At 45.1% G+C, this 142,359-nt stretch overlaps 16 protein-coding genes across 16 annotated transcripts in view; 8 read left to right on the forward strand and 8 right to left on the reverse strand.

The window, feature by feature from the left end:
• Nucleotides 1-567: 567 nt before the first annotated feature.
• Nucleotides 568-2,018, reverse strand: SODALDRAFT_286293 (hypothetical protein; the record flags this gene model as incomplete). The annotated part of the gene is made up of 3 exons (XM_028608525.1): nt 568-744; nt 826-1,847; nt 1,934-2,018. 3 exons carry the CDS (start codon nt 2,016-2,018, stop codon nt 568-570), a joined length of 1,284 nt encoding a protein of 427 aa, XP_028462403.1.
• A 2,754-nt stretch (nt 2,019-4,772) lies between these two features.
• SODALDRAFT_329709 (methionyl-tRNA synthetase) lies at nt 4,773-7,443 on the reverse strand. The gene is made up of 2 exons (XM_028611016.1): nt 7,001-7,443; nt 4,773-6,903 (listed from the first exon to the last, which is right to left on the reverse strand). Exons 1-2 carry the CDS (start codon nt 7,193-7,195, stop codon nt 5,044-5,046), a joined length of 2,055 nt encoding a protein of 684 aa, XP_028462404.1. The 5' UTR covers nt 7,196-7,443; the 3' UTR covers nt 4,773-5,043.
• A 271-nt stretch (nt 7,444-7,714) lies between these two features.
• Nucleotides 7,715-9,910, reverse strand: SODALDRAFT_382395 (hypothetical protein; the record flags this gene model as incomplete). Its single annotated transcript, XM_028615228.1, has 6 exons — nt 7,715-8,392; nt 8,475-8,704; nt 8,800-9,286; nt 9,338-9,512; nt 9,673-9,800; nt 9,885-9,910. 6 exons carry the CDS (start codon nt 9,908-9,910, stop codon nt 7,867-7,869), a joined length of 1,572 nt encoding a protein of 523 aa, XP_028462405.1. The 3' UTR covers nt 7,715-7,866.
• A 63-nt stretch (nt 9,911-9,973) lies between these two features.
• Nucleotides 9,974-11,562, forward strand: SODALDRAFT_302411 (NAD(P)-binding protein). The gene is made up of 2 exons (XM_028608923.1): nt 9,974-10,051; nt 10,103-11,562. The coding sequence occupies exon 2, from the start codon at nt 10,276-10,278 to the stop codon at nt 11,347-11,349; it is 1,074 nt and encodes a 357-aa protein (XP_028462406.1). The 5' UTR covers nt 9,974-10,051; nt 10,103-10,275; the 3' UTR covers nt 11,350-11,562.
• Nucleotides 11,563-11,599: 37 nt separating this feature from the next.
• On the reverse strand, nt 11,600-14,559 carry SODALDRAFT_364373 (S-adenosylmethionine decarboxylase; the record flags this gene model as incomplete). The annotated part of the gene is made up of 8 exons (XM_028614637.1): nt 11,600-13,098; nt 13,230-13,295; nt 13,342-13,674; nt 13,764-13,798; nt 13,908-13,967; nt 14,093-14,211; nt 14,275-14,367; nt 14,482-14,559. 8 exons carry the CDS (start codon nt 14,557-14,559, stop codon nt 11,600-11,602), a joined length of 2,283 nt encoding a protein of 760 aa, XP_028462407.1.
• Nucleotides 14,560-15,591: 1,032 nt separating this feature from the next.
• On the reverse strand, nt 15,592-17,267 carry SODALDRAFT_321475 (P-loop containing nucleoside triphosphate hydrolase protein; the record flags this gene model as incomplete). Its single annotated transcript, XM_028609625.1, has 5 exons — nt 15,592-16,461; nt 16,815-16,910; nt 17,103-17,118; nt 17,151-17,186; nt 17,248-17,267. 5 exons carry the CDS (start codon nt 17,265-17,267, stop codon nt 15,592-15,594), a joined length of 1,038 nt encoding a protein of 345 aa, XP_028462408.1.
• On the forward strand, nt 17,259-19,969 carry SODALDRAFT_329716 (hypothetical protein). The gene has a single exon (XM_028611017.1). It carries the CDS (start codon nt 17,564-17,566, stop codon nt 19,793-19,795), a length of 2,232 nt encoding a protein of 743 aa, XP_028462409.1. The 5' UTR covers nt 17,259-17,563; the 3' UTR covers nt 19,796-19,969.
• Nucleotides 19,970-55,250: 35,281 nt separating this feature from the next.
• Nucleotides 55,251-56,746, reverse strand: SODALDRAFT_382401 (hypothetical protein; the record flags this gene model as incomplete). Its single annotated transcript, XM_028615229.1, has 6 exons — nt 55,251-55,386; nt 55,471-55,487; nt 55,576-56,006; nt 56,323-56,386; nt 56,538-56,556; nt 56,620-56,746. The coding sequence occupies 6 exons, from the start codon at nt 56,744-56,746 to the stop codon at nt 55,298-55,300; spliced, it is 747 nt and encodes a 248-aa protein (XP_028462410.1). The 3' UTR covers nt 55,251-55,297.
• Nucleotides 56,747-62,121: 5,375 nt separating this feature from the next.
• Nucleotides 62,122-63,141, forward strand: SODALDRAFT_382404 (hypothetical protein). Its single transcript, XM_028615230.1, has 2 exons — nt 62,122-62,548; nt 62,606-63,141. Exons 1-2 carry the CDS (start codon nt 62,436-62,438, stop codon nt 62,883-62,885), a joined length of 393 nt encoding a protein of 130 aa, XP_028462411.1. The 5' UTR covers nt 62,122-62,435; the 3' UTR covers nt 62,886-63,141.
• A 316-nt stretch (nt 63,142-63,457) lies between these two features.
• Nucleotides 63,458-64,220, reverse strand: SODALDRAFT_329721 (hypothetical protein). Its single transcript, XM_028611018.1, has one exon. It carries the CDS (start codon nt 64,214-64,216, stop codon nt 63,767-63,769), a length of 450 nt encoding a protein of 149 aa, XP_028462412.1. The 5' UTR covers nt 64,217-64,220; the 3' UTR covers nt 63,458-63,766.
• Nucleotides 64,221-69,570: 5,350 nt separating this feature from the next.
• Nucleotides 69,571-71,944, forward strand: SODALDRAFT_382405 (hypothetical protein; the record flags this gene model as incomplete). Its single annotated transcript, XM_028615231.1, has 4 exons — nt 69,571-69,642; nt 69,783-69,872; nt 71,279-71,391; nt 71,710-71,944. The coding sequence occupies 4 exons, from the start codon at nt 69,571-69,573 to the stop codon at nt 71,942-71,944; spliced, it is 510 nt and encodes a 169-aa protein (XP_028462413.1).
• Nucleotides 71,945-91,235: 19,291 nt separating this feature from the next.
• Nucleotides 91,236-91,688, forward strand: SODALDRAFT_286278 (ankyrin; the record flags this gene model as incomplete). The annotated part of the gene is made up of 1 exon (XM_028608523.1): nt 91,236-91,688. A coding segment is annotated over one exon (453 nt), but the record flags the coding sequence as incomplete, so codon positions are not given.
• Nucleotides 91,689-95,930: 4,242 nt separating this feature from the next.
• On the forward strand, nt 95,931-96,954 carry SODALDRAFT_346870 (hypothetical protein; the record flags this gene model as incomplete). The annotated part of the gene is made up of 5 exons (XM_028613270.1): nt 95,931-96,200; nt 96,252-96,379; nt 96,428-96,472; nt 96,546-96,573; nt 96,625-96,954. The coding sequence occupies 5 exons, from the start codon at nt 95,931-95,933 to the stop codon at nt 96,928-96,930; spliced, it is 777 nt and encodes a 258-aa protein (XP_028462415.1). The 3' UTR covers nt 96,931-96,954.
• A 102-nt stretch (nt 96,955-97,056) lies between these two features.
• SODALDRAFT_329722 (hypothetical protein) lies at nt 97,057-98,309 on the forward strand. Its single transcript, XM_028611019.1, has 2 exons — nt 97,057-97,188; nt 97,265-98,309. The coding sequence occupies exons 1-2, from the start codon at nt 97,141-97,143 to the stop codon at nt 98,117-98,119; spliced, it is 903 nt and encodes a 300-aa protein (XP_028462416.1). The 5' UTR covers nt 97,057-97,140; the 3' UTR covers nt 98,120-98,309.
• A 12,552-nt stretch (nt 98,310-110,861) lies between these two features.
• SODALDRAFT_364392 (hypothetical protein) lies at nt 110,862-115,519 on the reverse strand (the record flags this gene model as incomplete). Its single annotated transcript, XM_028614638.1, has 2 exons — nt 110,862-110,982; nt 115,338-115,519. 2 exons carry the CDS (start codon nt 115,517-115,519, stop codon nt 110,862-110,864), a joined length of 303 nt encoding a protein of 100 aa, XP_028462417.1.
• A 22,722-nt stretch (nt 115,520-138,241) lies between these two features.
• Nucleotides 138,242-142,359, forward strand: part of SODALDRAFT_382407 (hypothetical protein) — a gene marked incomplete at both ends in the record, with an annotated part of 4,438 nt that continues 320 nt past the window's right edge. The window contains 12 exons of the mRNA XM_028615232.1: nt 138,242-138,261; nt 138,357-138,372; nt 138,526-138,650; nt 139,015-139,108; nt 139,231-139,455; nt 139,531-139,561; nt 139,658-139,714; nt 139,830-140,032; nt 140,114-140,176; nt 141,950-142,022; nt 142,122-142,171; nt 142,265-142,299. Of these exons, the coding sequence (XP_028462418.1) occupies nt 138,242-138,261; nt 138,357-138,372; nt 138,526-138,650; nt 139,015-139,108; nt 139,231-139,455; nt 139,531-139,561; nt 139,658-139,714; nt 139,830-140,032; nt 140,114-140,176; nt 141,950-142,022; nt 142,122-142,171; nt 142,265-142,299 (992 nt within the window). The remainder of the gene's footprint in view (nt 138,262-138,356; nt 138,373-138,525; nt 138,651-139,014; nt 139,109-139,230; nt 139,456-139,530; nt 139,562-139,657; nt 139,715-139,829; nt 140,033-140,113; nt 140,177-141,949; nt 142,023-142,121; nt 142,172-142,264; nt 142,300-142,359) is intronic.

Raw genomic sequence — 142,359 nt, forward strand, 5'->3', positions numbered from 1 at the left:
AGCCGAACAAGACCGAGCCCGATTCCCCTGTTGAGGTCTAAGGTACCTCACATTACAGTGTCCGGTAGGTGCTATGAAATCGCGGTATATTTGATCCAAGTCTTTGGGATGCGACACTCGGGTGCGAAATGCGAAATAGAGAAGAGTATCTCTTGGTGAGTGAATTATCAAGGGCAGGACGAAGAAGAAGAAAAGATAAAAAAAAAACACATTTCCTGGAAAGTCACCCAGATCGCGGCGCATTGCAAAGCCATCGACCAAAAGTTCAACATATTAAGGTTAACTGCCGCATTGCGGCATCCAGAGTCAGGTCAAGATACGGAACTTACACCTAACCAATCCAAACAACCTTGTTGAAACAAGAACAACCAGGTGAAGATATATACAACCCAGACCAAACCCTCATTTGACCCAGCCGGCTCCAGCTAATAAACGCCCCCAGTACCCGCACTGAATTCATTGACCCAACCAAGACGAGACATCAAAAGCGTACACTCATCAGCAAAATAAAACCTGGAAAAAATCATAAGACCAAACAAACACACAAAGTTCCCCCCAGGGGCTCAATCATGAAGTGGCCGTCGCCGGCTGGGCCTGAACTCCATCGTCGTCGGCGCTCCCGCCTTCCCAGAGCTCGAAACCTTCGCCAGTGCCCTCAATGGGCTCCAACACAGCGGCCTTGGCAGCCGGCTCGTTTGACTCGCTCATCAGCTCGTCCACTACATCCTTGCACGTCTCCTTCGTCTCATTCCCCGACACCCCACCCAAGTCGGCCTCCGGTGGTGGTGCCGGGTCGAACGAAGCGGGTGCTGGCGTAGGTGCGACATCGACCCGAGCCTGGTCCTCAACGTCGGTCTCGACCTCGTCTTCGTCTTCGTCGCCGGGCACCAAGATCGCCGAGTTCTCGTCACACCCCGCCGCGTAAAACGCAGAAGCATCCATCTCCCCCAGCGCCATCCTCTGCTTCTCGACCGCCATGTCGTCCTCCTCGAGGGCGTGACGAGCCGACGGGACGGCCCGGCCAGACGTAGTCTGACTCACGTCATCGGATGGCGGGATGTTCTCCTTATCGCGCCCCTCGGCCCGTTCGCGCGTCGCCTTCTCCTCGCTCTCCTCGTCCGAGCTGATGTCGAGCACGCAGGTCGAGTGCTGCAGAAGGTTCGTCATCTCCTGCTCGGGAGTGTCCTCGTGGATGTCGAAGAACCAGGACGCCTTCATTTCCGGCGCGCGGAGGTCGTGGTCCAGCCTGGAGCCCCGCTTGCTGGAGCCGGCGGCCCGGGCAGCGGAAGAGGAAGTCGGGGTGGCTATGGACTGGCGAGCGGCATAGCTGGGGATGGTGCCTTTGAGGGCGGCGTCGAGGCTAAATGGCGCCGCCGCCGAGGAGGAGGAGGAGGGGAAAGAGGAGGAGGCTGCGCTGCTGAAGAGGGGCGGGTCGACGCGAGAGTAGGGACCGATGTGACGGCGGTGGTTCGAGAGGATGCCGCTACGCTTGCCGCGGGTGGGGGAGCGACCGGCCGGGGCGGAGAGGGGCGGGGAGGAGGACTTGGTGATGGATGTGGTGAGTTTCGCGGCGGGCGACCTGGGCTGGGGCACAGCCCGCCGACGACGCGGCGAGGTCAACGAAAAGGCAACGGAGGGTTTGTTGGGTGTGGAAAGGCTTCCGACGATGTGTTTGAGCGGTGTGGATGTCTTCGTCAGGAGATAGGACGACGGCTTGAGAACATCCTTGGACAGCGGAGTGTTGTTACCCTTGGATCGCTTAAACACGCTGGGGTCAACATTTTCCGAGTCATCCGTGTCAACCGGGTCGGCCGCCTTCCGTTTAGCTCCTGAAGAGGGAGGAAGGGCTTGATGGAGGGTTAGCTGGGGCAATTGACAATGGATGAGATGGAGCGACGTCAAGCCCGCAAGCCCGCAAGACGACCATACATACCATTCTGTCTGTTCTTCAAGCTGGTCAAATTCTGCAGACGCGTCCCATCGAGGGGAGCGAAAGGTTGACGAGTAATAGTTGCCATGGTCCGTACTCTTTTCAGTGAAGATTGGGTAGCAATGGAGATGTGTTGTACGAAAGTGCAGTTGTCCCGGGAGAGGCAACCTTTCGAGCCCAATTGAGAGCACAAAGTCCGGTCCAGAAATCCAACGAGTCCCGCGGCCTTGCTTTCGTTGCTGGACGAATGCCCGGAGCCGCCCAAGTCACAAGTGCAAGATGTCTCTTCGGTACAGTGAATGATAGTCGGCTCTAGAAGCAGGGAACGTAACGTTGAACACCGGCGAGTACGGGTGCACAAAAAGAACGAATGTGATGCGCTGGACTTGTTGTTGTTGTTGTTTGTTTAGGTATTTGACCCTTCTGTGGATTCAGGCGGTAATGAGGGATAGGATGCTTTTAGGCAGTGGTGAGGTGGATATGCAGAGGGAGAGGGGAGGACAACAGGTTTGGGGGGACGAGAAAAGGGGGATGAGGTTATGGGAGGGGGGAAGGAGAGGATGAAAAGAGAGCTGAGGGGAATGAGGATGCGTGTAAGGTAAAAGCAAAAGGTAAAGAGGTAATTCGTTCATTACGAATGGTACTGGTACTTCGTAGAGTGTAGGCGCCGCGACGTGGGAGAGGGGAGGGACGACACGGAGAACGCGGTGTGTGGGGGCGATAGTCACGGTGGAATGGGACAGGGAAATGGGGAATGGATCGGCACGGTGCAGAATAGTGTCTCATACGGAGTTGCCAAGTTGCCATACGCGGATGTGTATCCGTAAAACCTGGTACTCCATATAAGAGTCCCCTTGAAAAGAAGAAGAAAATAGTAGGACATGATTTAATTGACCGATATAAGCAAGAGTTTAACGATGCACGAGAGCAAAGCGAAGTCAGTAAAGGGAGGAGCTCAATAATACACTGTGCGTCGGACCCGGGAACAGAGACATAAGACCAAGACCAGAGACGCGTAAAGAGAACGGAGACGACTGGCTATTACCGTGTACCTAATTAAGGTACGAAGTAATTTACACGATCAGACACGTCTGTCGCGGTACTTTAAGTGAGGATGAGGAAGTATACCTACCTTAGTGATCAAGGTGATCAGGGCACTTAGCGGACGTGATAAAACAAGCCCCGTTGCACAAACGGCTTAAACGGTTGGCTGTTTCTAATGTCTATGACGGACGTTGCTGCAGGCTGTGCTTGGATGAATCAAACCCGACATTAGAACGCTGATGCGAGAGAGCCTCTGAGAGTTGTGATTTGTTGACCAAGATGACTTCGATAACGCCCTTACATGAGAGGCCTGCAGTAGCGAGGCACAAAGTTGAATTAGCATGGAAAATATTAATGCATCCACGGAGTAGGGTTTTTTTCTGCTTTTTTCTTCTTCCTCTTTTTTCCCCCCTTTCTTATATATATATATTGAGAAGAAAAGACATGTGTAAACTGTATGGCTACGAAACAATTCAAGCACAGACCTAGGGAGTAATTACTTCGGTCTTCCATGTTGGGCGAAGAGCTCTATTACTCCGTAGGTCCCAATTGAAAGCGACGCGTTGGCCGAGAACGAGACCACTTGGTCCTGTATCTCGGTACGAGCCCCTGTCCAACGAACGCCAACGCGTCGTTACTTTTCCAGGTCGTGGTTTAGCCGCGTCGCCCCGCCCAAAGTCGCATCACCGGTGCTCGGTAAGGTACCTAAACAAATAATCACAGTACTCCGTGTGAATACTGTACAGAGTATCCTTATTCCGTAGCCCGATTCCCTGGACCTGCCCTAAAAGGTACCTACTAACCTGGTATATATCCGTGGGCTATCCTCCTTTATACTTGACCATCCCTTCCGAAATGCCCTTATGCCCTTCGTCGATCAAACTTGCGACGTGCTAAAAGGGCCATTTCTCTTAAAACACCATCTGCATAGTTGCCTTTTCCCTCCCCATTCCTCCTGGTGGCCTGCTGTGGCCATTGTGACCACACTCCGTACCGCCGGTTTTGCCACTTCAAGCCATAAAGAGGACTTCATAAGCCCGCCTGACCGGCTGAGACCGGACTGTCTCTGTGGAAACTGCCTCAGGTCTCGGATCTCTGGTGCTTCTGCTGAAGCATCCCATGTACAGGAGAGTATTGATAGACCGAGGCGAAGGAGGATCCTATCAGTGACCACTGGCTAGTATGAGACCCGTCTTGCCTCTCTGAAACCAAACCACCAGCTCAACCGCGGATTCGTGAAGGCACTTTCGTAGTTCCGCCAGGCTACGGCTATTTAACGAAGATACCTCCTATAAGTGTGTGTCCAAGAGAGGGCACTGGCTGACCGACTAGCCTGGGCTTGGGCTTTTATTCCCGTCCTTGTTTTTCCCACTTCGCGGGTGGCCTTGGCCTCTGGCCGTGATAAGGGGGTCGCGTTCGCTGCGACCTCCTGCCCCCTCACTTCGTACTCAATGCACCGCAACATACTGTTGGCTTTCCCCGTTTCCCCGCGCCCATTGGTTTTCTTGTCAAGCATGTCAGACTGACTCTCACCCAAGGAGGCGGGCGTTAATACTCGGTGCCTACTAAAATGCAAAAGTTCATTTATTGTTTGGCCATGTCGGAATCTTATTAATTGCTTCCCTTCCCGACCAGCTGAAGACCCAAACCTCACTAACATGCTGTCATCGGCCGAATGCTATCTGGTATCAAACATGGCCAGAGAGACACAGTTAGACATTCCCACACCAAAAGACGAAGCAAGTCCAACGTCTTATCTAGCCTCGCCACGTCCATCCCCCCATATCCAACCTTACATGCCCCCCCCCCCCTTTCAAGTTTCAACCCAGTCCTAGTTCGTGGCTGTGTCACCATTTCTGGGACCAGCCAACCCCATAAATGATAACCGCGACATCTGCAGTAGACCTGGGACAGGCAAAGTTGCCAGTAGCAGTAGGGCAACCGTCCGTGACGCAGTAGAACCTCGCAAGACAAGTCATCTCTCCCCCTCTCTCTATTCGTCTCATTTATACACGAAAATAAAATCCCTTTTCATTACCCTAACCCCCCCCTCGTTCTCAAGCAGAACCCTACTTGTCTTCCAACGACAGCTTGCCAACTTCGGCAGCAGCGGCAACGTCCGCCGTAGCACCCGCCGTCTCTTTCCTCTCCTGGGCGTCCGGCTTCTGGCCCGCCGCCGCCTCCGCCTCCGTCTGCGCCTTCTGCTGCTGCTTCTTCTCCTTATCCTTCTGCTTCTTGGCCTTCTTCGCCGCCGCCTTCTCCGCCTGCAGGGCCTTTTGCCGCTTCAGCTCCTCGCCGCCGTACGCCAGCTGCCACTCCTCGATCTTCGCCGTCGGGATCGGCGTGAACAGCGGCGACGGTGTGCCGATGACGTGCCCGGCCGCCGGGAAGCTGAAATCCCACGTGTCGGGTATCCGAGTAGCCGACGACGACGCGTCGAGGCCGAGCTGCCGCAAGATGGCGGCACTGACGCCGGGCATGTAGGGGCCCAGGAGGTTCGCCATGAGGTAGACGTGGCTGATGGCGACGCGGATGACGGCCTTGCAGCGCGCCGGCTCCTCGCTGAGGAGGCGGTTGTCGAGCTTGTTGGCCTGCAGGAACCGGTTCCCGAGGTTGGAGAACTCGAGCATGTCGGTGACGCCGGCGCGCAGCTTGGTCCCCTCGAGATGCTCGATGTAGGTGGCCAGGACGTCGTTGGCCTGCTTCTTGTGGGTCTCGATGAGGTCGTTGGTATAGTCCGAGTCCGGCACGATGCTTTCCAGCTTGGCCTGGCAGAACTTGAGCGTCCGCTGGACCAGGTTGCCGACGTTCTTGAGCAGGTCGTTGTTGTTGGTGTCGACGAACTCCTCCCACTTGAACTCGGTATCGGAGGACTCGGGGCGGCGGGCCAGGAGGTAAAACCGCCAGATGTCCGGGTCGATGCCCGTGTCCTTGGCATTGTGTCCGAAGACGCCGACGCCGCGCGACTTGCTGAATTTTCCGTTCTCGTAGTTCAGGTACTCGGTGGCCGAGATCTTGTGCACCTGGGTCCATCTCTGGTTCGTGCCCAGCTGAGACGCCGGGAAGACGATGCTGTGGAACTGCACGTTGTCCTTGCCCTGGAACTGCATCAGCTGCACGTTGTCCGGGTTCTTCCACCACTGCTCCCATTTCCGGCCGTTGAGGTCAGCGCCGTCGGTGTAGGTCTTGGTGATGGACACGTAGCCGATGCAGGCGTCGAACCAGACGTAGAAGACCTTGCTGCGATACTCTTCGGCGCTCAGGCCGTCGACTTCGGGGATGGGCACGCCCCAGCGGAGATCTCTCGTGATGGCGCGGGGCTTCAGGCCCTTGTCGATCCACGCCTGGGTGATGGCCAGCGCATTGGCGCTCCAACCGCCCTTCTTGCTCGCCTCGGCGTACCAGGCGGCGACGCGTTCCTGTAGGGCATCGAGGCGGAGGTACAGGTGCTTCGTCTTGCGCTTCTCCGGGGTGGCACCGTCCACCTTGCAGCGCGGATTGATGAGCCAGCCCGTGGCCCTGGCCTCGTCGGCCTGTGCGTCTTCGCCGGTCGGACTACCGGCCTCCGGTTCGGGCTTCAAGGGGTCCAGGATCGAGCCGCAGCCGTCGCACTGGTCGCCCCGCGCGTCGGGGTAGTGGCAAATGGAGCACTCTCCCTCAATGAAGCGGTCGGCAAGGAACGACTGGTGGGTTTCGCAGAAGGGCTGGACAGTTTCTCGCTCCTCGATATATCCGTTCTCCCAAAGGTGGCGGAAGATCTCGTGGACGACCTCTCTCTGGTGTGCCGTCGGTGTGCGGTCGAAGATGTCAAAGTCGACTTGGAACCAGTCGTAGATGGATTTGTGGAGAGCATGGTACTTGGCACAGAGGGTTTCGGGGTCGACGCCTTCTTCGAGAGCTTTCGTTTCGGTAGCAGTGCCGTACTCGTCCTGTTCATTGCCGGACTGTTAGTAAGTGGAGGAAGGAAGACAAAGAAAAGAAGAAGTTAAAAAGAAGAAAAAAAAAGAAGGGGGGGGGGCACCGCACCGAACCGCAGATGAAGAGAGTCTGGTAATCGCGGGCCCTGCAGTAGCGAGCAAACACATCGGCGGAGAGGACACTGCCGATCACGTTTCCTAGATGCGGCACATTGTTCACGTAGGGCAGGGCGCTGGTGATGAGGATGTTGCGCTTCCCAGGCACGGGAAGCACCGGTTCTGAGGGAGTCTTCGTGCCGTCCATGAGGCGGGAGGGAGTGGGGTTTCCAAAGAGCGAAAGAGCGAAAGCCGGAACAAATGACAAAAATAGAAGGAGCCCTCTCTAGACTTGGCTTCGGCAACGGAAGAAGACACAAATCGCTCGAATGTAAATGCCAGTGAAATGCGTCTAAGATGTGCTGCTGTGCAGTTCAGGGGAAAAGACGGAGACTGACGAGAAGAGTGAGAAGAATAAGAATTATCGCAAACATGAGTCAGAGGAGTCGGGGAGTCACGTCTGGTCTGGACCTGAGTACCATCGTGTACTTGTAAGTTTCCGTATCTCAAGGTAGGTAAGGTACCTATCGTGCCTGCTGGCTTATCGGAATTACCCCGCTATCAGATTGGACGGTTTCACGGTTGCTGCCCTTGCCGTTGCCGTTGCCCCTCACCGGGAAAGGAACCTTACCTGAGAAAGGTACGGACCGCCATATTAAAGTGCGAAGAATGCGGAGTACCCGTATATCACAAAATTGCCGGTGGGAAATGGGAATCGAGTAAGGTACAGGACTTTTATCATTTCCGGGGGTATCAACTATCAATAGCAAGCACACAACCGCCCAGACTCCAACCACTAAATATTACATTACACGACACATCATAATATGATAATCCCTTCTCTGCCGTTTCCGTTCTCCCGTCAGCGACAGCGTCCCTTCAACTAGACGTGACCACAATGGCGGGAGGTGGTTGACGAAGATGCCACCTCTGATCCACGGCGTCGTCACTCTCGACCGTAGAACCATAGTCGCTGACAGAGTTGTTCCGATGCACTCCCGTCTCCACCGCGAGCTGTTCCCAGTCCCGAGCCCACGCAGTTCCCGGCGGCGGGACGTGGCACGGCTCCGGCATCATGGGCCTGTCGGGTGTCTCGCTGCCCACCCTCGACTGCGTTTCTTCTTCCAAGATGGTGGAAACCCTGTTGCAGGGGACTGGGACGGCTCGTTTCCTGGAGCTGCTCGAACGACTACAACGGCTGGAACGGCCGGAACGGCCGGAACCCCCCGAAGAGACTGAGTCTAGGGTCATGGTCCGGCAGTGGTGTCCGATGGTCGGCTCGCATTTGAAATCGTCTTCGAAGGAGCGGACCAGACATGTGACGGTCGACTTGCGTGGTGTAAAGGGGAGCTCGAAAGGTTTGGTTGTCATCTCCATGGTGAACACTAAGATCGCCAGACAGGTCCTAGAACCCCTGGGTTTAGTACACAGCAACCATGGCCGAGCAGAGATGAAGCCTGAAGGGGGAGGACGAGAGGGAAGCTCACACGCCAAAGGTGGCAAGCGCAAGGTTGGATCGGGTGATCACCGAGTTTGACTGGGGATGAGATACGGTAATCGCTGTCAAGACCAAGGTCACCACCCAGAGAATGAGGCTGATTCGGGCCAGGATGACCGCCCAGGACACGACGGGCGCCTGGAGAGATTGCCGTGAGCTTTGGTAGTTGCCGAAAGACACAATGATATGCAGGAATAGGTAGAGAGGGCTGATCAGGGACTATCTGACTGTCAGCTCACAAGTTTTCGCGAAAGCAGATTCTCATTCGCTTGTGACGGTTTGTCATGCTCAATGCTCATCGACTTTTGACATACAGAGAACAGAACGAAGCTCTGGGTTACCCCCGTGCCTCTCACCGTCGATGGCTGCTTGAACTCGACGGCCGAAGTGCTCAAACCGCCAATAGACGCCAACAGCAGGAAGAAGAGAACCGAAAGAAGGATAAGGTTGAAGGGCTTGGGCTGGGTGAGGAGAGAGTTTGCACTCCCTGACATGGACGACTTGGTCTCGAGAGATTCCAAGCTATCGGACATGGAGTCCACTTCGTTCTTCATGCGACCCATGACGGGAAGAATTGGGGATGATGTGATGCGACCGACGGTGATATGAATGACCGGGAACAAACATTGTAGCAAGATTGGGGGCCTATTCCAACTGATGATATTCATATACTCCGTAATCCGGGCTCCGTACGCGCATGGCGTGTGCGTGTGCTCATCGACCTTAGGGGGCTGGCAATATTGAAGGCGGCGGTCGAAAGCCAACATGTGGCGAGTAACGAGAGTAACGAGACGCCCATTCCTTCCCCAGAAGACAAAAGAAAATTCACGACGACAGTGTGCCTACACTAACGCCTCCATTGTCTCGAGCTGGGCTGAATGACCTCCTCTAGGAATGCAGTGGACCCCGGCGTAGTTGGGGGGGTCGGTCTCTGTACGGGGTGTGGAGGGGGGAGGGGCGAGGGACGAGGGCCGAGGGTCGAGCCCACATTCCAGTGTCGGCCGGGGAGGGGACGAGGCGCTTGATTCTTGAATGTGTACGTGTGGCAATTTGCCAGAAGCTTTTCTCTCCCATTAATCGCAAAGATCGGAATGAATCGCATAGAAATGGCAACAGTAAACCACCCGAATCCGGAAGAATTAATAAGGTAGCTAGTACGGTGTACCTAGTAACTTCCAGCCCTGAACGGTCGGATACGTCGGTGCTTCTCCGGCTGCCCGGTACATCGGAGGGCTCCACTGACCTGACCCCGCGACCGTCCACGACCTCGGCGGGGAAACACGTACCTTGAGGAAGGAAGTTGCAGTGGCACGCACTGCACATCGTACATGTAGAAGTTACATATACATTAGTCAGTACGGAGTACGGTGCCTTAAAACTCCGTCGCTTCTTCCCCCACGTGACCAGGCGGAGATTCGGTGCCATGAGCAACTTTCAAGAGGAGTGTCGGCGCGATACTCCGGGCTTCCCCATCTCGTTAGACGTGATGGTGGGACTTTTTATCCGACTTGACTACGTAAATCACGAATACCAACTGCGGAGTATGGACAACTAAGAGGAAAAAATGTAGGCAAATACCTGATTCAAAAAAAAATCGTGGGGGACTAACACGAACAGTCACAAAACATCTCCCCCGCTCCGTAGAACAACAAGCTTATAAACTCGACAACCTATCCAAGATTTCAACTACACATTCCCCCCCACCCCTCTCTCTAACCCCTCCCCTCGGCCCCTCACCCCATTTCGACCCTTGCCTTTGCCGTCTTCACATACCTATTGTCCAGTTCACCATGGCGGAAAAGCCTACACTGCGTTGGGGCATCCTCGCCACGGGGATGATCTCCTCCTGGTTCGTCGCCGACCTCTCCCTCGACCGCCAGGACGCCCAGGCCAACCACGTCATCCAAGCCATCGGCTCCTCCTCGCTCGAGAAGGGCAAGGCCTTCGTGGCCGAGCACCTTCCGGGTAAGTCCCCCACCGTCTACGGCAGCTACGAGGAACTCTACGCGGACCCGGAAGTCGACATCATCTACATCGGCACCCCGCACAGCTTCCACAAGCAAAACTGCCTCGACGCCATCCGCCACGGCAAGAACGTCCTCTGCGAGAAGGCCTTCGCCCTGACCGCCCCCGAGGCCTGCGAGGTCCTCGACGCCGCGCGGGAGAAGGGTGTCTTCATCATGGAGGCCATGTGGACGCGCTTCTTCCCCATCGTGCGCGCCCTGCAGCAGAAGCTCCACGAGGAGAAAGCCATCGGCGCCGTCCACCGCGCCTTTTGCGATTTCTCCTTCGACATGAAGATCCCGTCCCTCGGCCCCGCGTCGCGCCTCAAGAACCCGGCCCTCGGCGCGGGTACCCTCCTCGACATCGGCATCTACAGCCTCACCTGGACCATCCTGGGCCTGGAACCACCCCTGGGCCCCGCCCCGGCCCGCGCGGCCCCGGAGAAGACACCCAAGGTCGTGGCGGCCCAGTCGCTGGATGACGGCGTCGACGTCGCTACCACCATTGTCCTGCTCTACGAGGATGGCAGGCAGGGCATCGCTACCGCCCACGCCACCGTCAAGAGCCAGCGGGACTTTGCGAGGATCGAGGGCAGCGAGGGTACCGTCATCGTCGAGGGTGACGCTGCGGCCGTGCCGAGCTCTTTCATCGTCAAGAAGCTCGACGGCGAGGAGAAGCGGTACGACTTCCCCCGCCCCGGTCGGGGATTCTACTGGGAGGCGGATGCGGTGGCGCTGGATATCGCTGCGGGGAGGAAAGAGAACGCCATCATGCCTTGGGCCGAGACCCTCCGTGTTATGGAGATCATGGACGAGACGAGAAGACAAGGGGGTGCTCGGTTCCCCGTCGACAAGGATTAGATCAAAAAAAAATAGAAACTCGTATTTTTCTTCTTCTCAAGTGCCAGTCTGTCGCATAAAGACCGACCGACAACCAAAAACACTGGCTAGCGCTAAAAAGGGAGTGAATATGTTGGGCAAACGAGTGCAGGTACAGGGACTTCGGCGTTGACGTAAGTGAATGCGGAAGGAAGCCCGGGAAAGTGCAAGAAACGAACAAAAATGTACGGAGAGAATGACAAAACATCAGCCGTAATGCCCCCTCCTTCCATCACATAACCTCCCCCACACGAGCACCACGCTCGCCAGCCCAGCCGTCCTTTTCGTAGAAACGGAATACGAGATCGTAGTCTTCAAAGTCATGGACGATCCGATCGATGCGACGGTAGCCGGGAATAGGGTCAACGGCGCGCTGGGCGGCCTTGATGGGCAGTGGTTCATCCTCGGCCATGCCGTAGGGGTTGGAATGCTTGCCCTTGGCCTCGAACAGCGTGACACTGAACCGGCCCGGCTTGAAGATGCCGACGACGTGCTCGATGATCTCCGCCGTCGTGCGACCCGACTGGCCTCCGGGGACGTTGGTCTCGAACGAGGCGAAAGAGCAGTTCGGTTCCGGCGTGACGTGGACCGTGAAGTAGTGCGCCGCCTTGTCCGCCCCCTCCCCTTCCACTTCCCCCTCAATATTCGCTCCGCCGTCCTGCGGAGGGGCGGGGATGACGCCGTTGGCAGAAAAGCCACAGGGGCTGAAGAGGTACGCGTCGACCCTGGCGTCCGGATACTTGCTGGTCGGGTAGACATCCGAGAGTCCGCAGGCGTCCGAGACGACGGTGCCCAGGGCGTGGCCTTCGGTCGTCAGGGCTTCCGCCAACAAGACCTGGTCGGCCTCCTGGCTGGCGTGCAAGTCCGAATCGCTGCCGTTGCTGAAGACGTCGACCACGTCATCGGCCTCGTCATTCGGGTGACCACTGCCGTTGCCACTGGTGGGGATCATGCCGAGACTCTGGTGGGCGTCGTCTCGGGCTTTCTGGGCTTGCGTCGCCTGGTGGCTCGCGACCGCACTGGCGTGCGCCAGGTAGAACTGCTTCGCATTCTCCGGGTCGAGGTCGGTCATGAGAATCTCAAGCGTCTCGTCATTGGCCTCCTCGGGGACCTTGGCGAAACCACCGTTCAGGTTCAGGGCGCCGGTGGGGATCTTGGCAACGAAGCCGACGCCGTCCTCCTCGTTGGGAGTGCGAGGGGGGGTCAGCGTGCTGTTCGGCGACGTGATGTAGAGATACCAGTGATCGCCATTCATCTTGCCCACCATATAGGCACTGCCGCCCTCAAACATGTCGTCCAGGTATTTGACCTCCTGCTTCCAGCTGCGGTGAGGGCCTTGCTGCTTGTCCGGAAAGAGGAAGCTCTTGCGGCTGTAGAAGACGCGGTAGGGGGTCGCGGCGGCCTTGATATCGCTGGCCGACTTGGAGTTGTGGAACGGAAAGCCGGCATGCTCGGCGGCGATGTGCAGGAGGCGCTGCAGGCCGAGCAGGAGCGTGGTGGTGCCGCAGGTCTTGAGGATGAGCTTGTGGGGGAACACGAATAGGCTCGACTCGGACAGCAGGTAAGCATCGACCGTCTCGGATTCGAGGACGGACAAGATCTTGCAATTGACCATGTCGAGCATGGTGACCCAAGTGTCGGCGGAGACGGCCTTCAAGCCATTGGGCTTGGCACCGGGGGGGAGGGCGTTCGGGCCGGGCGCAAACCATACTTCGAGGAGCTTCTCGGGGCCTGTGCCACAGTTGGGTTAGTCAATGCAAGTTGCAAGTTACTGCAAGTGCAGTAAATGAACAATGGATGGGCCATTGTGTGGGGAGAGAAAGAAGGGAAAAAGAAAGAAAAAAAAAAGCCCCCAAACGCACCCTCAAAGGCATTGCTAGAGTCCAAGTCGGCCGCCACATCGTGGTTAATGGTGAGATGCGGAGTGGCTCCCGAGGGAGAGAAGGTGTAGTTGTTGGGAACCGAAAGATTGACCATATTTGCCCACTGCAGCTACCGATATAGAGACGAGGGTTATGATGGCGCGGGTGGGAGGGGGTTGTTGTTGTTGTTGTTGTCTCGTGCCGAGTCCGCGGAGCACTAGCTGCCACTCAAACGAAGCTTGACGGCGTCCGTTTGAGAGAGTAGGCCCACAGGAAAGGTGGACTTTAGAAAATGCTGGCGGAGCCAGCTCTAAGGCGAGGGTGGTGATCGGTAACGTCGCTCGAAAGGACGTTAGGGGGGGCGAGCACGGAGGGGGAGGAAAAAGATCCTGATGAGCGGAATGGTGGCTCGCGTTGACAACCTCGTCCTGACAGACACCGATACCTGTGGTGGAGTATCGGACCCAGCAGACGAGGGATTTTGTGTGATCTTATAAGATCAAGGTTTGCAGAGGAGAGAAAAGTCGCGGTGACAGCGTGGGGCGAACGGCTCCTCGTTGGTTGGGGATCTAAGGGTAATAGGCAAGTGTTATCTGGGCCTACGGAGACGAAGGAATTAGCAATTCGTAAACGAGCCCTCTGATCAGAACAGAAAGAGGAAGCAAAATCCAGACTTACTTCGCAGGCTTAGACAGGAAACGCAGAAGATCGATCGGGTTCATAAAGACGCGCAGCAGGCTTTACAACGATGGTCGTCGAGGTCGATAATTCGGTCTACCTGGCGGAAGTATAGGCCGGCCTCGGTGTGTACTTAGACAATGGAGGTCATTGACGTGGAGTTGAAGCTTCAATGTTATTCAAACGCCGTGGACAAGACGGGATACAACGTAAACGTTGGCTTTGCTGTGATGGTGTTAGGTGGTCCAAATGGCGGGGTTATTTCGTCGGCAAATTTGAGGCCCGACGCGGATAGGGCTCGTGTCTGAGAAGACCAGACGCCACCGGTACGGGTAAGCCGTTTTTATGTGTGTTGATTGAGGTGTACCGTGATGTTGCTCGGCTCCGAGGCAAAGAAAGAAGGGAAGAAGAAAAAGGAGGTGCTGAGATTGGAGACAAAGGTGTTGCACGGAGCGTTGCGCTGTTGGAGAACAATAATAAACGGGGAATTATTAAAAAGAAACACGAGAAAATCGTGGCATTCGTACGGAAGACAACCGAGAGGAGTATCTAGTACATTCTACGGAGCGGAGACATGCGCCAGTATGTAGGTACCCAGATACGTAGGCTCAGGCTGCAATGTCCACCGCCAGTTCCTCAATTGGGCCGCCATTGGTTCCATCGTAAGGAGTCGTCACGTCTCGTGTAAGGTACCTGGTATTTTACGCAACGGACATTCTCTTGGTACCCGGTACTTCCAAGTCGCTCTCATTTAGGTTGTCCTCATTTCTGGACCCTAATAACGGACGGTCTCTGCTGCAGCCACTTTTGAGCCATCACTCAGCCACTGTAAGCAAGTTGTCCCTGAGTCTGTGGGACAGGAAAAGTGGGACGAAGCGTCATCCCAACCAATACTGCAATGTGCACGGTGTTTTCTTCTTTCGTCTGCATGTGATACCTACCTTACCTATTTGCTTCGTGTCTCGCAGGTTCTGTGTCCGTGGTTTCGTCTCGTTTCGTAGGACCGACTAATAAGGAACGTACCAACTTGGTTAATTCCAGAGGAGTCACTTTGATCTTTCACAATGACACAAGAGGAACCCCGCTTCAGTGCACCCACCACCTTCGGAGCATCGCCCTCAAGTTTCATGACTTGTCAGAAAGGACAGCAATATAAGTATAAAAAAATCGCGCGTTATTGTGCTACCCTGGCTGCAGCCCAGAACGGGTTTGCATTTCTTTCTTTTTGATTGCGATGGAAGCCTAAGGTATTGGTGATTCGGAATTGATGTATCGGATCCGGTGTAGGAAGTACCTACATAGTCCGGATCGAGGACTCGGGTACCACCAACGGGTTGAACATCATCTCCCTCTGCCCCTCTAGAGCCGTCAGCGCTAGGTTCATTGCGCGATGAAAGAGCACGGTGGAGCGAAGTCCCAACGGTGGTAGGGTGGTAGGGTGGTAGTGGTAAGCGTGTAGGCTTTATGATCGATGATCGAGAATCTCCTCCCCGATGGCGACTTGGGTACAGGAACATTTCGTGGCCGAGATTCCTGCCGTGCACGACCGCCAGTGGACTTCGTAGACAGGGTGCCATCCTATATCCCCACAGAGACCGAGAACTCTCATAGTATAGTCGCATGTTTTTCTTCCTTTTTTTTTATTCGTTTCTTTTTTCTTCCTTTTCCCCCCCATGACTCACCCTTATGCCTCAATGTTTTCTGTGAGCTTCCGAGTAATGCCGGCAAAGATGCGGGCCAGCGAGCACGACTGGTACTTCTCCACCAGAGTCCCCTCGGACGCCGTTGTCTCATCCACCTCAGCCTCCCCCCCAATATCCACCCCGTCAATATTGGTGCCCCGAGGATAGTGTGGCCGCTTGCCCGACTCCACGAGTTCTCCAAACTGCGGATCGATGGGCACGGCACCAAGAAACGGGACGGAAAACTCCTCGGCCATGACCACGCCCCCGCCGGAACTGAAAATGTCGGTACATTCGGCGCAATGAGGGCACACGAACCCGCTCATGTTCTCCACCACACCGAGCACCCGGATCCCCGTCTTCTTGCAAAAGTTGAGCTCCTTGCGCACGTCCGCCGTCGCCACGGCCTGCGGCGTCGTCACGACCACCGCCCCGGCGACCTGGCCCGGGCGCGCGTCCCGCAGGAGCGTCTCCGCCAGCGAGATGTGCTCGTCGCTCGTTCCCGGCGGCGTGTCGATCAGGAGGTAGTCCGTCTCGTCCCACAGCACGTCGGAGAGGAACTGGCGCACCATGGCCGTCTTCTTCGGCCCTCGCCATACCACGGCGTCACCGCGCCGGGGCAACAGGAACCCCAGGCTCATGGCGCGGAAGGAACCGATGCCCTTGGCCTCGTTCGCCTCGTGCACCGGCACCGGAAGCCAGCCGCCCGGCGCCTGGGTGACCTTGGACGCCTCGATGGAGAGCATCCGAGGGATGGAGGGGCCGGTGAGGTCGACATCAAGGACGCCGACGGAATAGCCGGCGAGTGAAAGGGATAAGGCGAGTTGCGTCGTAACCGACGACTTTCCCACGCCACCCTTGCCGGAGAGTACCTACCAGGTGTTTATGTCAACTTGGGTTGCGATACGAAGGTAGAGTAAGGGGGGTTCAAGTTACCAGCACAATATGTTTTACTTTGGATAATGACATGTCGGAGAGAGGTTCAGGTTCATCCGTCTCATTCAATGACAGTTGACAGTCGAAGCTCGTAATTTTTCTACACCTTGTCCTGGTTTTCAAGTTTCTTGATTCTCGATTTTGATTCTCCCGTTCTCTGTTCTTGAGAAGTGAGATGATGCCCGTTAAGGAGGTCGAGGAGGGTAGCCAAAAAGATTGGGAGTTGGACTGGTGCGTGATTTGAAATCAAGCAAATGACTCCAGTTGGTTACCGTAAATAATCACCTACTCGCCGAGTCGCCGTAGTCGGCTGGCTTTGAAAACCGCCACTAAGGTAGTGGCGGTTGCGGAAAAGTACAATCTCTCTCAGCTCTGGAGTCACTACCTAAGGTAAGGTACCTTATATTTGCCTGTATTTCTAAACGCCTGTATCAGCTCCAAAATTGCCCGTGTGACTGAGAAAAAATGGCTCTAATAGGACTGTCCTCGTGTTGAACGCGTTATTTACGAAGTAGCTTCGTAGCTTGCCACATGTGAAGAATTCATCACCGAACCGGCGAATACCTATGGGACGTACCTGGGCATGGAGCTTTCTGAGAGATAAGATAAGTAATAAGTTACGTACATTACGGTGCGGAATAGGCTGGGCACCGTGCGGATACTGTACGGAGTATTCGTAAGTCCTACCAATAATTCCTCCGGACTCCGTATATGATTATTACCTAGATGGCGACAAAGACATCGCGGACAAACAGACCACCACCTGCACTTTGCCCACCCACAACCAACCTCCCAGCTTGTCTATATCCATACGGACGTATACGGGCCTTCTATTCACGGCTCGCCGCTGAGAGCTTTTCAATAACGCGTTGTGTGGCATTTGTGCGTGCAGTGCACCCATCCGATTGTTTGGATCGTGAGCCTTCACCTACCGGGCATCCGACAATGTCCAGGTAACAACGCAACCAAGTCCCCCGAGACGGCGTCAATGTTGCTATTCGTGTCCCATCACCATGAACCACCATAACCTTCAGCAAAATGGAAGATCCTTGGGGCTCACCGTGGGAAACTCATGACGTCGAAGATTCCGGCGCAACCGCAACCCCAACGGCGACCTCGGTCGACGCGAACCCCGAACCACCGCCCCCGGCTTTCTTCACACCTTCAACCAGCCTCACCATACCCACCGGCCACTCTGTCTGGGTTGAAGATGACCCTTTCGGCGAGTGGGCCGCCCCTGAGCCCTCCTCTCAACCGATTCCCGCGTCGGGTTGGGGGATTTGGGGCGGAAGAGATAGCCAGGCTGATTCCAGTCAATTGACGCCAAGGTACGAGTCGAAATTGAAGACGAGTAGCCCGAGGTGGCCCAGCAGCCGGTCCACCTCACCGGGTCAACCATCATCGCGGTTACGCAATCGATCGTCGTCCGACCAACTATCCCTTGATCCGTGGGCCTCCGAACCATCGACCAACATCACCAACAAGAGAGGTGCCTTCGAACCCTCTGCGCCGTTGCCGCAGATCCAGCATTTACCTCTGCTGCCGGAAAACGCGGGCCTCGACGCCGAGCGTCCCGTCAAACGACAACTTCTTACATCCACCTCCGTCGAAGACGGATCGCTGTCGATCGATTCGGCGGAAAAGAACCAGGGAAACGTGGACAGACCACAGTCTGACCAGCCTCTACCCAAGCCCGACTTACACCCGGCGGCGGTTAACTCACCGTCTAAGCCATCTGCATCCGAGTTCGACCTGACCGAGGTGACACTACACGAGCCTCCGTCTCTCACACCACCTGCCGATGATGCCGTGCCGAATAATGCTGGCGACCGTCAGGTGTCGAAGGTCCATCAACTTGTGGAGATGTACGATGACATCGCGAGGAAAAATGCGACCGTTCATGAATCACCGCCACCATCCAACCAGGGTGTGAGTGCGAGCCAGCACTCTCCGATAAATGGGACCCCGTCTCGGGGCGGTGTCTCTATCCAGACCAAGTCTGAAAACACGCTGTCCTCCTTTCCCACCACCGAACATGAATCTTCTGATACGGAACTCCCGACTTCGTTGGTCCAGGATGTACGCAGCGAAAAAGCCGAGGGAGATGCCCCGGAAATTGTCCCTGATACCATAACCATTGACCACGAGCCTTTTTACGTCGACTACAGTCACTTGGACCACCTCTTTCCTGGCCTAGAGAGCAACAACGTCACAGGGTCAGACGTGGAAGTCCCAGACCACATAATCACGGATAATTATGAAAGTATATCAGAACGCAAGATGTGGTATCGTATCTCTAGATTTGGTCCTTCGCGGACACGGGATTTAGGGGAAGACGATCATTTTACGGTGGTAACTTGGTCGACCTCGACCGTGCGGTCGGAGACCATACAGATCGTGCGTCGGTGGATGGAAGAAGACTCCATCTGCGGGCGGACGTTCCGCGGAGGGTTGGCCAACGGGGCCAACGGACGCTCCTTTGGATGGGGCCAAAAGGCCACCCCGGTTGATTTCCAGAGATTCTTCAGTCCGAGGACGTCGACATTCGCGGGTCGTCCAACCCCCGTGTCAGCACTGCCCGCCGATGCCCCTGATTCTCATTTGGATACGCACTCGTTGGATCGGTCGCCTGTCAGCATGTCACCCTCGACTGTCGGCACGGAGGCCCCGAGTAGTGCGACGTTCGGCTGGGCGAACCACTCCAGTCCCCCCCCACATCAACAGGGAGTATCAGCGTCATCAGGGATGCCTGCGGCTCAGCCAAAGGCTCACCGAACCATACCCCCTCCCCAGCCACCCGAACCTCTTCCCAAGACAGTCGGGCAGAAAGAAATGGACGACGATGAATGGGGTGACATGGTGACTCCTTCGACCACCGAGTCCCGGCCTATCTCTACTACGAACGACGGTAGCCCGGCTGGTAGGCCTTTGTCAGGTGATTCATCTAATAATAGGCATGACGATAAGCGAAGCGTTGATTCAGTCATCTTGGCGTCAGGCAGCTCCTCCTGTACGGAAGACGCTGATCAAGTGCCCCGGGTCATACCCGACCATAATCCACACGGAACCAAATCCGATACCGAGTCCACATGTAGCCACAGAGATCTCGAGCTGAGTGGCGACACGACGCATTCTTCTCGACCTTCATCTTCCCACGTCGAATCAACCCCGCAGCAGCTGGTAGAGTCGCCCGCAGGGCTTACAGGGGAGCTAGAGCCAGCACGTCGAATTATAGAATCTCTACCGGACCTGTCGTACATGCTGCGATAGAGTGCGCAAGGCGACATGGTCCATGGGGTTCAGACTGGCAAACCATGCATGTTTCATAGCCATATATACCCATCTATCTGAAGTACCGGCCCAAATTCGGAGCTGACTCTCTCACTTTCTTGAACGGCCTTTCTGATTGCTTTGTGTTATGTAGCACTATCGCAGTATCTAACCAGATGTTTTGGACCATGAATCGCCGTAGGGCTGAGGACTAATTAATGAACGGAATAATACCTAAGGTACATACTTCAAAGATAAGGTACCTAGGTACATTTGTCATCGACGGGCTGATTGGGTGCTTATCTTATCAGACCCCCCACCGTGGTACCCCGCGACACAAAAATTCCGAGCTAAGTGCGTGTGCCGCTGCCTAGGGGACCGCTTTTGGACGCTAGCGGCTATAGGTTCTGGCCCCCCCGAGCACCCCCGGTAAGTATAAGTCGCTAAGAAAATATATACTCTGGAGCGGCACGAATATACTGCCTGCCTATGGTGGTACTTGTTAGCGCCCTCGAGGACTAATACAGAAAACGATAAACTGGCTAAGGTTAACGGAGTTAAAAGGTCACTCTCTCCCAGGAACTACCTGAGTCCTTCCCTCTCTAAATGTATTATACCCTATACTCCTGTCGAGTCCCTCTAAGTAAGCCGCTTATTTCGTAGATATAGATATAGACCTACTCTTACATCGCGTTTAGCAGGACTTCGCTAATAGCGACCTATCGGACGCGTTAGAGATTATACTAGACGAGCTACACGCCGCTACAGAAAAGGCTAATACTCGCCGTCCTATTAGGCCGCGATATTCGGAAGTATACGGCCGTAATATCGTCCAGGGCCAGCGACGATAGGAGAAGTTCTGTCTCTGGATAAAGTACGAAGAGGGTTAGCGGGATAAGCTTAAGGACCTAACCTATAATAAGCGAGGCCTGCTTAAGAGCTTTATTAAGTATTGCCTCTAACGACGAGGCTCTAAAGTCATAGCTAAGTTAACGATTAAGAGGTATCTCTGGTAGACCTATATAGTCTATAAGAAGTACACGGACCTTACCGTCGATAAGACCCTACGAATACACGCGATTAAAATACTGCCGACTTTATTAAACGTAAGTATAAGCTAAGGACTAAGCCGAAGACTAAGAACTATATTAGACCCGATATACACCTTTACCTGTCTTACTTTCTATAGGTACGCGACAAGAGGAGATAGTTTAGTATTAGCCTAGACCGCCTCGACGATACGACTCTCCGATACTTCCTTATATTTACCGGCGCTTAACGCTATAAGCTCGTCCACTATAATATTCCAGAATAGAAGGTATTAAAAGAAGAATACCATGATCCCTATAACGTCTTCACCGATCTAAGCGAGGACGACGACGTTCCGCCGCCTTAGGGTCCCTGCTAGGTATACGGTAAAGACGATATCAGGATAACCCTAGCGAAAAAGGTCCTTTACTAGGAGGATATTAAATTATAGATTATATAAGATCCCTTTAATAACGGCGGTAGAGACCGGCTTACTATATCGGTGCTCTTCCGATTCTATAAGGGCTACAAGAGGTAGTAACGGCCTACTAACTTCCTCTTTATTAAGGAAGACCTGCCCGTGATCTGCCCTGTCTTTTACTTACTCGCGAAGGCGCTAGCCGAAGACGTTATCGCTAACAAAGGGTACTCTTAAGCCAAGAACTTCTTTCGTACCAAAATTACTAAGCGTGGTGTGTACTTTACGTGAAAGGAAGAGTTTATGTATAAACCCGTTTTCCGGTCGTCCGTTAAGTCGCTAAAGGGCTATATAAAGTCCGATAAACCCCTTACGATAAACTAGCTAGATAATAACTCTAATAGACTAGGTAAGGCAGCTAGTTTACCGGATAATCTAAAGAGCTATGATTACTAGCGAGGAAACCTTAAGTCGATTAACGGTTCGTGTTACGTAACCTAGCCTTTCTACTCTACCTCTAACCATTTTCGTAGCTAATTACCGCTTAATAGTCCGGAAATAGGTCGCCCGATATAAAGACGACGGCACGTTCTAAGACTATTATAATAACGCCCGGACTAACGTTATTACCTAGGATACGTTCCTTAGCCGCGGCACTAAGTCTCCGTACCTCGCCCTCTTTAACTAGTTCGGTATTTAGGTCGATAAGGATACGCTAATAGGCGTTATCGATAAGATAATACGAGTTATCAGACCGAGTGCTAAGGTCCGTATACTAGATAAGCAGGTCTTATCGCTACGGACTACCCTTAAGTCCCGCTACGGCTAGGCGTACTTAGTAACGGGCGTAGATAAGGCATAATACGACGAACTGCTTAAGTAACGTAAAGCTGCCGCCTAGAAGCACCGGCGTAAGGTAGCGGAGAGCACGCGCCGCTATTACTTGAATTTAAAGAACGACTAAGAGCTCGAAAAGTAGTTATACGGTACCGGTTATACTAGTAATTCCCCCCTGCCCGCTATTATACTTATCTAGCCCGAGCGGAGACGTATAGCGGAACTACTCGGCGACCTTGATATTAACCTATTAGAAGATAAATTAGTCTAGCGGAAGATCGACGTTATTAATGCCTGGGTGGCTCTTACTTAGAAGGTTAAGGTTAAGGAGATATAACCGGAATAGATCCCCTTAAAGCCGTTACCCACTATATCCTTCCTATTATATTCTCCCTAGTAAAAGCCGCCTTATACGAGGCTGATTAGAGACGTGGCACCGACGCTAATATAACGTCCGCTCCCTTCCTAGGTCGGGATTAACTATAGTAAAGAGAATATAGATATAGGCGTAATACCTGCTATTAAGCCCTCGCCTACCCCCGTTACTGCTATTAAGCCGTCTATACCTCTGGATATTACTCCTACCCCGATTAAACCGGCGCTTCTAAGTCCTAGGATTATTATTAAGCAGCCCTCTAGCCTAAGAGAGGCTACGCCGTGTCCTAAGGGGTATTAGAAGCCCGATCCCTGTATCTTCTACGGACGTATATTCACGCGAACGACTATAATATAGAAACACGTTAAAAGCTATCTTAAGATAAGAGGAGACGGCCCGTTACTATATCTAGTGCAGACGTGTAAGGAAAAGAGCGTGATACTAGACGACGACTTTGCTTTCCGCGTATATACGTTTTATAAACACCGAGTACGCCTTAAGCCGGTTATTCGACTTAAGATAGGTGGGGCGGCGGGTAAAATAGCGCCGTTACTAATTAGGATTATTTTGAAGAAGATAGCGTGCACGTAAAGGTCTATATAGTAATATAAATTAATTCCGTATAATCGCTGCCGTTCCTATTACTATAAAATAGACTAAGTACACGATATAATATTAGCGGGGTATTAGTCGGCTTATAGCCGCACGGTTTAAGGGTGCGGCAAAATATATACCCGACCGGGCTTATAACTAAACCAGATAGCCCTATACTAGTTCTAAGTCACCTTAAGGGTGTTATCGATAGTAAAATATCCTATCTTATAGGAGGCTTTTAGCTACGTGATTAATACTTGAGTTACTTTTATAGGTAAAGCTTCTAAGCCTTACACTTCGCTCTATCTCGTAACTGCTAATCTATAAGATCGTAGACTCGCCGGCCCGGCCTAAATATACGTAGTTCTATACTAGTACTTATTCCTTTGAACTTCCTGTATACGATATACTCCCTCGCGCCTCCCTATTAGTGGCACCTTGCTATATGGCAGGTGGGTAAACCAAGTCTACTAGGAAGGGTAAGGGGCTTAGGTGCGTGTAACGGGTTAGGATAGTAAAGGTCGATCTAGGTAAACCTCGTTACGAGCCTAGGTAGTAAAACCTACTACGCTACGAGGTTAGGGGATAGTAAACGACGGAAACCTTTACTAGTATATAAGCTACGTGGCCGAGGATAGTAAAGCCTGAATTACTTTACTAGGCAGGGTTAGGACCGTTTCCTAGTTAAGTCCGAGTTTTATTTTACCTAGTAAACTAATAGTTACCTACTTACTAGATAATATATTATATTTAGTTAACTAGTATAAAGCGTTATAGGTTTATATATATCTTTACTACTAAACGAATAACGGCTGGTTTACTAGTAGATATTCCTTTATTACTAGAAAAGCGACCGACCCTTTACTAGAAAGGAGTAGCTTCCTAGGGCGGTAAACTAATCAGCGCGATATTCGTAGTAAACGGTTCCACGGTTACATAGCAAACTTCACAAAGTGTAAGACATTTATCTAAGTAAACTAAAAGCAGAAAGTTAGCTAGTAAAGTTCCTAATTACCTTCCCCTTCTTACTAATTCTTAGGGCCCCTATCTCCCTTACTTAGATTACTGGTTAAGGTTTATCGACACGAAACGGGTTTCTATTCCCTGAAAACGGTCTTTACTCGTTTACTAGCTAGCTAATATACTATAATAAGACGATCGCGTTATAATTAGCGAGTACTCGGCGAAGAGTCGGACTAAGCCGCGCACGGTTTACCTTAGTCGAGTACGTGTCTCCTCGGCCCACGACCCTCGCCGATATCATTAAAAGAGTGCGTGGTTTTTAGTCTCCCGAGTGGATAGATTGTAAAAGAGTTAGTATTTATATAAATAAGGAATAGCACTCCTATAGCCTTTCGCCCTTCGTCGAATCGAGAATAAATGATTGCGGAGTGGAAGGGTTAAGGCTATCTTGCCTAGAGTTTCTGCTACTTAATTTCTTAATAAAATAAAATGAAAAGATTAAAACTAATCCTAAGCAGCTCGACTTTTATAAATGGCTCACCCCATAGATAGAGTATGCTAAATCCTTCCCACTAGCGGATCCCACTAATAGCCTCCTCCAACGACTTAATACACTACTCCGATAACTATAATCGCCGCCCACGCTATAACTGTTTAGGAGATAATGTTTCCCTTAAATAAGTGCCTTCTGAGTTACGCGAATTAATTGCTATCTATTCCACGTGGTGCTAATTAATACTTTTCTAAGCCGTCTAAGTCACTTCACGCCCTGACTGTAGATGACGTGGTAGGAAGCCACGTTTCCGGGTATAACTACTGAATTCTGGACCTGACCTCTTTCTCTTCTTCCCTAACACATCAGGAAAGTGGTGGGTCTTGCCAAGCATAATAAGCTACCTACCTAAAGTACTAACCTATTTTGTATATACACTTCGAGTACCTATAACGTCTGCGAAAATTGAAAAATTCGCACACGATTTAAAGGAAGTAGGACTCGAACCCCCCGGCTTTACGTAGCCTACCAGGACGCTATCCCCCCTATCTTAATAGAGCTCTATAGCTTTTATCTTCTATTTAAGCTTTAGGCTCTGCCTCGTCGTCTTCTGCCTTGGGACAGGGCTCTGCGCCTTTGCCCTCCTCTTTACGATAAGAGTCTGCGTCTTCGTCCTCTCCTTCTCCCTCCTCTTTTAGTCCCCCTCGGAGGCTATTCGCGAGTCTCTTTAGACCGTGGTTTCGACTCCGCCTACGACTACGGTTTCGACCCTGTAACCTACTCCCGTGCCCGCCCTTACTTCGGCTCCTACTTCGATTCCTATTCCTATACCTATGCCTAACACGACGACCGTGGTTAGCCGAAATCCTAATGACCCTGAAGAAAGCTAGGCATAGCTACGAGCTCCTCTATAGCTTACTCTCGTCACGCCCCTCGATTCGACAGCACGTATATCTACAGATTCCTCGAGAAGTATACCGACTACGCGACGATATATCACTTCGGGGAAGAGAAGCTTCTATACCTGCCTCTATTTTCGACTCGAAGTGTGCGACCGGTCGTGGAATAGATCGTGAAAGAGGTAGAATCTATACTCGGGGCCGATACCTAGGAAGGCCTCGTGGAAAGACTAAAGTCTAAATATCGTTACCTGGATCCTAAGTATAAATAACACTTCGCCGAGAAGGGACGCACCCTACGGGTCCCGAATTCGGTCAGGACGGCCTTATAGGTTCGTGAACTACTTTAGAAGATTATAGCCTAGAAGGCTAGGGCCGTAAGGGTAGGTAGATTCTTTCCGTGGGAAGCTAAGCTTTACGAGATTCTTCACGATATCCTGGATAGAAAGATTCTGTTCTACGTTACGGAACGGGTGGGTATACGGTATATAGACTTAAGGAAGAAGAAAGACTATAAGGTCCTGGCTACCTACCTTTAAGAGTGGTGTAACGATATATAGGCTATAGACTATCGAGAGGGTATAGAACCACTATAAGAATACCCTAGTTAGGGTAACGAAGAGGATAAGATTTTTATTAAAGTGCTTAAGGGCGGATTCACGAATACAAATTTATTAGATATTAAAGAGTCAGTGAATCTGCCTAGACTTTATCAAAGCAATAAAGTATACAGGAAAGCAAAAACATAACTAAAAATAAGCAAATAACCGCTACTCCCTTACTACACTCACTCCCTTACTACACTTACTCCCTCACTGCCCTTATTCTAATCCTATCCTGCGATCGATAACTCTTTAAGAAATTATCTTGCCTAGTGTCTTCCGCTTAAGTTTCTAATAGATTAGCGGTATCCGGCTTCCCCTATTTCTTAATTATTACCGTCTTAGAGATTAATAACATAGTATACCTATTAGCTAAACTAAGGGCATCTATATAAAACAGTTTTCCCTAGAGCATCTTTAGAATCAGGTTTAGCTCGAAATCTTCCGGACTCTTATAAGATCTTAGCGTGCTGATATCACCCCTCGAAAGGATAATATTATCGCTAAGTTTTCTATACTTATCGAGTACCCCTAGGTAGTCGGCAGAGTTTAGCTAATAGCCCCTCTGGAGATTAGGGAAAGCCGGGTTTCTGCTATTAAGAGTAACAGCGAACCACTTCAGACGCCTTAGGTTTCTCCTAACTATCTAGGCGTTAACCTCTTTAGTCGGGTTCTCGGGGTCTCGGATTTTAGTCTAGTTCGCTACCTCTATTATATCTTCCTTGCTAGAAATATATTCTTTTTATCGGATTGTAGGTCGATACTTAAGGATATACTCTAGTCGTGCCCGGTCTTTATAACTATAATTTCGTATCTCCGTGGCCGCGGCCTGCTTTTTTACCGTTATAGTCTATCCCTAGGTAGTCAAGGTCTGCCCCTCCGTGGTCAAGGCCTGCCCCTCTACCGTTATAGTCTATCTCTAGGTAGTTAAGGTCTGCCCCTCCGTGGTTAAGGCCTGCCTCTTTACTATTATAGTCTATCCCTGGGTAGTCGAGGTCTACCCCTCCGTAGTCGAGGTCTACCCCTCCGTGGTCGAGGTCTACCCCTCTATAGTCGAGGTCTACCCCTCCGTGGTCGAGGTCTACCCCTCCGTGGTTAAGGTCTACCCCTCCGTGGTCAAGGTCTACCCCTCTATAGTTAAGGTCTGCCCCTCCGTGGTCTACTCCTAGGTAATTAAGGTCTACATATAATTACCCGGGTCGTTACTTAGACTACTATTACCCGAGGCTGCTTAACTTTCTTAGTCTAAGTTAGTACGGTATTAAAGGGGACTATAATCGGTTAGTTATATCTCTCTACCCGTGAATTATCGTTATTTTACTGTTTTTTCGGTCCTCTAAGTATTATTATAGACTACCCCGTGTTTCTTAAGTGCCGTGATATAGTTATCACGCTAATATAAAGAAGTATAGGGCAGGTTATTCTCTATTATAAGCGTACGAAGCTCCTTATTAACACGCTATTAAGGCCATTTCTTATTATTAACATTATCGTCTTCTTTTTCGGGGAATAGGGTGCCTTAGTAAGAAGCTAGGGGGCTGATTATTTTTATGGCTAGGCTATAGCGGGCTTATACTTATTATCTGTGACTAAGGTATAATGGATAACCTTAAGCCCTATATTCCTGGAAGACACCGATTTATATAGATGGACTGTTATTCCTTATTCCCGAAGCGAATACCAAAACCTAAAAACAGAATATAAATAGATAAACTATTCCTTATTCCCGAAGCGAATACCGAAACCTAAAAACAGAATACACCCCACTACCCTGTATCGCCTCTTTAAGTCATCCTAGGCGCGTAAAGCAAAATACTAAAATCTGAAATCAGAATATAATTAGATAACCTCGGCGCGTAAACTATATATACTACCCGAATAAGTCATTCAGTTATACTCTGTATATTAAACAATAAAGCTATAAAAGAACCATAACCATATTATACTAAAAATATAAATATAAAGGAAACTTAATTAGTCTCTTAGAGTCGTCGGACTAACGGATTCTAACCTTATATAATTAATATTATAGCTCGTCGCGCTCCGCCTAAGCTTCTCCGGACCTAGGATGTTAAGGGATCTCCTGAATACTTTCGCCTACTAACTCTATATCCCTTTATTTCTCCTAATCTCCCCCCTTATATCGATAAAAGCCCACGCAGTATCGCTTATAACTAGCTTTAATACAGTATCCGGTATATATAGCCGGATAACAGACCTTATCGCTCCCGGGATATATAAGGAGGTATTTTACGTTATTAAAAAATCGCTGCCTATAACGATAATATACGTCGCTAACCGGTTATCCCGTGTAACGGGGTCGGAAAAAGGAGTACTCGTAACTTAAAGCGAGTTAAATTCCTATTACCCGAGTAACGTCTCTCGCCTATACCTTATACTTCGTCTATTAAGCAGAGCACTCCGGTATCAGAAGACCTTGTCCGATCTATGCAGAACCTGGATCTTCTCGATATTAGAAAAGACTTAAAGGAACGATATTTATAATATAGCTAAATTCTGGATAATTAACAGGGCGGCTATAGGTTATTCGGCGCAGGGTAAGGCCGCGAGACTAGCTAAGAGGGCTTATTATTAGTAATAGAGTACGATACGAATTAATAGAATACTATATAATTCGAATATAGCTCCTGGTAAAGGCTAAAACTAGAAAGAGTTAAGATAGGTGCTATTTCCTAGTAAAGATAGAAAGAGAGAAACCTATTTCCTAGTAAAGTCAAGACAGAAACCTATTTCCTGTTTCACGTTTCCTGGTAAGTTTTAGACAGAAACCTATTTCCTGGAAAAGTCAAGATAGAAACTAGTCTATTTCCTTTCCTAGTAAATCTATTTCCTATTTCCTGTTTCCTGGTAAGTTTAGACAGAACTCTATTTCCTGGTAAAGTTAAGATAGAAGCCTATTTACTAGTCTATTTCCTTTTCTAATAAACCTGTTTCCTGTTTCCTGGTAAGTTTAGACAGAAACCTAGTTCCTGGTAAAGTTAAGACAGAAACCCATTTACTAGTAAACCTCTTTCCTAGTATTATTTCCTGGTAAAGACCTATCCTGGCATTATTTCCTGGTAAACTAGTAAACCTATTTCTAGTAAACCCATTTCCTGGCAAACCCGTTTCTTAGTTTCCTGGCCTTTCCTGGTAAACCCGTTTCTTGGTTTCCTGCCCTTTCCTAGTAAACCCATTTCCCAGTAAACTCTTTTCCTAGTAACCTATTTCCTAGTAAACCCATTTCCCCGTCCTGGTATTTCCTAGTAAAGCCAAGATAGATTTCCTGGCCGATAGAAACCAGTTTCTGGTAAAGACAGAAGCCTAGAAACGACTTCCTCGCCTATTTCCTGGTTAGTCAAGACATATTTCCTGACCTAAGACAGAAACCTAGGGTACCGTCTTTACTAGTATAGTTACTGCACTACCTATAGGTGGAGACGGGACTTTATAACTAGCTAGACTTCTTATAGAATATTATAGTAACAGAATATCTCTGTCTTGGCTCTAGAAAGCGTAAGATTCTCTATTTAAGTATTTAGAAGGAACGGTATAAAATACTTACCTCTAAGCGAGTTATAGATATAACCCGCTAGACGTACTCCTTCCTCGCTAGGCCGTATATTACTGCTCTCTTAGAGGAGCCGGGAAGCGCTTTATCGTCTATTATAATACGTATATCCGATAAGGCAAGTTATCAGGGGCTAGGGTACTATATTATATCGCGGCGTGCTAAATATATTATAATAAGGAGAGCTAATAGCCGATTAGGGTAAACCGCCTTATACTGGCGTTGGCCGACTTATAGGCTAGTAATACTAATATTCTGCTATATTATCGGCCTATAAATTATATCCTGCCCCCCTCCTCGTCTATAGTTTAACTTAACTTCCTTTCCACCTTCTCTTTATTCGCTAGTTCTTACCGTACCGCTACTATAGAGACCTTATTAGAGACAGAACTCGCCTATGACGCGCGCGAGTCTAAACTGCTTTAGGTATCGGAGCCGGAGTAATTATAATAAGAACCGCCACGTTGACGGATAGATACGGACGATAACGTTACTCGAAGGACTAGGATTATTAAGAGATAGAAGTGGCTAGAGTCCGACCTTATCGACTTCCTCGGAGATACCTTATCCAGTACACTTAAAAGGCTTGATAAATTCTGTTAAGAGAATGGTAACCTGACTTAGTCGGACGCTCGCGAGCTTCTAAATAAGGCGTTAACGGAGCGGCGAGCCCGGGCCCGGAAGCGAGGCAGTAACGCCCTCGTGGTAGCGGATATCGCGTAGGCGGTAGAGATAGCGGGCGTAAGGGTAAGGCGGCTAGACTCAGAACCGTCTCTAGTAATTTATTAACGGGTTACGGCTATTATAGGTTATAGCTGTAAGGTATATATATAATCTTATAAGCTTAATATAGTTATTACCTACTATATCGGCAAAACGAAAGGCGTGTAACGCTAATCCTATAGAGTTCCCGGCAAAATAACGATATACTAAAGTTACTAATCGATTACCTATTCTTAATAAACCGGGCTTAGTAGTGCTTAGCTCTACTAGTCCTTTTAGTGCAGACTTAACGAGGCTACGACGCGGGGCCTGGTTAGACGGTAAGATTATCGATAGCGTCTTAAGGGTTATTAGCACCCTTTACGGGGAATAGGTTAGAGTCCTAGACTAGGAGGCGATAAAACTACCCCGAAATATATTAATACTTCTGCCCGTGTGTAGTAATAACTATTAGGTGCTCGGGTGTATATTAGGAGACGATACACTAATAGTCTACGACTCTCTTCCGGCCCTTCGACCGTTAAAGACTATAGAAGCGGACTTCGACCGCTATCGGTATATATACTTATAGCGTGCCCTCGGAATTACGGTAATAGCGCCCCTCCTTTAATCGAACGAGTCCGATTATAGAGTCTTCCTCCTTACTACTATAATCTATATCGTGGCGAACCACCGTCTTCCTAATAGTATTAATACGGATTTCTAGCGTAAAACGCTAAAACGCCTCCTTTAACCGCTCTCTACGTATAAGGAGACGCTTATAAAGAGTATATTAGTGACTAGTTATTTATAAGGCTAAGAGGGGGGTATAGTGGCGATACGTTAACGGACGATTTTATGTACGATTATTATATTAATTTCGAGACGCTATTCGACTATAAGTATCCGAGGTTTCCCTCGATGTTATAAAGACGATATACTTACGATGTCGGGAGATACTCGAGGGAACCCTATACTAGATCCGTAAGGCTTTAGGAACGGCTTTAGATATCTACGATATTATCTCCTCGCTAATAGATACTACTAACACGGGCCTAAAGGCACGCGGGGAAAAGGCCACGAGGCACGTTACTAAGTCTTAGGTTCGGCTTATTCGTGTGCAGGCATTCTATGTGATATCCAAGGGACGGCTATAGCAGCAGGCTAATAAACTAGAGTACCTTCTCAGTAATTAATATAGGGACAATATATTCCTGTGAATAGTATTCTATACGCGGTTATAATACGGCCCTAATTATCGTCGCCTCGTCCTCGAGGCTATAATAATTCAAATCAACAACGCGCAGATCTAACCCGACATAAATAATAACCCACAGATATCCTTTATTATCCTAATCAGGGCTCCCTTAAAGCACTACCGTATCTTCTAGCTCTTCCAGCCACGCGTGGTAGTTCTCCTACACGGTCCTAAAGCGGTGGGACCAGTCCCACGCAGTCCGATAATCCTACGCAGTCTTCCCTTCGAAATATAGACGTAGAGGCGGCGGTCCCTCTTCATACAACGCAGAAGCGGGCAGCGGTATCTTCTTCGCGTGGAATCCCTCAAGGTAACGGCAGGCAGGCAGGTCTTTTCCGTTTAACGCGTTCGTATCGTGACGTCTTTTTTCTGGAAGAAGCTGACCATCGTACGTGCCGTGGCAAAGGCAAAGCTCGAAGGAATCGTTCGAACCGAAAGGAAACAACCAAAGGAATATAAAGAGGAAGAACAGGGTTAACCGCAGAGACAGCTTAAGCTCCTTCGAATCAGAATAACAAAGATAGAAGGAAAAGAATAAGAATAAAAGACGTAGGAAATAAGGAAAATAACGTAGGCCACGGAGGGGTACAGAATAAGACGTGAAAAAATAACGGCGAGGCTAAAAAAGAGGGCTAAAAGCCAAGGGTCGAAGACGTAGCCGTATAGCCAAGTCCACGCAACAAGAACCTAATAACCAACGACCTGGAAGACTCAAAAACGGGCTTGTTCGATAGCGCTTGTTCTGGTCAGGCCAGCACGAGTAGAAAGAAGGGCTAATAAATCGCGGCGCCCGGGGGGGAGGGCGTCGAGAGTGCTTCGCACTCTCTCCTCTATCCTCGGCCCCAAAGCTAGGCGCGCGGTCCCCGTAGTCCCAGCTTTCCAAACAACAACAACAACCAAAACCAACAAAAGAGTCTTCGGGAAATCCTTCTTCTTCTTCTGATTAGTCTAACGTGAAGCTTTTCGTAGGTGTAGGACCCCGGGGGGGGGGAAGGAGGGGGGGGAGAGGAGGGGATAATTCACGGCCCTAGTACAGAGTCCGAAATCCTCACCACCACGGCCAGGATACGGCCCCCGTATAAGAAGGGGGAGTAGTCGAAGTCGTAGAACGAGGAGGAGGGATAAAAACTAGCTCGTTACCCTGACTAAGGCAATCTGCACGCGGGAGACTCTCTTTGGATTCCGGCTATTAACGCTGAAGTAGTTGACGAAGCGATGACGAAGAGACTCGTAAAGAGTCTCTGGGGGAGACTAGTATCCTGGTCCTAGAGAGGAAACGGGCGAAGTCGAAGAGTCGTGGTAAAAGGCAGAAGGCGAAGCCGCAGAGTCCTATTAAGACAAACAGTATTCCACGCCTTCCGGCTTTAATCGCGTCTTTCAGGCTCGCGTTACCCTGATCAGAGCAGTTCAAGACTGCCAGGATCGTATCTATAGTAGTCTTCAGGCACGCAACGCCCTGGCCGAGTCTTTAGCCGGTCGAGTCTATATCGTATCGTGGTTAAAAGAGTATTCAGAATCAGCACTATTTAAATTAAAATAATATCCCGGCGACGTAACGACGGGTTATAATATCGGTTTTAAATATAATCGTTAAAAGAGGTCAAGAGAAGGTCAGAAAAACGATTAACCGGAACTATCCTTTTTAGTCTAATAGGGTAGTAGAGGGTAGAAAGCTAAATACAGTAACCCTAGCCACTCTAGGGCAGGTTACGTAACCCGCCTATTAGTTAAGTCCTACTAAGTATATCTAGGATATCGTTTAACTTCTCTATCTCCACTATCACTAATTAACTCGGATAGTCTATAGCGTTAATCCACCGATAGTGTTAGCTTCCGACCTTATAATTAAGTCCCTAATCCTGTACTAATTTCTCTATACGGTAGGGGCAGTTACTGATATACTCTAGGTTCCTAGTAAGTCCCGTGATTCTAAGGTCTAGTATAGAATTCAGCGACTAGATACTTATCGGAAGGATTCGACAGAACCCGTTACTAGTGCGACACCTTTATAGCACTATCCGAGTCACGAGACTATCTATGGCGAATATGCCGTTATCGCTTCGATAATAGAGTCGTGCGCCCGCGTTTCGGAATCTTATTAGAAGATCCAGTAATACGGGACCGGGCGGTAAGCGATATCGTAATAGAACGTTAACCGGAACTAGTCCTGAGCGGAAGTTAGGTATAGAAGGGAGCTCGATATAAAGTAGATAGGATAGTATCTAGCTAGTAATAGAACGTAGAAGTCCTGTATCGTAGCTTCCCCCGTGGTATTCGATAGTAATATCTAATATATCGCTAGGGATATACCTATTAACGATAAGAACGTGGATAGATAGTATGGGTAATAGTAGGCTTACTCTGGTTTTCCCGCTGAATTTAAGACGTAATAGCCTTAGATAAGAATAGCTACTCGACACCCGTTAAATTACTCGATCCTTTCTAGGTCCTAGTCTAAACCCTTTCTATACGATACTATCGATTTTCCTTCCTATAGCTTCGGGGTACTTACTCGCGGCAGATAATATTTACAGTCAGCTAAAGACTAGCGTTCTATAAACAGAGTCTATACAAAATATATACCTGCTTCTAGTCAGTATATTATATAAACGAGAAAGAGAATTAAAAGTATCGCTAACTCATATCTAAGCCGATAACTAAGTTAAAGTACTCTTTTAGGGGATATAGTAAAAGACTAATAAGCGATTAAAGCTCCTTTAGAAAGCGTTCGATAATAAATTTACTATTTAGTAGGGCCCCGAGCCTAAGAACCCTTACTCCGGCTATTAGTGGGCGAAAAGAGATAACGTCCTTATAGTGTGTCTAATATAGCGGATATTTAGTAACTCGGAAGCGCTATGGATTAGATACCGAAGATTCGCCCGCTGCTATCACGTACTCGTCGTAAATTTAATAACCGTAATTTAAGGGAACCCTCCTCGGCTCTCGTATTAGGTATACCAGATAAATACTTTTACTATAATATATCGTGTACGATTAGGTATCTTCTTAGGAGATAAAGATACGCTACGAATAATAAGCGGTTCCGTCTCTTAATCGCCTGTTTTATAAATAAATCGCGAACCGCTAGCACTTTAAACTCCACCCCCCCCTCTTACAGCGCTGGCTTATATAGTTTCTTAAATATTAAGGAAGGGTCGAAGACTATACGACGACGATTAGAGTTAGTTAAAGATTAAGATAAAGAATCACTTATAGTGCGTGCCTGGAGGATAGGCTTCGAGCACTAAAGCTAAGGCAATGATTCTGGTCTCGTCTATGTTCTTCCCCTTCCTGACCTTAAGAAATTCCGAAATATAACGTGGGAGGTTAGTGGGAAGAGGGCAGTACTGCCTTGATGCTTGGCAGAAGTCGAATGCTTTAAGCTTATTAAGCGCGAAATAAGAAATCGCTTCTTAGAAGAAACGCTTTAGGTGTCCTTTACTAAAGGCAAAACCAGCTCGTTTTCGTATTTCCGATACCTTATAAATATCGCTAAGTATCTTATTAGGAGATAGAGAGTGGATTCGAAGACTTTCGAAGGTGCGTCGAAAGAGCCTATGAACGTCCGCTCTTATAGTTAAGCTACACGGTTCCGATATCCGAAGGAGCGTAATGAACTTCGATACTAGAAGTTCTTTAAAGTGCTTTAGTCTTAGTGGTCGGCCCCCCGAGATAATAAGAAGCCTTAGCCGGTACTTGATAGGCTTATGCATAGATTATCGGATCTATACTATAATAATATCGGTAAGGCTAACTACGCCGTCGAGATCGTTAAGGAATAGCAGAATCGTAGACGTAAAGGGTATTAGTAGACGCTAGTAAAGATTATATACGAACCTGGTAACCTAGCGGGGGGAGTTATAATCGACTCGCGTCGTATGGAGGGGATAGTTTATAATAGGTGGACTTACTAAGGGACCTACTTAGACTTTTCGTATTATCTTTATACGATAGATATTATAGTCTATAAAGGTTAAGGACTCGGAAGCGAAACGGAATTAAACGCTATTAGGATTCGCGGCCGGTTTAAGTTAATATAGAGACTTTAGGCACGCTACCTTTTTATCGCCTCCCACGGCTAAGACTAGCGAATAGGCGCTTATGTCTATGAATATACCGTAGGCCGTTGGATTCTCCGAGAGGACTGGCCCCTCTAGGCCAGATCTTATTTGCAGCTAGAAGGCCATAATGGTAAATAGGAATCTTAGTGTAACTAAATAGATATATCAGCACGGCTATAAGATCGTTAGACAACTAAGCAGATAAATAGGTCGGTTATTAGTCTAACCAAAATAACACCTATAACACTACGACTTCTAAAGAAGATATAGAATTAAAGATATTTATCTGATTAGGTTAACGTACCTTAACTTGAAAGTTAAACTGCAGCGATACCTTAAACGTAGCAAAAGATATAGTAAAATGAGATGAAGATTAATGATAAGGTCCACGAAGGGCCCGTCCGGTCACTGTCCTAATATACCTAGGTATAGAAAAATAGCACTATGGCAGTGAAACCACTACCCTAGCCTGGTTCGATACCCTCGCGCGTAGCCGTGATAAAAAGGGGGGAAAGGGGGAAAAGACTAGATTCCGTATCCTGTTTCGCGTTTTCGGAAATTTTGTCGTAAATAAGCGCTTATATTTATTTAAAATACCCGAATTCCCTAAAAGAATAGAATAACTTCTTTTACTAGAAAACTAGACCTTTTATTATGGATTTAGTCGGTATTGTCCACTATCCCTTACTATCACTCTATCCCTTCGCACCGCCACGTATTGGACAGGAGTACGACTCGGAAGATATTAAAAAGTTATCGAGGATATTCGAAGAGGCTAGGTGCTTTCCCGCTAAAGATAATAATCTTATTAAAGTGCTTATTACCTAGGCCGACCTCTAAGTCATTCTCTAAAAGCTCGGAATTAACCGCGAAGACCTTGCTTTAATAGTATATCAGGAGGAATACCTACTTCTCTTAGACCACCCACTAGCTATTATTTATAGAAAACGCCGAGTTATAGCGGGCATTATCTCCGGCCTGATATTATAGTAGGCTGCTAAGCTGTTTTGCGTTTAAGGCACCTAGGAGTCTTTTCCCTCTAGCATTATATTCAGCTCGATAGAAGTGTAGTATCTTATTCGAGAAAAGGCCGAATTTTCTCTAAACAAGGCCCGGTACTCCGATAGTGTAATCTATCGTAGCGTGCTAGAAGCCCGAAGGGAGAAGGATCAGGCGAGAGAGGCGCTTCTCCGAACTCGCCTAAGTCGTCCTAAGAATATCAGTCTAGATAGCCTTCTAAAAAACGACCGGCTTAGCAAAGCCTTTAAGAGTCTTCTTATATTTCCCGGCCTTTTTAAGGGCTTATAACTCGGTAACATCTATAAACACCTTACCCTTGATTATAATAAGTAAATTAAGCATTACTTTAGTTATATTCACCGCGTATAGATAGAGATTATAGCTAAAGATACGACGATTATGTTAGCTACGGATCCCGACACGGTTAAGTTATTATAGCTTTAAGCTCTATCTATAAGCGCCTCGGATAGATAAAAGATCACTAAACTAATAATAACCGGGATCCTTTAAAGGAGGATCACGAATCCTAACGCTAGAGGCGCCCTAACGGATAGGCTCTTATTACTCTAAGTAGTTATCCCTAGTATCGAGACACTCTATAAGAATATAAAATACCTTAGGCTAGGTGTAATAATTCTTAACGAGTATATTAAACGCGATAAGGAGAGCGAGATATAACGCAGAAATAAAGAAAAAGGACTACAGATTCCTACGCTTTTTTAAAGCCTCGAGAAAGACTAGGTATAATACGAAAATCGGACTATTATACGACTAAAGGACTTTATCCACTAAGCTTATACTGAACTCGTTCTAGCGTCCCTTCGAGACTTGCCCTATTTACAGTTATTACTACTAAGATAAGATACACGAGGAAAGAGAATACCGGCTAGTAGATCTAATTATTATATCTAGAAGCTTACTTAGCTTACTAGGTTAAGCGGCTTTAGTAACCCTAAGATCAATAATATTATAGCTTAGGTTCTAGTATAACCCCCCTATTATAATTTTAACCCGGGCCCCGGGCTATTAGCGGTTTAGAGAGCAGGAAGGCCTTTTACTAAGACTTATCTTATCTTAAAAGAGAAGGGATATCTCCTTACTCTAGTATCCTAGCTATCCGATATTCTAAGCCCTGCCTTTATCCTACGCGACTTTATAAACGCCTTTTTTAATATTTAGTGTATTATAGGTAGTGATCCTTAAGAGGAATCCACTTGAAATATATTAGATATAGACGTGGACGATATAGCATCCACTTCTGCCGCTATACTACCTACGCCCCGAGTGCCACGAATAATACAAGGTTATACCCTAAGAGAAAATATAAAGCCTATAGGCCTTAGAAGACTAGCGCTTAGCCGTGGCGAAGTAAGCGAGAGACGGGCGGCTAGTATTTAGCACGAAGTGTTTAAGAACTCGAAGCGGCCTTAGATAGATAATACTAACACTATAAATAATATAATACCGGAAAGAGGTAATAAATATTAAGTGCTGGTTATATCGGAGGAGACTACGGATCTAGAGAGTCTTATTCTCGGAGAGCGCGACGGTCTAGAATAAGAGACTACTATTATAGAGTCTCGCCTAATCGAAGATATATTAGTAGTGTTCTATATAATGCCTAGACGCCGAAATCGCCGGGAACCTCTGCAGATTACGCCTATTCGCGGAATAAGACTATCGCGTACTCTAGAAAGATTAGAAGACGAAGTCTCGGAACTAAGAAAACGAGGCAGATCTTATAGAGACGAAGAGTCTGATACTCAAGTTTATATTCGCGACCCCTAGAACGTTTAGCGACTTTATAAGAGGAGGCGTGTCCAGGTATCGGAACTAAGAAAACGAGGTATATCTTATAGAGACGAAGAGTCTGATACTTAAGTTTATATTCGCGACCCCTAGGACGTTTAGCGACTTTATAAGAGGAGGCGTATGCAGGTATCGGAACTAAGAAAACGAGGTATATCTTTTAGAGATAAGGAGTCTAATACTTAAGTTTATATTCGCGACCCCTAGGATATTTAGCGATTTTCTAAGAGGAGGCGTGTCTAGGTATCGGAACTAAGAAAACAAGATATATCTTATAAAGACGAGGAGTCTAATACTGAAGTTTATATTCGCGACCCCTAGGACGTTTAGTAACTTTATAAGAGGAGGCGTGTCTAGGTCTCGGAACTAAGTAAACGAGGCAGATCTTATAGAGACGAAGAGTCTAATACTTAAGTTAATATTCGCGACTCTTAGGATATTCATATAAGAAAGCGTGTTCGATTCACTGATAAGGCTGGTAATAGCCCCCCCTATTAGGATTCTTGAATAGAGGTACCTTCGGATTTAGCTAGCAGGGATAGATTCTTTTCGACCCGGGCTAAGTTAACTACCGATAAAATAGACGAAACAATAGAAGGAGAATAGTAAAGCAGGAAATATCGAACGACGTTAAGACCTTCCGGTATCTGCTATATCGTAAACGTATCCGTTATTATTAAAGTAAAGAATTATAGATAAGGTGGCGAAAGCGGAAGCGGTTATATTAGGAGTTCCGCTTAACGAAGACTAGTAGATTAACTCTGATATTCTTATCTTAGTCTTAGGCTAGGAGAGTTATAGCCTTTAGCGTAGCTAAATAACGTGTCTTGTACGGAGCCTAGGGGTATATACTAGTTAGTGTTATCGGTGCTCGCGGCGTGGCTAGAGCTTGGTTTTAGCCCTATTCTCGAAGTTAGAGATAGGATATACTAATTAATTTAGTATTTAACTTACCGTCTCGGCTTTTATACGGGCTTTACACATAGCGACTCGAGCTTTAAGCGACCTAATATAGTCCTGAAGTTAGTCGAAAATCTGAGAAAATTCGCGGTATACATTATCATAGCGCTGCCGCTAATATTCTTCGGGACGAAAGCTATTTACGTTAATACGCCGCTGCAGTATAAAAGAGGGGTATGGTTTATCCTAGTATCTAGAATCAAATATACATAGTATCTACTGCCTCAAAAGCGTCGTATAGCCAGGTTCGAATTCTATAAGAGAAGGTAGGATATAAGGCATAATAATAGGGAGTCTGGGGACCGTACGTAGGGTTTAATACGGCTGCATAGCAGAGTATCAGAAGAAATAGAGAATTAGGACTTACTACTTAGAGATAGTCAGCCATCCTAGCCTTAAGTACCTATAGTCGGACACCACTAGAGACGGCCTAACAGGTTAACTATCAGAGGCCCTCGGGCTTCTCTATTAATTAGTACGTTATACTTATAATCTTAGGATCCTAGTCCCTATACTAATATAGTTAAGTTTACTATATTAGAACGCTTTTATCTAAAGAAGGTATATACTTATTAGGTACCTACCTTAGGTACCTAGGTAGTATACCGTAGGTAGGTACCTAGGTACGAAGTTAATAGGTCTCGGGTATTAAAATAAGTGGCGATACTAGCTACAGGACCCGCTTAACACCTAGCCTAGAGGAACTAATTAAGAATTATAGCTAAGAGTATCCTAGTAGTTTGGTTCTGGTGGGCTAGTTAAAAATATAATTGGATAACGGCGATAAATTACTAACCGAAGTCCTAACTAGAAATCATTCCCCTAAACAGAACTCGTCGACAAGCTACAGCGAGCTTAATAGCGACGGTAACGGTTATCTCCGTTAGAAAAGGGGAAGGTTATAAGATAATTAGATAAGGGATAGTAGTCTCCTTAGGATACCAAAGATAATAAACTAGATGCCCCGGGGAGGTAGTATAATACTATAATATATCGAAGGGTCGAGTCTACCGTCGAAGTTAGGCAGGCAGGTATGATAAGATGCCCAGAGGTGGCGAAGATATTATAACCGAGTACTAAGATGCCTAGAGACGCACGAAGATATTACGAAGACGCACGAAGTCACTCTGAAGAAGTCAGATTATGCGAACAGACGACGATACATATCGGTTTACTATACTATATTAAGCGTCAAAGAATAATCCCGACCGGCCACCGATATCAGGAATACGGATTCCTTATTCCTGATATTACGGTACGATAGAAAGATATATTCGGCAGGCATTAGGGTGGTTTAGGTTTATAGCTCAGGGTTAAGCTATTATAAAGTCGGGCAGGCTATTATTTCTTCTATCCTAATAAGTCTTACCTTGGCGGTACACGATACTAAAGATCTTCTAGTTCTTCCGCCTCGTAATATAAAGCTGCGTGTAAACTGCCTAAACGGCCAACCTACCTACCGTCATCTTAAATAATTCTAAGCGCGCGATATACTACCGGCTACGGGGTTCCGTAAAGAAGAGATATCGACCTGTCTGCCTGCGTCTCCTGCTTTAAGAAGAGACCCCAGAACCCGATACTATGCCGAGCGCCTGACTATTACCGTATTGCGTTTAGTTCGAAGGGAGGGACCAGGTTAACGGCTTCCTCTAGCCACTTCGTAGGTTTCGAGACTCTTTAGTACGTTAATATACGTGGTAATGGTTTAGTTACTAATATAATACTAAAGTCCTAGTAATATTAGGTTATAGTGGTCCGTGATCTATATTAGCTAACTAATCAGGTAGCTAGATAGCTAGGTACCTCGTAGATTTCTTTACAGATCCGAGGATAGAGCTATCTCTTCCTCGCTTCTATATATATAATATATATACTTATTAGAGACTTTAAACTATAGTATATAATTTTATAGTCAGTTCTCTATCCACTTCCCTATCCGATCTTTTTTGCTCGGACCCGAACCGATATATAATGTATATATAGTAATAGTATAAATAAGGTGGTACGTAGGCTAAAGACTTAAAACAGGTTTCTGTTTTATGAAGTTACTAAAGAAGGTATATGGAGTTAGTACTACTCGCTACCTGTAGGCATACTGTGTTCTCCGTATATAGATTTAGTGCAGATGTATTAGGCGTCCTTTTCTCTTTTTAGATATATCCCTATATTAAAGCCTAAATAATACTACTACTGTAACTATATGAATATATTGTGGCTCTGGATCGTTAAGACATTATGTGGATAATTAGGTCAGTCCAGTCATAACACGTCGCATAGCCAAAACAGGACCAACGATGCTATAACTCCAAAGAAGATGTAGATCAGTAGTCGCTGCTCTGATCAGGGCAACGCAACTTGAACTGGAAAGATACCTTGAACCGAACGAAAGATATAGCAAAAGAGGATAATAATTAACGATAGGTGCCACGATAGGTTTATCCCGCGGGCGTCGACTAATATACAAGGCAGCCCAGCTGCTAGCTTCTGCCGTGGTCATATAACCTCCTGTAGCAGCGCACTAAAACCGTATCTGCACGGTTATAGTGATATATATCCTAGGACGAAAAGGTCCGATAATTCTGTTATCTATATTCTAGATTTTCCCTTTATTAAGACAACACACAACGCATTATCCAGATAATCTTATCTAATATTCTAAGAAGTGAATAAGATAAAGACAGTAGTAGGCAGTGGACCAGAAAATAGTATTCGAAACGAAGAGGAACAAAGTACCGTTATACTATTATAATATTTATATTTCTAGAAGTGATACGTGCTGAAAGCCCTACTATATCCCTAAAACTATAAGGTCTATATTCTGCTTCGACGAATATTATATCTCGCTCTGGTATTATATACTCGAGGACTATTATTTGAATCGACTTTACGAACTCGTTACCGCCGTATACTATTTAAGTTAGAAGAGTATTTTAAGTGAATAAGCAATATATATACCTAGTACGACGCTTTGTCCTGGATATCGAGTTTCTTAGCGAACCTCTCTCGAAAACATCTCTATATTAAGCGTATCGAGGACCTTCTAGTACGATAAGGGCGTAAAAGGATAAGAAGCTTATCAGGGCTTAGGGTATATACACTATACCGAGAGGAGCGCCTTATCACGGTGAGTTAGCTAATTAAAGATAGGATAGTCGAGATAGCTTATATTCTCCGGGTCTAAATCTAGCTCCTAGAGCGTTTTAAGCTCGTTAAATACCTAGCTCTCCTACGCGTTATGCTTAAGGTACTAAATCAGATCGATCCTAACGGTGGTATTACGAAACACGAATTCGGTAGAGTCACGGAGGTATAAGGATTCGTCCCGGACCTAGTCGTTATAACGCCTTCGCCGCGCTAGTTCAAGTGTATACGCCAAAACGCCCACGATACCTATACCTTTAGCTATAAGAATAACCGTCTTAAATTTATAGAGCCCGACGCGAGAGCCGTAGGGTCTATCTAGTATAACTCGGTTTCTAGATTCTTAAGCGGCCACGGGGCCTCGCCGTGACGCTAGAAAATTAAACCTACTCGTCCTTAAGGGCTCTCCTGAGTCGGATATAGTCTCTGCGTCGTATAACAGTGCTATGAGTCTATGCCCGTAGAGTAAATTATAGAAGGGAAGACGCCCTGGTAAGTAGACGTAAAAGTAATAACCCGGAAATACTCTTATCGGCTTATTCGTCACTACCTTAAAGCATTTAGCTTTCTATTCCCCGCCTACTCGGTCCATAACTCCAGAATAGGCGATATTCCGAGTAAGTCGAAAGATATAGGACGAGATCTAGAGACCCTATAAGGTATAGACGACCGCCCTGCTTTATAGTAATACACCTAATAAGACGTAAAAGACTAGTCCTCCTATAATACCTAGATATAAGAGGATATAGAGCCTACTAAACTAATACCCGAGGAGTTTCCTCGCGAACTATAGAGAGGAGAGGGAAATAGCTATAAAGCTTCTTATCGACTATTTTAGATTAGCTAAGGTAAGGCCCGTAAAGAGGGAGACGTACGATATAGCTAGAGAGGGCTAGCCTATCTATACTTCGCTCCTGGTATAGAACTAATACCCTATAAATAATAGCTTGGGTAGTGGTAATACGACCGGCCTAGTGATAAATAAGGTAGTATATCGGGAGAGAGATATTAAAAAAATCAATAAAAGGGTTTATTCTGCCTCCTAGGAAGATAATAAGTACGTTTACGGTCGCCACCGTCGCGGATCTTCGAGAGAGATCTCTTAAACCATTATTAGAAAAGCTAAGCGCCTAGCTATTAACTGCAAAGTATAGAAGCAAAAGGTAACTTTAATGCCTAGTTACTTCGGGCCAGGAGCCACGTCTAATAAGTGGAGAATACCGAAAGCGGGCGAGATAGCCTCTAAGAAATCTTAAAGTGTTAGGGGTGAATAGGACGATAAGGATAGTAAGAAATGCAATGGAAAAAGTACTATAAACGATGATTAGGTATACTAGTAAGGGATCTATAGTGCGTAGTAGTCTTTAAGTACCCAGGCGCTTATAACCGTAAGCGTAGGACAGGATAGGCTAAACAGAGCCCTGAGTACTTACTTATAACGTAGTCTTATTACTTATAGGCGCTAGTAAGACCTACGCCCCTAGGAAACGGTAAACAGTTCCCGGCCCACTATAGCGTCTATATAATTACTACTAGCGCTTATATACGGGTTAGCAGCGCTTATAGTTCTAAAAATATTAACTCTAGTAGCGTTTATAAGCAGTACTAGTATTATACTCTACGGTACTTCTCCCTATATATAGCAGCGCGTAACCTCTAAAATATATAAAAGTAACGTTACTCCTTAATATCGAAATCCTGTATTCAGTAAACTAGAATTCAGCTTATTAGATTCTTATTATCTTTCTTAAATACTAATACTATACCTATCGTCTTTATACTCGTTAAGCAATATAGCTCCTACTCGTAAGCTCTTTAAGTATACCCCTCGCACCGTTAACACTCGCACGTAAGGCATTATAAAAAAGGCGACTACTCTTAAAAAGCCGGTGTGCGAATTATAATCTACGTCGAAATAAACGCGGAGAAAGTTCTATTTAGTCTTAGGAAGATATCGACACGAGCTATCTTAGTCCTATAACCACCTATAAGCCCGACTATTTCGAATCTATAGCGGAATAAGAGTCTAATCTAACTACCCCTAAACCGATAACGCCACCCCGAACTTAACCTTTATCTAAAGACCTTAATCTCGATTACTGACGAATAGGAACACTCTCCTTATTATCTATAAAGGGACCTCTATCACGGCCGTTTAGTTAGTTTAATTAAGTAGGCGGAGGCTTTAGGGTAGGCTTAAGGAGGCATAGCGTGTATTTAGTATCTTTCTTAGATTATATCCTTATTAATAGCGTTCCTCGATTAAATTTAAGACCCGACTAGGGCATTCCATTGTTTATTCCTTATAAACTATTCCCCCCCCCCCTAAATTTCAGAGTGCATTATAGGCGCGCAGATTCGTTCGTTGGCGGTCAAGGGATTAAGGGATAAAGACGGGTTTCTAATAGAACTGCGTAGACGCAAAGACGCGGGCCCCGGCTTTAACACAGGACCACGACTTCTGCTTTCGAAATCGTATAGGTTCGCCTAATCAGACGAAGAAGGTGGGTGGGGGAGATAAGAAGAAAGGGCGGAGGAAATACGTCTCTGCCCCTCCCTTTTTCAGCCCTCTTTTTCAGCCTTCCCGTTTTTGCACGTTACTATTCCCGTACGCCTCTTCTGTTTTCCCTTATTATCTACGTCTCGGCACCTCTTTCTATTTTTCCTTCTGTCTCTGTTACTCTGATCGGGATTCGGTTGTTTTCTTCCGGTTCCGACGATTCCTTCGAGTCCTGCCACGGTATACGACGGTCAGCTTCTCCCGGAAAGGATATCACGATATAAAGAACTAAATAAACGAATAAAAAGACCTGCCTTTCTGCCTACCGTCACCCGAGGGATTCCACGCATAAAGGAGCCCGCCGTCTGCTGCCGTGTGGAACGAAGAGAGGCCGCCCGCGTTGCTTATATAAGGGAAGACTTCGTGGGATTATCGGACTGCGTAAGACTAGTTCCATGGCTTAGGGACTACGTGGGAGAACTACCGCGCGTAGCCGAAAGGACTACCTAATTACTAAGACTGCTTAGAGGTGCCCTGGTTAGGGCAACGAAGGATATTTATAGGTTATTATTTATATTAGGTTAAAACTGAGCGTTGATTAAATTATCGAAGCCTTAAGAACGAGGCGATGATATTTAAGGTCGTATTCGAACCGCGTAGATCCGTTATTAGGATTAATCTATATCGGGTTAGAGAAATACACGTGACCGATCCGGATTATATAAGGACCGTTCTATTGGATTCCCTGTATTCTGGCCCCTGTATTAGACAGTATATCCTAACTCGCTGGAGCGATAACGTCTTCACGCTATTAATTATAATGCCTACCTTACCTTAAGAAAAACGGCTACGGAGCGAGTGTACATAACTATATACAAGGATCGAATACATAATCGTACACTCTATTATCACGAAGTTAACTAATTTCATAATTCCGATAATATAAGTTAACTATTTAAATTAATAAAAATAAAGACTTAGATTGACTGGCTTTGATTGAATAATTTGAATTGGGACTATTGGGCGGCTTGATCGGATTGAAATTTGAATAGGAACGGTGATAGCCGTTATTCCTGTATATATTCGTCCAGCGTTCTTAGGCGGCCAGCATCTTTCTCTTACGTGCCTGTCTAGACGTATAGGTCTTATTAATATCCTTAGGGACTAAAAATTAGCGAGTCCGCTTATCGTACAAAAGCCATTTCTTATATCAAGCTATACGATATCCGAGCCATAAGCAGCGATCACGTTACTCGTCCATCATAGACGGCAGCTTTATATAAAGCCCCTCTATTTTAAGCTTCTCTTTCGTGAACCACTCTTCGGGCAGGTAATTATTAGCCTAGAGTAAGCCCTATATTATATAATCCTCGAGTAAAGGACGGGGCGCCTCCTTCTCTGGGCGGGGGGACCCGGGGGAGTCGTCTTGGTTAAAACGAGGGGCGGCGTTAAAGGGTTCCTATAACGTATTTAGTTAGGCGGATAGTAATTGCTAGGGGAATCCCTTCTCTAGATAGGCTATTAGGTTATTATACTCGATTATATAATCGAGAAACACTATAATAACGTGAAGATAGGATAGGACTCTAGAGTCCCTAAAACGGCCTAAAAAAACACGGTGTGTCCGGTTGTTTAGCAATAGTGCTTTCTTAAGCCTTTTAATACTTTCGGGGCATGTATCCTCCGGGCTTAGAGCCTTTAGTGTCCTTATAAACAGGTTAGTAGGTTCGCTAGAACTCAGAAGAGCGTTTAGGTTAATAGTCGTAATAGTGGCGCTATATTCCAGCGAGTGTATCGTGTAAGTATTTAGCTTATTAATAAAGCCTCGCAGAGTATAGTGGAATCCCGACTCCTTTTTACTAGTAAAGAGTACGCTATAAGCGAATAGAAAATGTATATCTAGCTAAGGTATTACGAGTAAGGCTTCGCGCGAGAGAATAGGATTAAAAAGATCTATTATAGACTTACGAGCTGGCGAATAGAGAATAGGAATATAAAGCGACTTACCGAAGTAGAATAATCGCCGTATTATATACCTAAGCGACCCTTCTATAAGGGCGAGGTAATAGTAGATTCTGCTAAAGGTAGGGTATATCCGTAAGACCCTGGTATACTATCGTTGGCTTATCCTGGCCTAAACCCGGTAGTCGCCCTAATTATCGCGTGCATTAATAGTTAATATACTATAACGGTATATATCTCCGAGATAGCAGAACTATATTATATTAAATCCGGGGTAAAGTTCTAATAAATCGGCTATTATTTAAATATAGAAGTAGAGAAAGGTGAATATACATTCGAGCGAGGCTGGATAAGAAGGATAGAGCAGGTATATAACGGGGAAGAAACCCCGAGTCTAAAATCGACCTAGTATATTAAGCGCGGATTCTTAAAGATTAGGGCTAGCGGACGGTTACTAAGTAATAGAGAAAAGGTCATAATACTTATTTATAAGGGTTATATATAAGCAGAGAAGCTCTCGCTATTACTCGACGGTATTATTTTCATTAACTTTATAGACTTTGGTGGTATCGGTGTATTATTTTTCGATCCCGATGATAGCTTTCTCGATACTATCGACTTTAGTAAGGAGCGTTATATTACTCATCTCCGTCCTCCCTAATTCCTTAATTAACTTAGTTAAGGGTTCTTCGTTAGAGGCGGAGATATTATAATCTGCCTAGTCCGATAGAGTTCCCTTATTAGCCCTGGTGGGAATGGTTGGGTTTGGCGTGGAGTCGTGCAGTTACATTAGAAAGGGCTGCAGGGAACTAGGGGTATCCCTAGATACGGGTATAAGTTAGTCCTGGATTAGAATTATCAGATTAGGAAGTAATCTGACTCGTAGTAGTTCGGGATAGTGATAGTGATAGTCGGGAAGAAGACCGAGAGAAAGACTACGAGAGTCTAAACTAAGGACTAAAAGACACGTACGTTTAGCTGTTCATACTGTGTAGTAGACTATCGAAGGGAGTCCCTCTAGCTTTGTTTGCTTTATCCGAGAGCGATAGAAAGTTAAAATAACGAGAGAACCAAGGTTAAAATAGATACTGCCGGATTAGGATATCCGAGTAATAAGAAGAAAAGTATCTAGGTGCTCGCTATACGAGAAAGAAGGCGACCTTTATAGAATTAATAAAGGTAGCTTAAGTAATGTTATATGTTAAGTATACGGGAGAAGGGATACGGGAGGAGGGATATAGGGTTGCTCGGGCGTGTTCGGTAACGGTATGGGCTGGGAAGGGGGAGAACCTCCTAGTCTCACTCTAAGCGCTACCGGTGATTCGTGAAATCCTTATACTAGATCGCCCTGTCCTCCACCGTCTTCTCGCCCTCTAAACACAGGGATACATACATAAATTCATAATTTGCTCCTATAGTGATAGTAACACCCCCGCCCACCGTGCTTACCCCCTTTTCTGCAAGAAAGTAAAGGGCAAGGCTATCCTCTTAACGGGCCGCCGATAATATATAACTTAGGCTCGAACATCCCTCTTTCACTAACTATATATATATATTAAAAGCGCACTTTTTCGAAAATATCTACACTCGGTTTCCCCTCCCTAGGCCTTAACCTATAGAATCACCCCCCTTACCGTAAAAGGGCCACTACGCTTTTAGGCGCCGCTACACGGAGTAAGGGTCTTAATCTTACCTACCTCTTAAGGGGGGGATCAGATTATCCGTAAAACTCGAGCAAATAACCGATCCCACGTAGGCGTCCAGATAAGACTAAGTTAACTAACTATCTAGCTCGGTGTGACCTGGAAGATTATCCGGGTCTAAGTTCGCGTCGAACCAGGATAAGTCTCTAAGCTTTATTAGTATGGCCTATCGACTCTCGGGCTTGAATATATACTCGTGTATAGTATTAGGACGACTTACGGATAGCTGGTAGGCTCTAAGCACGGATATAACGGCTCTCCTTGCTATCCTTAGTATACAGGTACGTTAGAAGTTACCTAGTATGAAATAATATATATGCGTCCTTACCTTGCGCACCCCTTAAGATTTAGCCTCTGCGAGTTAGTATTATAACTCTAGAGTCTAAAATTCCTACGTTTTGGCTCTTCGGACAGGGGCCTAGCCGCCTAGCAGACTGCTATAGGTCGTCTATAGTACGCCGTAACTTATAAGATATATAGATATAGAAGCAAGAAAGAATTAAGAAGAGGCTAAGATTATGGAGTTGACCCTACTCGTTGGATTTATGCTATATGCTTCCTCGTAAAGGCTGCCCTACCCTATACTACGAGAACTATTAAAGGGGAGCCGGGTCGAAGAGGTAACGCGCTGGTCCGTAAGGAGTCCGTAAGACCCTAGCCCTTGATAAACAAAACGTTCTTATAATGGCGCCTACTGATAAGACTCCGTTGCTTGGACGGCCTAACACTATAGTTATACCTAGATAGCCAGTAATAGGCCTACTTAGTCTTTGTCTCTTCTGCTTCTTCGGAAACACTTTTATCTTCTTTACTAAAAAGGTAGTCGATAGTAACCACGCGGCTTCCTTCCTATTTCTCTGGGTAATCCTATTTACCCTGAAGACGTTTTAGGACTGGGCTAGAGCCCTAGTTCTGGAGTGTACCGCGTCGGTAGCCTGCGGCCGAAGCTAGAAGCGTAACGAAAAAAAGCTCGGGCGTAAGGCAAACGTGCTCGGAAAGCTGCTCAGCGACTATTAAAAGATACCACCTCTAATCTTTAAGGTTATCTTAGCTATAACCGCTTAGATGCATTCTGCTCCGGCTATCGCCTTAGGTATCCTTAGTTCGTTTCTTATTATTATAACGTGTTAGTGGAGCTTTCGTAGAGTAAATTAAGATATAGACAGAATTAAGTCCGTAATGGACGATAAGAGGTATATTATAAGGTTAAACTTTGAAGAACTCTGCTCATTCGTATAGAGAATCCGCAGGTTATTAGCTATAGGAGCTCGAGTCCGCGCTCGCGAGAAGGCGGAGGATAGCCTATTAGCTATCTTACTGTTAGTTTCTAGTATCGGTTACGATCTGCATTATTCCCTCTTTTTAGAAGCCTAAGTCGTTTTCTATCTTTGCGTCGATTTCTGTGGATTTAATCCAGATGGTATTAGTATGCGATAGTGTAACTAGCAGCCAGTATAAAGCTATGAGGATCTGGGGTGTCGTGAAGTAGCAGGGTGTTTCCAAGTGCGTTTGGCTGGGTTAGCAAAGGTATCGCTAAGCAGAGAAGAAGGATCTAATATGCAGAGTATTAGACCTGGGTGAAGCTAATAATGCAATTCGCGTATAGTAATTTTATGCCTTATATTACTATTTTACTAATATGAATGTATAGGCAGGAGGGTAGGCGTATTCTGCATAATATATTAACTCGCCGCCCGCGAGGCCGTTGTATGATTTTTCCTATGATTTTCTCCCGGTTTACCTAGAACGCTCTTGGCCTTGGGTAAGTTAGGTTGTCTAAGACTAGCATAGCCTAGCGATATAATGCTTCTTGCATAAGTAGACCGTTAAAGACGCCGCCACCGCCTATTACCTAACGCCGAAGTCTTTAACGCCGACTTAACAGGGCAAAGGCTGGGCTTACCGCCGCCCTTAGTCTTACAGACTAATTAACTCTCTCGGTCACGATATATCTTAATAACACATCGGTTATCCAGAGCATCAACGGCCTATTATCCCCGTGTCCTTAATTCTTAATAAGCCTTCTGGACCTTAGGTAGCTCTACGCGAACACGAGATACTGGTTATGCGAGGTAGTCTGCTAGGTCCCACCGTCCCAGGAGATAGGATATATACGAAGTAGGCATCACTGGCAATAAGGTCGCCGGTAAGCTGGCGAGGCACGGGTAGCGGACCCTATACATATACGCTCACCCCACCCCCTATACCCTATGTATACATAAGCCCTGCCTACCTACGATATAACCTATAAGTGGATAAGAAGACGCCACCGACCCAGGGGAGTTTCCCTTATACTGCACGCGGTAAGCATAGTGGAGTTTCTAAATGTCTTATTTCCACCCCCCCTTACACCCGCCTATAACCTCCCCTTTAACGCTTTTACCTACTACGTACACGTGTAGTACCCTACCCGAGAGGAGCCTACAGTTAAAGTTACAGGGTAGTACCCAGATTTCTATATATAGTAGACCTGGTGGCCGCACCGTGTACCTTCTTTATTGCCGATATAGCAGGCCGCCGGCCGCCTCTAATATTATATTCTAGATTTAGAGGAACCTAGCCCGGAAGAATATATATAGTTACTTCGTACCTCGAGGTGTGGGTGGGTCCTATACCTAGGTATATACATAAGGTATGTTATACGTTGTATCTTTAGCCCGTCTAAGGCAAAGCAACTACCTAGATTGCTTAGGAGCTTGTTCTGGTGCTTGGACGAGGAGCCGCTCACTGTCCTGGCGTAGGGCTCTCTATAGGTCAGTATACTATGCTAAGGTATACATTATACCACGTAACGTCACAGTATAGTGTAGGAGCAAATTCGACCTACTCTAGTATCCGCGCGAATATTAAGGTGGGGCTCGCGCGGTCACGCGAAGAGTGATCTATTTAAGTGGTTCCGTTCGCGCAAATACTAAAGCACGGATCAAAAACTTAACTCTCCTCTTCAACAGACAACACCACATTTCATAATATTGTTACGACGGCTTCCGGTCCTCTATAGTATAGCGGACGATAGGGGACTGGCGTCGAGGTTTTAGTTCAAAATAAGAAGAGGATGTCAACTAAAGAGCAGTAACTGTCGTTCGTAGTGTCTGGTCGTAGTTGCGTCGTAAAGACTAGGCGTCTTCTTCACAAGGTAGAGTCAGGCGTAGACTAATGGTCCAGGTGAAGACTTAGATTGATCGATGTCTTGTTCTCTAGTAGAAGCAAGACCTAGGATACTCTGGTATATATATGTGTTTCCGGTGTCTGGATCGATACTTTTCCACCATGATCCTTTCGGGATCATGGGCTGTCCTGGATGATCCCTTCGGATCACAGGGATCATCTGTCGAGTCCTTCGATCCGGTGGTCACGTGTCCGCGCACGTGACCCGCGTTCCTCCTGACTCAGCTTGCCCTCCGTGCCATAGTGACGTTCATACTTAAGACCCAGGGTCCCGTAGTAGGCCAGGGTCGGGCCTTGTCTTGCTGGCCGTAACAAATATATCGAATGAGCAGCATGTCGGGAGCCCAAACCACCACGAAAATACCCAAACTTTCCTGACACAGGCTCTTAAGTGCCGCCTAATAAATCAATATCCCCGAGCACCAGCGCCACACAGGATTAATAAAGCTTTAGCCAGGTTCTAAAACCTAAACGATTTCTCGCACATTCTTATTAAAGCAGGATTTTGCGTATAGTACTCTTACGTTATCGTAGCCTCCCACGCACTAAGCTTAGAGGAGGACTTTTGCTAACTATAATCGCTAATAATAGAACGCGTTATCGACGAGGTATCGAAAACCACCGCCCACCTATCCGTGATTAAGAGTATTCGCTATATTTTCGTCGAAAGTACACGTGCATAAGTCCGTAAGAGTTAGTCTCCTTTAAGCTTATATTCTAACGTTACTAACCTAGGTATTAGAATCCTTAAAATAATATCTCCCCGCTTTGCACTCTCTGCTAGCTACCCTTAACTTCGACGTAAATCCTCGGCCCTTAAAGCGACCACGTCTCGAAGACAGCCAAGCCATGGCTATAACCGTTTCGAGCCTCGATCTAGCTCTCACGGCACCAGAGACCACTAGAGATGGCCGGAGACCTGAGTACTCTAACGCTGTGTTACGACGGTTTCCGGTCCTCTATAGTATAGCGGACGATAGGGGACTAGCGTCGGGGTTTTAGTTTAAGTAAGAAGAGGATATTAACTAAAGAGCAGTAACTATTATTCGTAGTGTCTAGTCGTAGTTACGTCGTAAAGACTAGGCGTCTTCTTTATAAGGTAGAGTCGAGCGTAGACTAATAGTCCAGGTAAAGACTTAGATTAATCGATATCTTATTCTCTAATAGAAGTAAGACCTAGGATATGCTGGTATATATATCTACGGGATTACGGGTATCCTAGTAATCTCCTGGTTCGGGATCACGCTGGATCACTTCTCGGACTAAGTGATCCCTAGTAATCCTAGTGATCCTCCTATGCTAATAGGTTCCCTGTACGGGTGCACACTATACCGGTTATCCATCACTTGACTTGGCACGTGATGTTATCCTGAGTCATCTTCTGGTTACGCCCTGGTGCGCTGACCGCCCCAGTACGTTACACACCAGTATGTCCTTGGTGCATGTTAGGTCTGCTGGCCGTAACACGCTGCTTTATAGTCGACGAGCCTTGTTAGCCTTTACGTATATCCGCCTTTCGACGGCGATCCAAAATATCAGTATAATTAGCCACCCGCTAGGAATCTTCTATTCGTATTCTAATAAAATATATACGATATAATTATTAAGAAAGGGGATAAGGCTACCGTGGGGATACACTTCAACGAAGACCTGGCAGAATATGTCTTATCTTAGGATATACATGCCAGCGATGTTCTATTTATCGCGAAGGAACTCTATAATTATAATATTCGCAAGGCCGAACAACGGTACATCCACTAAATACAAGGGGGCCGGATAGCTATCCATCACGTGATCCTGGAAGGGGCGACTCAGGTGACTTACTAAGTGTTTATAGGGGACACGATTACGAGAGCTATCGAGATCGGTGGTGCACGTACGGCCGAGCTCGACGCTAGTTCGACGTTAACAAAATGCGTGATATTACAGCTTTATAGTGTCTCTGACTATCTAGGTCGGCTTAGTGTAAAGATAGACGTTATCTAACTAGGCCTAATAAAACAGCACCTCTGGGCCTAGCTCACGATATTCCCTTCCACTGTCGAATCTCACCGCCCACCAGATACACGTGCCATTTCTTTTGCAATGTGATTTGGCCATTGCGCCTTATAGGTGACCATTCATCATCGAGTCGCTCCTTGTAATAAGCAGTACAATTCTTCCATAAAAGTGTCTCTTCGTTTTTGAAGACGTCGGGTTTGACTGGGATTGCCGCGGAAAACTTTGTTTCATCGAGCTCTTCGCTTGGATCGTTTGACTACTTAGTGTTAGAATCAACCCCTTAGTCAAGGAGACAGAGATGGACTTGCCATGATAACATGAACTCGCTTTTGGGACGGATGTTAGAGTGCGTAGGTTGAAGCAGCTTACAGTAAGGTGATTGCGCACCAAGACTGTAGAATCATCAGTCGGACGTCTGACAGAATTAAGAAGGACGCGAGAAAGGACACTGGGCAGCACCATTGAAGCCCAACGAAGATGAGTTAGGCAACTTGGACTCGTCCTATCCACTCAGGCTATGCAGGTACGATACGCCCGGCGATATAAGCCAAGCCTCGAGTGGCTGTGTTATCGCACCAGTCATAGCTGTCAGAAGTCTAACATACCTGGAAGAGGGCAAACGCGGGAATGAAAGAGCATTTCATAAAGGTGCAAAGAGAGAAACCTTGATCGTTAGGCTAGAGTCTGAATCACATGGCTTAGCAATAAGCATTGTATCGAATCAGGCCACCAGCTATTTGAGAATGTGATCTGAGTACGATAAAGACATGGGGTTACTAATTACTCCGCCTTGCGAGGCAAAAAGTGTTAGAACACAGATATGTATACTGAGGCTAGATTTGGGTGTATGGTACATAGCAGTGTGTTAAGACTTTTGGCTTGGGGCTAGTAACGGGGGCAGTGTGGGTTTGTAAGTCAGAGTTTGAACAGAGAATTTTGCGCTGGCCAGAGCTATCCAGGATAGAGATATTTCTGTTGTATAAATTTCTAAGATTGTCGACGGTCTGACCAGTTATTATATTGGACTCTGACCTGTACACACCCTCGCCCACTGAAACCCGTGACGTGGCGTTACATGTTTGGTCTATCTCGCGAAAACTCGCGAAGAGGATGCATAAGCTAGGTATTCTGCGTTATTCTCGAGGAATCCCGCGATGTGGGGCGATGGTCCACCTCGCGAAAAACTCGTGAAAACTCACGATGAGGATATGCTGTGTTATCTCGTGGAAACCCGCGATATGGGGTTATATGTCGCACGTCAACTACCCGTCGGTGTGGGGCACCGACTTTACTGTGAGGAACGAACAGAATAGAGGAGACCCACACTCCGACGGGTAGCACTTATAATAATAATCCTGATGGAGCAGAAATCTCGTGTGTGTGTTGTGTATTGTGTCAACAAGTTACATACCTATAATGTGGGAGACTCATCTTATTTGGATCCCATCCGGTCTTTCCCGATATCCGAGGTCATGGTCCGAATACACTGAAGCCCCTGAGCCTGGGGGACCCCGTTATGGTCTGAAAGTGCGAGAGTGTCAACAGTCATTGATTGGGCATAAAACGCTTATGTGGATCGGAAATGTATCTTCTTGACGGTCGTACCTTCTAGCAAACTGCGGCTGCAGTACATGCAGTCTTCCAAAGGGTTTCTCCATGTGCATAGTAGGAAGAGCTGGAAGATACGGGACTGCTTAGACTGCTTCTAACGCCCTGGTCAGGGCAACGAAGATATCTTTGGGTTGATTCTGTTGGATGAGCTTGTGTTCTTCACGTCTATATGAATTATCGTAGCTACGAGGGACGACAGACGCGACAAGTTTGACGATGTTGTTTTGACCTACTTTTTCGAGTACTTGGAGTTCTTTCTCTAGTGCTTCACTGTCTTGGGCCATGTACAATTTCCGCTCGATATGCTTCAGAACATATATTTCCTCATGGGAGCTGATTTGGGCCGTAGGCACTCCTGTGCTGAGCTCCTCGATAGGACGGACTTCCAGCAAGTCAATCTGACGCGTGCTAGTGCAAACGGTCCAGCAAGGGGGATACTGGGGAAATGCAGGTGAAGATTGAGGGAAGTAGGGACGGACACCTTGGGGATATAAGGGAAGGTTGGGGAGATAGAGGCCAGGGGCAGCTCGCTGGGTGCAGGAGGAAGTGGGGCGGTTACATTTCAGAACGAAGTAGGAAGGTCGTATTCTTATCAGATTCACACAATATAATTTAATAGTTAGTATCTCAGTGGCCGTAAGGGGTCCCACTTCTTATTCTTAGTAGTACGGTCGACGATTACTATTCCCCGTATAAGTAGATAAGTTCACGAAGTAACTTACGTCTAGCGGAAATATAGAAGTCACGCACTTAGGAAGGTAGAAGAGAAATCGAGGATTCTAGCGCTGCCAACTATTATACATGCGGAGCAGTACGTCTACCCTTGGTTCTATTCCTCACTCAAACCATGAAATTAAGGGCGGTGGGGTGATTATGCTCCGAAACTGGTTGGCTGTCGAGGGTCTCCGACCTGGACCCAGATCAGCAGTTGCCCTTGGGGTTAAAAGAGTCTTCCGCTTCTTGGAGATCGTGGGAGAGGAGATCGTGCAAGATCTTTTTCTAGGTGTAGAGGAATTCTGTGCCGATATCTAAAATTGCTCTACTTACGCCTAATATACAACTCAAAATCAGCATTTAGGACTGCTTACACGTTAGTCTTAGATAGACAGAGTTTGCGATAATAAGATCCCGTAACTCGCGTACCAACCCAACTACAGACGCCGCCGCCTACAGCCGCCAAATTCGCGTCGCCGCCCACCTGCCATAGTGTTGAAATGACTGGGACCACTACACCAGGAGCATGCCCTCGACGTGCACGCCCACTCGGCATCGCCACCTATCCGCTGCGAACATCGAGTCGGGGGCCAGAGAGCATAGTCGTGCCCATGCCTAACAGGGTCCCTCTAGCCTACACTATAACGAGGTGGACCAGAGGGCCTTACTCTAACACGGTCGTGCCGCGTTAGGCTCACGGGTTAGGATAATTACACCGCCCTATCGCCTATCATATACACGTCGAGGTGGGGTGTTTAAGGCGTTTTACGACGACGGGCAGTCAGGTTTTCCCCTCGGCAGCATCCAGCCAATCACTAAACACCTTAAGCGTCGGGGCAGCAGTCCTTAATCGGCGCAAACAGCTAGTGACTCGCAGTTGTCATATACTGCGGTATATTCAACCCTGCGTGAAATAATAACCTAATAAACTTAGCCTAAAGCATTATATAGGATGGCTTTACTAATCAGGTAAGGTTTTAACGGAATCCCATATCTCTATATTTTATGTATAACTGCTAGATTATGACCGATATCGACGAGTTTACCTCTATCCTAAACCTATCCCTTTTTATACCACTATTCTAGCTACTATCTCCTAACTCTAATACACGACTACTTTATAGTATAAAGTATCTAACGCCTTTATATAGACTGTATACGACTATTAGATAATATATACTTCCGTAGCCTAAGCCGAGGTTATCCGTTAATAAAGTCCGGCTATAAAGTCAATATAAGTTATAGTATATAAAGCGGGAGTTTCTGGACTTAATAAGGCTTTAGAGGAGGCAGACTTAGAGGAAAGCCGTAATATATAAAGTCTTATAACCTCCAGCGTCAACTATAACTAACCCCTCCTCTAGTTATAATAGACTCCCGGACGATTCGTAATAACCAGAGATCCGCGAGTTATATATACGCGAACTTACCGCGCTCTTTGTCCGAAACCGCGCCGATAGAGTTTTCTGTATATACCTAGCCTATACGTATTTTACTATTCCCGAAAAAATAGTCCTGCTTAGAGTTAATCACGAGACGCCTTACTACCGCTAGGCTAACGCTACCGCTTTCCGGGATATCGATCTTAGTAATATACATAGGTATATATTCATCCTCATAGACCAAGGCTTCCACCTATATAAGTATCAGGCAGGGCCTAGGCCAGATCTTTCTTAAGTTAATAACCGCTTCCTTACTAAGCTCGCTAATTTTCTAAATATATATAGGTTAATAACCCTTATCGGACTTTAAGTCATCGATCTATATCCCTACGATATACTTAAGCTTGTACTCCCGTAGGGAACTATTATAATAGATGCTTTGACCCTGGATAGCTATAAGCTAACTCGGCCGACCGGCTAGAGAGTTAAGAGTAGGGAGCCGCGCGTATAGAAACTATATAAAACGCACGCTTAATATACTAACGGTTATAACGTTTTTAACGCAGGCGTACCTTATTCGAAGCTTAAAACTTTTAAAGATATTAAAAACGTGCTTAAATAGTAAAATATTCTCCGCCTATAGTATAGGAAAGTTATTCAAGCTAGAATTAACACGGGTAGGGATATACTGGTATAATACTTAGTTCTTATCGCTTATAGTACAGTCGACCATTAGTTTGCTCCGACTAGCTAACTCTTCGCCCATTTCTTCAGGAAGCCAAAGCGTGAGAAACGACTTCTTCTTTCTATCGTAGGCTTTATAACCGTCTCCCGGAATTATTAGCCATATTTCCCTAAGATAGCTAATAACGGATATAGCATATTACGCGTCGTCTTTGCTAATAATAAAGGCCTTTCCCTTATACGAATTCGTTATTGCTCCTTTCTTTATCGACGCTTTTCCTATTAGCTCTCTACTATCTAGTAAAGAGAGATAACGCACCTTAGCTTAGTTCTGCCCTGTCTTATATTAAAACTAGGTTATCCGCGGCTCGATCACTTTTAATATTATCGTATTTCCGCTTATATATTTATAATCGAATTTTAGTATAATCTAATTTAGTTAGTATCGAGCTTATTTTAATTTACCTTACAGAGTCCTAAGTACCTTATATAAATTTCTCGTATAACCTATTATTATCTGGATCCTCTAATATAGCATAGGCAGCTTTATCGATATCAGGGCGATATAGAAGGCGGGAAAGCCCGCGACGACGGATAAATTCCGGGCCACGTGCTTAGAGGATCTTAAACTCTGTATTATCTATCTTAACGATTTCTTTAGTCGAGTAAGATAAGCCTAAGACCTTTAGGGCATCGTAGTCCTAGCCCCGCAGCTGCTTAGGTCTAGCACTTCCGCGGACCTCTTTCTTAAAGACGAAGCGAATTAGGTGCTTTACCTTCGTCGCTTATTATTTAGGCAGAGCCTTATTTATTGGTTGCTGTCTTAGAAGGTTTATCGTAGCTTATAATGAATTCTGGACGCTAAGTTAAGCCTTTAGTGACGACACCTTCTGGAAGATCTTGTCGAGAGCGCCGTTTAGGGCGTTAAAGTCCCAGAGCTCTTCTCCAATTTCGTTTAATACCCGTTCAATCCTTAGTAAGTCGATAGGCGTGTTTTGACGTAAGGGTTCTTAGGGTAGTTAACGTGAGATAGCTTAGCTGCGAAGGATACTCAGATTCTATGGCGCTAAAGAGGTATGCTGAGATTTAGAGGCCCTGGGCGGGTCGACGAAATTATAAGCTCCTCTAATATAGGCAAATTATTAAGACACCGACTAGGTAATAGAAAATATTAGTTACCGCTAAGGTGGGTAGTAAAAAGCTAAGTAAAGCATAGAAACTAATATAAAACGGTAACGCTTAATATATATTCCTATAAGTTTCGATCTAAATAAAGACTCTGTATTTATGGCTCCTACTCCTATATAGCGCTTTCTCGTCTTCGAGCTAGCTATCGTTCCTAGCCCTAGATATTTATTATACGTGTTAGTTCACGTAGATCGCTCCGCGATATAGGATCTATATCCGTATATACGTCTAGCCTAATAGAAAGTCTTTAAGATATTTAGTGGTTAATATAATATAAAAGTGCCCCCTAGTCCTGTATAATTAACGAGGTGAATACCGGTTACGAACTATTAACGGCAGAGTGATATTCGAAATAAAAGCTAAGTATCCACGGGTTAACCTGGAGATAGAGCAGGTTATACGGCTATATCCGATTCGTGATAATTATCCGGGTTCCTTATCCTTCTAGTTCTTAGTCCAGGGTAGTATATATATATCTAAGATCCCTAGGTTAGTGGACCTGCACTTCCTGCAGGTCGCTATAGTCGCCTTATCTGCCTTGCCTCGAATTCCCACGCAACTCTGCCACTCGTTTTCCGGATACAGGACAGCATTAGTAGCGCCTAAGTGGCCTAGGCGGCTACTATATTCGCCGGTTCTTTACTTATCTAATTCGTATACGCCTCGGTAAAGATCCGCGAAGCGATATCCTAGAGGATACTACCTATTCCGGTTCAGCTTATTTACTCCTTTTCTTAGCTAGTCATTAGTATTATCCTTACGTCCCTCTCTAGCCTGGCGAGGGCAGGTTATCTTACGCACACGACAGAAATCTTTCTTACCTAGGAAGGCTTCTCCCTTATCTCCGCTAAGGCTTTTTAGGTATTTTAGGAACCCGGTTATCCTTAGATATAACTAACGCGCTACAGATTACCTTATTAGTATATCCACTTTATAGCAAACTTACCGATAACTAACAGGGGTTACTTATTTACTTTGCTATCGGAATTACACTATATAGTTATTATATATTCATAGGAATTTAGATACTAGTACACTACGGGTTTCTATTTATTTTATGGATTACGCTAGTTACTCTCCATTTCGTTTAGGTTATCTTTATTATTATTAAGTTATACCGCGGCCGGAGGATAATTCCTTTATCGATAATCTACGGCTTTCGACTTATTCTCTGGATAGCGTTTAACCTCCCCGTACTCGTATTACCGATTATAGGCGCTATACGCGGATAGGAAAGCCTGGTTCTGGTTCAGTTTTTGCTTTATATTACTATCAGCCTCGAGCCTGTATCGTGGAAGTGGTTAAAGGGGCGGCTATATAAGAAGCATTCTCTCGACAGCGAACCTAAGGCTTGACTGGGCGAGTAGTCATTCCTTTGGATCTCCAGGTTCGTAGGAGAACATTATATATTCATTTCACAAATGTGTGATTCCTTTCTACTACGCTGCCTTACACGTCCTGTGCTAATCGAACAAGCGAGTCCGGAAAGTGGTTTTCTATGCACTGAAAATAGCCATGGTAGTGATAAATATTAAACTTGGCTTATTGGCTTGAGACTAATAAGCTAACAGGCAGGATCTACTCCAGCCTTATTCATAACGAGCTTCGAGAGGGTTCTCTTCCCCGTGATAATAGTTAGACACTATTCCCTTCTTAGACGTGGGGGAGTCCCTTACTAGAAGCGTTTTAGCTCCAACCTCTTTTCCCCGGACTCCCGAGCCTTCTTACACGATTCGATAATGATGTTGCTCCGCCTTAGGAGCCTGGTATAGGCTAACCATAATTAGCGGCGATCCGCAGTATATACAGGCTATATAATTCTGGCCAGGTTTGCTTTGAGGAGACATGGTCTGCGACTGCTCATCAATTCATATGGTCTGTGCACTGGGCCCAGCGGTAGGTTCACCTGGTGCCTGGTTCTGCGCTGCACAGGGATCCCCTGTTATCATTAGCCAGCCATTCCCCGTTATAATACGCGCTAATGCACTGGATCTAGAACAGTAATGTTCCATATGTCTTCGATTTTTCTTGCCTCCACCCTCCGCCATGACCTGCCCTCGCGAGTATTTAAGTCGATGGAATCAAACGAAGCGAAGTCGGCGTTACGAGGGCAAAGAGTCGTGTTCCCTATTAGTCGAAGAAGAAGGTCCTGAGGGTAACCCTAGACGTAATCAATAAGCTACTCGTTGCCTCCCTCGTCCCTCAGATTTTTGCCCGATCGGCACTTAACTAGCGTGTCCCCAGGAGAAAGTGCTGTGAAAGTACGTTTAAGAGACTAAGGCCCACAGGTGTCACCGATCTCCCGGGTACATTAGGACTCTATTAACGTTTTGAAGCATTCTATGACCTCTTCCTCCTCGTACTCCCTTTGACCAGTCCAGATTAGTATGCCTCCACAGTACTGACATTGTTAGCGATGGTTTGCAGGCCCCTGGTTGTATCGTCCGCTTATTAACGCACGTCTGCAGCAAGATCCCGACATTCCTGTTTGAGCTGTGCAATCTGACCCGTGAATTTGTTTTCCAGGTCCGCCAGGTTTGTCGTTGTAACTGTTGGCTGTGTGAGCCATCAGTTTGTTTTCGAGATACCTGAAATCTGCCATGGTTGGTTGAGCCGCCGTTGTTGTCTGTGTCGGTGCGACTGTCTAAGTGTTCGTGACTCGTCGCCTGCCATCAACCAATAAAGCTCCGAACAAACCTAAAAGCAACCGGCAACCTGGCAAGCGAGCTACCGCTTGCCTCTAGAAGCAACACCCGCCAGGCCGCCCAGGCGTGCCTTCTAACCTTTCACACCTGCCTTCCAGGCTCCAGCATATTAGGTATTTGCTACTACCTTACCCTTAGTCTCTCGATCTCCTTTCTCCCGGCGGGCTTCCTGCCGCTCGACCGTCCGAGCCATTCACTCAAGCCGTAGCCGTTCTACGCGAGTTCCCTATCATACGCGATAACTCGTCGCGTGCTGTCTGGTCGGACGGCTAGCCTATCTCTCCCTATGCCACCTGCTTCTACGATATTACGCATAACTTTTCCCTCGTCTGTCTTACCGGCACGCACGACGATTGCTGCTATTAGTACGAGCGTGAAGACCGCGTTGCTTGCCTATCCGTGAGTGCGTCCTTTTTCTCTCTCTTACAGGCCCTGCTAACGATTCCCGGTTCCTAGATCCCCGGCGAGTTTACCGGCGCGTTCTAGAACCTCTGGCGGTGGGTTAAATCGATGGAGCAACGTGACCAACAGGGCGCCCTGTTTCAAATCCAGCGGTTCCGCGTCCGTCACCATGCACACCTTGCCGGCCAATACGTCGCCTTGCTGCTCGACGCCCTCCAAGAACGAACCCCTCCCGGCGTTGTCGAGGGTTGTGCTATTAGCCTTCGCGATATCCTCCGCCACGGGTCTCGCGTTAATATTGCTCGTGTGCCTGTTACGAACGAGCGGGCTCTAGGCCTATCCGAAACACTCTCTGCGGCCCCGGATACCCCCGCTATGATTACCCAGGCTCGACTTGTGGCCGTCGGCCGCGGCGGTCCCTAACGCTCGCTCGCTTTTCGTGATTGGATCATGGGCGACCCCGGCTCGGGTGAGGAGGATGAGGAGGACTCGGCCACGGCCAGCGGCGCCTCTGGCGAGGAGGACGACGACAATGAGTTGGATGTCAAGGCTGTTCGACGGGCTGTGGAGCTGATGCGTCGTGCGAGACAGTAGACGAGGGGTTTGGATGAATACGGGTTAGACCCGTCGCTGCGTGTAACGTGTACCGCGTTCAGCCGTTCTGGGCCTGTCAGACATAGACCAGCTATATCCTGGCTTTTCACACAATTCCCGTGCTGCTTTTTCAGCTTCTTCCCAAGCTGCAAATGCCTCTTCCGAGTTATCTGCTATATAGTGAATTATAGCAATACCACACCGAATAGCAAATCGATTATGTTTTGCCATGAAACCGACTGGCTTTTTTTAGGAGTAGGCAGAGTCGAGTGATAGGAAGAGACTGAGAGTTTGTTGAATAGATTCGGCAGAAGGGGCATGAAAATAGGACCTCAAATTCCAGAGAAGGTTCATAAGGTAGCAGTTCGCAAGGGCCAGACGTAACCGTTTTCCGGATCCATGTTCTAACGGTTAGTACTTTTCGAGTTCTATGAGATCGTTCTGCAGCATCGTAATCGCGTTATGGCAAGGCCTGTTCTCGGTCTGGACTTCGCCTAGGTGAGAAGTCACTTTCCACGATATTCGAGCACGGAGTGTATTTGCGCGAGTAAGCACATCATTAAATACGCTTTCAGCCTCGCAAAATCTACCCTCAAAACGAAGGCTTTTGGCAACCAGGAATCATGTATCTAGGAGAATAAGACTCTCCTGATGCGACGGCCGATCTGGGTGCAATGGACGGAAGCCGCAAAATATTGAAATGATGTGTTCCGTGGGAGTTGATTTGTTAATTAATTCTTGAGCCGCGGATAGTATGAGCTGTCCAAACCAAGCGTTTGTGCGTTCATTGATGGCGGGAGGGGGTATTATTTTCGGCGGAGGTAAGTGAGTGTCGCCGAATAGCCTGGAGAGGGAAGCCTTGCGAGTATATGCCCTTGCAAGATGAACAGGGCTCCGGAGAAGCTGCGCTAATCGCTCAGCAATCGCTGCCGCCGTTTGCTTCCAAGAGAGATCCGCAAAGAACGAGGCGGAGATAAAGGTTTCGAAGGCCAATTCGAGAATTTCTGCTGTCTCTGGACATGGGAAATCTTCAAACAGACATGAAAGAAGGTACCAGAGGATGTGAAGCATTGCTAGCCCTTTTAATGTGTAGCTAAACCTGTTAGCAGAGACCTTTTAGAATAAATAGGAAGGGCCCTTACTAAATAGGGTCAAGATGTCCATCTTTAGGGAAGGCATAAAAAAGAGCAGTTAATGCCTTGATCTGATCTGCTTTTAAAATAACTGCTCTTCCCAATTTGCGTATTATAAATGAATTCGCGATAATGTTTTCATGGGGGTCGATATAAATTACCCGAGCCGCGCGAAGTTCTTCCACTGCAGCGACGCAGCATTCAATACTCTGGAGAGCGCCATGCAGCATCGGACTGAGAAGTGGGACTGAGCCATCAGGACCCCATACCTTAGGTTGGCATGCATCGAACAGAAACACCTTAGGAACCATCCCCCCTGTGGATACAATACACCGGAAAAGGTCTCGCGCGTCTTCGCTAAGCTCATGGAAACGCTTCAATGGTCGGAGATCAACCTTGGGGGCGGGAAAGCTATAGGCTAGATTCATAGCCTAAGGCTCTCGACTAAACTATATAATAGTAGCTTTATCCAAAGCAGAGAGCTTAAGATTAGTCTTTAAGAGCAGAGAAAGCCGTTACGCGTATGGCTCGTGTGAGAGTCTTGATATAAGTATTAGAAATTGCTTATTTTTTTAGTCGAACCGAGCTGGATCGGAGAGCTTAGACCCTGGCTTTATTCTATAGAAAGACTGGAATACTCTCTATAGTGGCTGCGACGGAGGTAATAAAAGGGACGGGTTCTAGCGTTTTCGCCTCTCGTGGTTAATAAAAGCCAAAGCTAATTCGAATTCTACTTTTAACTAATCTAGGAAGTTATTATTAGCTTAGAATAAGGTAGGCAGGTCGAACCACGGAATATCGAGCCCGCCCGGAAGAGAAATCTTAAGAAGAGTGGCTATAATAAAAGTGCAGAGTATTAGGAAGAATTAATAAACTTACGTGGAAAAAAGGAGAGGAGGGGAAAAAAGGAAAAAAGTGGGTAGTCGCAGTCATACATATATATATAGGGACCGACTAGGGGGATAGTAAGACCTGAATAGAGGGACAGTAAAACGTGGGGCCAGGATATAAGCCATAATCGCCCTAAGTACTATAGTCATTCTGTAAGTACCGATCGGGTTATCGCGGTACTCGTTATTTTATAATATACCTACCTATATACTACCTACCTTACCTAAGGTAGGTACCTAGGAGGGGGGCTATAGATAGTGCCTGAATAGTGATTCTTATACTAGGTAGTTATAATAAGCAGGGTAAGAAGTCCACTGTTTAAGCACTATCCCTGGTACCCCCTCTCCCCTTAGGTAGGTAGGTAGATAAGGTAGGTAGGTATTAAAGGTAAAATAATTATAATACTATAACCTGAAGGACGAGACCGTTAGCTACCTAATAGGTACGTATAAAACAGGTCTAGTACTGAGAATGATTATAGCTTATATCCTGGCCCTATATTTTACGGTCCCTCTAGTAGAATCTACTATCCCCCTGGTTAGTCCCTATATATAAGCTTTTAAGACGATAGTCCCGGCCCGCCTCCGTAGTTCCCGCTCCTAGGCGGTACCTTTATTACCTTAATTACACCTCTAAAGATTAAGTACCTAGGTACCTTGGATTAGCGTATATAAGGTACTACTTAATAAGGAATAAGGTACCGGTCCTCCGCCACCCCCTACTCGGTCTTTATCGCACACTCAACACTAATTAGGAAGCTAAGGCTATATAAACATAACTGGCTAAGGATAACAGGGGAACTCCAGTCCAGTGGGTAACAGTTTAACCACACATATAATAACCATACTGATTCCTTAAGTATCTATACTCACAATGTTCTTTTGTCTCCCCTTATCACCACCACCGAAGTTAGTGTCTTCACCATACCTAGGTACCTTCCAATAACTTACGTACCTTACCTTAGGTAAGCAGGCATCATATAACTATCGTTATACTATTATTATTTTCTAATACCTATCTATATAAAATAGGTAGAAAAGTACGGACCGGTAGTAATAAACTAATAAGCGATCGAAATAAGATATACAGCAAAGTTATAAACTACCTTAACCTATTTAATCCCTATAGAGGTGCTTAGGTATCCTGACAAAATAGGTATGGTACTTACGTGTTCCGGCGCACATAGTATGGCCCCACTTTTCGATATCCTGAATCCATGTCCTCGTATCCCGAGCCAATTGCATTATTCTCGAGTAAGTCCTCAACCCCTAAGGTATTCCTCTATACCCGAGAGTGACTTTCGCAGGGTATAAAGCCTGTAAAATATATCCGCCTAGTATATTTGCATCTGCTCTATCATTTTATTAGCGTATTAATAGAATATAGTCGTAAGAGCCTTACTTAGATAAGTACATTCCCCGGGTTTATAGGGAGGTGTCCCGGCATTATCAGAATCAGGCTCCGTGGGGTCTTAACTAGTCGACCTAGTCAGAGTATAAGGTGGATCGTAATAACGGAGCCACCGAGTAAGCTCGCCTGTAACTTTGCCGCGGATAAGAATATAGGACGAGTCGTCTCGTATACGCGGTGGTATCTATAATCCCCGGGGCAAAGTATTAATCACAGCCTAGATTAAGTCGCCCTCCGTAAATTATCTGCGTTATCTAAATAAATAGCCCAGACGTAGAGTACCGGGTATATTCGTGACCGAATACTTACTCCGAGAAGCACGAGAGAGGTGGAGGGTATCGAAGTGTATAGCAGGGAGAAGAGACTTAGTGAACTTAGCGAGGTTGCGCTTAACCAACTCGTATACCCACTGGAGTCGGCGTCGTGCAACATCTATACCAGCATTAGCCCAGTCATAATAGGTTCCCTATACGCGATAAAGCTCTAGCTAGCATTCGCTAACGTCTTCGGCTAACTAATTAAAGATAATATCTACGATATCCTTCGGTTCGGGCACGATTAGCCGTTAGTCCGAAGGGATGATAGCTTCCCCGTTATCGCTATTATGAGATATTGTATCGTGTTATATAGTTCGATTAAAGCGAGAGATATCGATAGGGATAGGTGAAAGATAGGTTTAAAGAGCAGATAAGATAGAGAGAGGGAAAGGACAAAAACGTTCGGTGCCATATACGGGGTTTAGATACCTGGTTTTATATTACGTTGGTTAGTGTGATCTTGGCGTGGAATTTGCCTTGGGCTTAGGTAGTAGACAGGAGCAGCCGAGTCATTATACACTATATAGGGTAGGGCATAAAATACCGGGCTCCCCGGGCGGAAGGGTAGAGGTTGGAGCGAGAGTGTGGACTATCCTGTATCTAACCCGCCCCCCCCCTTTCCCCGCCTAACCTTTTATCCGGAGCCCCTAGGGTGCTTTTATATATTTCCAGGTACCTTATAATATTCTAGGCGTATACCGTTGTATATACCTGTGTTAGGCTATTCCGGCCTAGCTTAGTGCGGTGGGTATATACTAGGCCTACCTTAGTAAGAATAGCAGATTGCCCCCTTGCCCTACCTACCGTACGTTGTATATACTATAGGTATATAACTTGACCTTGACGGATAAGGTATAGTACCTTAAGCCACACATACTAGCAAGTACTTTACAGATAAGCTAACAACGTTATATAAGGATTTAGTACCTTAGGGACTTTACAGATAAGCAAAGTAATTAGGGACTTAACAGATAAGCTAATTTAGGTACTTTATAATAAAGACTTTACCGCGAAGGTACCAGGTAAGTTATAACGCGAATCTGTACTAGGCAAAATCTTCTCCATCACCAGACACTAGTTACTACCTTTAGTAATAATAAGCGCCGACATTATGGCCATTCGTTTATCGCACGTTGTCCATTGTATTTAACATAACCTGCTCACCCATCTGGGTAAGGTAAATGGACGTTCGAATTAATTCCGCTGGATAGACCCGTAAGACCTTTGACGCAATTGCCTTCAAGGTGTCATGGGTAATCGAGTAGTTATTGCTATAAGGTCACGTGTCACATATAAGCGTCGTGTGCATACAGTATACGGAGACAGAACGTCAAAACAACTTACATTATCCCTTCTGCCGCATCCGAGTAAGTCACGAGGAGAAGCGGTGATGATCCTGTAAGAAGAGCCTAACGCCGGCTCCGCCTAAGAAGTATAAGACCGTCTGAGGTCTGTCCCTGGATATTACGGTACACGCTTATAGCCACACTAGCGTTGCCCCTGCCGGATTCCCGTCGGATTCTGCCACGCCTTCTATTCGATTCGATAATCTGATAAAGAGAATCCCATATCCGCGATAGCAGGACATAAGCGAGTCTCGATAAGAGACGTGAACTATTTCCCTCGACGAGGCTCTCTAGCATCGTGAACGCAACTGCGATAGACCTATGCGTGTAATCGACGTTGTTAGGTATGGCTGTGTGTTTTAGTAGAGAGACCCAGGTTTGGTAGATCTCCTTATAGTGCTCCGCGAAAAGCGTACTAGCGTCGGGCCGAATCAGACTCTGGACAAGACCATGGTGAGTTAGCTGTGTCGGTGGCATGGCCATGGTTAATTGCTCGTAGGACTGCTGATCTTGGGCTGCGGCATCATGGCCGTCGTTTGAGGACAGTCCCTCCATCTTATCGCCAGGTGGTAACGACGGTCCGTTGGCGGTCGGCTGCTCCCAGGCCTATGCGGCGGCCTCTTGATCATTCGTCTCCATTAAAAAGTACACGGGACACGCTGGAATATAACTAGATGTTTTAAGCCGAGACGAAACCAGAATTTAGTGAAGATAGGCTTATTTTATACTTCGAAATTATGGCCAGAGTTTTAGGATCCTACCTTCCTACTATGCGTTTCCTGATATCAGATTCCTAATATCCTGTTTCCTAATGCTTCCTGGAATCCGTTTCCTGTATCCGTTTTCGATATCTGGTTCCCGATGTCCATTTTCTAGTATCTGTTTTCTGGTATCCGTTTTCTAGCGTCCGTTTTCTGGCGTCCGTTTTCTAGTATCCGTTATCTAATTATCTAATATCCGTTTCTTAACCTGCGCCCATAGGCTAGAGATACAGGCCACCTTTCTTAAAGGTTAGCATTAATAACTCCAATCTCCGTGGGCGGGAATATGCATCGACTCAAAACATCCAAGACCAGTCAGTATCCTAGTTACATTAATTATAGAACAATTACCATTAGAGATTCTCACAGAAATTACCTCCCAACTTTCTACTACCGAAGACATCCGCTCTTTCAGGCTTACTAGCCGTCGAGCCGCCGTTGCAGGGTTCCCTGTCCTTGTCCGCTCCATCCACGTCGTTGATACCTTAAACTGCCTTGCTCAACTCTGGCCGTTAGTATCTTCGCCATATGGATCGCTGGCTGCTACTAAACACTTAACAATTCACCATGGCGCCTGGCCAGTCATCGGACCTGAACAGTGGAGCACACACTCGCTTGTACTTCATAAGCAACGACCCAGTAAGGCCTTCGAGCTCTATCGCCAATTCGTCCGATAAGAGACAGCACGGGATATAGCGTCAAACTCGCGCCTTTTTTCCCAAGTCTTACAGTCTTTTCCCACGCTTCGCGGGATCACAGTATCCCATATCTACCACTAGGACAAGGGCATGCTCAGCAATGCTCAGTATAATCGCTTACGACTACAACTTCAAGTCCTTCCATTATCTCAGGGCCAGGTCGAGAAAGCTGTATTTTCTATTCTATCTATCCTCAACTACCATCCTCAGATATCCGAGCTTAATATTCGAGGAGTCCTGGCTCTTAACGTCGACGATGCCTTTATATCCAAGTATGGCTCTATTACACGATTACGGCTCTGTTCTTTGGCTGTTGACCGAAACCAAAAACTCACGGCAGAGAAGTTACTAGCGGCCTTTCCTAATCTTTAAGAACTCGTTCTTAGTCTTACTCTTATAACGCCTATTCTTACAGGGTCTATGGGTCAAAATTTAGTGTTAAGTGATTTAAGATAGTCACAATTTCTTAGTGTCTCCTTCGCATATCTATGGACAAGAGAGGAAGACCTCTTATGCTTTATTAGGGAACATATGCGCTTGCGAAATATCCATCTAAAGTGTGTCACCTTGCTTGGGAAATAGGGCTTGTTTTTAAGCCAGGTACGCGATCTACCAAGGACCCCGGTATTGTCCTTCGAGGGCGATCTCAACTCTTATATGTCTCCGAGGATCACACTCGATGACATAAAACAATCGCGGCTTCAGGACTTTTTACAGGATAAAAGAGCTTTATAGCCGTTTAATTAAACGATTACCCATAGCATACCACGTGCAGAGGCGGTGCTTAGATTTTACCTAATATTAAAAGGTTTCAAGGTTACGATATACACCTGTATTCGTCCGGCATAGCGGAGATATGGACTATCCGTTTATCTTAGGGTGGAAATGTCAGTCAGGAAGCGTGAATCTTCTCCAAGGCTGTAAGGTCAGGTACAACAAACGTCTTAGTAGATCTACCTCTCTATAAGTACCAGGGCCTAATCCCAGTTTAGGATAGGCTCCTCGAAGGACATAACGGATTCCTACAATGGACAATCTTCCTTATGTAATTGTGCTAGGTTGATCTTGTGTTTTCATAATATATGTCTGCACCTGACTCGGCCCGGTACGTGTACTAGACCTCTACCGGCGTCAGCACGTTAGCTCGAGCCTTAGCCCTATATCTCGGTCGCTTATTAGATAAATACTGGCGATCCGTACTTGCACACCTATTTTATATATAGAGGTACAAAAGCAAGCAACTCGGTTCGATCTAGATCTTATTAGGGATTAATTAAACGAGCGAAGATATCGTTAATGGTGTGTAGAAGTATCCAGATATACATAAACCTGGAACGGCTAGCGGCAGGTACTATCAGTAATGCCATAGTCTGAATAAACAGCACTGGATACCCTATTTATTATAAACGTCCCCGTAACTAAACGTTCCAAACGGCGATATCACGGCCCAGTCAGGAATCAGGATCATAACAACGCGTCCAAGACTCATAGCCACCGCCCCTATCAGGAACTATAACCGCCTAGATACGTTCTTGGTATGTTGCTGAAACCTGCAGTCATAGGTGACATGACCACAGCAGTACCACAGTGGTGGCTCCACTACCAACGCCTATATTACGGTGGACAATCCCCTCCTCGACCTGAATCCTGATCATCAATCATCATCCTTTTCCCTCACCTCTTTCGCTACGTTCGAGTTATCTTTCCAGTTCAATCTAGGTTACCCTGAGTGCCCTGACCAGATCAATACCTACAATTCTACATCTTCTTTAAAGGTCGTAGTTTTGACTATTTTGCTTATGGCATAGCTGGCCTGACCTTTTTATCTCTCTTTTATGGTGACGATCCTAGAGCCAGAACGTCTTGACTCCTCACGCGGCTACACGGGTTCTGGCCAGTCAGATACGGCGCCCGGATGTCTTACTATCTTAAGCAGTCCTCTATCTAGACCGACCTTATAAGTTAGCTGTCTCTAGATCGTAGAGGCTATTTACTAACACTAGTTCAGCTCTATGAGACATCTGTCCATCATGGCCAGCCGCGACCCCCCCGACTCGCAGAGCATCCACTACCGCTACTTCGCGGACACGCTTAGTGAAAATAGCAACGTACGCCCTTATGCTGGCATGTATATTGCCGCGGCCATCCCTTACGACGGCGAAATCAGGATGCCCCATAAGATACAGCTAAAGATTGCCGAGTACGCCGCTAGGAGCGACATCTATGCTGCCGACGTTTACTAATGGCGTCAGATCGCCTATTACTTTGGCTTGGCCATCCCTGACGATAATGGCGAGCCGCGAGGCTATATAACTAGCGCCCCACAGGCCGTTTATAAAAGCCGGGTTCACGAAAAGAGAGACTAATAAAAAGGGCCATAATTCATATGCATCCAAGTAAGTTTTGACTAAAGCTAGTACGGTTAGAAAGTCTACTGGTAGGCTTGGAACTCTGGCCGGTATACCTACGCTCTCCACTTCTTAGTGTAACAGCGTAGATGCGGTTTTGGCGTGTTGCCGCAGGAGGGTCGCATAACCATAACAAGGCTGCTAGGCCAGCCCCCATGTATATTAGTAGACACCCGTGGGATAGCCCGCCATGTCAGGACCATTAATCATCATGCTCTTTTGCGGTATCTTTTGTCACGTTCAGGGTATCTTTCCAGTTCAACTTGCGTTGCCCTGATTAGAGCAGTGACTACCGATCTCTATCTTCTTTTAAGGTTATAGTATCGCAGGTCCGGTTTTGGTTATGTAATGTGTTACGAGTCACGACTGGATTAACCGTTTTGTCCATACGTTGTATTGACGATCTGGAGCCACACCAATTCAGACAGTTACATTAGTAAAAGGTCGTTAAGACCTTGGGATAATGCTGAGAGTAAGGAGGCCAAGGAATCAAGGATATCTATGAAGAGGGCAAGACTACGAAGGGCGGCAAGTCGGCGACGGCCATAAGGAGGCTAAGGCCAGTAAGGATAGTGTAACGGCTCCGCCCGTAAATGGGTTGTGGAAAAGCAGTGACCTTACTAAGCCGCACAACCAAAAGCATAAACCCCTCTGCCACGAAGGCAAAAGAATACGTATTACTCTGACTGCCTACATACCTACCCGGGAGGGGGGGTGCCAGGGACAGTGCCTGGACAGTGATTTTCTTGCTGGTCATAATAAGTAGGCTCTGGCATAGCAGTACTAGTATAAAGGGTAAGAAGTCCACTGTCCAAGCACTGTCTAGGACCCCCTCCCCCCCCCTCCCGGGTAGGTACTAGAGTGATGGCCACGGTATTTAAGGGATTAACCAGTGCCTTATGCCTGGTCTATATAACGGGTCTGCGACCCGTAATAGATAGCGATGCTATTAATAAGGACGCCGATAACTAAACTTCCCGCTTTCCGCTTTCTGCTTTCCGCTTTCTGCTTTCCGCTTTCTGCTTTCTAAACTCAGTAACACGAATTAGTTTCTAAGCTAAGGTACCTTAAGGTTCGAAGTGCCAGGACTAGGGAATAAGTGGCTATATACCTAGGTACTTTATTAGTCTATATTAGGATACCTAGGTACCTGCCTAATCAGGTACGATATAAGGTACTCTGGGGAGCTCCGTTATACACGTACTCGTGCCCCGCCCCTACTTTTTAGCAGCTTAGTTAGACTCGTACCGGAATAAGTGGTACCTAGGTAGTGTTTCCCCGCTTCTCTACTTTATTAAGCGCTTATATTAGTTAACTTAAGTAGAACTAAACTATCAGGACGGGTTATTCCTATAGATTAGACGTAGGTGATAGGGGGCTATAACACCGTATATATTCCGTACTATATAGTAGGTACCTAAGAGGTACCTATGTATATACCTTAGTATAATACCTCTATAACCTAGTTATATACGTTATAATCTCTCGTTTAACCTTTAGCTTATATTCTAAGCTTAAGATACTAAAGACCTATCGTATCTTCTACTATTATCTAATCTTAATATCTCTTATATCTAATAGTTAATCCGTCCTTAGATAAATGGTATACTCCGCCTACCGAGTAATATCTCGACTATATTACTTACTATTACCGCGAGTACGAAAAAGTATACCGCGAGTATAAAAAGGTATATAGTATATTTCACGAATAGTATTCTCGGCTCGAAAAGCTAGAGGCTAAAGTAAGCGCACTTATAGCTATTATTTTCTGTATAAAGTAAGGAGAGAAGTAACTTAGGATAGTACGTTTATATAATTCTATTTACCCTAGAATATTCTTCACTAATAGACTAAAGATATCTTTACGTGATATATAAAGCCAGGGTACGAGTAGTGGGACTTAAGAATAATAATTATATATATCTTTTTAGATATCTTTATATTAAATACACGGAAGATTTTCTTCTAAGTTCCTAGGTAGAATAAATATAACGATATAACCTAAGGGGTCAGGGTATATAGTCTAGTCTAGTTATCGGCTCGCTAGTACTTCGTAGAGCTAAAACTAAATCCCCTATACTTCGGTATTAGCTATATTATTAACGGGTTCTTAGTATTCGTAAGCTAGACTAGATCACGAGTCACCGGAATCCTTTATACATTAATATTCAGTTTAATCACTAACAGGCGTATACACAAGACTCTACCTTAACGTTCTATATCAAGCAGTTTCAAAGTATAAGCTGCTATAGACTAAGCCTATCAGAGTTAAAGAAAGTCCGTATATTATAATAATCTAAGACTAAAGACTAACTATATTTTATCTATGAATTAATAAGATTCAGGCCGTATGCGGTATACAGGGAAAGATTAATAATATTATCTCCTTAAGACCGTATATAGAAGCCCGGAGAACCTTCCGTCGTTAACCGAATATATCCTGTTAAGTATTCGGGCAAGGTGTTCCCGATCCCGTAACTATATTAACTATAGTAGAAGAAACGTGCGTGCTGATAAGGAAGGCCGAGGCCCTAAAGCGCCTAGGGCTCCTACTCCCGTGGATTATAGTAAACACCGACTTATCTCATAAGGTTAATAGAGACGTAAATATAGTAAGACTTAAGAGGGATATTATCGGGGAGCTTTGGCTTATAGTACTAAGCGTATTACTAGGGTATAGAATAGGGGAAACGCAGGTAAGGCGCCCGGTATTCTGAAGCGGTAAGGATAAACTGCTGTAACCTCTAGAAATCGTCACGCGACTACACGCCGGTGATTTACCTGTATATTGCCTTTTATAGATTAGAACGATACCTTTATAAGACTCGGGTATAGCCTATTATATAATGTATACATCGCTAGAGGGAACGCTAGCGGGGATCTAGAAAGTTACCACTTATTACCTAGGGTAATTAGCCGCCTCGAAAGCATAGGTAATAGGCAGAAATACAGTATCGCTAAAAATAATAGCTGCTAAGCAGCGTTAGACCGAAGGATAAACCCTATCAACGTTAGCTATTAATATAACGTGGCGCTAAGTAGCGAGGCGTATATAAAAGTAATAGACGAACTCCCTGCTAGGAGATTCAGTTCGGGGGACAAGAGGTATATCGTGCAGTGGCCGCCAAAGCACAGCCCGTAGATAAAAAGAATACTAAGAAGAAAAAGAAACTTCATAGTAGCAGAAATTAGGTACGGTATATAATAAGAGACTTAGAGAGCTGGTATAATTTAGTTAATATAGGTAAATAGATATTTAGTGGGCTAGCTTATATAGACGAACTTAATCATAGCGAGAATTAAGAAATAAGAACCCGGTTCCTGCTCTCCTCGGCGCTAATATAATAGAGGGTTAGATCGTAGGGTAGATAAGACCCGGGAGGAAATCATAAAAGGAGAGAAACTCCTAGTAAAATAGGACTATTTCTTATAATAATAAAGTTAAAGCTATCTTAGTTTATTATTAATATCCTTACCTCTAAAAGTAAGTATTATTATCGGTAATTCTAAAGCGATAGACTCGATAATAGGGGCTATCGATATATAGGAGGGTCTTAACTTCGACTTAACCGAGCCCCTTACTCCTAGCAAACTTATTCCGAGCATTAAAGCACTAGATTTCGCTTCCTTTCCGAGCCTCTAAGAATAGCCGCCTCTAGACCCTAAGGTCCTACCAGATAATACTACCTTATCTAACTTCTCGTCCGACACGACTCTAGGCTTTATTCCAGAAAGTTAGAACTCCTTTATCGCGAACGAGAAGCAGGGCGAAAATACAGCCGTTAATTTCGCGCCGCTCCCCGAAACGCTTAAATTCGAGAATCCGATAGTGTATATCAACCTATAGCCATCGTAATAAGGAATAAGGTATATACTATTTAAGCTGCTAAAGTGTCTCTTGCTAAGGCCTCTCTGTAAGCTCCTCGATTTACGAGAAACTGGATCGTATAGAGCTTGGGATGTCATAGCTCTAACACTCGCTAGCTTAAATCGACCTGACCCTTAGCATGCTATAGAGTGAAGGGCACCCTTAGCACGCTACAGAGTGAAGGGCGTTAGATACGGCAAGAGCAGACACAAGTGGTGGATGCCATTGACAAGATTAAGAAGGGACTGGACCGATTCTTTACACACATCGCTTTCGATGCAGCGGTCGGGCTAAGAAAGGAACTAAGCTAATTCGTGTGGCACGTGATAAACTTAGTATATACGTAATAATTTCCATAAACTATAACGATAAATCAGAATTCAGTTCCCCGTAACCCGATAGTCCCGACTATTACCGTAATACCTGTATCCTATTTCTGACTATATAAAAGAACCTTAACCTATATTACTTTTAAAAAGACCCCGCCTGCTATATTAACCGGTAACCGCTATAAAATTACTTACTATCGCTTCGAACCAACTTACTATCGCTTCGAACTAACTACCCTATTAATATACACGATAAACCGCTCCTACCGCTTTCGTGCTAAGTTAAGCTAAAGTCGGACGGGCGAAAGAGATAGCACCTATCCGGTCCTTATACCCTTACTCCCGGTGAGCTGTAGATCTTATAAGCAGAGATTAAAGATCTGCACCGGTAGCTCGCTTCGCTACGGTAAGATAACGCGGGGTTTCGTCGCGAGATAAGCCGTAAGGATCGTTTTATTGCAGACCTCGCTAAAACTATCGGGGCAGCTTACCTGGCTTACTAGAGAGAGAATATAATATAGCTTCGTCTATCTCTCTTATCCTTAGGAGGACTAGAAGAGAACCACGTTTATAGCGAGTTCGACTTCGACGATAACTAGGCGCCTAGCAGTCTCCTATTTTCTATGCTAAGGTTCCTATTAGTGCTATAGGGAGGCAGCTCTTCCTCTTCTTCGGTGAATAGAACGACTTAATATCTCGGAAGTGTAGAAGTAGTAGTGGGCGGAGGAATCTTAACACCCCTAGTCGGGTTGGTGTCGGTAGGTAGGATGTATTGAAAAGAGGTCTTTTGAAATAGATAAAACGAAGGGAAATAAAGAGTAAATATATCTTCCGGCCTAGCTAGATAGAATCGCTAGCTCCCCGGATAGCGCCCTATAGTATCAGGATAGAAGAAATAATAGTGATATTAATGCTTGAGATATAAAAGGGAAATCCTCCTTCCAGGAGGGGTAAAAAGCTACGTATAAATAGTCAATATATAATAAAGAATAACAGGATCGGTAAGGATAGGAGAACGAAGGCGAGGGCGGTAGTCTAATTCGATATCGAAGAAGAGAAAGTGTATATATACCACGAGGCAGAAACCTAACGGCTTAACTATTCGTGCGATTAAACTCGTCCTCTAGAATATATAGCTAAAAGCAAAAAGAGATATAAAACGAAAGGAGAACACGGGCGTGTAGAAGAGTAGGAGACTAGATAACCTAGCGAAAATATTCTGATAATAATAAGACGCTTATAGCGTAACGCGTAATTAATATCGTCGCTTATTTAATTAACGATATCGTCTCTCGTTTAATTGACTGCAGCCCTACCTGTAGTGATAGTATAAGGTAAGGTACGTAGTGGAGGCATGTCGGGGCGTGTTAGGTGGCGTCGGCTATCATCATGGGTGCCCTAATCGGAATAGCCAAATACCGTAGTCGGAATATCCATTCCCCTTATAAAATTCCTAATAATCCTTACCCTTCCCGGCGCTAAACTAGCGTGTATTCTGATTTCGACGCTAAATTAGTATGCGTCCTGCAGTTTATACGTACACTCTAACTCCTGTTTAATTATGTTAAAGGTATATTCGTACCCGGGTAGGTATACGGGAGAGTAAAGGTATACCGTATAGATTAGGACTACCCGTTAGGACTACTCGTGCCTCGTAGTCAGTCAGGAAAGGTGGAACTAAATTAAAAAGTAGGAACCAAAGATACTAAGTACTTTGAAGTACCTATCTATACTTTTTTACTTATAGAGATATAAGTATATACATAAAAGCATTCTCGTCCCCTTCTTCTTAAGGATTTCCAGCACCACCACGTCTAGTAGTATAAATATTATTACAGAGTAGTATCTTAATCGTACTGATTATACTATAGATTCCTATTATATAATTGTAAAGAGGTTGTTGTTATTGTATTTGATACTGGGCGTTAACGAGGCCTGGATGTGTGTGAGGTATATGATCGTGGACTTATAAGTCTGCCACTGTAATAACGCACGAATTATCTTGACTGCTGGGTCGTAGAATTAGCTTTGACGGGAAGAATTACTTGATATTTGTATAGTATTCGACCCGAGGAATCTAAAGAGACTACCTTTAAGAGCGGACGTAATATATTATGGAAAATATAACCACTTAGATCTGCTACTATAACTGCTGGTAATATATAGAGAAAAAGGTCCTTAGGACTGGCCGGTAATAACGTATCGTAGTATAACTAAAAAATAATGTATAATACACGCCTGCTTTCGCTCTTTAAGGTAATTAAAGGATTGATGGAATTAATTGAGTTATTATAATAATATCGTAATATAAAAGGAGGGCGTTTACTATAGGAAAACGCGTTTTTACGTATTAGGGTGAGGTACCGTTAGTTCTGTTTTTTCTGTTAGTTCTACCTTCCCTGACTAACTACGAGGAACGAGTAGTCCTGACGGGTACCGAAATTCTTAGAACTCACTACTCTTCCCCCTAGCACTTATTATACTGGGGAGCTACTAGCCGTATATACTACGCACGAAACATAGCGACTTCGCCGACTATTATAAACGCTTCGACCACCCTAAAGCGCTCCTTACCTATTTATACGGGAAGCTTAAGACCTTAGGATACCCACTCTTTTACCGTAAGGCTTAGGGGCACTCTGCCCTATATATAGGCCATCGTAAGTTATATTATAGACGTCTTATATCCATTATTTAGCGAAAATAAATACGCTAGGTATCCTTTAGTTTTCTTAGATTATTGAAGACGAAGATAGAGAGTATACTAGAATTTACTATCTAGGCTGGTCCTGACGAAACAAAACACGGGACAGTGGTTTGAACAGGTGTTCCATCGTCGGCATGAAATAACACCTTGATTGTCTTCTCCTTTACCGAAGGAGTGAACCGAGTAACCGTACGGCTATACCCCGTAGAGTCAGAAATGTACTCCTATTTAAGGCGTTCACTACTATCCAGTTTCACCTATGCCGGCTTCTTCGTGTTAAAGAAACTAATCACTTTGCAGGCGACTCCAGCTATAGGGGGGTAAGGAGAGAACCAGGCATAGGGAGTAAATCGCTAAAAGTGGTTAGCGATAGGGTTACTAGAATATATAAGCTCTAGTCTTTCTTCTGAGTTAGAATTATTAACGCGTTATACTTATATAGTGTATATAATATTATCCACGGTAATCTCCTCTATCTGCGGTGCCACGGATTCTGTTACTTTAAGTCCTATACGGAATTAGACGGCTTCCGGTATAGGGTGGACGAAGACGTGGTGAAAATTATGGTTATTATCGATAAAGATATGGCTGAAGTCGTCGATAAAAGTATGACCACGTACGTCTCTGATATAAAGCAAGACGACCTTGCACTATATAGGCACTGGGTGTGTCTCTGCTATGATTTAGTATAGGATAGAAGGGATCTTAGAAATAAAATAGAAAGGTATAAAAGACTACGTGATATAGTTATACGTAGAATTAGTTACTATAAGAGAAAAGGAAAATATTTTAGAGTCAGTGCCTATAGGCCTTTTATATTTAGGAGATAAAAGTGGCCTGGTATATAGAGTGGTGGAAGTATACGGCTTAGAAGTATACCCGGCGAGGAATAGATATCACCCCAGAGATAAAACCCTAGATAGCGTACGAAGTCACCTATCTATCTCTTATTTCCAGGTACGTATACCCGTTTCTTAATAGCGCCGTTTCTATGTCTATACTATTTCAATGCGATATCGTTTAGAAGCTCTAGCTAATAACGGCTTTATAGCGCCCACTAATACGCTATACATTGCTATAAGCTGTATATATTAGTATATAACCCCGTATAGCTTTGTTTTTCTTACCTAGTATTACCTGCAGGCTTACGCGGGGGGGGCGTGTGAGTGGTCTTTCCTATACCCCTAGGATATTATTAAGAGAACGTTTATTCTAGGGCAGTTCAAGATTCTAGACTAACGTATACCGAAAACAGCACCGGCGACTATAAAATATATAATACGAGAAGGAAAAAGACTTTATATCCGTTTATTTATTCGGGGACTCAGGAGTAATATTAGACTTAGAGCTCGAATAAAGAATTTTGCCTCGCTACCTAAGGTAAGTACTTAGAGTATCCTATCTCGGTTAGTTATAGTATTAGACCACATAGCTTAATAATCACGATATAAAGTTATTACTAAAAGACCTTCCTGGTGATTATATTAGAGCGAAGGCATCGTATATATACTTGATTTTTTTTATAATTAACTCTAGTCGGAATTTCTGTCTAGACTCATAAAGGGAAATAAAGAAATAAGGGGTAATAAAGATAAGAAATAAAAGAAAAAGAGGTGGACGCTATCCGCTAAGTCGTACTATTCAGCGCCGGTCTCTAGGTCCTAGGTGCTTAACTCGATACTATTATTAGTTAATAGGATATTTAAAATACATTTATCGCTCTCTCTGAACTATTAACGCTGCCCGGTGCTGTTGGTAATGTTATTATTACTAATATCTCCGACTTTTCTTTGACTCTGGTAAAGGCTCTCGGAGCTATTAGAACCTCGGAGGACACGGCGATAGGAGGGTCGTAGAACTAGGATTCCGATACAAACGATTATTACCGCTAGCTCGACGGCAGACTAGATAATCAGCGCTACTATATCCTCTATTAAATAGTATTATTAGTGCATACGCTTTATAGCGAAGTATACAGAGTAGGAACCTTACTTATATTGTTCTCGGTAAAGCCGTAGGCTACCTCGTAGGTACGTATAATACCGACTACTCCTGCACTATAGTATATATTAGTAATAGTATAGTGGGAAATAAGACTAAGGGAGATCCTTATATAACTCCTAAACTCATACTGCTTATAATAATAACCTTCTCCCTCTTCGGAATATTAAGATTCTAAATAAATATAAACGGGAATAACGCGAAGAAGAAATCTGTAAAAATACAGGAAACTACGAGATACTTTAGCTTTATACATCGTTCGAGTCTTAGATTATAGCGATAGAACCTACCCCCTAGTATAATGGCGAAAGGAGTAATCTCAATATTATAAGTAGCCGTGGCTCGTAGAATAGGAGTATAAGTAGCCTCGACGGGCTGATATTACACCCAGAACACAATTGCCGTCAGGATTAAGATCAATATTAACAGACCTATAACTAGACAGATTACAACCTTTTACCAGAGTATCACGACTATAGGCAGTAGCAGGATACTAAGAGATACTTTCGAGACGGCTATACTAATAACGGCGAACGTCTGGCCTATTATCTCCCAGTATATAGCGTCTGTTATATCTTATATTATTCCCTTCGCTAAGATTTCATCGATAGACAGACCGAAGCTATAGTGTAACGACTTTTGGATAAAGGTTACGTAAAGTAGGAGGAAGATCTAGGGAATAAATAAATACTGCGTTAGTTTACGAAGATATAGACTGCTAGACTGCTAGACTCTCCGGGACGTTTATCGGGGAAGGTGCTTACTCCTAATACCACGTAGGCATAGTCGTTTATACCGATTTTATTAACGATGAACTTCCGCGTACTTACTCGGATTATAATAAACACGAGCGCTATAGCTATTAATGGCTATATGATAGTAAGCGCTATCGGGCTATCACCCCCAGGCTCGATTATTTTAAGGTGTTAAGAATCCGTAGGTGGCTTAGGTTTTCTGAGTAGGTTTGTTAAGTTATAATTATAATAATGAAACGTAGTGGAGGAAGAGTCCTTAACTCCTTAGGGAATATCCGTATATCGAGTCTTGCTCCAGTGTATATATTAGGACATATATTAAGCCGTAATAGCAAGACGGTTAGATATTCGTCTAACTACTGGTTCGACCTGATTCAGTCTATATTTATTTTCATAAGTCACAGGCAAGTTTCACTATTTAATATTACGAAGCTTCTATATATCGAGATCTCGTTATAACGGACGAATAAACGGACTAATAGCCACTATCCCCGTCCCTCCCCTTCCCCATTAACGGCACTATACTATACCTCTGCCAGGATTAAGTACCTACCTTATATTAGCGCGTATCTTAACGAATATAATTAGCTAAGGATATTATAGCACTCCGGTAGGTATCGGTATAATAACATCCATAATAGATAGCCTGGTTTCTTAAGTACCTATACCCTCTAGCACTCTTATCTCACCACTATTATATATTAAGGTAGTAATTAACTATCACGACTATCGTTAAATCAGTATCTCCGCTCTTAATCCCTTTGAATAACCTAACGCAGGCGAGTATAAATCCTACGAACTAGAGACTCTAGAGGTTAATATCCTACGAGGACAGCATATCTGTATTTCTTTTGCATTTCTCGCTAATAAGCTTCTATCCTCCTCCTGTATATCTTTACCGCCTAACATTATATATTAAATAACTTGCCTATAATACCTATCCGGTGCTAAGATATGCATCTCCCCCTAAATCGTTATCGAATTTATCGTACTTTGGTTATCTAGCTCGAATTATATATATTTTCCCGGACTATGGATGAATTGCACCTTGATAACCCGCCCGCCGATCCTATAGACTGCTAACTCTTATTCAAAAAACCAAAACAAAGGCAGCCATCGAGAACTATCAGGTTTATCCCGCGATCTTAGTATAACCTTTACCACCTTATAAGGATAAGGAACCTATGCCGTCGCTATATAAAGCTCTCTAGGACTAAGAGGATAGGGATTAAGGTATACGTATAGCCGCTAATCTTCGTTTATAATAAAGCTGATGATATTTATTAGCTTAGCGGCTTATAAGAGAGTAATATTAGTGTACGTATAATACCCTATCAGAACGTATCTAATCTTGAATAATATAATTTCTGTAGCTAGGGCGTTTTATAGTAGCCCGGTCCGCTAGCAGGGGTTAGAGACCGAGTTCTTGCAACACCTTAAGATGCTCTATAGCATTAGAGAAAATAGCACCGTTAGGCCGGATAAAATATTCTATGCTAGGTGGTTTCTCTCTATTAGTCTAAATAAAGACTTTGAAGTACCTGAAAGTAAAAGGGTGCTACGGGTGCATTATGAATCATAGAGCAAAAAGAACCTGGGATAGAATAGAATAATAGACAGAGCAGGAAAGCGTATCTAAGAATTTATCTTTATAATATCCAGACACGCTCCTTTCTCGCTCTCGTACCTCAAAGCTGCGTTTATTTATGTTTTGGTCTTTTTGTACGGTGGGCGAACTTTATGATATTGCTAGTAAATCAGAACGGCTACTTTAGGCGCCTATTACTCTTCTCGGAGATATTAAGACATTAATAATACTACTACTACACTATAAACTCCATGCATAGCAAACAAGGCTAGAGGACGATGATGTTTTATTACTTCTTATCTATATATAGGCACTAAGGACACCAGACACCTTAGACGGACTGCTAAAACAAGAACACGCCTTCTTCAAAAGCACTATCCGTCCCTGGTGGAGTCGACAGACAGGGAGAACCTTAGCTACAGCTGAGTTAATAGTCGTTACTTAATGAGGAGGGATTCCGCTCCTACCAGGGGTGATCCTTAAAACGTAAGCGAACGCTAAGAAGAACCAAGGCCGTAAGGCATCATAATATACTAAGTCATCTTCGTCGTCATTATTAGCTAGCCAGTCTAGGAACTCTTTAACGAAAATAATTACTATACAGGTTATATATTGACCTGCTACTGGGTATAGTACCCAGATAAGGCCGATAGTTAACATAGATGCATAGATACCGGTAACAGGCTTAAGCCAAACCAGCCACGGCAAAGCGGCCTTATTGCCAAGACCAAGCCTTAAGTCTTCGATTACTAGGAATATATAGTGCAGATAGGATATAAGCGGAGTGGCCCATAGAACGCTGAGTCTATGCTCAGCCAGCAGAAAGATCCCTACTGCCAGGAATGCAGATTAGAGGACCAGACATATCCAAAAGAAGGACGACGAGTTATACTCTCTTGGCCACGCACGCCTTCTAGTAAAGAGAATACCGATAATCTATAAAAATATTAGATAATCTTATCTTCTTAGAAGTATAAAATTAATATATACCAGGGTAGAGCAGATCGATACCACGGAGATAGTCGACCAAACATCTACTATAATAAGTGCAAGGACTCTATGCTCGCTTTACTTCGCGAGGAGAAACAGACTTATAAATAAGAGCCTAATAAATCCTAAGCCGCAGCCCAAGAAGATAAGGCTCTAGGTCTGAGCGCGGTCCGGTGACTCCGGTATATATAACTTACCGCGGAGTTTCGCCCAGCAGTAAACGCATTAAAAGATCACCACGGCCGTATTCGTAACGGATACGTCGATAATATAGTGTTTCTCGATCTGCGGATTTATATTCGCGAGTTACCGGTGAGTGTAGCCTGTCCAGGTAGGCAGTAAGGTAACTAAAGTGGATAGCAAATAATACGTAAAAAGGCTGTGCAACCAGGGGAAACAGGCCACCGCAAGACTATATATAGAACTTTTAAGTAATAGAGATCTATATAAAGCTGAGATAGTCTTAGTGGTGAATATTGACTTTGATGCTCCGAGGTGAATGTCTGTCCCGAAGCAAGGACAGGCACCCTCGCTGGAGGGCGTGTTCACGCCCCTCTTACTGGGAGCTCCTGAGTGATGAGTCCTTGATTCCTGGATAACCCCTACCCCCCTCTTTCTTCCCGCCTTTCCTCCCACCCTCCCACCCTCGTATATACACCTTGCTTAGATTACGAGAATTCCGTGTGTTTAGGTAGGTACGTTATAAGTGGAGCACAGGGGCCAGGAGGCCACGGGCCGCGGTGCATTAACCAGAGACTAGGCTCTAGGTTCGTCTACTATAGATACGAGGAGTGTAAGGGTTAATAGATAGTTATCCACTAGTTACTCGAACTAAAGACGGCACTAGGGGTATAATAAGAGTATACTCTATATCTATCTCGCTAGATATATTAAGATTCGGATAGCGTAGAGGCGTAATATATTAGGTATATACCGAGCCTAGAAGTCCGCCTATAACCTGCTAGGGTTAACCGGTAGACTACGGGCACCCTTTAGCTAAGGTTCTATCTACGGACTACGACGACGGAGGAGAAATATTCCTTATAAGCTATTTATATTCCTCCGGTGGTATCTAAGACTCCGAGTTAATATATTAGGAGTTAGAGGGTTAGATTTAAGGCTTACTCTTATCTGCAGAGATTATAATTTAGGAAAATCCTTATTAGCTAATTTTGGCCTTAGGTATTATAATAGCACGTAATAGGACCCAGATAGTCAGGCCCGGGGGTAAGGCTAAAGAGGGAGGGGCAGGCTTATTAGTAACTGGTTAGAGAGTTAAGCCTTTATTCTATCCTCGCTCTGGTTATACGCAAGATTCTCTATTCGAACTAGGATTAGCAACTGACGATAACACCCTTGTATAACCCCTTGTTTCTATTTTATAATAGCCTTAGTACTACCTATACAGAGTAATAAAAGAGTGATTCAGGGAATCTTAGAACACGCGTAGTATATCCGACTTCATAAATATAGTGCTCGCGGCGCGCCCTTACATAAATAAGCCATTACCACTAACTAAGAAAGCTGATCTGTTATCTCCGAAAGGGCGTATATCCTACACTCTATATAACGGATATTTTATGTAAGTGTATTTAGTAAGGTGATAAAAGATCTTCTATAAAGTCCTTTATATAAGGTATAGGATATATAGATATCACTATCGCAGTTTTACCCTTCGATACTCCACGGAATATAAGACGTTATAGAACTCTTATAAACAGGGGCACTAGCTTAATTCGACCAGTTCTAGCTTCACCGTAATAGAGATACCTAAATTACCTAGCTCTATTATAAGAGTCGTGGACATCGCCTCTAGGAGCTGCTTTCATTTAAGCTTTATAACTGTCCTAAGGGCCATGGCCAAGACTGCGCGGAGATTTTATCCTTTATTTATCTATATTACGATACTGCTCCGAAATACGTTTAAGGGAAGAATATACTTCGTCGGTCATATATTAAGGAACGGTAAGTTAACTTAACACGGATTAGATAAACCCCCACGAAGATTTAAAGTACTAAGAAGGACTACTAAAGCAGGATTATCGCGGCTCCAGGGAACCTCTACTACCACTAAGGTATTTATCGCTAATACTCAGAGATCTCGTATCTTAGTTATAATAACGGCTATCCGTCTAGCTCGACCCTCCCTAATATACCGAATTCAGTCACTCTAAGCTTTATCATATCTAGGTAATCCGTAGACACCCGACGCTTATTACCAAACCTATAGCCACGAGAAACGGAATAAGTAGTATCTTAGATAGCGGACTTATTTTATACGGCTACTAAAAGAAAAGCTAAGTTTAACTCGGGCGAGGCATAGTTAATAAAGAAGCAGAGATTATTATCTAAACGTGCTAGGGAACTCCTAGCGGAGAATATTTTAGCTAGTCCTTAGGTCTATTCTTAAAGAGGCGATAATACTCTAGCTTCTATTTACAGTTATAACCTCACCGGAGGCTCCGGAGCGACGTCTAACTATATATCGGGATTAATATCTAATTCTCCCCTACTTATAGATACGAATTCGTATAATACCGGAGTAGAACTCTCTCTAGAGAACTCGTTATTCGGCGGCCCTTTCTATTCTCCGAGGCTAATTATACACACAGGCTATAGGCAAGGTTTCACTCCCTACTCGCTACAGAGTTACTCGGATTCATATATATAGTATAAAGCTGCTTAGGAAACCGATAAATAGGATTTTAGCATCGACTTTTAGGCTTTTATAGGGGATAATTTCTTCCCTTATAAATAATACTAGTTCTTATAATTCTCTCCCTCGTTTTAAAGGACCCTCGGCACGTATAAGAATAGTGATTAAGATATAGTAGCTGCTTTTAAACGATTCCCACTAATATTCTTTATTCTAGTCTCTAGCCCTAAGCTCTCTAGGTCTACAGTTAATCTTACTAGACTATTAACTTCGTAGTAATAGAGACTTTGGCTTAAGTATCTTATATAAACCGTGGATAATAGTGGGTTAAAAAAGTAGTACGAGACTTATTATATATTAGTAGGCAGCCTTAGGCTGTTTGATAGGTTAGTAGTTAGGGGGCGGCGGGGGAGGATATCCGAAAGTCTTATAATAATAATATAAAAGGAATAAGATAGCTTTAGCAGAACTATAACGTGAATAGACTAGGCCTCTTATAGCCGTACTCCGAGTTATAAATCCTTGGAAGCTATGATAAGAGACGGAGGGTTATTCTTATACCTTCTGAAAAATACTATTAGCAGGCTAAGGTTAGGCTATCTTATAGAAACTAGTATAAGCCTGTTACGAACTAAGCATATCGTGTCTAGTCTAACTTACTCCGTCTAAAAGGTACTAACCTCCTAAAGAACTCTAATTAGAAGGTATAGCACGAGGGAGGGTAGATATATATACTATATAATAACATAGTAAAGGTAAACGGTAGCTTACAGGGACTAATTAATTCTTAGTAGAACTAAGATAGGATAATACTCTAGTTACCGGTATTAGTATATAAATCGGTCTAGCTATCGGTTATAGGCTCCTTTAGAGGAAGGCTATTCTTATACTTAATAGTCGACTAATTAAGTAAGTATAGGCGGCTAAGGTAAAGCTTAAAAAACACTAGCTTATTACTCGACTAATAGAAGCTAAAGCATATTTACCCGTATTTAGAGGACTAGCAAACTAGATTTCCTATTACGATAACGAATACGACGACTTTAACGAGGATAACGGGGACAAAGGCGAAGATTAAATATAATATCAGTGCCCGTATCTAGTATACCGATAGAGAAAGGGTTTTAATAGTTAGCTTGGCTTTTTACGATACTTTATAATATATACCTCTCTTCGGCTTACTTCTTATATCCGACTACTAATACTCGAAGCAGACGTAGAGTGCTTCGAGTTATACGTCTACTACTAAGAGTCGTTCATAAGACTTCGACCGTACGTTAAGGCATAAATACAGAGTCTGGGAACGCCACCGGAGCACAGAGAAGGACTTTTATAAGAAGGAGAGATACTCGTAGCTACGCGGGAGGGCAGCCGACTCTCTATAACGGATACTCTGCAGTAAGAGAGATACACTAAGAAGAGCGGTGACTATAGCGATTTCTTATAGTAAGAGATACGCGCTAAGATAAGAGTTAACCATAGGATTTCTCACAGGTCTTAACGCGGGATAGCTAAATAAGGAAATTTTCTTGCTCGCCCTTCCTATATTAGTGGCGATCTTGAGTCGAAGTAGCTAAGTAACCAGGTATAGTGAATATAAGGAGGGCGAGTAGAATAATTTCCTAATCTGGCCGTTTAGTATATATTAGCGCTATTAACTTCCTAATATATTGCTGTGATATGTATTTTAAGGGGGTTATTATCCTGACTCATATACGAGTAACTAATAGCTTCTATTTTCTATCGTGATCCATGACCAAAGGTCGGAAAGCAGGCATGTCAAAGACTTATAGACGGGAAATAAGCATATAGTTCGCTGGATCTCCAAGTCCAAAGCTTTAATATTGGTTCCGACAGGGGGTGGAGGAAGTATTATAGATTATAGGGGTTATAGCGTTCTTTTAAGCACCTCCTAGTATACCGGTACGGGTATAACTATAGAGAATCAATAAGTATCTACCGCGAGATGTAATAGAGGCCCTTATACCGGTTGTTGTGTATCTGCCCCTATGTTTTTTCCTGCCGCTGCTGCCTCCCCTCGATTTTTCCTGCCGCTGCTGCCTCTCCTTGATTTTTCCCGTCGCTGCCCCTCGATTTTGCCTGTTATCTCTGCTCCACCGTTTCTCTCCTGCGTCTACGCTCTAGCCTCGTGTCTATCTATACCCCTATTCCTTCTCGCTAACCCTGTAAAATAGGAGACTCCGGAACACGTAAACGCCGACGCCTTAAAGTAACTCGAAAACTCGATACGGAGTTACATAAAGCCGACGCCCGAGAAGACCTAGATATATTTATTAATAAGCCTACTGTTTTTAGTCCGAGACGCCCCGAAGTTAAGAAGTAAATAGTGCTCCGTACGGCCGAATTACTATATTCTAGCCACTATTAGGGACTTCGCCTAGGTACCGTGATTAGTATCTCCCGGGGTTATAGTAAAACCAGGATAGGAAGCCTAGAGTAGCACGTAGTAAAGTTATTAATGAAGGAAAGGATTAATCGCCTAAATAAAGGCTGCCCGCTTAATATAAATAGCTGGCTTAGCTACTATAAATACCTTTAAGCAAAACCGGACCTTCTCGTGCTCTTAAGCTTAGGTATTAGCTTACCTGTAATTTTGCTATTATCTATCGTTAACCGATTACAGAATTTATATAGGTATACGTATCTAAAGAGCGCCCCGAGCTTATTCTACGACTTATCGAGATTACTAAGCGCTATTAGCCGAAAGAAGGGTAAGCTAATAGTTACTAAGATCAGGGGTTAGTCCCTTCTAAGCTCTTACCTACCGTAAACCCGCCCGATTATAACCTCTAGATACTTATACTATAATATCAGGACCCCCCTTAGTGCTATCTTACCTATTAGTAACTCTGCCGACGAAATATCCGAGTCGGAATAACCTTACCCAGAATAGCGTAAAATAATAAGTAGAACTGCCTCGTGAATAGCCTTATAGGGATACACTAACGGATATACTTAAGCGCTAAGACTATCTGCTCCGATAAAGATAACTTGTTAGACACTAGTTCCCCTAAACCAGGCTACCTAGCTAAATTCACTAGAGTCTACCTTTTTAGCCCGTGATACGTCGTAGCCTTACCGGACTCCTCTATCCTATACGATAGCGTATACTTAGCTATTTAACTCTAAACTAGCCGAACTATCGTTCTCGCCCACCCTCTCCCCCGCTAAGGAGCAAAGTATCTACTAACCAGAAGAGTACGGCATAAGTCTGGTCGCGCGTTAATGCATAATAGCGCCGCAGGGTGTTTATCCTATTACTATTTCTACTAGCGATTCCCACGACTACCTCTTGTATTTATTCCGGCCACTATCGCTATCTGCCGCTAGTAGTAGCCGATTAGTCGACCCCGGGGCTATCGCTATAAATAGTCTCCCTGCTACTTCTAGTCCGGCGTATACGGCTCGGATATCCGAACCGTTAACCTTTGCAATTCCTATAACCCTCTCTATCCTAAATCTAATAACGCCTATTCGAGCTAACGAGTCGATATAGTTTAATAAGCGAAAACATAAATTCGTCCAACCAGAACAATCTTTAATTTCCTAGGATCTACTCCAGCAAAGATATTATAGACAAAGACCCTAGCTCTAGCTCATAACGTAGCGGAGGGTTCCGGACACGGCTAAGTCGATTATGTTTACCTTAAAGGGGAATATCGACGGCCTAAAGGACCTGTTTAGCCGAGGACTAGCATCTCCTTAGGACGTGAGCAATTCTCGAGGGTTTAGCTTAATAAGAGTAGGTTTCACTACTCTTACTTAAATAAGCTATGGAATAACGCTAAGGATTTAGTGGGCGCTCTATAGTGGGATATACTAGTATATCACTATCCAGTTTTTAGTCGATAATAGGGTACCCGTGGATAACGAGTAAGTGTAGAATTAATACTTAGTAGCGCTAATTACGTTAGTAAAGGCTAAATAACGAACCACCCCACTTTAGGTTATACGAGCACGTATTTGATTTTAGATTCCGCGGGAAATATAGTAATACGGAGTGTAAGACTCTCGGGTGTATTAGATCCAGCCAGGGTAAGGACTGGATTAAGGAGTAGTAATTTCCTCTGCTTTACTAAATCGTCTTTAGCCTATCCTTTTATTCGCTCGTAGCCGTGCTCGAGGAGAACCCGAACACCGTCTATACCACGGACGCCCAGGGCCGTACCGCGCTCGATTAGGCTATAGCCCGAGTATAGCTAAGCGATATAAGGCTTCTGATAAAATATAGCTCTAGCGTGGACTCTATAGATCGTAGTGGCTATAGCACGATCCTATACGTAGTCGATAGTCACGATAACAGAGCCGTCCGTATCCTCCTCGAAGCCGGCGCGGACCCTAACCCCAAAGTGCCGGAGGGTCTATTCCGCAGCAGCCCGCTAAAGGCGGCTAGCTTTAGCGGCCGGGCCGAGATAGTCAAGCTACTCCTCCACTATAGGGCTGAAATCAACGCGTGCAATCCAGAGGGCTACCCGGCGTTGTATATAGCAGTTATCACTCAGAACATCGACTATACGCGTATATTGCTTGAATCGGGCGCCAGCTTAGAGGACGTGGCGCACAACGGACGGACTCCGCTCACGCTAGCTATTATCCATAACAGCCACGCGATACTAGAGCTATTAGTCGAGCATGTCACTACCGCCCACGTAGAAGGGCCCTAGGTGCTGGCCGTGATAGCCGAGCACGCGGACGTAAAGACGATGTCGATTATCGTATCGTCTCTGCCGCTAAAGCTGTCTCTTAACCCAGAAAGGTACGGCTTTACCGCTGGCCGCGAGATCCTACGGCAGCGGACAGACTACGACGAGAGGCTAGACCACGCGTTCGAGGAGATCTTATCCTCTATTTCCACGGCTAAATAGGAGACCGCCGCCTCCTAGCCGGTAGACGGTAACGCCTAATCCGGGCTGCTACGCCACTTCTCTACGGAGCCGTTATTTAGCGAGGAGCTAGCGGGGCAGTTATACTAAGTATGGATAGTATTTAGTAGCGGTAATACTCCGAGTCTTATTACCTTAGTTATTACTAAATAGCACCTACTTATACCTTTCCCGCCCCGCCCTACTATTATAAGCTAAGCTTTACCGATTCCTCCGAGTATTCTTTATAATATCGCGTTTACTTTCTTTATCGTCGCCCTAGTTTATTAATAAATAATATATTAACTAATTATCTTTGGTTACTATTAATACTTATAAGTTGGGGAGTCCGAGGTAAAGAGTAGGGTAGGCTTAGCCCTACCTAGAGTGGCCCTACCTTTATATATATATTTTAGCTCCCCGCGAACCCCTTATATTAGCCTCTATATTACTTCCCTCGCTTTCCACCACCCCTTACCGCTTTAACCTTGCTTACTTTCCTGGCCCTCCCTTAGGTATAGTATCCCCTACTACCCCGCTTTTATAATCAACACGCACTAGCGTATATAAATCTCTATACTAGATATCGCGCGTTATTACCTTAAAGGTTTCCTCCTATCCTCCACTATCCTATAGGTATAGTATACCTAGTATTATATCCGACTAAGACGCCCTAACGCCGCGTGTATTCCTTATACGTTATAGTAAGTTCTATATTTAATTAAGCTTAGAAGAATAGTAATATTACGTTTATCTTCTATATACCGTGCTTTTCGATAATAAACTCCTTATAATTAGGAGAAACGACTTAGGCTAAGTCGGGCCGCTATACGGGTATTATAGATATTAAACTCACCGCGGAGGGCGCCGCGTAGGTCTCCTTAACGGCGGTAACTTTAGTCGGCGCCGGTAAACTCCTTAACCCGTCCCGTCTTGCGTATATCTTTATTAGCCTAAGAAGGAGGATAAGAATAACGTTTAAGCTGCTCCTATCGCCTTCCTTCAGCGCCGCCGAATAGAATAAGAGCGTTACTTACACCGAAGATATTACGGAGTGGAATTATAGTGATTATAAGGGGCTTATAGCGGGGGAGATCAGAATATTGAGAAAGGAGAGGGGCCTAGACCGGGAGAGGGAATAGAATATCTGGAGGGATAGGTGTAAGGGTAAAGAGTATATTATACTAAACTTTAGGCCGTTCCTAATACCGTCGTGTTCTTTTTCTTACTTATTTATTAACCTATAGATCTATATAGTAAGTTAGCGAATATCTTAATAGACTTATCTCACGAATTCGGAAGATCTAGAGACCTTATATAAACGGGGGGAAACCCGCTAATATGCTCCTTATATATTCTCTCCTCCCTAATAAATTCTACCTCTCCCTCTCCCCTTTCTATCCCTCCGTCTTTATCTAAAAGTATAGGATTTATAGGTTATATATAGCCTTATCCTCCGCTACTTTGTAAAGCGCTGGCTCGGCTTCTTAATTAACTTCCCCCTCTAAATAATTCTGGCTCCGGGCGCGATTATAGTTTTAAGGTACGTAAGTCTCGGACTTTATATTATTTTCTGATACCAGATTATTAATAATATAAGGCGTACTAAGCTAAGCCTTCGCGTTAAGCTAATTCGCCCCTCCTAAAAGCTATAAGAATAATAATATCGACGAATTATTATTCTATGTTAGTATAATACTCTTATTTATAAGGGAGAATAGGGAAGGATAAGCGAGAGTTATAGCTATTATAGGTCGGTTCTGTTTACTACCGCCGAAAGCTATCTCTAGTATAGGAGAAGATACTCTATTAGGATAATACTCTTATAAATATTAAAATTAGCTGCTAACTAGCCACTTTCTTACCGTTATATTACTAGGTTTAAGCAGACTAGAGGCCCGCCTGTGCGCTGCACGTGAAGTTCTGTTCTGGAAAATGCACTGTAAATCCATAAGCAGAATAGTTTATAGGGACAGCGTATAGTATATGCTAAAAGTTCCGTTACTCTAGGTCCGGATAAGTTAACTAGAAAAGGCAGTTCTGATTAAGTTCCGGGTAATAAGTGCCCCTTTACTCTTTTCTATCGCTTATCTCCACTCTAGCTCGCTAATATCTGTTATAATGGTTACCCGCCTGCCTACTCCTTTTGGCTCGGGCCGTCCTCCTACTTCGGCTTAGGAAGAGTTTCGCTTCGTTCTTCGAGAGCCTGAACCAAAGGCTCTTTTCCGTGTATTGGCTATCTTTCTCGGCTTTTGTCTGACCCAGCCCGTGCATGGACTCCTACTACTGTCTGATATTATTAGGTACACCCTCTAGTCGGGCTCTCTAACTGATTCCTAAAGGGCAGCGACAAGGCTTTCCTAGACTCTTTGCTTGTTTCTCCTTTCTACCCTCGGTCTAGGTCTTATAATGTCCTTTGTTTGGCTTTTTGCTAGCTTGTATAGACTCTCCCTACGACCTAGACTATCATTGGAGTGCTCACTCGACAATACGTCAAGCAGAACTTCGTTTCACCTCTTCAGATTGCGCCACGATGCTATATGGCAACTCGAGCACCTTTATTAGCAGTTATCTTGAGACAGACTCAGAGGTGTACTGAGCAGGTTGGCCGTGGGACCTTCGGAGTTGTCTTCAAAGGCTTCAGGCAGTCCGACCGCAGACAAGTGGCGATTGAATTCGTGAGTGACCATGCATCCACAAAATTGAAAGACTCACGCTCACGATGCCCTAGGAGCTATCTAGGAACGACCCTTTGCTTAAAAATAAGCACTAAGCGTATAACCTTCTCGACAGATATAGTATAAGTCTAGAGTACCAAATGCATAATCGTCCAGGGCTAATGAGTTGCTAGAGGGCATTCCCCGCGTCTACTCCTTTGGACGACACGCCCTCCATTGGGTCTTGATCTTAGACTAATTAGGGCCTTCCCTGGAGGATTTGTTTAACCGTTATAGACGGAAGTTCACTCTTAGTACCGTTATCATAGTAGGAATGTAAATGGTGCGTGGCACGCCGCGGCCCCGAGCTATATAATCCGACTGACCTTTTCAGATATCGAGACTGGAAATGTTAACACGGCAGGTTTTGCTAAGGAAATGAGAGCCAGCCTGCGGCGGTGAGGCCAGGACACCCCTTGACAGGCCAGGGGGGGATCAGAACTGCCCGATTGCCTGGACATTGTGTCAGACACCGTCGTAACAGCAGGAACAGGAACTGCCTCGAGGGCTGCACTCTCAGCTCGGCAAGGAGAATTAGCATGGGCATGTATTTGCGTCGCGCGGGTACCTGGGTCGGGTGGTGTCGACGTGGGCAGGAGCGTACGTACCTTCTATTTTTATAGCCGGGCGAGGCAGATACAGGCAGCTATTAGACTTGGCGCAGGAGCTGGGGAATCAGCGCAATCACGCAGTTTGTCTGCCCTTGGCTAACCCTTCGGGCGCCTTGTTGCTGCCCCCTAAGTAGGTAATATCTCCTTTATTCGGTCAACATACTTCAGTTTACAGAGCGGGCCGATGTTAGAGATAGGGATGAAGATTTACTTTCCGAGCCAGGGTCTTGGATAAGACCTGGCCTTGTTGGCGGCGGCCATATCGATGCCGAATTCGCTTAAGGGCTATGCATGCAAGTCACAGAGTAGCCCCTGGCCAACTGTTCGTTCTCGGCCGGTTGTCTTGACTATAGAGTGGAGGGCAGTTGGCTGAACTGAGCTCCCGAGTACCCCTGGGCTGGGCTAAGGGCACCGTGACTAGTCTCTACTGGTGTGTATGCGCTCACACAGGTATATCCTGCGCAGAGCCTGAATATCCCCTCTCCAGAGCGCATAGTCCTAGAGACGTAAGAACTCCCACCCTGTTAGCCGCTTCGATGTAATCGATACTATTATCGGAAACCGCCGAGGACGGCTTCCGTGAACCGCTATAATAGTCTATATAAGATGGCATTAGTAGGGCAAGGGAGCAGGTATATAGTTCCTCACCCTCTACACTCTCCTCACAGTAGTATTGTTCATAAGTCTCTACCTTACCCCTTCACCTCCCAAGCATAATGGCATCGTCCGTGCAAGCTCTCCTGGGGCAAAATTTGCCTCCCGCTATATTTATCAGTGTAGAGGGCATCTCGCCTAGTCTTTCTCGTAAAGAATGGGCTCGTGATTTTCGTGGGATCGGCGCGGGCTGTCACTCGGATGAACAGACTATAGAAGAAAGACTTAGCTCGCTGTACGACGGGCAGCATGATTTCACGGAGACCATCCGGCTACAACGGCCTGTCAACAATCTCAGCGAGCCTTATGAGCTCATCGAGCACGAAGCCGACGTCGAACGCGACTTCTATAGGCACCTTTCTCTTCCCTGCCTCCTAGCATAGAACCACTTTATCGCCATCCGTGAGCGGTCACAGGCGGGTCCACCTAGGCGGACCAGTGAAAGCAAAACTATTAACCACTACTTTTCGTGGGCTATCGGAGATACTGAACGGTGTCTCTGCGCCGGCGAGTTCAAGAACTAGGGCGTTATCGTTGGGAACGAGTGGATTGGAAACAGAGAAATGCGCGACATTTCTAAGAGGCTGGGCAAGGAAATAAGAGGGTAAGCCAAATCCAACCATAATATCTACTAGGATGCCCTGACTAATGAACTGATGGAACTGATAAGCGAATAGGTACGCCTTCAAGTATGATTGCCCCCAGGTCTTTATGTTCGACTCAAAATATCTCCTGATATTCTAATTCCGGGCAAAGGAGCGCGATAAAATCAAGAGCGCAGATTATGAGGTCGATACTTGGCTAATCCCACGATCCAGACGTGATGGTGATCAATCAACGATGCGCTGGGCGTTCTACAACATGGTATGGAGGGGTTGGATGCGCCTTGTCGGCCAGCTGTCGGCGGCGATCCCAGTCCAGCTTGGATCCTATCGTCGGGAATTCGAATACTGGTCCGGCCGCCCTGTTTGGAGGAACGTACATGATCGAAGGGATAAGAGGTATTCGCATCCGGATGGCTACCAGCGTATATATGATGCCGCTCAGCGGATGTATTATTAGGTCGACCTGGATGGTACACCGGTTACCGACGCAAACGGACACGTGATATAGGACACCGTGGCCGTGTATTAATAGTCTTCGTCCTATCTACTGTTATGTAATACAGTATATAGTTCGATGGATCCCGTCTTAATCCTGTTCTACCCTTTCCTCTCGCTATTAACTTTTCTATCTTGGACACCCGTTTACTATGCACAATCTACAACTAAGATGGATAAGGATCAGGATCAGGAATTCGATAGATTCGACGGTCTGAAGGTAAGCGGTTATTTAAAGGCTTATCTTATCGTCGCTGGTTTTTTTTTTTTAACTAAGTCATCGTCCCAATCTCCAGCCATACAGACAATTTCGACTCGGTTCACGGACAATTAAAGCCACCAAGGCGACCTCGCTCAGCACCCGTCGTCAAGTCTATCGACTACATATCGAGCGCCCGACGATCTTTGACTACATCCCGATTGCCGTAGTTCGCCGGGTCCTCCACCGATTCGTCGATATAGCGCTCCCGTGGGCCAAGACACATTGGCCGGAATGGTTCCTCCCTCCGACCGTTATCCTTAAGAGGATGAAGGGCTATGACGATCCTGATAACCTACCAGACCCCGAAGATATGCGAACGCCCGAAGAGAAGTTCGAGTACGAGAAGCAAGCGTACCTCCGGCTCCGGCCGGTCCAGGGCACGGCCGTGCCCCGCATCTACGGGGAGGCCGAGTACAGCGGATTTCGGGCCCTGGTCCTCTCCGACGTTGGTGGCGTGACGCTCCACCACCTGCCCTGCGATACCGAGGTTGATGATCTGAAGGGCAAGATCGAGGCGGCCTTCCGGGGCTTAGCAGCATGTGGTGTGAAGCACGGCGACCCCGAAACACATAACGTTATTCTCGTTGACGATTTCCGTCATGCTATAGTAGTTGACTTCGAGTATGCCGAGTTCGTCGATACAGAATGGGATACATCGCCCTCAAAAGAGGATGCCTCTGCATGCTGGCATACGTATATAGAGACTAAAGCTGTCTTACTCGAGAGTCGTCGACTATCACGCATGACCCCCGAGAAGTTTGCGGCCTTGAGGCGCGAGGAGCAAAACCGTGCTGAAGCCGCAGCATTGCGATTACAGGCACAGCGGAAGCACTGGTTCGAGGAATATAAGAATTCTCGCGGGGACGAGGGGGTTCCTTATGTCGATTAGGAAGTGCCCGAACGCATAACGGGTGCGGAATAAAGTGTCGGTCTGCCGCGGATTGAATCTAAGCTACCTTAGGAATGGGGAGGGCAGATCGCTCCCTTGAGTACTTTCAGTCTACCTGTTTGTAATACCCGTTTTGTATAGGCCTACGTGTACAGTTCCTGTACCGATCCGTGTGCCCGTCCTCCCCAGTCCTTACCGCCGATTTCCCACATCGGGATTAGGCATGTGTGCGATGTGTCAATCCGCCGCCCGATTAGCTAGGGCACCTTTTATTGTCCCGTGCCCATGTGATGCGATATTGTGGTCCACCTCGCGAAAAACTCGCGAAAACTCACGAAGAGGATATGTATGCTACGTATCTCGTGGAAACCCGCGATGTGGGGCTATGGTCCACCTCGCGAAAAACTCGCGTAAAACTCGCGAAAACACTGTGACTGAACTTCCGAAGTGGATATGCTATGTATCTTAGAAACCCGCGATATGCGGTTATGGTCCACCTCGCAAATTCTTATACGTATCGTAAGTTTGAACAAAGCCTTAGGTTCCGCTCCACTTTTATTAGCTAGCCGCGGGCCGGTCCGGCCGGGTTATCGTGTTAATACCTGTAGGTAACGAAGCTGTATATCAACGCCAGACGATCACGAACGGGTGTATTATATTATATGTTTATTATTCAAGGAGCATATCCGATACTGAATCCACTCAAGGATTATGCATACAAGTCATATATTATCTCCTGGCTAATTGTTCGTTCTCGGCCGCTTGTCTTGAGTCTTGATAATCCATGGAGTTAGATAGCAGCTGGCTCCGCTAGGCTCCTGAATCTAGCGAAAGACGGCCGCGACGGTTATCACTCCGGATACAGTATTACAGGGCAGACCTTCTAGATTATTCAATATATACAGGTTATAGCAGGTTTATGGTGTAGATATTAATGTGTAATGGCAGGACCGGACGGGGATCTCTCGTTTATGCCAAAACTCGCCATGTCAAGGAGGTCGACAAGGTACGACCCACGAGACGTTCTGTCCCTTGAATGCATAAGATAATAAGCCACTAGATTATTACGGGACTGAGATATTCAGAATCTCTCCGTAAGCTTTACCCTGTAGGGTGTATAAATACGTTGTAATGTCCCCTATATAAGAGGAATCCTATTATCCTAGAACCTGCTCCTCACTAAGGTATACAGAATCGGAGAAGTAAGTATGGGTATCGGCCACCGCAGGGTGGTTAAGGGGAGTACTTTAGGCTAACACTATTCCTCGATAAGGCCGTTACTTCTTTACCTATTTATTCTTATACGTTCCAGATAAATACTATATCGACTGGTAAGCCCGTCTAGTTCCTTTCGAAGTTTCGTTATATTCTAGCGGCCACTTACCATCCAAATTACAGGCTATATCCAGTACGAATTATATTAGCCTGGCTCAAGCCATATCACTAAGCTCTCTTACAGTTACGTAACCGAAGCAACTAATAAGAGCAATAATACAGCGCTCTTATATACCCTCTCGGTGGATAAAGGTCTTCTAAGTTCCTGCTACCGTTACGGCTCCGCCCGGACTTAAACTCGTGGCCAAAACTCCTATAATAACATCAACCAAGGAAAAGAAAGTCCATAACAGTCTCCAGTATTATGGTCGACTCTCCTAAGTCCTACTACGGCGGATATACTAAAGGGGATGACTTAGAGACGATCTATTACGATAAGAGCGTTATTAATAGTAACGACTCCTCCGACTAGGAAGACTATATTAACGACACTGATCAGAGGAGCATAGACGATAGGATTATATTCTAGCGCGTTAACTCTAAGACTAAATTAACCTTATATCGCTCTCTTATTACTCTTATACTAGAGTAAAACGACCGAGCCACGAAGCTTAGTAGTATCGCTTTATAGTCGACGTCGGATATTCCTCGCACTCGGTCTAATCAGGACCCTAGCTTACGGGTTTCCCCTGATAACTCCGATAAGGCTATCATAGAGACAACGGGATATAGCCAACTCCAGGCTACTATCTCTCCTCGTACTACTCGTCGTAATATAATTATAACCGAGTTAAGCGAATCGCTCCGCCATAACTTGCTTCGGGAGCGCCGGGAGAAGTCGTCTATAGCCGATACCGTGCTTAAGCGCTAACGCGCCTAGCACGACGAAGTCAGCCTTAAGTAATATCCCGAGAAGGCCTATTTCGACCATAAGGCAGCTAATAATCGATTCTTAAAGGACCTCAAATCACAAAATTATCATTTTAAGGGCTGGTAGGATAAAGAGATACTCTTCAGATAGATCTTATACAATATAAACAGATAGTCCAGCAGCGTACCCCGGCTGACCGTATACCGGGATCAACACGATACATATAACGTCATTTCCTTAATATCTCTAAGTCGAGCTTCTCAAGTTACCTTTCACGATTATCCTTCTAGCTGCTTATATATACTGGCCATGTCTCTATCCGTGTATAAATCTCCGTTACCCCTTATATTAACTATGAATTATCCTTGGGACTTAGGAGCACTCTGTGTTTATACTATATATAGGCCTTAAAGAGATTCTCGGTCTTAACGACTTCTCCTCGAGACTTATAGCTAGGGAAAGGACAGGGTACTACGTTACTATCTCTCGCCCTTAGATATACCTGGACGTGTTTCTATATTATCGTCGTCCTGGTGAATTATTTCCCACAGAATATATAAGGAGATAGACGTTTCCGTCCATAGAATCGTGAGGGTAATATGATAGAGTGAACGAGAGGGCCGGGTATCGCTATCTGAGAAGACTTAGAAGAGGACTCGCTGGTAACCGCGGAATAAGTCGTCGGTTTAATGGGCAAAGTATTCGATAAGCAGGTCGGTAAGATATATAGAGTCGATGGTAGTGCCGAGTTAATTAGGAGATATACTTCTCGTATAAGTGAGGTATATGGCGTCTTACGCGGTTTAGAATGTACTAGAGGTGGCTTAGGGTTACGAGGCGTGTCTGGTAGAATAATTGGTGGCTATAGAGGGGATTATTTCACCTCTACTACCTAAGTATAGGCGACCTATGCATCGATTATATTAATCTTCCGACGCACTAACTCCTCCTCCGAGATTTAGTTATCTAAGTCGCCGAGTAATTCGGTAATCCGCTTCCGTTAGAGAACTAAGAAGGTGATTTACTAGACCGGCTCGCGAGAACGGTATACGCCGAGTAGTTACCGGTCGAGTTCTTCGTCGTTTTTTATCTTAAAATACTGCTAACGGGTAATCTCCTCGATCCTTCGGCGGTGTTTCTGTCTCGCAGCTCTTAGCTGCCTCTATAGCTCCTCGCATACCGTCTTATCGTCTCCCGTTACTAGATTAGCTCGACTATACCGGAGCTCTAGTATAGCCTGGAGCGCGGATATTTCCTCCTCTAGCCGACAAACCTCGGTATTTGGACCGATAGCGCGTATTATCTCGTCCGTCACGTTACTAGGGGTATTCTCGTCGTATTAAAGACCTAGTTGGTTGAAGATAGCGAGGTATAAAGACTTGGTGCCGCGGCCAAGGAATGCATCCTGAGTTATAATATTTATCCGAGCGTTGTTATAGTGGTCCTGGAAAGTGTCGTTGTTTTCATGCCTTGCTATCTATCTCCGGACAGTAGAGCGGCAATTCACTAGTAGTTGAGTCTGTGAGATAAGCCTTCGGATGTACGTAGTGGATAAACTTACTATTAATTGCCTCAAGGTTTCCCCGACGATAGTCATAGGCTTTAAGGTTGTCTAGCAGCCCTGCTGCCCGCCCTAGGTTCTTGGACCAATTATTAAATTAGTGCTTTGTTAAAGCGTCGTTAGATTTCGTGAACCCGCTTATAGTTTTAATAGATCGCCGAAAGACTAGTAATTGCCAGAACTCCCTCTTCTATCTGACCTGAACCCCAGGGAGACTGATCCGAGTATTAAAGAACGGCTTAGCACTTGAAAATCCTTCTTTCTTAATAACCCCTTTTACTAAAGCTTTCGCCACGATATAGGATACCGGATAGATAACAGGGAGGTCTTCCTCGATGAAAATAAACTTAGTTAGTCGATGCTTCCGGTCGTAGCCCTTATAGAAACGAAGGAGGACGGTTATTATAAGACGGTCTCTGCCCCTATTATGGAAGAGATCCTAAAGAATCCAGAGTTAGATATCCTCCTAGTATAGGACTTTCCTCTCCGGACTAATCCTCTTATTAACCTTACTATATACCTAGTATTCCTTCCATTATAATCGTGCCTAAGCTTCCGGATTTATTAAATCGCCCTCCTCGCTAAAGTCGGAGTAAGCGTCGTTCTTATCGTGATATTCCTTTAGGTTTAGACTTTGCTTTTTATAATTTATATAGACAAACTCGTGTATTCGGCCACCCGTAAATATAAGAAGCTGCCGAATAGTGGTATCGTCGAGACGGTTAAGGCCGATATTGAATATAAGCTTCTAGTCCCGTACCTAGTGGAAGTATAATAGGTAAAGAAAAGCGTCCGGCCTAATATGATTCTTAGATTACGGTTCGGTCCGTAATCTCAGCCGACGCTTAAGTATAGTACTAGCATAGTCGAGGAAATGAGTCTGGAGCTACGGGTCGATCGATTAGCTAGTATATTTTTTATACACCGCCCAGGTCTATAGTATATACCTCTGAATAGTAGAGAAAGCTTTAATTTTTATATCCTTCCTGTTAAGAAGGAACCGAGTAAAGGCTTCGATTAACCCTTTATTAGCGTAGGATAAAGTCTTTAACTCCTCTCTCTAGTCCGAAATACTAATAAAGGCGCAGAAATTTACCTATCTTTGCTGGCCGGATATAAGATTACACTTGTATATATGTGAGTGTGTAGGCCGGATAGGACGGCGGTTATTACCACGGTTCCGAGTCTCCTGGAGCTCTGCCGCGGTGATGCCTCTGAGTGACTACGGCTCCTGCTCTGCTAACTCGGCTTAGATAAGACTAAGGAGGTGCGTGTCTATCTTTGATTCTCTCTAACGACGTTAGCTAAGTAAACGAAGTTATGTTTCGAGACCGTATACCTTTGAAGAGCGTCATTAAGTGAATAGTAGAAAGCAGCTTAAAGAAAAGAGCGGCATCCGTAGCATCTCAATGCCATAGCGCGGAGTGGTTTCAAAAACTTTATTATATTTACCGTTTTCTGTATATTATCGTCGGCGGGCGGCAACAGCGATGTCATTATACCTAAGGTACATATGTGAAGTTCGAGGAGTATATATGCTTAGAGAAAAATGTACTTATCGGGGGTGTCTTGGGGGGCAGAAACCTGGCGCTTGTGGATACCATTTCTGGCCCCTCTGGCACCTGCACACAAGGTCTGTGTGGAATCAGGCCTGTTGGCTGTCCAGGCCAATGAAATGAGTCTTCAAAATTTGTATTGCAGTATGCGGGGTATCTGTTCTGTCTTAGAGATCCGGTGGATGAGGTAGCTCAGAAATACGGGGCGGCTCGTTCCTCACGATTCGGAAACATATTAAAATAGACAAAGACGAGGTTGGCTTGTGTTGTTTCGTAACTTTTGGTTGACAAAAGTTGAGTTACACTAAAGAAAGACCTCCACCAGATACGCCCTTATAACAAACTCAGGCAGCCGCTATATCGCCCAGGGACCAGGGTTTCCGCGTGGTTCCTCGGGAGCCGGTGGGTACCTGCAGCGTCCATAGTATATAAGTGTCTTGCCTCTATTCCCTGCCTTCGACGGTTAGCTATGATAGTAAAGATCGTATCTTAGTTATGCCCTGGTAGGTTTCGACTATGCCCCCTATCTATATATCGTCGTAAAATAGTAATGCTAATAGCTATCGTCCTTGTAGAGGTTCGTCCAGCGTTCCTTGGCAGCGCTTTCTTAATTATTCTCCTCCCGGGCTATACTCACGTGAACCTCTTCCTCCTGCCCGCCCGTGTAGGTCATTTCATTAACATCCTCCTCGTACTCCGGAGGAACTGGGAACTAGCGGGTCTCGGCATTATACAGCAACCACTTCCTATATCGCGCGATACGGCGTGCGAGCTAGAGGTAACGAACGCGGCGCTTATCTATTATAGACGGTAGCTCGAAATAGCGTTCCTTGTTATTAATTTTCTTATTCGTGAACTAATCCGGGGGTAGGTAGTTATTGACCTAGAGCAGGCCCCGTATCGTATAGTCCTCTGGCAAAGGACGGGGCGCCTCCTTCTCTGGATAGGGGAAGTCGTCTTGGTCGAAGTGGAGGGTGGAATCTAAGGCATCCAGTAACGTACTAAGTTAAGCAGACAGTAATCGCCAGGGGAACGGCTTCTCGATATAGGCTATTAGGTTATTATGCTAAGTAATACGATCGAGAAACACTATAATAATATGAAGGTAGGCTAAGATACTAGGGTCCCTAAAGCGACCCTAAATAACGCGGTGCGTCTAGCAGTTTAGCTGTAGCGCTTTCTCGAGCCGGTTATCGCTTACTTTTATAGTTTACCGGTTACCCTGGCTATGATCCTCTGGTCTTAGAGGCTTAAACGTCCTTATAAACAGGTTAGTAGGTTCGCCGTAGCCTAAAAGTACGTATAAGTTAACGACGGTAATATAGTAGCCGGGTTCAAGCTATATACGCGACGTCCTCGTGATATAAATGTCGAGCCCGTTTATAAACCCTTTAAGAGCGGACTGAAATTCTGACTCCTTTTTCCCGCTAAAGAGCACGCCGTGGGCGAAGATAAAGTGCACGTTAAGCTAAGGTAAGCAGGTAGGTTAGCGCGAGAGAATAGGATCTAAAAGAGTTATAATAGACTCGCGAGCTAACGCAAAGAGGACAGGAACGTAAAGCGACTTAGCGTAGTAGAATAGTTACTATAATCCGTTTAGCCGTGCTAGGATAGCTTAGTGGTAGTAGAGGCGGCCTATGGCAGGAGCCTTATCGGAGGCCTTGCTATACTATCGTCGACTCACGCCAGTCTAAACTTCGCGGTCCTCTATATTATCTTTAATAGCTATACGATAGCGGCCTAGGTCTCTAAGAGACATAATCCAGGTATCCTCGAACGCGGGAATAGTCTCTAATAAGAGGGCTATTATACTATAGGATAAGTAGATAAAAGTGAGTATATACTTAAGCGAGGCTGGAAGACGATAACGGAGAAGCTCTAGGAAAGAGTGGATTCCGTGGCGCTATATTTAAGCGGGTATCGCGTACTTAGCCGCGAGCCCTTTAAGCGGAGGGCTAGAGGCCGGGTGCTAACTAGCGAGGAAGAAGTCGTGATACTCGTTTAGAAAAGTCCGATATAAGGCGATAAGGGCTTACTACTACTCGTTGTTTAACTTAGTCGACTAGACAGTGTTATTCGCCTTAGAAGTCTAGTTATTATTACTACTAGGGCCTACCGCCTCCTTATTATTAATAGTATTATTAACGTTAGTATCGACTTTATCGACTTTAATGCATTTACTCTCAACTATAACTAGGCCGGCGTAGATACCTTTGACTTCGGCGACGAGCTGCTCTTAGATAATAGGCCGGGTTTCGGGCTGCTTAAGCATCCTGGTTATGTTATCGTGGAACAAGGGAGCACTTGTAACGGATAAGGGATAAGGCAGGACCCCTTTTGGGGGTTCTGCGTGCTAGCAGGACGTGGACGACTTAGGGTTCGAACGAGAAGCGGCGCGAGACCCCCGATTAGCGCCTCTGCCTTTCGGTCGGGATCTATCTTCCGGAGTAGCGGGCTTAGAAGGTATACGATTACTATAACGGGCGGAAGGCCGCTTTAGGCTATAGCGGCTTACGGATCGAGATTACGGCCTTAACTCGGGCTATAGTATAATAGAGGAGGAGACTTCGGCCTGACCCGAAGGGGTTCCCGTAGTGGGAGTGGTCGGGCTCATAATAGAGTTAGCGGCCGGCGTAGAGGAGCGCGTTAGCGGAGGTTACGCCGGAGATTTTATTAGGGTGGCCGGGAAACCGAGGGTATCCCTATATACGGGCTATTAGTTAGTCTTAGATTATATTATATAGTAATCCGACTCGTAATAATTCGGTATAGTGATAGTAACGGTAAGGAAGAGGAAGAGGACTGGGAGAAAGACTACAAGAGTCTAAACTAAGAAGGAAAGAAGCGCACGTTTAGGCTATGGAAACGACGAGATAATTAAAGTTAAAACCGATCTGCCGAACTAGGATATCCGAATAATAAGAAGATAAGTGTCTAGGTGCTCGCTGTCCGAGGACGAAGGGGACCTTTATAGTGTTAAAGAAGCTAGCTCGAGGACCATTAGTTTATAAAATAATATTATAAAGGTGGCCAAGACGATAAAAGATATATACAGATCTATTAAGTGCTACGAGAAGAAAGCCTCTTAAATATAAATATCGCGTTAAGGATTATAGCGCCTATATATCGTTACCTTATCTGCCTTCTTTCGCTTACCAGGGACTACCCTATCAGTATTTACACCGTCTTACCCGATACTAAGATTCTTCCACGCTATAACCCTTCGCGCGTTATAATTAGCGAGTACTCGGCGAAAAGTCGGATCGAGGCGCGCACGGTTCACCTTAACCGAGTATATATCTCCTCGGCCCACGACCCGATATTTAGAGAAGACTAGCGAGGGTCTAGGGCTCCGCGGATTCTAGACTAAGGCAGGAAGACGCTGCAGCTAGGGCTTAATAAATTAGGGGGTTAGATAGACGCTATACTGAATCAGGGGATCCCTAGGACCCCCTGATTTAGTATGTATCTGTGTTATTATCCTAGCGCCCGCCGCTCCTAGAGGCCACCTAATACCCACCCCCTTATAATACTATAATCCTCCCTGCCGTATTATTAGGATAGTACCGTCTAATATACTACTATATAAAAGGTTGCTTTTTAGGCTATGGTGGTGTACGCGCTTTCCCTGGCCTACCCCTTACCCTGTTAACCCTCCCTCTGCCGGATATATAGATCGGGATAGCCTTATTTCCCGGCATATCACCGTATAAGACGTTACTTCTTAGGTAACTGGTGATCTAAGGGATCCCGCGCTATTCGGGAGAGCATAAAGCCCGTGGCCTAGTAATCTATAATCCAGTTTGAAAATATATATTTACTGGTCCCACGGCGCGCTTAAAATACACTTCCCCTAAGCAGTAAGACTGCACTTCCCTATAGTATATTAGTTACCTTAGCCGATTTATACCCGGGCTTTGCGAGTACTCTAGTACTATAAGGCTATCCGGAGGAGCGAGACTTACGACGGGTGTGGTTTCTCTATATCGTGGATAAGCCGCCGTAGGGACCGTGATCTTTCTGTTACGGATTTAGAGCCGCTTGACTTTACTATTACGACGATTACCTCCTCCTATTCTAGGCGCCGTATCCAAATAAAACGTTTCTTACGTTCCGATATCTACTGCTTCCTTAAGATCTGGGGTATAGTTAAAGAGATAGTCTACGTTAAGCCGGTTAGTGCTTGACGAGACCTCCGTTTCGGACGGAGATACGTACTAATAGTAGGACTTAGGTATATCTTTAGAGACTCTAATATCCTCCCCTATTTAAGTTCTGGACCTGATATATGCGTTATAGACTAGTATCGATGTCTTATTATCTTATTAGGATCGTTTCTAAACGCCGTATTTCTAAGCGTACTCTAGTTTATAGTTCGTTAAGATAGAAAATTAGTGTATTAAACTTAAGAACCTTTTTATATAGAATCTGTTTGCTTAGAGATCTAGTCCGAAGTGGTTATGGTGATGGTTAATATATCTTTTTTTTCCCCTTCTTTTTTTAGAGTCAGCAATACTCCCTTAGCAGATAGGTGATTCCTGCCCGAGTCGTTCTAGGCGGGTGCGTTATTCCGTTATAGCTCTCCTTCCCTAGCGTTATGAATAAAGGCGCCTTTTATATCCGATGAATTTAATTCTAATTTACTCTAAAAGGATATATGAAAACGAAAGGACTATCGCTTTTGAATAAATGAATATTACCTAAGCAGATAATTAATCACCTTTATCCTCTAGTATCTATCGCCCGCCCCGAATAGAAACCTAAGTAGCATAATAAATAAACCTCGTCCTAGTCTATAATCCCCGCTTTATAAACGTACGGCTTTATTACTCTACCCTCTTAATAGTATAGATCTAAGGGAAAAATAAAAACCCAGCTTCCGGTCCTAGACACTATATCTAAGACTCCGATATCGGTTACTTATTCGAGCTGTATTCTACTACCTAAAACCCAGAAATTACGAATCCGCCGCCGCCGCTAGATAGGAGATCTGCTGCCGGATAGGGCTCCTACCCTAGTATACACGTGTTATAAAAGGGTAAAAAAATAAGCTCCTTCTTATGCTTATAGGTTATTAAAGGAGGTCGGATTAAGGTAGGATTAGGGCCGGTAAAAGAGGTGGGTGAAGAAGTATAAAAGAGGTAAAAACCCTTTTCCGGGTATAACAGCAGGAATATATTAATTAGATAGCCGTTCGGCCAACTTATATCTCTCGGGCTAGGCTTAATCTAAGCCTATATAGCACGGATCACTAACTTTGATAGGAACTTATTTAATAAAGAATTAAAGTTATTTCGGTTAAAGGTGTATTTAGGGCGTTTACGAAGATATTCCTCTGTATATATTATTAGAGTAAAACTCGGTATAATTAAAAAGCGGATTATATACTATACTTAAGAATATACTCGCGGATTTCGGTTATAGCTTTATAGATAGCTATATTATTATTTAGAATATAGCCGTGTTTAGCCGTGTCCTAATCCATAAAGGCAGGGAGCTTCTATAAAATAGCACAGAACAGACTAACGATCACGCTAACTAGCGTAGTTTCTATATTATTACAGAACTTAGTAACCGTAGCAGGGTCAGGTATATAGTAGTAAGAGTCGAACTATATCTCCTCCTATACTGCTAAAAGAATCGAAGCTAATATAAAGATAGTTAGCTAGTTCTTAAGACGCTCGCCACTATATACGCTCGAGTAAAGGGAAGATAGCTCCTTAAGAATATTCTTTTGCAGTTCGCGTTATATATCGGCTAACGCGCACTTAATCTGGAAGTTAACTATAATAGGCGCGACCACCTAGCCGTCGAACTTCGAATCCTCGTTATTAATCTGGCCGTTAAGGTTAGCGTTATCACCCTGCTACTAAATTATAGTGATATATATTATTAGGTTATACGTAAGGACGAGCTTTAAGGCCTTTCGGATAAATAGTATCTTCTCCTTAACGTAGAAGCGATAGGCCGTCTTTAGGATCTCGGTCATAAAAGGAGTGCCCTCGAAATAGTCCTTAATAAAATCCTTAAACGGGCTATCAATATGTTTATCAAGGTATATATAAAGGGCCTTAATAGAGACGCCCTTAGCACCGATATCTAGTCTCTCCGTACGGATATCGAACTTAATCGGCTCCTAGTCGGTAAGATACGATTCCACCTAATCCACCTAGAAGATACTCTTATCGTTAACGTATACCTCCCGAATATAAATAGGAAGGGCAAATCCATAACTATAGGTAATCCAGACTAGTGTCTTGTTAGGAGAGAATCCCTTAACGTTATAGACGGAGACGTTACGAGTTTTATATCGTTCGAAATCGACCTTCTAGCCGGAGATAAAGTAGCTAATATCTTTAATATTAATACGAGTGCAGGGCACCTGCCACAGACGAGTATACGATGGCTGGCATCCCGCACAGGGCTTACCCTTATTATAAGTCTTCTTTAGGAACTTATAGCGTAGATAGACACAGAGCTTTCTAATCTCGCTTACTTACCTGCGCTACTCGGGAAGGAGAGGACCACGCCGGCGTCTAACTTTCTTTTCACCCATGCCGTCCTTACGGCTATTAGACGTACACTAAATAACGGGCTTAGCCGTCTTACTAATCGGACTCTTCCTCTGACCCGAGTTCCGTCTTAAGGCATTAATAGACGGTAATATAGCGCCGGAGCCACTAGACGGACTAGACCGGGTAGATATTAACGTGGACTGGATAGGCACTAGTATACCTACGGTAGTCGGGCTGACTATGTTATGGTTATAGCTATAGCTATAATATCCGCTATAATATCCACGGTATAATATCTATTCGGGATACGAGTTAGAGTCCGGGGAGAAGGGAGAGATTAAGAAGGGCGTAATTTCCTCGTAGCTTCCTAGTTCGAACGAGTTAGCGCCGTCCGATAAATCTGAGTTTATCCGTAAATATAAAGTCTGACTAGGGTTAAAGATAGCCGCGTTCTGATACGCCTAGTGGAATTAGTCGAAGTTAGGGCTGCTTCTAGGCTCTCCCACTATTATCCAGCTATTACTAGAGCTAGTAAGAGAATGAACTTCTAGGAGAGTCCCTGTTAGCGAGTTGCTTCCGATAGTATAGGATAGGGCCCCGAGTTGCATAGAAGGAATAACAGCCTGAATATCCTGCCAGTTATCTATTAGAAGACCGGGCCAATTCATAGCCGGGATATTGTCGTCTATCGGGGGTATAGTGAACGCCGCTGACTGAAGGAAGCTGGTTGACAATTGCTGGGATGTCGTAGGTAGGTAACTTATAGGATTAATAGGAGCAAAACTAGGTGTGAAGCCATCGTAAGTCACAGGCATATAAGCGTCAGAGATAAAGGGCGAAAAGTCGGACGCCGCTTATTGGTGTTGCTGCAGATACTATTAAAGGGCGTAGTCGGTGAGTAAGCTGCCCGGTTACTGAAAAGGGGAAGACTGCGAAAGGGGCGAGGCGCTTTAGGTTAGCGAATTCAAGCTTTGCTGGTTATGTTGCGTCTGCTAAGCCTGTTGTTGCTGTTGTTGTTGTTGTTGTTGCTGCTACTAATGCTACTGCTGATGCTGCTGCTATTCCCCCTCGGGCGAAGCCGTAGTCTGGATAGAACCGGTCGAGTTTATCTCGAGGGGAATAGGCCAGATACGTTGGTGTTTAGTGAAGGCAGAGAATGGCCAGAGGCTTAAGGGCTGTTGTGGCCAGAGACTGAGGTCATTGGCTGTGGTTACTGCTGCGGGATGGAGGATATAAAATTGCTTAGGGCTAACTAAGGGGGCAGGAAAGAAAGAAAGTTTTCGAAGGTTAGGCGGTAAGAAGTGGGAATAGATAGCAGTGATATAGCTTTCACCGAGAGACACCGCTCTTTAATTAGGGTTTAGATATTAAGAAGGGGGGCGGATTGGCCGAGGTAATAATACACTATATTAGGGCACTTTGACTTAGATATACCCGGCGTTAAATTAGTACGTGTCCTTCTTCTAGCGTATTCTAGGTGCCTATATTAGGGACTCGGGGAGGTGGGTAAGAGGTGAGGTTAGGTGTGGGGGTGGGAAGGTGTAAGGGGTATACCTCGGACGTTCTGCGTCTTATAGAGAGGGCGCCGAAGATTATAGGAGTGATTAATAGCAAAGTACCTTGCCGTGATATAGACTGGATTCCTGCCCTCTAACATAACGAGGTGGCCGAGCTAGGATCGCGATAACTTCTAACCCAATAATCACTATGCAGACTTGAACTGCCTGCCACCCGACTCTATACGCCGTAGCTATTCATAGCCCTGCCTCCCGGGCTGGTCCGATTAGCCCCTATCTCTTAGCCAAATACATCTTATCATTACGGTAAGGGCCTTATCTCCTCTAGAATCGATCCTTCTCTTAATATTAAGCAGGGATAAAGACTTCATAGGCTAGTTAGCTGGGTATATACAAGCCTTATCACGTTTATTAGCATATCACTATAAAGCTATCTTATTATTAACTATAGTTAGGTGATTATTACGGTGAATACGGCTTTTGAGCGGACTAACCCAGTAGCCGGCTTATCTACATATCCCAGCGTTAGTTAGCGTTCCCTTACCTCAAATTATAATATAACCAACAATGTCCTAGACTTTAGGCGCTGCGTTGTTACTAGGATCAGGCATGCTGCGGTCAGCCATGGGATATCGTCACCAGCAGCCTTAGCCCCTTCCCCTGTTAGGGAGCTACTTGGATTTAACGGAAATCCGGTATATACCTGAAGGCAATAAAAGAAGCGTGCTTAGGATATTAATAATTCTACTTACCACTTCTTCCCTGGGCATGCTCTGCAACTCTATCTATCTGGGGTTTATCGTGCGTTCTACAGTGGCGTACTTCCCGCTTTATAACCTTCGTTTTACTCACCTTCAATAATAGACGGCCCTGTCCTTGGCAGAGCGTTCGACTTTATCATACAATACAATAATAGAGTATATATTGATTCGAGCTATCCAGAGCCGATATAATGCATAATATCGAATTCTAACACTCTATTCAGCTCTAAACCAGAGCATATTATAGCATTACACTAAGCCGGCGCACTAGAGCGCTTACTATCATACGCGGTCCTATCCTGGAATAGTTAACCAGTGGTGATACTACGTCTATACAGAATATAAGTTAACTATAGTCCTCTTATAATATAGCTGAACTAATATACTAGAACCATCACGTTTAAATCGTCCTGGACGTTTTACGCCGGCCTTAAACCCTATCCCCCGATACCTAGGCAGCTCTGTATAGCGAGAGCATAGTTCCCCCCGGATCTCGAAGTAATAAGAATTTCGTAGATACTATACGGCATTACTATTCTTCATAGCCTTAATTCAGAGAAGAAAGAATACGGGGGCTTCTAGTAGTCCACTATCTCTACATAAATTCCTTATTACGCCGATGGAGACGGTATAGCTTTCGAGTTATCTAATAAAGAGCTTATTAAATCGGTGCCACGCTACGCCCTAAGCCGTGAGGATCATAGGAATATTCTCACAGCCTATAATATATAGGGATATCGGAGATATATATCGTTAGGCTAGTAGTAGGGTAACAGGAATAGGGGTAATAATAGAAGGCTACCTCTCCATTTTATTCTGTATATCAGTTTAGAAATAAGTAAGATATAAAGACTCACGTAAGCTAATATATTATGCTTGGACGCACTAAGCTAATTCTTAGGTAGAGGAAGTAGATAAGACGGCGATTTTTGCTATAATGAGCGTAGAGTTGCCGTCGTCGAGTTCATAATCGAGACATAGTCGTAACCACCTTTCCAGGATCTTTACCGGCATAATCCATTAAGTAGATAAAATTCGAATTAAGAGTGGAAAGGAAAAGACTTCTAATTTAATAAAGAGAATACTGATACTGGCTAGTCTAGAGGGGCCTATCCCTCGGTATAAGGCTCCCGACTATGCTGGTGATATTTACTATAAAACCCCGTGTAGCCTGATCCTCTGCCAGCCTGTATAAAAACCCAAGGCAGGAATACATAAGTATATAATGCTGCCACCGTATTATATGGTATGGAGCGTTTATCACACCTCTTTATCCTCCCTAGCCTGGTTGGTACCCGAGTCGACCTCCCTTTTCTCCTAGTCAGAGGTGTAGGCATACTAGTTCCCCTAATCCACGACGATCTAAGCCTAGGAGTTGGATAATATATGCGTGGTAGAGTCTGCCGTGGGATAGCGATATATATAGGTCGGAGAGTTCCTCCTAGTCTTAATATCACGATTATGATATTATCGATTACCAGAACTCTATAAGGATACGTAGGCCTAAGGATACGTCAGATACCACAATAGACGAATATATAGGGGGGACTTACGAGAGCGTGTCCTCGTTCCAAAGTAAGCCGTTACTCTAGCCAGAGCCACGGATATCTCTCAGAGATAAGGATTATAATAAGCAGGCACTGCGGGAGGAGATACACCGGGAATAGACCGCTAACGTGGAGGAATAGCAGCACCCCTGATACTATGAAGACAAAACCGCTTAACAATGCTAAAAGGCGTAGCCGCCACCGAGCTGTCTTCGCCTGCCTATACGACCAGAACCCATAGCCCGATATAATTATAATAGCGGAATAGCTTATAATCAGTACGCCCCATAACTATTCGTCGCTATATTCTACTAACCGCTAAGTACTAAATCCGATAAGGGGCCCGAGGACAAGAAGGCTCTCCTAAAAGCCACTATACAGGTTCCTTACAGTAAAGGGGGGGGCTGCCTCGTAGAGGCAAAGAGTTAAGGGGTATATTTTCCCTATCAGCTAGAGACGAATAAGAACTACTCTACGCTAGATAAGTTCTAATATACCTATATACTAAGGATAATAAGAGCTACTATACCTTTAAAGGCTACTAGCTATCGATCTTCTTTATTATCGAATAAGTATACGATTATAAAGGTAAGTCCGAGCGCCGATAAGCTAAACCAGGTTAAGATACAAAGCTAATAAACCACGCCTATTACGGGCTTTTTCGCGTACACGGAATAAGAATAGTAGAGCTAAAAGGTAAAGATAAGGACTACTATAATATAAGCCTCGACGACCTATACTATACGGTTATCGGGCTATATCTTAGAAGCGGTGAAGATTAAAATAAAGAAAAGCCAAGAAAAAGGCGAGTAAGGTATTACGGGAGCTTATAGTTTACCTTTACGCGGTTTACCCGGTAATATAAGGTTTTTATATCGGTTACTCGAAGCGCGGAGACTCCGCTTAGCTAGTATAGGATCTGGATTCATTAAAGCTTCTATAACCTTAAGCTAACGCTAAAGGGCAAGACTATCCTTAGGTATTAGTTAGTTGTTTAAGCGATACTATATCGCTTAGTCGATTCGGCGTAAGGTAGTAGACTAGGATTAATAATATATATATACTTTATATTAATATACTAACCTCGGGATATTACCCTCGATAATATAGGTATAATCCGCGGTTAGTTATAGATATCTCGACTATACTACCCCCCTAACCACGATTACACGCTATTCCTTTCCTAGAGGGGGGTATCTCCCCCCTCTCTAAGAGTAGTTTTAGCTACGACCTCTTTAATTACGTCTAAACTAAGCGCCTGTCACTTAGTCGCCGAAACTTATCCTGATCCTTATATGCTTGAACTTAGCCATAATGAATCTTCGCAGGCACTAACTATGTAGCAATCCATCATACCGCCAGTACATATCCCAACTTAAAGCACGCAGTCAAGGCTACGAATCACACTTGGCTAGACTCGAACACCAGCTTAGACTTCGCCAACCTCAACTCAAGCCGGCTAAGGCCCTTTCTAAGGATATACCGGCCCTAAACAATACAACCACAAAGAAGACAGGCACACTGACCATCATTAAGTGGACAATAGAAAGCTATCCAAACCGGGAATAACCTGGCATCCTAGAAAATAATAATAACCCCGACAGGTCTAGGCTACAGGTCCTCCCGCTGTCGAGCCCCCTTTCGAAGGGGTCTGGTACAGCCAACGCGGCGGCCACGATCAGCAACTTCGTCGACCGCATTCCCCAGAGTGAATGAATGACGAGGAAGCCGATGGCTTGTATGAACATGCAGCGATCGTTGCTTCAGGCCCATTATGCGGCCATGGCGTGGAAGCATTATGCATACCGAGATGGAGAAGCAGTAAACGTAACAATACCGCAGGTTACTAAGGTGGCTGCTCAAGCCCCAAGCTGGGTGTATCCCACCCCCTCCCTTTCCGCCCACTTCCTCCCCTTTCCTACCTTCCCTCCCGTTCCTGCCTCTATCGTACGGCGTCGCTTCGTTGTTATCCAAATTCCTCTTATCTACTCCTCACGCCTCCCGTTCGTACGATTAAGATCGTCCCTTCTAGAACGCGTAGCTCGAAGAAAAAAGGGATAGAAAACGGAAGGAGAAGACGGCGGCGTGTATGGAAGTGGGAGGCTAAACAGACTAAGGAGAATGTTCCGATAATGTTAAGATGCTTATAGGAGGTGCGGGAGAGTTTATATCGTCACACCCGGTCTTTTATGGTGAAGAAATAATAACACAGAGCGAGTACGGGTCGGGACGATACTCGTGGCATAGGCGGGAGTATCTAGGTAAGGGCTTAAAATCTCCCGTGGGTACAGATTTATAATAATAGCGAGTATCGTTTAACTGCCTTCGGCCGCTATTCGGGTTAAGGAGTGAACTAGTGGCTTCCTAGCCTAGATTTCTTAATAAAGTTAATATCTACGACCTTAAATTTCGGCGTTAACAGAGTCGCCTTCTCGCTACGAACTAGGTAAGAGCTTAACAGTAGTCTGCTTCAGAGATACTTCGCGACTCAATCACTACCATTCCGTTTTCACGTCGTATATACAGCTCGCCTTCGAGCATCTTATAGTACTAACCAATCCACTAAAGAAAACGGCAAGAGTAGAAGGCGTTATATTCAAAGGATGACATAGGAGATTCTTGGTAAGTTAACGCGTTTATTGTACCGGCGGCTGCTATGATGAAGAGAGTATACTAGAATTCACTATCTAAACTGATCTTAGGGAAACAAAACACGGGGTAGTGCACTAAATAACATTTCCGTCGGCGTCTTTAAAAGACACCCAAATAATCCCCCGCCTTATAGAAAGAGTGAACTCAGTAACCGCACAGCAATCCCTATAAGAGCCACTCATATAGCTCCAGTTCAGGCGTTCACCAGTATTCAGTTCCACATATGCCGGCTTTGGGTCACGGTCGAAGAAACCAGTTACTGTGCAAACGACTCCAGCTTATAGGGGGTAGGGAGAAAGAGTAGTATATGTCGTCCACCCCTAAAAGCCCGGGTTTACGACGGGGTTGCTAGAATATATAAGCTTTAGCCTTTCTTCTTGGAATTGGATATATTAACAGTTATATTTACTAGTTATATTTAATAGCCTCCACGGTTATCGTCCCGCCCTCCGGGACTATACACGATGTAGCTACGAATTCGAGACGGGATTAGACGGTATCCGGTATAGGGTAGTTAGGAGGAAAGGCGTGGTAAATTTTACCGTTATTGTCGATATAGATATCGGAGAGCTAGTCCTGGAAATAAAGACGCACGGCCTTACACTTTAACGGCTATGTCTCCGCTATAATTCAGTGAGATATGGATGGATCTCTGAAGAGAAGGTAAAGAGGTATGAAAGACTTGGCGATATGATCGTGTCCAGAATTAGTCACCGTGGAGGAGAGCTGAGTATGCTTTAGCCGAAAATATATGTTCCTTGGAGCCAGGGGGCGGGCAATTGTAAGATATATATAGGACTTTTGAGTAATAGAGATCCTGGCTGATAACGCGTACTAAATTTACGTAACTTAGGAGACAGTGTCTTAGATAAGACTTAAGTATTGAATGTTGATTATAGGCGAATATCCGTTAAGAAGCAAGCATATACAGGGCTAGCGGGCGCGTGCGGGATGTCCGCTTTCACAAAAGCGGATATCACGACTTATACACCAGCAGTTCTTCTAGTGTAATTAAGCGAGCTCGAGGACAAAGAGTTACTAAGTAAGGCGAGTAATTTGAGGTGTGATAAGATGGAGAGCAACCCGACCGCGGGCAAGTATATAGCACCGCGATTACACGATAACTAACTTCAGGGGTTGAACTTATGTGTTGTACTCAGTTGAGCGCAGACCCGCTCGGTGAGGGCCTCCACTTATCTTATCCTCGAGAAGTCGTGGTTCTTCCGCACCCCCCTTCTTCGATCTTCCCGGGTCGTGTATATACCTAGCTGCCGGGACGCGCTTAACTAAATACGGGCATACGCGCCACCGCCGCAAGGGCTGGGGCACCACCGGGCTCTATCTTCATACCATACAACCCCTGTTCAATTGTGTTATGGGGGTATAATTATGCCTGCCTTTTTAGGAAGGGTTAGAAGATTCGAGAAACGTACCTGCACTAACATAAAAAAATCTCAACACCATAGGATATCTTATGTGTTTTCTGAAATCGATCTATAGCTATCTTATTTCTGAAAAGATTCAGTTATGATCTGGATTTCTTATGTAAGAAGTGATTTCTTTTTTTTTTCTTTTTCTTCGAGAGCTGAATCTTATGGAGTTGGTTGACGCTGTTAGTTGCTTTTGGTATCCAGCTGCGCCCTGAGTCGTGAGAACCGGGAACGTGAGTTGCCAGGTCGCCCATAACGCCCGGTACGAGGCTGTATGCTCTCCTCGCCCCCGGCTAACAGATGATTATCCATTGGCTAATGAGAAAAGGCGCAGTTCCGTCTATAGGGCTTATAAAAGGCGTGTATTAAGACGGCTATCGTCAAGGGTTGGCCCAGTACACTTATGCATAGGAGTTGGTTTTAGCTCACAGTCGCTGTGGCAAAGACCCAGCCAATTAAATAAGCTTATTATAGGAGATTAATTTAGAGGAAAGGCTAGGCACGGATCGTATACACGCTATGCCAGATAGGATAGCACGGCTGCTCGTGCTATTGTATCCGGTATAGCGTGCTTTTCGCTAGAGTCGGGATCTTCTCGGGGTTGCATATGCTATATATGGTGTAGGTGTGATGACCGATCGTCGTCTTGGGTGCTAAAGAAGCCGGCTACACACCCCCGTCCCTACCTAGGTTACGGAGTAACGCTATTTTCGGTCCTAAATGTATATAGAGGTTAGCTTAAAGCATAATTCGTTCTTTATTAATCTATAGCCACCTTTCCGGAGGTTGCTTAACGTAAATCCCCGCGTTTCGGAAATGACCCTCCGCACTGCGTTATCGGCTGCCCACGGCCTTAATACACGACTTGACATAACTCTTAAAGTCCCTCTGAATAAGACTCCTATGGCTTTTGCGCTGTGATTTGGCATGAGTCTTGATTTCCCTAAAGAACTCTGCGATCGAATTAGTCCTTAGAGTGTATAGTGCTAGGAAGTCCGACTTTATGCCGGTATCTTAATATATTTGCCGGACTCTGTCGGAGTAGTGAAAAGCAATATTATCCATGATAAGAACCGTCTCGGGTTTTGGCCATTTGCCGTAGTGACGTAGTAATTAGCTAATAAAGTGTTTAAATATAGCCTTATCTACTATTCCGTAGAAGCAGTGTAATAGCTTTACGCCCTTTTGTGTATATGCCGTAAGGATTTGTAGTCTGTTTTCGCGGTGAAATCTCGCCTTCTATACGGGTGTATCCCCTTTAGAGCCTACCCCTTTCGTCGAAATATACAGGGTTTATCGATGCCAGACTCGTTAATAAACACTAAATGATACGACCGGCACCCTAGCCTCTTGAGACTATACTGGTAGAAGTGCCGCAGCTCGGCCTTCTGATTTTGGGCCACACGACCTATTACCTTCAGAGTTATATCACGCTTGCCTAAGGCCCGAGTGATACTGGTAACAGATACTTCCTCTCTAAACATATTACTGATGAAATCGACTATCTCACGCCGATTCATATCAGGCTTTTTTGCTAGCTAGTGGCAAAGTGTAATCTGCATTGTAGGGGTTATCTTAGGATCAGGGCCAGTACGGTTTAATAGTATCGTTATCGCGCCGAATCGCTTGAAGTTCGATCGTGCTCGACGGATAGCGCGGAGGCTATAAGGGGTAACTCTGGCTATTTCGTTATTCGGAAACCCTTGAAAAGGAATATAGAGAAGATTTAATCGTGCTTTGAATTCGAGAGTCGAGGAGCTATAATATAGATTCTGAGCCTGCTTTGCTCCCTGCAGAGTTAAGAGTGTGAAAGAAGAAGAGTTAGAGAAAACGCCATGCCAGGGACGGGACCTTTACGTGTTTCTGCTAACTCATAATCATAATGTTATTCCTCGAAAGAGAAGATTTGGTCTCCACGTAAGTCTACGCGTGGGTAAGGGGGTCCTGATTTGTCGCGGAATATCCTCGGCCAAGGTCGGGTGATTTATCCCGCCGGAGGTGACAAAGTCGCCCCTTATAAGAAGAACGTAAGATCAGGTGATTTCGGGATAAACTGTTATATTATAAAGCCCGCGCAGACTTAAAAGTGGATAACGCGGTAATTATTCCAACCTCTCATTTTATCCCCTAATCTTATCCTTATCATAAGATGGACAGAGTTATTATTATCGGCACTGGCGTGTTCGGTCTCTCGACGGCCGACCATATCCTTCAGAGATAGCCTAATACGTAGTTATTAATAATTTCTTACCCTTCGTGGCTCGCTCCTAGCGACGATATATTAAAGATAGTTCGGGTTAATTATAGTAACCCGGAGTGGATAACGGAGGCAATCAAGACTTAGAAGCAGTGGAACAGTAATAGCTTTTCTAAGTTCTAACGCAGTATCGGCCATATCGTGATTTACGAATAAAATAAGCTCGCCACACTTTAGAAGATTAACGAAGCTCGTGAGGAGCTTAGTTTGCAGAAGCGATAACCAGGCGATAACACGTCAATACGGGATGTTTTTAGAACGATAGGTCCAGAATCACTTACTTACGTCTTAGCCTCGGACGACTGTATCGTTAATTAGAAAACATGCATATCTGATGTAAGGAAGCGGGCTAAGAAAGCCTGCATAGATAGCGGCGGGACCTTCTACGAAAGTAGAGTTAGAACCATCGTTAAGGACGGAGCTTATATCACGGCACTTATACTCGAGAACGAGGAGAGAATTAAGGCAGGAAGCGCGCAGGTCGTCTTAGCCGTCGGTCCATAGCTTGCCCAAGTTCTTGCCGTATCCGGTATTTCTCTCCCACTAAACGGAAGGATTCCCGTGGCGACCGGGTTATTCTCATACGCTATCTAGCTGAACGATAAGCAGACTAAGTTCTTCAGGAATGAACCGATGGTCTCCTATAGCGGGAAAGGTTAGTATTTATCTTCGCCTACTTATTTATTTCTGTCTACTAGCTACTAATCTTATTTTAAGCCGAGTTTCTTCCTCTAGCTAAAGGATCCGTTAGTAAAATCACATAGATATACCCTTTCACTAATTTATATAGCTCCACTATATCACGTGTTGAGGATCTTTCAGAGAGTGCTCTTACGAAGAGCCATATACCTGAGGCGATCGGATAGGCCAGAAAGTTTTTACCCGCCCTCCAAGGAGCGCGCATCATCTCTGTTATATCTTTCTAGTACGTACGTTCCTGTTAATCAGGTACACGTTGCTAAGTGAGGCTCTTTTAGGGATGGCGTCACCGAAACGCAGGATCCTATCATTGCCAGGCACCCTCAGTTTCAGAATCTGGTTTATGCTGCTAGGGGATCCTTCAACAGCGCCAAAGACCTTCCTATACTTAGCAGCATCGTTGCCAATATTCTGAGTAGTCAGTAAGTCTCAGACCGGTATAGCTAGGAGCCAAGGACGAAGTATTCTCACCGCGATCACTCTTATCTTATCGGCAGAGGGGACTTCGCAAGTATAGAGAAGAAAGCGCAGCGGCAAGATTCGGTAGCAAATAACTCATCTTTAGCGGTGATATAGTGGACAGCACTGGTGCTAAAGTGGAGTATGCTACCTGCTACATATAGGGGACTATTTCCAGTTTTCATATCAAGTTCAGGGTGAAGCTAATTACCCGTGCCCGCCCCACTTAAACTGCTTCGTTTAATACTCACCAGTTAATAACTGGTGCTAGACAGTAATATAACCAGGTAGCCACTTTTTCATCAATTTAAAGCTATTCACGCAATTTTTAACAAGCAATAATATATCTATTCTAATCTAATGATGGAATCTCGTATAAATAAAGCTGTTGATTATATTATATCTTGCCGTCGCCTAATATGAAGACTAGTTAGTCCGAGGCGGAATTTAGAAAAGGGATATTTTCGGCTCACGGACGGCGTAAAGAAATTAGAGGAGTAAAGGAACGGCAGCCGCCTAGGTGACTCGGGCGTTACTAATATAGTCCTCTATCCAAAAAAAAAAGGATCATAGAGCGTATAGGAATTCGAGGCAAAGCAGACAAGACGACCATAACGACCTACAGAAAAACCCTTAATCCGCGCTAAGCCTTATTTAATAGCGTGCGACCTAACGCTGCTTAATAGGGTTAGCGTTCTGTTTTGGGAGACGTGGCCTAGACACATGCAGAGACATCCAGGATAGGCCCCTGCATCCCCAGCAACCAACCTATTCCAACGTCCGAACACAATTAAGGTACCTGGAATTGTGAATTCATTGAAACAGAATATCTTATACTCTGCGGAAATGTAGAACTATAGAGTAAAGTAGGGGAAATAAGTGTGGATACAAAGTATCGATGTAATCTTGGATGTCATACCTCGATAGGTGGCCAGCGTTGCTCTTTAATCAGGTACCGGCTGTGGTAGAGGATCAGTACTTCGCATAACGGAGATATACCATATGAAGATAGAGCCAGGGTGGTGTCCTAGCTGGTGGCGTATATGCCCGTATATAGTTAAGCGCGTCCCGGCAGCTAGGTATATATACTAGTTGGAGTCGACTTGGGAAGATCGAAGAAGGGGGTGTGGAAGAACTACGACTGCTCGAGGATAAGATAAGTGGAGACCCTTACTAAGCGGGTCTGCGCTTAGAAAACAGGGCAAAGAGGTTAATCACGGTGCCACCTAATTACCGTGGTCGGGTTGCTCCCTATCTTATCACGCCTTAAATTGCTCGCCTTGCTTAGCATCCTCGAGCACGCTTAATTGCACGAGAAGAACTACTAGTTATATGAATCGTGGTGTTATATCTTATCGCATAACTCGTATTGCAGTGTAGGACTTTATAAAAGGGAAAATTATAGTGAAAGGTGAAAGCATGAGATATAGAATAATTAGAGAAATGGCATAAAGGAAAAGAAAAAGTAGTTATTACGAGCAGAGGCAGCTGTTCCCTTAGCGCCACTAGGGCATTACGCTCTTCGTTATGAAACACCCTGGGTCGATAATATACGGGTATCAGGACAGTAATGGACTTATAGTATAATATAGGTGGTAGGATATATTCGTGGTAGCTAATCGTGCTAATTTATTATAAGACTAGTGGTGACTCGTTAGACGTTTATCTGCCTCGGTAATCGCTTGAGTGGTGAAATAGTGCTATGGGTAGTCGAATACTTTGAATATCACGGTCGTATTTACCTTATCTCGAGTTACCGCTTACGTTCCAATTTGGCGTATTACAGGCCGCAGGCGCTGCAAAGCGTCCTCGCACCGTTCGGCCCTCTTCGCCACTCAGACGTGTCTATCCTGTTACAGGTATGATATCACTGGCGGAAGAACCATGCTAGCAGTTTCGCCTGGTGTCTGACTGACTCCCGACTTGGGCTGTTGCGCAATTTTCCACTAGGGCCCTTCCTGCATAGGAGGTTCCGGCGAGGGAAGGTTCTGCTAATTATGAGATATAGCTCTAGGAAACGAGCATTTCCACAAACTTATATCGTCAACACCATCGATATCTCTAGGTTATAGATAAGGCAGCCAAGTCCATGGGGAGAGATCTGTTATATAGGTCAGGGTTTAAGTGATAACACGTCACGATATATAGCTTAGCCCGGTATTAGTATCTTACAACGTACCTCTTATGCTTAGCCACTAGTAAACTGTATAAGTGACCACGGCCGAGTATATAGTAGCCGGTTGCTCCTTTATAGACCCTATTTTCGTCCTGTATAAGAATATCGCCACGCGGTAAAGAGATAGAGGCTAGTTTAATAGGTGGTAGAGGAGGAAATAAAAGAAAAATCGCTTGCAGAAGGAGGGCAGACAAGGTAACTAAAGTGGCTTATAGTGGGATAGGAGATGAGATTTCCTATACGGAAAAGAAGGCAGACGAGGCAGCTACGCAAAATACAGTTCTGGCGGCTAGGCTGCCGGGATATTGTTATCTCCTTACTATATCTTTCTGTTATAACGTGATCTATGGCAAAAGCACTAGAGTCGAGTCTTCTAATTGCTCGGGACTAGAGCGTTATGGCTGGAATGCTAAGAAGTTCCACATAAAGGGCGTATATCCTAACCTTACAGGATCTCTTTGCTTAAGCCCTCGCCATTAGGGAAGCCTTGTTCCCTCCTACTAGTCTAAAGAAGATATGGGGTTTGCTAGCATAATACGGGGGAGTGCCCGAATCCGCGGCCAGGCTGCATAGTAACCAGTTTCAGTTACTAAATAGGGCGAGTTATATGAATTATTCATAATCTTCGCCCCCTTATTCAGGTTATAGAAATCACGGCTTCCTGATTAGAAGTTATGGCGAGGCTTAAGAGACACCGCGCGGCGTACCGTCCGTGTAGAGGCAGATAAAGTTATCGCCTATAGTTTTATCGATTCGTGTGGCCGGCCTATTTCGTAACGTCCGACCTAACACTTATATACTAGGGGCGTTGTTCGGCTAATAGATACGGGGATTAAGGATCGGTCCGGGCTATACGGCGAGTGGACCTAATAATGCATAAACGCACGGGCGGTAAGGAATCGGTCTTTTAAGGCTGCTATATAATATTATTAGCTCGTTATTCGCCGTCTTATAAAGCAAAAGCAAGTTACTGTCTCTTCCCCTTAACTATTATTAGATATTATTCCCTTCCTAGACTAGGGGGGGTGTTTCCCCCCTACTAAAAGCGGTTTAGCTCCGACCTCTCCGAATACTACTAGGAAGTGATATGCTCTAGCGTCCTTCTAGCTCGGTACACAGAAAATCTCGATTCTAACCCGGTGGACTATAGGTACCGGGGCCCGTACCTACACCCCTGTTCAGTGTCGTAGGCACGCTATGCCGGATAGAATCGTACGGCTGGAATAGCACGGCTGGCCGTGCTATTCTATCCGGCATAGCGTGCTTTTCGCCAGAGCCGGGCTCTTTCTCGGGGTACGCACTAGCTATCATCTCGTCTCTCCATTTTCCATCCAACCATATCCACCAGACGAGTTAACGACTTTCGCGGCGATAACCTCGCCTACGTTGGCTACCTCTACCTTACAGTCACTAACGTCTCGGTACCCGAGTTAATATCTCGACTTGAAGAGTAAGTTATGAGATGACGCCGCGTCCAGCCATAAGCCCCCTGTTACCCTAGCGGTTAATTGGAAGACGAGGAAGGTCAGACACAGCGCCAACATAAGAGCCGAGTTGGTATGCCGCGTAGCCCGCAGATCATCAAGCCTGCGGACGCACCGTCTCCATATATCGAGATCTGGCATCTAACGAGCGAGAATAAGCCCGTGTAATCAAGGTTAGCCTCTAGAGCGTGGGAGCGCCGAACGGCGATACTTTTTCGGGACCTGCCTACGTCGGAGGAGCGGTGGCGCTAGAAGAGACAGGACGCCCGGCTATCTACTACGCGCGACGTTCTCCGTATAGTTAACTATTTGGTGATAGGCAGCCTGGATCCGCTGAGGAACGATAAATGTTTATCTACGGAGAAATCCGCCTCTCTAGGCGCGGCGGGGGTTCCGGGCTCAGGGGGTGCTGTATCTTCCTCCGCGGAGCGGGCCCGCGCTCTGATCGTAACGGCGGAACCCTCTAAGCACATCGCTTAGTTCTTTTCACTAGTATTTATAGCAGAATGCCGTGTGGCGTTATTCACTGGTTACTCAGAAACATTAGTGCATAACGTAATACGGAAGTTTATAGAAGCTAGTGGCGGAAAGTGCAACGGAGACAAAACGCCGGCATTACTTCTCTCGACAACACTATAGGTCCTCCAAGAACAACAACGGCAGTTCAGGCGCGGACTCCTGCATCGTGGTATTAAGTTATTTTTCAATAGTAAGTGGGCAACCTTAATATCTCTCTAGCACTAACATCAATACAGAGGGCAAGAGTCTTCGCTTTTACACTAAGTGCCTAAAGGAACCCATTCAAAACGCCCGTTTTACTGCCAAATTCCCTAGCCTTAAGGTCCCGGACGAGATCCACGCTTCGCTTCTACTCTGGCTCCCGTTTATCGTCGGCATTCGTAATATCAATCAGTATAGGTATAATACTAGGTTACCGCAGCTTCCTTAGCTAATGAAACTATAGCTACACGACCATTTATACCGCGCTTAAGGTGACTCCCTAGTCTCGGGAGGACGATTTTCGAAAGTGGCAGGTAACCTACGTCTCGAGGACGCTCGTTATGTGTCGCTTTAACATTGATAGTCCAGAATCGCAGCTTCCGAGAAAGCCAAAGAAGCGTCGACATCATGCTAGGAAGAGGAAGAGATCCGCCGAGCCAGAGAGCCGAACGCTTCGGCCGGACTTAATCCGCACACAGGGGACGTAGTTTCAATAGACGAACGCCGGTCAGCACGGCGAGCCAGCGGTCTTACGGCATAATAAGAGCCTGATAATCTGCGATTCGTCGGCTCTAGAACGAGAAGCAGAGACCGTACTGCCCTCCTCCCAGGGATAGTAAGGCACTCCCGGAGTTGATCTTGCAGGCGATATCTTAGCGAGAACCGCGACCGAACCGCATAACAGCCCTACTGTGTTAGTAGAATCGGAGTCCGGCGGCGGGAGTGGACAGGCCGTTAGTGCTAGCCCGCCAGGGTGCGATATAGAAGTTTATTCCCAGGACATACCCCTGCTCGAACTACTAGCTATTACGGCCACATAAGTGGACGGTGATGCATTCACTGGAGAGGAGAGGGCGGGCGAAAACCCAGAGGACAAAAGCGGACAGCGCGCAGGGGCTCCTCCCGTAGGCCTTTCGCTAGATACCACTATCGGGATTACCGCGTCGCCGCTTTCTCGGACTAATCAACTCCCGGTTACTAGGGCCAACAGTTAGGCACCAGCAATAACCAATCCGGCTTCGATTTATCAGCGTTATTCTAATAATAACCGTCACTTCCAGGGATTTTCTGGCGCTGCGTATAGCCAGGTTATAATATATAAGGAGGCGGGGCGCAGTCAAGGTGTGTTATCTCTCTATACTAAATAGCAGAGAGCTAATAGGCAAAGCGTCCATAGAGAAAGATACGATAACTAGCTTGGTGTGTTACGACGGCTTCCGGTCCTCTATAGTATAGCGGACGATAGGGGACTGGCGTCGAGGTTTTAGTTCAAAATAAGAAGAGGATGATAACTAAAGAGCAGTAACTGTCGTTCGTAGTGTCTAGTCGTAGTTGCGTCGTAAAGACTAGGCGTTTTCTTTATAAGGTAGAGTCAGGCGTAGACTAATAGTCCAGGTGAAGACTTAGATTGATCGATGTCTTGTTCTCTAATAGAAGTAAGACCTAGGATACGCTGGTTTATATACTGGTGGTGCTTCCTTACCCGTAGTGACTGTTCCTTGCGTGGTCGCTATGTCTAGGTGATTCTATCGTGACCGATCACTTATTAGTCACTTTGTCGGAGTGATCGACCCCGGTCCGTCCCGGACGGTATACTAAGTACCTTTATACCTGGTGACACGTGACCTAGCACGTGACTCCCCGAGTTACCCTATACTATCCCCCGTCTAGGGCCGTCCCGTGGGATATATACTAGTATACCTATAGGGTTAGTCTATATTAGGTGGCCGGCCGTAATATTACCTCCCTCCTTCTAAGCGCTATCCTAGCGGTCGTATAAGTAGGTCGCTTTTTCCCTAGTTAGTATTCCTTAGGTTTTTCTTCTTCTTTATTACTAACTATTATATCCGACCGTGTCCAGAAATCGTCTTATCCTAAATCTCGTTCCGCCGAAAACCGATCAACCGTTTCCGCCCTTATCGTTAATTAAGGCCACGAGGTTGTCCCCTATACCCGTTACGCTTCTAAGAATATACCGTGCTTTGTTCTGGACGATATCGTTCGCTATCACGCGTGTTTCCGCTTAGGTCGTTCCTATAATAGTGCTAGAATCCTAATATCTTCTGGTACGCTCCTGCCCTCGCCTTCCCGCTTAGTCTTTATTTACTTACCCCCTCGTTTTCCTAGTGGGTCGTATAAACGAGGAGCTAAAGCGCCTTAAATAAGAGGAGGAGCGGACCGAGGAGATACTCCACGAGGCGGTCGCCCGCTTATCCCGCCTTCGCCGAACTCGTCGCTTACTACGGAAGAAGGGGGTGGAAATAGTTTATAAGGACCTTGCCGATATAGAGGAGCTCGAGAAGGTGGAGAAGGAGGAAGAAAAGGCCCGCCGGGTCGAGTTAGAGGCGGTAGTAACTATATAAGCTACTGGTGCTATTAATATAATTAATTAGAATCAGGTAATAGCGTAGGATATAGGTGAATTTTCGGATATTAATTTTATATAGACCGCGGCGTCTGGTTCTAGGTCCTGATAGTGTTCTATTAGTACTGTTTTTAGAGTTACTTATAATTAATCAGGTTTTCTTTAGGTTCCTATATACTATGGCCGTGGTCGTAGTTTTTCTATTATATAAAATATTCGGTGCCGTCTAGCGTCTCTCGGTAATTAAGGATTTATTCTACTTTATATATATCGCTAGTATCGACCACGATCGTATCTTATATTATTTTTGCGTTTTTCGGTGCTGGTTTAAGTAGTGAAATATAGAAATTATTATATATCCTTATTGTCGGAGGTAGTGATAGAATATAGTTTATATCTGATTTTTTCTCTAGGATTTTAAACGGTCCTAATTTTTTAAAATCCAATTTATCGCTTAGTCGTTGTGTTTTAATATTTTTGCGGATAAGGTAGACGTGGTCCCCCCTTAAAAGGGTTAGTCCCTTAATCCTTAATTGATTCGCGTACCTGCTTATTCGTGTTCTGACTATCTCCAGGTTAGTTCGTAGTTCTTCGTGTAGTTTTTTTATGCTTTTAACTGTTTTTATCGCTTTTAGTGCGTCTAGTCCTTCCAAAGGTTTTCTAAATACTATCGGTATATATCTATAATTTGCTTCGAACGGTGTTTTCTTTATTAACTCGTTTAACGAACTGTTATATATAAACTATGTAAGTGGCAGGTATTACACCTAATTATCTTATTCGTACCCTACGTAGTATCGGAGGTACTATTCCAGGACTTGGTTTATGATTTCGGTTTATCCGTCCGTTATAGGGTGAAACGCTGTCGAATATTTATGTTTCGTTCCTAGCTGGCTTATGACTGCTTTCCAGAAGTTACTAGTAAAGAGCTTATCTCTGTCCGTGATAATCTCGTTCGGTGCGCCGTGATCCCTAATCAGGCGGTCGATAAAGATACTTACTAGTTCTTCTACTATAGTGTTTTTAATATATAGAATATAAAGAGTGTATTTCGTGAATCGGTCGACGATCACGAATATACTATCGTAGGCGGTTCCTATTACTGGATCTTTAGATACTGGAAATCCTGTCACGAAGTCTATTATAATCGATTTCTATAGTCCGTCTGCTACTAGTAGTGGCTTTAGTAGTCCGTAAGGTTTATATCGGCTGCTCTTTACTTTCTGGCAAATATTATAGTTACGAACGAAGTCCCTAACTCGTTCTTTGGTTCCTGTATAGCCGTATTATTATCGTAATCGGTAGTATATTTTATGAACTCCTTAATATCTATATATCGGCGAGGCGTATACTTCTTTAAATATAGTATCGGTTATCCGATTAATACTATTTACCTCTCTATCCTTTAGAGTAAGAGCTTCTCCTTTCTATTAGAGTATAGCTTACGGTTTAGGTGATTCGTCAGGTATCCCTAGTCGGCTAAGTGCGTCTGCATAACTATTTTCGCTCCCTTTTATATACTGAATATAGAAGTTAAACTCGGCTAGGAATTCTGCCTATCGGATTTATCGTTTATTAAGAACCTTAGTAGTGGTGAATTACGCGAGGTTCTTATAATCCGTGTAGACTTATACCGGGTGTCTTATCCCTGACAGATACGGTCTTTATTCTTTAAAGGCTTTAATACTAGCTATTAGCTCTTTATCGTGGATTTAATAGTTAAGTTCTAGTCCACTGAGTTTCTTGGATATAAAGGCTATAGGGTGTAGTCTTCCTTCTACGTCGCGCTATCCGAGTTATGCTCCTAGAGCCTAGTCGGATGCGTCTGTTTCGAGTTCGTATTCTTTATCGGGGTCTAGTATTACTAAGATAGGTTCGCTGGTAACCCTTCCTTTAAGAGCTTAGAATACTTCTTCTATTCTTTCGTTCTATTCGAAGTTAAGTCCCTTTTTAGTTACTTTAATTAAGGGGGTAGTAATCTTACTATAATCCTTAATAAATCGTCGATAGTAGTTTATAAGTCCGAGAAAGGACTGAATATCACGAACGTTCTAGGGTCGTGGCTACTTAGAGACGTATTAGACTTTCGCCTTATTTATATAGATCTCGTTAGGTCGTATCGTATAACCTAAAAAGTTAACTTCTTACGTGTAGAATTAGACTTTCTCTGGTTCGACTAATAGGTCGGCGTTTTATAGAAGTTATAGGATCGTGTGAATATGTTATCGGTGTTCTTCGTGTGTCTTAGAGAAGATTAGGATATTATCCAGGTACACTATAACGAAGTAGTCCAGATACTTCCTTAGGACGTCGTTAATAAGTGTTTAGAACGATGCCGGCGTATTTATTAGTCTAAAAGGCATAACGAGGTACTCGAAATATCCTCGCTTCGTCCGAAACGCTATCTTCTACTCTTCTCCTTCCTTAATCCTAATTAAGTTATAGGCTCCTTTTAAGTCGAGTACCGTAAACTATTACGCTTTAACTAGCTAATCTCGTATTTCTAAGATAAAAGGTAGTGGGTAGCGGTTCTTAATAGTTATATTATTAAGTTATCGATAATCGATATATAGTCGTAGTTTACCGTTTTTCTTTAGTATAAACAGGATCGGGTATCCTGCCGGTAATTAGGATACTCTAATATAGCCTTTTACTAGTATCTCTTCGAGATATTCTTCTAAGGTATCTAATTCCTTTTAGTTTAGCCCGTAAATTAGAAAGAATTTTAGGTGTGTCCCTTCCTTTAGGGGTATCTTATGATTATAGTGCCGGTATTTCGGTAATCCGGTCTCTAGACTTTCGGTAAATAGCTTTCTGTATTTACGGTATTCCGGTAATACCTTAGCGAGTCTATCGTGATCGCTTATTACTAGTCCTTTTTCTGCTTAGACGATCTAGTAGATTCCTTTGATGATATTGGTTACGCGTCGGTGGTTATGCCGTCGCTGCTGTCTTAAAGTCTTTCGTACTTCCTTCGCCTTAGTCCCTGACTTCTGGCGGTTATCTGAGTCTCCCTAAGGCTCCTTCGTCGGTAAGTCTTTCTGCTGTTTTTGACGGATATCGGGATCGGGTAAGGTTTCCTTCGTGGTCTCCTACTTACTCTCTAATCTCCACCGGAGCTAGCTAAGCTTCTAGTCTATATCAGGATTCTATTCGTTAAACCATAGTTTACTAAGGATAACGTCCTTATAACCTATATCGTATATATCGAACTTTATTATTCTAGTCTTATTCTGAATTTTAACCTAAAGGTATATAGTCTCCTGGTTAATAATAACTTCTTCGTGGGACTAGTTCTTTCCCGTATACGGAGTAATCTTATACTCCTCTTCTAGGTGTTTCCTAACCCAGGGAATAGAGAACTTTCTTACGGCTACTAGTAAGATAAAGTTTCCTGCTACGCCTATATCTAATAGTGCGTTTATCTCGTATTCGTTAAGTCGTATTCTAATATAATAGTGCCCTATACTATTACGTGTTATAGAGTATATCTGTCGAGTGCCTCTTATATACTCCTAGCGATAGTATACTCCTAGTTTTTTACCCGTTTAGCTCGGTATTCGAGGGATATTTCCTTATCTAAGAACCCGTACTGGATTAAAAGTTATTCTATCCGTCGTAGGCGTTCGTCGAGGGCCTAGAAGCGTGATTCCTAAGCTTCTTAGTCTTATCCTAGTTATCGGATTTTCTTAGAAGCGTGTATTACGTAGCTAGTAGTATTATATTCGTCTAACCGGTGCTTATAGTAACTATACCTAGGTAGTCGATTATCCGATCCTTGTAGGCTTACTACCCGGTCGGTAAGAGTGTATCGGTTCTCCTAAGTATAGTAAGGTCGCTAACGTGTAGCTTATTACTATCCCCCGCTAGTGTTTATCGGTACTATATAGTAGGCTTTGCTAAGGTCTAGTTTAGTAAAACGGACTTAGTGGGTTTATCCTAGTGGTTCTTCCGCGAGCTGGTCGAGTACCCGTAGCTAGATAGCTTCTTCCTCGACTAGGTCGGCTGCTTCTATAGGTTGATACTAGAAGTTCGTGTTATTATCCGGGATTCCGTCGGACTCCGTTTCCTAATCTTGTTCTTCGAGCTTGGCGATTCTCTTTCGGGCACGATCTTCTTCCTCCTGGATTTCTAAGATCTGCTTCTATCTCTCAGCTTCTTCTTTCGTCTATCCGTATTTTTAAAGGATTTCTGCGATAGTTTGTGAAGCTGGTTTATCCTTATCCTAGTCGGGGATCTTAAGGCCATAGTCGTTATCGTACTCGTTACTAGATACTATAGCGAGTATCTTCTAGGGTCTTTTAGGGTAATACCTAGCTCCGTCTTTCCCTGATTAGTATGCTAGATAATAGTTATCGTAGCAGGTTACCTAATAGAGGTTAACGTATGGTATTTCGTCCCTATGAATTTCTAGGTGTCTAATAGCGTTGATTTCCTTCTTAGGTCCTTTTTTCTCGATCGTATTTGCTTATCGTTACGGTTATTCTTTCTTAGGCTTATAATAGTCGCGTGCGTAGTAACCTAGCCTATTATACTTATAATACTTAACTTTTATTATATCCCTTTTACCCTGCTTATCGCTTTATCGGTTAATATTATCGAGCTTTATAGGTCTACTATAGTATCTATATAAGGTGTTTCCGAACTAGTATAAGTATAATTATTTCTTCTTCGAATTAGCCGTATAGAATAGAACGCTTACTTAGTGCTTTTTCTAATAGCGTTATTTATAGTTCTGGTTATCGATACGAATTACTATCGCGGTGTATTCGCTAAACGTCTTAGGTCGGTCTAATTAGTATAGTTCGTCTTTTACTTCTTCCTTAAGTCCTTAGTAGTACTAATCTATAAGGGGCTTATCCGGGTAGCTAAGCTTTAACGAGATTTACTAAAACCTCGTAGTATAGTCCGTAGCGGACTTAGTCTAATATAACTAGCTTAGTCATTCGGCCGCGACTCTTTCCTTATCGGGCTGGCCGAAGATAGCGTTAAGTCTCTCGACGAACACGTTAAAGTTCTCGAAGATTACCGTGGTCCCGGGCTTCCTTAGGATCTCTATTCCTATATTCTCTAGGTAGTCTCTATAGATAGACTCAAACTATTCGTGCGTATCTCCCGTAAGGAGTGCCGCGGTATAGAGTACCTTGGTTTCTTCCGTACGGATACTATCCTAGTAGAATAGGAGATAGCCTCTAAGCTAAGTAATAAAGCTCTAAAGCTATCCTCGAGTCCTATCGTACTTAGGGGGTATAGGGTATCTATACTTAGCCCCGATTCCAGGATAGTTTAGCTAAGCTCTTAGGGTTATATTCTCCCCCTAAAGCTAAGTGATTATATCGCGAATCTGCTAAAGGTCGTTGCTTCCTCTAGTAGTAGTGGTAGGCGTCGCGGTGCTTATAGCGTTCGTGGTACGGTTATTATTATTCGATATATTAGAAGAGTAATTGCTGGCTACTTCGTCGTCTTATTAAGTTTGTTCTGGTCCTTCCTTTTTGTCGGAGGAACTGGATTCTTCAGACAATGATTCTTCTTTAGATAAAGTGACTTCTTCTTCCTTAGGCGAAGTAGCTTCTGCTTCGGGCGTACTACTTATTAGCTATTAAGGTTAGTTTACCGAACAGGATCGATCAAAATATTATAACGGCTTCCGGTCCTCTATAGTATAGCGGATAATAGGGGACTAGCGTCGAGGTTTTAGTTTAAAATAAGAAGAGGATATTAACTAAAGAGTAGTAACTATTATTCGTAGTGTTTAATCGTAATTACGTCGTAAAGACTAGGCGTCTTCTTTATAAGGTAGAGTCAGGCGTAGACTAATAGTCCAGGTAAAGACTTAGATTAATCGATATCTTATTCTCTAATAGAAGTAAGACCTAGGATACGCTAGTTTATATACTGGTGGTGCTTCCTTACCCGTAGTGACTATTCCTTGCGTGGTCGCTATGCCCAGGTGATTCTGTCGTGACCGATCACTTATTAGTCACTTCGTCGGAGTGATCGACCCCGGTCCGTCCCGGACAGTACACTAAGTACCTTTATACCTGGTGACACGTGACCTGGCACGTGACTCCCCGAGTTACCCTGTGCTGTCCCCCGTCCAGGGCCGTCCCGTGGGATATACACCAGTGTACCTATGGGGTTGGTCTATGTTAGGCGGCCGGCCGTAACACGGTGCTGCTTAGCGTATCGGGCCGCCTCTTACTATTATTTCTAGCCCAGCCGATTTCCTATTTTCGGGCATTCTGCTTAAACGACGAAGAGCAGCGCCTCTTCGAATATTATAAGTCAGGCACTTTTCTTTCATTCCGTAACCCTATCTAATAGTCTATGCATAGTCATCGACAAGTATTACAAAAGCCGCACACTCTATCTCGATAAGAAACACAACTCTCTTCTCTACGCTATTCCGCCTAATCCGCCTAAGGCATTCACGGCAGCTATCTTCTACCTCACCTCTCTTTACGTCGGCGGCCGGGAGTTAGCCTATTTTCAATAAGTTATTCTATTCCTGAAGGAAACCTTATAAAACGGGATACAGGATTCTGAAATTCCGGTTTTTGCTAGCATTCTCCGTCTCCTAATCCAATACCACATTATTAAGCGGGACCAGGACAAAACATAGGTCTTCTATATCGAGGGCTTCCGCGCCTTATAATACAGAATTTTGGAGCACGCCGAGGCACGAAATATATCCACACGGATCACCTACGAGAGCATTCTAAAGTTCGCCCTAATATTTAAGGACAGGCAGGGGCTAAACGGTGGCTTATCTATCGACTATCTTCTGACTTTAGAATATCCCTAGGAGATACGAGACTACGGATATTCCCCCGAGGTCCTTTATCTCCTAGGTTATATCAATATAGCGGACTATAAAATAAGCAGGGATTTATTATATAGTGTTAAAGTAGCTTATTCGCTCCTCGCTAGATATAAGAACATCGACTAGATAATACCTAAGACTGGATAACGCGGTAAGGCTATCAAAATAATAGCAGAATCCTATATCTATATAGCCCGCTTTCTTATCTATTAGCGTCTTCTAAGTTCTGGGATATGCACCTCCTCGGTGCTGAAAGCAGGAGATGTTCTCGGTAAATGTGTTCGTGGCATCCCCGCTAAAGGCGAACTCTTCACTGCTTAGTATCTACTCGCCTTAGCATTCTGGGCCATTCTCTTTAGCCCCGAATACGGACAGAAGTGTTATGACTTCTTAAAGACTATTTAGACAGATCGTCCTATAGTGGGTATACCCGACCGATCTTAGAGAAAATATGGTTGCTAAGTCTAACAGAATATCACTCACGCCTTGCGTGTTGCTGGGTTAGCCCGCGGAAAGTCTCCGATAAGTGTCTGCGCAGGGGAGAAACGAACGCTATATAGTAAGTGCAGCTACGGAGTATGCCGTGGTGGGACGGCGTTAAAGCGGTTAGGCGATGTCATGGAATCACTCGATATAAAGGAGTTGAGCCTTAGTTAGAGCAGTTCCTCGTTAAAGAATATATACAAAACTGTATCCGCTTATATAGCACGTCGCGATAGCGTCGTGCTCCCTATTCCCCGCTAGTATACTAGAGCCTATATTCGGCCCTACTCCGCGGTCACGGCACCGCCCGATCCGCCTTCCTCAGGCATATCACCACCAATTACAACCACACCCGTCTAGCCGACCCGACGCTACATCACAGCTACCAGAACGGTTTTTTTCTTTTCTTTTCTCCATTCTTTTTTTTTCTGTTCTATTACGCGCAGGCAGCCCTAAGGCTGTAGCGGACTAAAGTACTAAGGCTATGATCCTGAAAAGAAGCTAAATACACTATAACTAGTAGTAGTCGTAAAATCGATAGTAGCAAAGGAAATCCTTTATAATAGTCTGCCTAGCCTAATATATTTGAACCTTGTACTCTAAATCCTGGAGAGCTTTGCATAGCGAGACTATGGAACCCTCCGATTTCGATGTAGAAGCCGTTATAGTGAAATCGATTAACCCAACTAATACCTCTTGGCCGGTGCCTCTATTTTCTCTACCTAAGGAGAGCGATAAGGAGAGCGAGGTGGACTCGATAGGACTAAAGATCGATTATGGGTGCACTATTTATTCACTAGGAATACCTGATCCATCGCGTCCTGGAAGATAAAACCGAAGTATGTAGCTGGAAACACATATTTCAATAGGTAGGAAGCTCCCTACCGCGGGAGGAACGACCACCCGAATCCACTATTCTGGGCATGAAAGATCGTGGGCACCGTGGAACACGGGTGATCAATATGAGAAAAAGCACAGTTTCGTCTGTAGGGCTTGTTAAAGGCGTGCATCGAGATGTTTATCGTCAAAGGGTCGGTCTAGTGCGCTTATATATAGGGGTTAGTCATGGCTTATAGACGCCGTGGCTGAGACCTAACTAAGCTCGTTATGGGAGATGTTAGAGGAATGGCTGGGTATGGAGAGTACGCACGCTATGCCAGATTAAATAGCACGGTTGGCCGTGCTATTCTCCGGCATGTCGTGCTTTTCGCCGGAACAACCCTTTACAACGACACCCCTCCTTTACCAGGAATTCAGGATGCCTAAGTGTCAGGGTGTACACCGCGGATTAAGGCTTCTTTTGGAAGAATTTCGGAGTTTTTGGAGGACCTCTTAGGTGAAGCCATTGTTAGTATCCCGTTTCTGATCCAAGGTGCCTATAATCGGCAGCATAGAGCATAGAATCATGCATGGCGCCGGAGGGCATATAATGATACACCTGCACTAAGGCGCTAGCTACCCTTGTCGTTAAGGAGCACCCGCATAGCACCCTGGTCACCATTCTTTTGGTTGGCCTACTCTTTGCAGGTTGTTAGGTTGCCCTCTTTGTCAAACTGGTATTCTGGACCTTCCCTCCTCACCTTGAATGTAGTGCTGGAATGACATATGACATATCCTTCAATTAAGGGTGGACTGATCCAATCGCCACTTGGCTAAGTAAGCTTCGGACACCCTAGAATGAGGCGGAAAGTGGAGACTCCTGATATACCGACTCCGTTAGCTAAGCACCCCTGCCTCTATTATCCTTTCCCCCCGTTATGCTTTCCCCCTATCATACTTTCGTACTTTTCCCCTACATCACGGTTTAGTTCAGCGCTTTGTGTGTTATTAAATAAGCTTTTCCTAAGGCTGGGTTTAATTAGGCTTGTAGTGGCCTATAGCGCGATTGGAGAAATAGCGTAAATGTTAGTAGAGCTTTAAGGCAAGAGAATCAGGCATATATACGTGTACGAGCAGGGATGGAGCTAAAAGGCGGGGCATAAGCCTTATAGTGGTAAGGTAGGAGTGTTTAAACTAATAGGAGTTTAGGACGCGCTATACTTTTTATCATCTCTAAACAAATATTTTATATTAGTGCTATATCTATCTAAGGGGAGTCTATCCTAGAGTCTATTTGCCTACCTAGACTTATAATATATAACGCGCATTATATAATAACGCTATATTCTAGGATAGTCTAGATACTATCGAGATATAAACTAGCGGTAATAGCCGTAATTAAATTCCCTTTATATATAACCTGGTTTTAGTAGGTTATTCTAAAGTATATGAACGTTAAGAGAGAATAAAGAATAAGCGTACCTGGATCTACTTATATATCGGGAATATTAAGATAATGTTAATAAGTAGTTATAGTAAGATAAGTGTATTTTATATAAAAAGGCAGCTTATTAAATTCTATATAACGGGTAAATAGGGAAGAAGGGCTATAAAGATAAAATAAGCTACTCGACCCTCGGTATCCTATTTTATTAATATAGTAGGTATAGGGTATATATAGTCTTTATCTTTTAAATAAATCTGTATAACCGCTATAGTAGCTAGGAGCTATTAGAGTTATTTACGCTCTTATACCGATATATATAACTCTTTTAAAGCTTATTATAAATAAGGCTAGTGTATATCCTATCTTTTAGCTTATTAGTCTTAAGCTAATAAGCTAAGTCTAATATTTATTACTACTATAGCTATCTTCCTTTTTAAAATTAAGTAAGGCTAAATTTACGAGGTTAAACTTAGAAATCTTAGAGTTTTTATCTTTAAGGCATAATAGTCCGGAGAAATATACTATTATAGTTACTTAGTAGGATACCCTTTTTCTGAGTAGTTAACGAGACTAACTATTTTACAGGATATTATCCTTAAATATAAAGACGGCGCCTGGGTTAGTATTTTAAGCCCCTAGGCTATTTAGTTAGAGCTAGATAGATATTATAAGAGCCTGAAGGAAGGAAGTTTTGAGATAATTAAGATGGGTTTCGCTGAATCTGGGTAATGGTTTGAGGCAAGGAGTGGCTGGTGTGCCGTATGATGGGAAGTCAATAGGGTGAGGTTAGTCCGACTGGGGCACTACTTCGTACTGACAGCGCCCGATGCCAGCCGGTGCCACCTCCGCTTCTACCTAGATTCATACACGTAACCTACCTTCCTACCACACCACTAATTGACGATATCTTCGGTTCGTTCAACCTCGCTGCACTTGTCCTGCCAATTGTGGGTGCTATACGTGGTTGGGAAACCCTGCATCTTGTTCAGTGTTTGGTTTCTGGAGCTGCTACGTTTGAGTATGGGATGTGGATGTGGTGCCGCGAATGGTGGCGTAAGACGTATTATGTGGGCAACCAAGATTGGGACAGGTACTCTTCGGAATTTGCAGGTTTGTAAGCGAACATTATACATTAGTTTCTTAACTATATCATCCCCTTGTGTTTCACTGTCTCACAATTCCTTGGATGCTTCAAGGACCAAACTGCTATAGGAGAAGCAATATTTATATCGCCCTTTGTGGCTGCCCTGTCGATACAGAAAAAAAAAAAAACCTCGCTTATTCTCCCCGTTGGCGTGATTATGGCCAAGCGGATTCCCGCGTAGCCGCAGCCTCCCATTTCTAACAGGAGGCAGCTCGACCTAATCTGGATCTTGGTCGAGGAATACACGTGGCTATCCGTGGCAGGAAGAGTTTCTTGCCCCCCATAATCTATTCCCCTGCTTTTCTCACCTCCTCGCTCTGCGTTGTGGACATAGAGCTCTCTTAATGCACCAGCTTCTCCCAGCTTCGTCTCCCTATTATCTCTTCACAGTGAAAAGGGCGGTCTGGAGCAGGGTCATGCATATGCAAGTGCATGACATGGATTCATGAACCCAGCACACAAGAACTTGAACCCCTCCTTTCCGGCCGATGGGGGTTAAAGGGGGAGGGGGAGGCCTGAAGTTGTATATAAACCAAGATGAACTGCAAAGCAGCGGAATGGCTGTCTGCAGCTCCAATACAATGACCTGTACCTCATTATGTCGCACTCTAAGCAGTCCCCATTGATCGATCAATCACCAGCAGCTAGATGGGCAGCGTGGAGCCTCGTCGTGATCTACTTGCTCTGCTTTTTCGGACACGCTCTTGCCTTTCTCATGGATAAGTTCCTTAACGGCAACCAGGTCTTCTCGCTCACGATACTCCTCGCCACGCCTGTGATACTAAGAGCAATCTGGAATATTTTGGGCGCTCCAGTGTTGCAATGCACGCTATCACTAGCATGTTTTCAGTCTAAATCCATTTACGACAAGAAGCTTGGGCGTAAAAGTAATACCTTAAGCAAATTGCTCAGCGATATTCAGAAGGTCCCGCCGGTTATTTTCAAAGTCATTTTAGCTTTGATCCTTGCATGCCTAGTGCATTGGCTGCTCCAGTCGGTGTCGCAAGCACTGCATCAGCATTTGGTGCATGCTGGTTCAGTTTTAAGGCGTTGAATCGAGAGATCACCGATATCAAATGGGTCGCTGATAACGAAAGGTTTGTTGCATAGCACCACAGATATCGTGAGCTTGACTGACTTTGTTTGTAGAGAAGGAGCGAAAAAACGTCATCAATTCATCCAGCATGGGAACCCTTGTCGAGTTGGGGGCGGTGAGAGTTCCTGTCAACCAGAAGACGGTGCGATATCTTCTGGACCCGGAGGCAGCACAACCTCTTGTCCAACTGGAGTCGATGCTTGCAAATCGGCGATGGTGGGTCGGTTTTATCAAACTGGCATGGCAAGCTGGAGCAGTGGCGTTATTCGTGGTAGTTTCTTTAATGAACCCGGATTCCATCTTTATCATGTTTGCACTTGCAACCGATGTCATCCAGATCACAGAGGTTTGCGATAGTGGAACAAGTGCTTGGGGAAAAAGCCAGGAGCTCTCTAATGTTGTGAGAGGATGTGGCGTGTACCTTTGTACGGAGATGGCGTGGCGAACAGTTTTCATGTACCTGGTTAAGGGTCGCGATTTGACTGAGTATATTGAGGCCCACAGAAGGGAGGAGGAGAATTACGGTCGAAGGGTTACGAGATCTCGATAATCAACTTGCCATTATCGCTACGGTGAACATACTAATCACCTATGTCGGTGGGAGAACCAATCCTCTGGTCGACCTTCTGGGGCCGTTCGCGAGGTTATTAACGAGGCAATTCGGCGTATGTCCCAGCTTCCTATCTAGCCTGGCGATTTTTAACCTCTATCTAGCTGGACGTCTCTGGCTCGGCTAAAGTGGGCGTGGCATAAGTAAAGCCGTTGTATGTCTCGCTGCTTCCATTATTGCTTTTCGTCGTTACCTTTCGCCGCGTCTCGTCGCTGCAATACCTACTTTTTAATGGCATATTGCAGATGATAATCTGTTCTATCTTAGAGATCAAGTGGATAAGGTAGCTTAGAAATACGAGGCGGCTCGTGCCTCACGATTCGGAAACACGTTGAAATATAAAGAGACGAGGTTTGCGTTATTGTTTCGTAACTTAGGTTTGACAAAATTGAGTTACACTAATAAAGAAATCGACCTCCACCCGATACGCCCTTAAACCCATCATACGGCACACCAGCCACTCCTTGCCTCAAACCATTACCCAGATTCAGCGAAACCCATCTTACTCATCTTAAAACTTCCTTTCTTCAGGCTCTTATATTACCTATCTAGCTCTAACTGAATAGCCTAGGGACTTGAAATACTAACCCAGGCGCCGTCTTAGTGTTTAAGGATAATATCCTGTAAAATAGTTAGTCTCGTTAACTACTTAGAAAGAGCGTATCCTACTAGGTAACTACGATAGTATATATCTCCGGACTATTATACCTTAAAGATAAAAACTCCAGGATTTCTAAGTTTAACCTCGTAAATTCGGCCTTACTCGACTTTAAAAGGGAATATAGCTATAGTAGTGATAAATATTAAACTCGGCTTATAAGCTTAAGACTAATAAGCTAAAAGGCAGGATCTATACTAGCCTATTTATAATAAGATTTAAGAGGGTTATATATATCGGTATAAGAACGTAAATAACTCCTAGCTACTATACTAGCCACGAAGATTTATTTATAAGATAAAGACTATATATGCCCTACCCACTATCTTAATAAAATAGGATATCTATCTTTATAGCCCTCCTTCCCTATTTATTAATCCTATCTTATTTAATAAGCTACCTCTTTATACGAGATATACTCGTTTTACTACGACTACTTACTACCTTAATATTATCTATATATAAATAGATTAAGGTACGCTTATTCTTCGTTCTCCCTGTCTATTAACCTGCTTTAGAATCACCTACTAAGACCAGTTTATATATAGAAGGAATTTTATTACGGTTATATCCGCTGGATTATATCTTAATAGTATCCAAACTATGTCAGGACACAGCTTCGTTGTCCAGTACACGTTATATATCGGGAGTTCAGGTAGGTGAATATACTCTGGGACAGACCACCCTTGGATAATATAGCACTAACGCAAAATATTTGTTTAGAGGTGATGAAAAGTGCAGTGCGTCCTGAACTCCTCTTGGCTTGAACACCCCTGCCTTACCACTATGAGGATTATGCCCCGCCTCTTAGCCTCTTAGCTCCCTCCCTGCTCGTACATATGCCTGATTCTCTTGCCTATAAAGCTCTGCTGACATTTTACCCCATTTCTCCAAACGCGCCATAGGCCACTGCAAGCCTAGTCAGACTCAGCCTTGGGAAATGCTTATTCGACGGCACACAAAGCAATGGACCAAACCGTGAGGGGGGAAAAGTACAAAAAGTATGATTAGGGGGAAGAACAACGAGGTGCAGGGGAAAGCAAATAGCCGTGGAAGCCCAGCACTGCTGTCTTGGAGTTGGCCGAAGTGACGTGATCGTCACCGTCCCTTCTAATATTCTCGGATCCGTCGCCTTATCCATTACGGTATTAGAATTCAGGACGAATAACAAAAGAGGAAGAAGATCTATTAAATAAAGAGAACACCGATGCTGCCTGGAGGATGCCATCTATAAACATAAGGCTTCCGACCCATGGTAATGATGCCTCACCGCCTAAATACGTTGCCTGGTTGGGAAATGGGGTCGAGCTCTATT

This window comes from Sodiomyces alkalinus (assembly GCF_003711515.1).
Source record: "Sodiomyces alkalinus F11 unplaced genomic scaffold SODALscaffold_18, whole genome shotgun sequence".
NCBI classification, from domain to species: Eukaryota; Fungi; Ascomycota; class Sordariomycetes; order Glomerellales; family Plectosphaerellaceae; genus Sodiomyces; species Sodiomyces alkalinus.

What these genes read in the sequence shown, in the direction of transcription:
- SODALDRAFT_329709 (XM_028611016.1), bottom strand. Translation starts at nt 7,195, where the DNA reads ATGGACGGCACGAAGACTCCCTCAGAACCGGTGCTTCCCGTGCCTGGG. An exon ending in CTCTCTTCATCTGCGGTTCG is followed by an intron (nt 6,904 to 7,000) that starts GTGCGGTGCCCC and finishes GGCAATGAACAG; the next exon opens with GACGAGTACGGCACTGCTAC.
- SODALDRAFT_302411 (XM_028608923.1), top strand. Translation starts at nt 10,276, where the DNA reads ATGGCGGAAAAGCCTACACTGCGTTGGGGCATCCTCGCCACGGGGATG.
- SODALDRAFT_329716 (XM_028611017.1), top strand. Translation starts at nt 17,564, where the DNA reads ATGGAAGATCCTTGGGGCTCACCGTGGGAAACTCATGACGTCGAAGAT.
- SODALDRAFT_382404 (XM_028615230.1), top strand. Translation starts at nt 62,436, where the DNA reads ATGCCACCTGCTTCTACGATATTACGCATAACTTTTCCCTCGTCTGTC. An exon ending in ACCGCGTTGCTTGCCTATCC is followed by an intron (nt 62,549 to 62,605) that starts GTGAGTGCGTCC and finishes CCCGGTTCCTAG; the next exon opens with ATCCCCGGCGAGTTTACCGG.
- SODALDRAFT_329721 (XM_028611018.1), bottom strand. Translation starts at nt 64,216, where the DNA reads ATGCTTCACATCCTCTGGTACCTTCTTTCATGTCTGTTTGAAGATTTC.
- SODALDRAFT_329722 (XM_028611019.1), top strand. Translation starts at nt 97,141, where the DNA reads ATGGATAAGGATCAGGATCAGGAATTCGATAGATTCGACGGTCTGAAG. An exon ending in ATAGATTCGACGGTCTGAAG is followed by an intron (nt 97,189 to 97,264) that starts GTAAGCGGTTAT and finishes CCCAATCTCCAG; the next exon opens with CCATACAGACAATTTCGACT.